A 121,896-nucleotide genomic window follows, 5' to 3' on the forward strand; every position below is an offset into this window, starting at 1 on the left:
AGACAGCTTTCCCTGATGGAGCCCTGTGAAAATTCAGAGCTCTCCAAATGGGATGTTTTAATGCTCCCACCTTCTGTTTTAATGCTCCCAACTTTCATCTTTACACTCAGAGAACATCTCCCCCCCAGGAAACAACTCCAGCAGTGTCTGACGGGCTGGGGGCAGGACCAGACCAGGGGATTTATTCTGCACTGCTCACCCCAGAGACCAGACTGGTCCCAGAGACCAGACAAAACTCAGAACACCCTACAAGATCATAAATCATGCCATCAGCCACCAAATGGGAGAGAAAGGCTGTGGGACCTTCAGGTAACTCCCCAGTTGAGGGAACTTCTAATCCTCACAGCAGCTCAGGGATTCCAGGGCACAGGAGCAAATATCTTTGTGCATGAGCCTTGGGGATCCCAGGATACCCCTAAGGACCTGACCCCATCAAATACTTCCATGGGTAATCCATGAGACCTTGAGGAGCAGCTGGGGATGCCCAAAGACAGGGGACAGTGGTGGTTGGATCTGGACACCTGATGGAGCTGCACAGCCACGTTACCTCCGACATTAAAACACTAAAAACCCCAAACTGGAGAAGGTGGAGGGAGGCACCAGCCATTCATGGCACCAACGATCAGCCTTGAGCTGCAGGACCCCCCCTCCCAGAGGCCCTGGGCTCCCACACTGGTGTTACTCCTCACTCCTAAAACAAGAGCTTGGAACGTTCAGGACCTGCTGCAATTCGCCTCAGCACCTCCCCACCCTGGTGAATTCAGCTCATCATCCCCTTTGAGGTGAGGTCTAGCTGTCCAAAAAGGAGATGGGTGCTCGGGCATGTGTTTCTACTGCTGCAGATGCCCCAAATGCTGCCAGCTGTGGTGATGGCTGATGGTGAGACCTCTGCATCTGAAGTGGAGGAGATGCAGCCAGCAAATGCTCCTGGACCACAGATGTTTGAGTTACAGGGCAGGCTGGACAGGCCGTGGGGTGTTTTTCAGGCAGAACATCCAGCCAGAGTACATTTTCCAACCTAAATGCTGAGTAAACCGAGTGCTTGGGGTAAAAATGGTGTGGGAGACACGACTGATCCATGCCTGTCCTCCCAGGGGAACCCCTCTGGCTGAGTGTGGTCATTTCCCCCAGTGGTGGAGCCCACTGGGTGATGTCTGGAGCAGGATGGGTGAATCCCTCCTCTTTATCTCCATTGAGCGTGGAGGGCTCCTGGAAGAGATTTCCCAGAGAAGCTGTGGCTGCCCCTGGATCCCTGGAAGTGTCCAAGGCCAGGCTGGACAGGGCTTGGAGCACCCTGGGATGGTGGGAGGTGTCCCTGCCCGTGGCAGGGGGTGGCACTGGATGATCTTTAATCACCCAAACCATTCTGTGATCCTATGACAGCACAAAAATCAACTTTTCCTGTCCAATCCACCTGCCCTGGGTACCAAAAGGCATCACCAAGGCTGCCCAAACAGGGCATCACCCCACTGCTGCTGCTGCAGCTTCCTCCAGAGGTGTCAGCAGTGCTGATGTTAAACATCTCCTCACTACCAGGTTACCCTGCACGTCACTGAGTCATGAAGTGCAGCTGCTTCCAAATGAAGGAGGGAAAAAAAAATGAGGCAGAGAGAGCTGAGGCAATTTTGCCAACATCCCTGGGGAGTCAGCGTCAGGAGCACGGAGCTGATCTGCTCCCTTTGCTCTCCAGCCCTCAGCCCCACAGCTGAGCTGCTCTCAAAGGTGCTCCAGCTGAGTGGATCCTTCTGCCACCTAAATCAGGCTCTGGGAGGAGAAACCATGGCAAAATAAAAGCTCTGGCTGCAAATATTCTGATTTCTCTGCCTCTCCGGGCAGCCACGTAGAGTTTTTCTTGCTTTTCTCCTTTTTTCCACCTTCCTGTTTCTTCCAGGATGGTAAAACATGAGCAGCAAGATTAGATCTGTCGTCTTCTCCACAACCCAAGCCCTTCTAGAGGTGACCCCAGGACCACAAATCCCAGGAATCATTGCTATTTTTGGTAAGCAACATAGCAAATCCCTGGAGTGGTGGAGGGTGGTGTAATTTCTCAGCTCCTGTGAGTAACTGCAATTCTCACCTCAAGGTGAGAGACTCAGAGGTGAGAAATCCTCAACCTGACAGCAACCAGCAGGGCTCCAGGGCAGCAGAAAACAGAGCAGTGACGGCCCCCGGTGTCCTTCAGCCCCTTCCATGTGGGTGTCCACCCCAAAACACCCCAAAATTACTTTTCCATCACCACCAGGAGGGGTTTCATGGTTGGACATCGCTGCCACCTGCTCAGAGGTCTCCACCACCCCATTATGTCAAACATCATCATGAAGAATCTTCTCAATGAAGACAGCTTGCCCACACTTGGGAGAAAAGATTATTTTGGGGGACCCTGAAGTAAGAGCAAAGGCAGCCTGTGGTATTTTTGCCTCGGGGCAGATGCAGAAGGAAAAGCAGGGCTTGGGAAGCGCTTTGCGACTCCGGGTGATATTTTTATAACCTCAGAAATCGCCTTGCACAAACACTCCTTTTTTTATTTATTTTTTTTTTTTTTTCCAAAAGGGCAGCAAGAACAGGGTGTAGTTCAGCTGCAGATTTGTCATCAGAGGCTCCCAGCGGGGTGGAAAACTCTCCAGCTCCAAAGCAGCCACCCAGGAAAAGCCAAGGGGCTGTCTGGAACCTTGGGAGCACCCAGAAAATGAGCCGAGCTGCCCTGAGGGGTCCCTTCCTGGTTTTGCCTTCTCCCACAGGGGTTTTTCTTAGGGTGGAGAAAGCAAGGGGCAGGTCTGCTCCCTCAGCTGAAGAAGAAACTGAGGCCTCTTTCCTCTTTCCATGAATGTTGTGAGTCACCGGGCAAAGGGTTCCAGCTGCATCACAGCAGCAGCCTCAGGAATGAATCAGATGGACGGGGCCTGGAGCTCAGCGTCCACTCGGGTCTCCACAGGGTGATAACAATGAAATCAGATATCACTGGGGAGGTATCAGAAGTGGTGATAGTGAAATAACCTCCTCTGACTTGCTCTGCACCCCCACCAGCTGGATTTTCACCCTGGCGGGGTGGGGGGATTGAGCATCTTCTCCCCTGAGTGAGCTAAAATGAGGAGTTGCTCTGGGTTAAAAATAAAGCACAAAAAAAAAAAAAAAAAAGAAAAAGAAAAAGAGAGAAGGGTTATTTTTAACTCAGAGCAGCCCTGATCTGGTTCACCGCCCGGGCATGGAGAAGGGCTGTGAAACAAGGGCTGCTCAGCTCAGCTTTGGGGATGGGGAGAAATTCGCTAACGAGGCTTTGCTGTTGATTTGAAAGCAGCTTCCTCCTATCACGGACACACAGAGCCTCTCAACCCAGCTCCTGCCCCAGGGCCCACCCAAGACGTCCAGCAAGGACAGAGGCAGATATTTCCCCAGAAGCCCTGAGCCAGTGCAAATTCTCCTTATTCTCCTTAAACCCCACTTCGTATTTTAGGTTCAACTCGGTGTCTTAAACCAGGTCCTGGAGGGTGCTGTGTCCCAAACAGGTCACAAAGCCAGGCTGCACTGAAGGGACAGGGACATCTGTGATCCCAGTGGTAGCTGTCCGTGCCTGGACATCGGGGTGGGCAGCAATCTGTCCCCTGGAACAGCTTTCCTCTTCCTGAAATCCCTTGTTTCAGCCAAGTCAGCTTCCACAGTGCAGGAAAACAGGATCAATTCGATTTCTCAGCGTGTCTTTGCCATCACTTTCTTAGAACATCGCTGCTGCTGCTGCCCAGTGACTCTCTGGGGAGATTTAATGCAATTTAGGCGCTTTCTTAAGCAAAATAATAATACTCGTTTATAGCTGCTCTGCACGGGGGTGGTGCCTCCCTGGGAGAAGCACAGGGATGGTCTTGCCTCCTGCCCAGGCTCCCTCCTGGCACTTCTCAGCCCTGTTGCTGCCATCTCTCTTGCGTGTGACCCAATTTTTTTAGGAAAAGGAGCTTTTGGGCTCACGCCCATCTGCCTGCCTGCCTTCTCTGTGTAATGTTTTCAGCTGCTGGGTGCTTTCAGCCCCATCGGACAGGGGATGGAGCTCCTCGAGGTATTCATTTCCTAGGAGCATCAGGGGGAAATCTGGAAATAAGAAGTTTTGGTGGCTTCCTGCTGTGTTTCAAAACTTCTCTTCCTGTCTTTAACAGAGGAAGTATTTAGTATTTAGCCTGGGACAGCACATGACCTCGATTAATCTCAACCCAAAACAGAAAGGAGATAAGCCTAAATTTATTGTGCACAGTTGTTTCTACACCGATCTCTTGGGCTTTGGATGTGAATTATTTTCTTTCCATGTGGAGTTAAGATACTGCTGTGCTGACCTGTTCCCTCTAAGGTAATCTAAGGTAAAATGAATGAATTTTAGTGTAAATAATGAAAATTAATTGCCTAGGTAAAAAAAAATTAAAAGGAATTTTCCCCTCTATGGAGAAACTGAGGCACAGAGAGGCTGGAGCAGCACCCAGGGTGGGTCTTCTCCTTTTAGCCATTTCTAGCACCAGAAATAATAAAAATTTTACCAAACCATCTCTGTTTTGTCTCAGAAGTGAACAGAAACGGCAGCAGAGCAGCAAAGGGGGCCCTCCCTGCAGTCCTGCTTCACTCTGGATAAAAAAGCCTTAAGGATTTTCTTTGGATCTGTCATGGCCAGCTGCTGCTGAAGGCGGGGAGCACACCCGGGGCTGTTGGACGTGCAGGAACCCCCTGGCAGGGTGCACAGACAGCTTTCCATTTTTTATACATATATAATTCAGGAGCACATCCCTGAGCACGCACAGGGCAATGCTGCACGGCGTGGACACTGCAGGGCATGGATAAGGCCTGGCATGGATGCTGCCCAGCGTGGATGCTGCACGGTGGGAATGCTGCAGGGCGTGGATGCTGCCCACCACGGGATGCTCCATGGCATGGGATGCTGCAGGGAGTGCATGATGCATGGCATGGATGCTGCTCACCATGGATGCTGCCTGGCATGGATGCTGCCTGGCATGGATGCTGCTCACCATGGATGCTGCTCACCATGGATGCTGCCTGGCATGGATGCTGCTCACCATGGATGCTGCTCACCATGGATGCTGCCTGGCATGGATATTACTCAACATGGATCCTGCATGACATGGACGTTGCATGGCACAGATGCTCCTCACCACAGATGTTGCCTGGCACAGATGCTGTGTGGCATGGATGCTGCCCACCATGGATGTTGCCCACCATGGATTCAACACAACATGCATGATGCATGGCACGGATGCTGCCCAGCATGGATGCTACACGGTGTGTGTGCTGCACGGCAGAAATGCTACACGGCATGGATGTTGCCCACCATGGATGCTGGATGGTGTGGATGCTGCATGGCACGGATGCTGCCCACCATGGATGCTGGATGGTGTGGATGCTGCATGGCACGGATGCTGCCCACCATGGATGCTGGATGGTGTGGATGCTGCATGGCACGGATGCTGCCCACCATGGATGCTGGATGGTGTGGATGCTGCATGGCACGGATGCTGCCCACCATGGATGCTGGATGGTGTGGATGCTGCATGGCACGGATGCTGCCCACCATGGATGCTGGATGGTGTGGATGCTGCATGGCACGGATGCTGCCCACCATGGATGCTGCGTGGAGCAAATGATGGATGGAGAGGGTGATGCATGGCATAGGTGCTGCCCAAGATGCCTGCTGCACGGTGTGGGTACTACCCAACACGGAGCCTGCATGGCATGGCTGCTACCCAGCACGGATGCTGGATGGTGTGGATGCTGCATGGCACAGATGCTGCTCACTGTGGATGATGTATGGCATGAAAGCTGCCCAAAATGCTTCCTGCATGACACAGCTGCTGCTCCCTATGGATGCTGCCCACCACGGATGCTACATGCCATGGAGGCTACACAGCACGGACGCTGCCTGGCACAGATGCTGCACGGAGTGGATGACACACGACACGGACGCTGCCTGGCACAGATGCCACTCGCATCCCCAAGCAGCCTGACACACGGAACACCCCGGCACAGCCCATGTCACCCCCAAAAGCAGCGCCTGTCCCACGCCCCTTGAGGTGCACACACGCATTCCCTCGAGGAGCACACACATCCCAACGTGGCCTGGCACACGCAAACCCTCCAGCGAGCACGTGCCAAGCTCACATCCCACATCCCGGCAGGGTCGGGCAGGGAACAGGACTGCACGGCATGTGCCAGAGCCCAGAGCGGATCCCTGGCTGCTTTGGGAAGGGGGAATGGTGCAGGGAAAAGGGGAACGGGGCAGGGACAAGGGGAACAGGGCAGGGACAAGGGGAACGGGGCAGGGAAGGGAGAACAGGGCAGGGAAGAGGGAATGGTGCAGGGAAGGGGAAGGAATGGTGCAGAGAAGGTGAAGGAATGCTGCAGGGAAAGGGGAATGGGGCAGGGAAAAGGGGAACAGGGCAGGAGAGGGGGAACGAAGCAGGGAAGGGGAAGGAATGGTGCAGAGGTGAAGGAATGCTGCAGGGGAAGGGGAACGGGGCAGGGAAAAGGGGAACAGGGCAGGGAAAAGGGGAATGGGGCAGGGAAGAGGGAATGGTGCAGGGAAGGGGAAGGAATGCTGCAGGGAAAGGAGAATGGGGCAGGGAAGAGGGAATGGTGCAGGGAAGGGGAAGGAATGCTGCAGGGAAAGGGGAATGGGACAGGGAAAAGGGGAATGGGGCAGGGAAAAGGGGAATGGGGCAGGGAAAAGGGGAATGGGGCAGGGAAGGTGAAGGAATGCTGCAGGGAAAGGGGAACGGGGCAGGGAAAAGGGGAACAGGGCAGGAGAGGGGGAACGGGGCAGGGAAGGGGGAATGGTGCAGGGAAAGGGGGGGAACGGTGCAGGGAAGAGGGGGAACGGGGCAGGGAAAAGGGGAACAGGGCAGGAGAGGGGGAACGGGGCAGGGAAGGGAAGGGGGAATGGTGCAGGGAAAGGGGGGAACGGTGCAGGGAAGAGGGGGAACGGAGCAGGGAAGTGAGAACAGCGCAGGAAAAGGAGAACGGCGCAGGGGACGGGGAGGGCAGGGGACGGGCGAGGTGCCGAGAAGGGGGAGCGGTGCAGGGAAAAGGGGAAGGCACGGTCCCCACCAGCCCCATTCCCGCTATCCCGGGGGGATCCCGGGGGGGATCCCGGCCCCGCGCGCGCGCGCGCAGTCACGCGCTGCCCGGGTGGGCGTGGCCAGCCCGCGGGCCACGCCCCTCGCCGCCCTCCCGCCGCGGCCACGCCCCCTCACCAGGCCACGCCCCCTCCTCCGCAGAGCTCCGCTCCGCCGCGGCCACGCCCCCTCACCAGGCCACGCCCCCTCCTCCGCAGAGCTCCGCTCCCGCCGCGGCCACGCCCACTGCGCCTGCACGCCGCGCCCCCGCCGGCCGGGCCCCGCCGCAGCCCGCCCTGGCCACGCCCCCTCCGCAGGCCACGCCCCCGCCGCCCTCCTCGCCTCCCCGTGGTGCCCCGCGCGGGGCGGGCACTGACGTGGCCGCATCGCGCCGCCATCTTGTGCTCCAGGGCGGATCGCGGCCGGGGCGAGCGGGCTCCGAGTGGGACCCTCCGAGCGCAGCCAGACCCACGGCCCGCGGCTCCCGACGACGCCGGTGGGTTTGCCGACACCTTCTTCTTCCCTCCTTTCGAGTCTTTTTTGCGCCCCCCCCCCCCCCCCGCCCGTCGCGCCGCGCCCCCGCCTGCACCCCGCGGCCTTGGCGCTGAGGGGAGGCGGCGGCGGGCGCTGGGGGAGCGGGGCCGGGCGGCTCTTTCCTTCTCTTTCCTTCTCATTCCTTTTAGTTCCTTCTCACTCCGTCTCATCTCTACTCATTCCTTTCTCCCCACAGCACCGGAGGCCTCCAGGAGCGGCGCTGCCCCATCCGTCCCCCCCCTCCACGTCTTTGGGGCGGCGGGGGGGGGGGGGGTCGGGCCTTTCGCTTCCCTGCTTGTGGGTGGGATGGGGTGGGAAGGCGTGGGATAGGCAGGGGTGGGAAAGGGGAATCGCTCCAGCTCGCCAGCAGCTGCACAAGGCCCCGCTCCGCTCCCTCTAGCGATGGGATTAGACGGGATGGGCTTGTCCTCCCTTCCCCAAACTCGCTCATTCCGGCCTCTGCCCCGCCCGTGGACGGCTCCGAGGAAGGAGAGGCATTTCCTCCTTCTCCTCTCCCCCCGAAAACCCTCCTCTGGTGGGGGAAACGAGGCTCGGATGAAGCTCGTGGGGCAGAGGTTGTTTCTCCATAAGCCCATGGCTGCTGAGTTGGGGTTTTTTTTTGCTGGGCTGAGGAGTTGAGCTTTATCCTGGAGCAAACAACTCTTGTTTGCCATCCATCGGCTTGATTTTGATGGTGTGGGAGATCAGCTTTCCTTGGCGGAGCAGCTCCCAGTGGGAGGATATTATATTCTGTCTGAAAATACTCCGTCCTGTCTCCGTGAGAGGTGAACGTGATACTTCGGGGCTGATAAACCTCTGTGTGATGAAGTGATAGCCCGGCTCTGCCCCAGCAGAGCGAGACCAAAACTCTGCCGGGCCATAAAACTGCCCAAATGTTGTCGTGTTTGACATTGACCTTGTGGCTTTGCCGCTCTGCTCCTGCCAAAGCAAATTCCACAGGTTGATAAGAGCCGTGACCAGAGGTCTGGTGTTGAAATTGTTGCTTTGTCAATAACTAAAATTCCAGGTATTTATTTAATACTTTGAGCTTTGTCTTGTGAGGCTCACAGAACCCCTTTGCAGGGTATTCCATTAACCTTATTTTCCAGGCGGAGAAACCGAGGCAAAGTGGATTTTTCCAAGGTCGTTCAGTAATATCTGTATTGCTATTTTTGCTGCTGATTTGGAGCACTTCTGGGGGGAAAAAAAGGAAGTGTGGCCGAAGTGGGGGATTGCTATTTTACTTTTATTCAGGGAGTTTATAATGGAAGAAAATAAGAGTGCAGCCTTATGGCTAAAGGGGTTCTCTGAAAGGAAAGTTTGTGGGGTTGGTTTGATGCCACTGATTTTCTCTGCTGCAAACATGTCTGCAGTGCTGGAGAGCCCTGTTGGGCTGCTTTCCCTGTTGGAATAATTGCATTGAGTGAAAGGGTGAGGAAACTCACCTCGGTTGAACCTCTTCAACTCAAACTCCACAGCTTTGCCAAGTTTGTTGGTGTTTCCCGTGGTGGAACATCAGGAATTAAAATGGCTCAAGCAGAGCCGTCCTCCCCTCAGAACAGCTTTGTGTTTGTGATGTAAATCCTGTTAAAAGCCAAACACCTCAGATGGTCCGAAGACCTCCGATTGGTTTCTCTTAACATTTCCTAGGTTGTGAAATAGTTGGAATGTGGAAGGGCCTGGCAGGAGCTGTGCTCGTGCACCGAGTTCCCTGTGAGTGTTAGTCATGCTGACCAAGTGGGGGGGAGGACCAGTCACAGCTTTTCGAGGCAAACCGAGCCTGTGTGGGAGTAGGGGCTGGATTCTGCTCCTGCGAGCTCACCAAACTGCTGTGCTCCAGCTGCTGTGAGCAGGAGCATTTATACAGATAATTATCGGCTAAGCCATTGATGACATGAATTGATGGAAGGAGGAGAAGCTCACAACCCAGGATTGCAGCTGGATTTGCAGTGGTGAAATTTAAAGAACCACCTTTACGCATCCCAGAGGCTTTTATTTCTAAAATGACCTTTGCTTTTTAAAGATCGGCTTTCAAGCAAGAATTTTTATGGATTTCAACAGCTTTCCCAAGCATCCAGCTTGCTTTACAGTGGATAAATTTGGTGAATGTGGGCTAACTTTATCTGAAAAGGAATAGTTGTGATTCTTTTTTTAGAAATCTCTTGGAAGTTCTGCTCCTGGAATGCTACAGAGCTTGTGTTAGAGCTGGCGCCGTCCTCAGCCATTCCCTTTCTTTAACTGATGAGTAAAGAAGTTCAGAATCAGCTTCCTACTACAGCAGCTGTTTTTTCTGTGTAATTCAGCATTTTTTTCTTTCTGCTTGCAAGTATCCGATTATATTCCTTATTTTTAACACACACAAACGTCGGAGGGGCTGTGATGGAGCTTCTGCTGATGTTTCAGTTCTAATAAAACCCTCGTGTCTAGCACATCTCCTGTTCACCCAGTGCTCTGGTACCTCACAACTCAGAGTCTCTGCCTCGACATTTCCCCCAAACCAAAAGCCAATTTCATTGCTGGATGAAGCTCTTGTGTGAGTTCTTGCCATTTTTACTAGGCGTGTAAATATTGACTTAATGCCCAGTTCCAGGGAGTGAATAACAGGATATTTGGCTTAAAATTGAAGATTTTGAACTCGGGAACAATTCAGCCTCAAAAACAAAAAAACCACCCCAACTCTGCACTGCTTATCTGAAGATAAATTCTTTGTACCCACACCAGTGTGGTACCCAGTTCTCACACCAGTGTACCCAGTGCTGAACTGGTGAGCACGGAGTCACAGCCCATTCTCGGGGTTCACAACTGCATTGTTGGCACCACAATATTTCCTGAGCAGCTACAGGCAGGGAGGGCATGGATGCAGCTCCCTCTGTGCTTTTCACCTGTCAGCCTATCCTTTAAATCAGATATTTTTCAGACCAGATCCATGCTTCTCCTGTGGGTTGGTTTGTGTGGGGTATGGTAGTGTTGGAGGCTTTGTTGTGAATCAGCAGAAGTTTGCTGTCCCTGCTTGAAGATGAGAATAAGGGAATAATTCTGATTTGGGATTTGAGTATCGAGTCAAGCAACTCGCTCTCTTTGGTACGGACTCTTTTTATTCTGGCCATTAATTTAGGAGTGAGCTGTTCTCATGTCTCAGAAATAGACATGACTCGAAAGGAAATTTTCCCTCTTTTGTCCTTGTTTTGATCCTGTAAGTGGAACTGTTTTCTGCTGCTCCAAGCCCAGTGCTCTCAAGAGAATGTTCCAGCATGTGGGAAATGTCCTGTCTGGGTAAGGTGTGTAGCAAGGTGTTCAACCTCCTTGGGTTAAACAGAGGTGCTGGAGAAGGACATTTCCTTTCATCTGGCTTCCCACCTGTGCTTGGCTTGTCCTCCCTCTGCCTTGGATGTGCACAGTGCTTTTGGACCCTTCTCAGCTGAGCCCTGCAAGCCTTTGGTGGCTGAATCCAGCTGTTCTTATTTAGATGCAAGCAGAGTTATGTATCTTTAACTTCGAATTCCACGCTGCTCCCTTTTCCCTCAAATAACCAGATTATGATCCTTCAGGACACCTTTTCCATCCCAAGCTTGGCAGAAGCACCCCCAGTGTGAGCTGGGGGGAAATGGTTGCAGTGGTCAGTGTTGATCTCCACAGTTAACACTCTCCTGGTTCTAATGGTTAAAATTATAAAGGAGTTAGGACTTAATATTAATGAAGAGCTCTGGGAAGATGATGTTGCCATGGCCTTTATTACAGTGCTGTTTGTGCAGGATAATGAATCACCTGGTGAACAAAGGGCCCGGCCTGCTTGTTGGCTGCTCTTACTTCTCATGTAATCCATGCCTACTGATACTGATGCAGTCTAAAGTAGCTCAAATCAAAATCATCTGAGCTAAATTTCAGTGTTAATAAAGGATTTGAGTTGATAAATTGTCATCTCTCTGGTTATCCGATGTGGAAGGCCAGTAAACAGTTTCTAAAAATAGTTGAATGTAACTGTACTGAAATAATGTATTGGGGCACCCTGGCTATATATAAAGAGGTGTTTCCAAAATTTGCTGTAACAGAACACTTTAATCTGTAAAGAAATTATTTCAAGTTCAAGAGAACACATCAGTACTGTTCCCTGCTGAGTGGGGGTGTGAAACACTGGGGCTGTAGATTAATCCTGAATTTTAGCAGTGTTCTATTCTTGTTGGATCTCTTCTCACATTCTCCTTTAAATCACACTTTATATTGTCGGGTTAGATTTGCACTTTAAATTATTTGCCAGTTGTTCTTGCATGTTACACCAGTAACAGCTGTTGAAGTTGGATGGGTTTTTCTAAAAAAATGCTTTCTCACCTCTTATTTGCACATTGGTTTGGTGATCTCTTGTGTGACTATTTTGCTTCCCTTGATAATTTAGTTTAAAATATTCTGGAATGCTATAAATGAGAAAGAATGGTCCAGGGTAACTAGTGATAACTGGCTGAATTTCCAATCAGTTTTCTGGGAAACAACAAATTGATCCATTTTTGTTCCCCTGTGACTGATAGAACTAGTATGTTTATACCAGGCCAGGAATTACAGATTTGGGGGTTTTCTAATTGTTTTAGACATGGAGTTAATGCTTAGGTCAATGTCAAGTAGATTTTCCTTTAAATGGAGATGGAATTTTGGTCATGAATCCATTGCCTTTGTAAACAAGCCAGTTTTACTTGCCAAGGTGCCCAAGCAAATGGAATGAGGTGCAGGAAGCAGCTGTTTTGGTAAACCTGCAGCTGTTGGGGTTTAATATTTTGTCTGATTGTAACTGTGTAGCTCAGTGTGCCATTGGTAGTGGTGCCGTGTTTATCTCCCCTTGAAACGGGCATTTAAAATAGGATGGGAACATCCCAGGGAGGTGGAACAGCTCCCAGAGGCAGCAAATGCCCTCTGTAGCTCTCTAGCTCAGCCTGCTGTGCAGGGGAGGGACAGAGGCTTGAACTTTCCTTGAGTTATCTTATCGTAGAACCATAAAATCCTAGAATGGTTTGTGTTGGAAGGGACCTTAAAGCTCATCTGGTTCCAACCCTCTGCCATATTCATGGCTGCTGGGATTTTCAGATTGCCAAAATGACGGGCCCAGCAAGTTTGGATAATTATTTTTTCACTGTGGGAGCTTTATGTGGTAAGTGCTGGTCCACAGGACTGAAATAAATGTATTTCTATGCTGCAGTATAGTTTGAGTAAATAATGCATGTGGCATCCTCTGCCTTGGCCTCTCATTTTGTCTCTGGTATGTTTAAAGAGATGGTGTAAACCTAAATGAAACAGTTTAATCTCTATGTGGTCAAAAAGAACTTTTCCAGAGGTGTGAAATTTGAGGTTTTGTGGGAATTTCAGGGTGTATTATGCTCTCTTTGATGGCCTGCACACCCTTCTGGTCATACGTCTGTGGGGCTTGTTCAGCAGCAGCTCCCCCGAGGAGTTCGGAGGTCGGGCAGCAGATTGGACTTCCCATGATGAGCAGCCTGAACGAAATGACATTCAAATGCATTAATGTCCGTTTAAATATAAAATGCTGCAGATGGTTAAGTGTTTACTGATATTTGGCCCTGAGATATTCCTCAGAGCTCTTATTCTAACCACCTACAATTAATAAAAGCAGATTCTGCTTCTTCCTCTTGGGCCGTATCACTTTAACAACCACCGGGCTGCTGCTATTGCAGACACTCATTCATTTTTAACTCCTCGGTCTGAGCCTCTCTGCAAAAGGCTGCCTGTTCTCCTAACTGCTTATCTAAATGTATCACTTACTAGAAAACAGGGGGCTGAAAATACTTTTGTTTCAAGAAATGAAACTGCAGCTTGCCTATTGAACGTCAGTGCTGCCGTTTACCAATGGCACATTGTATCTTACCCGGACCTGCCTGACGGGTCCTTAGTGCTGCTCAGGTGGAGTGCAGTGTGCTAAAGGGCTTTAGGGCTTCCATGGGCAGGGACAAACAGTCGGACAGACACTTCAGTGCTGGGGTGATCTGCCTTTGGTCAGGGGTGCTGAGCTGCTGTTTCCAGGAGCTGAAGTTGTGCTGAGGGAAAATAGACACCGAGCGCTGCAAAAATAGTCCGTGCCGTTTATTCAAATCGTTCCCTTTCATACTCAAGTCTTCCCACTTAGCCTGATGGATCCCTCTTTTGAAGATGTGCTCAAGCACTACAAGCAGTTCACAAGCCGTAGTCTTTTATGTTTCCAGGAATTTTATACAACTTGTGTTCCTAAAACGATCGGTGTAGCAATTACTGACAACATTTGGGTGGAGGGAAGGAGGAAGTTAAACTTCAGTAAGGAATACAGGTGAGATACTGGTGAGTCAGGATATACATTGCAAGGGGTGGCAGTGCCTGGGAGTAGCAGGGGTTTTTTGCTTAACTTAATATACGAGGAAAGTTAAGACTTTTCCAACTGTGCACGTTCTCTTGGTGCAATGAAGGGGCTGAAACGGGAATTGAAGCTGGGTCCTGGAGTGCAGAGGAAGCAGTCGCATGATCCCTCAGCTGAGCTGTATTAACAGAGGCAGCCAAGGCTGGGAGGCAGCTCGGGCCCATCGAGGCAGTTTCTGTGGCAGTGCAGGGAGAGGAGTGTGGAATACAAACCATGGACTGTGAGTTCATTTCTTTGGGAAGAGATGAACATGAGTGACTTCTGGTCAGGGGATGGTCCCACCCGTGGAGAAGATGGGGACCCTACCCCAGCCTCATCCAACAGAACTCTGATGGGAACCAAAACATTTTGTGGGAGTTCTGCAGATGGATTTCTCCTGTTTTTTTTTTTTTTTCTTTTAGACAGCAAGGATTCAACTGCTTTTTAGTCAACTTGTAAACACTCTTTTCCTGCAGGAGTGGGCTGTAAACTATACTGTGCTGCCTATAAAAATAAATGTGACTTTTTGTAATGCCACCTACCCTGAAGTACCAAATAAGTTACAGAATCGGTTGGGATAGGAGGGGATGTGGAAGAGAACAAGAGGGAAATGGAAACCAAGTGCTTAAATGGATCTCAACTTCTTATTCTTCACAAAAAGTAAAAATAGGGAGGCTTGGTGGTATAAAAGCAGCCTTGGTGGTGAAGGGCAGGCTTGACCTGGAAATAGCTGCCAGGAAAACAAGGATCTAACGGGATTCACTGCTGTTACTGCCAAGTACAAGCAACTTGTTCAGCAGCCTGCGACTTCTGTGGTGTGTGGAAAGATGTCGTGGATGTAAATGACAGGATTTTGCTCTTTTGGCTAATTACTGTGATCCGTCCAAGCATCTGATAACCTATTTTGCTTTTAAACTTGTGCAGACCAAAGAAAGGCATTCTTTGTGCAGGCTTCTAAGGTTCTCTTGCTGCAAAAGTTCTTGCAGCCACTTTATGTGAGCTCTGGTAAAAGGTCACAGTTCAGCTCTGACTGCTGCTTTCCAGATGAAGCAGGAGATAGAGGTGGCATGAACAGCCAGACAAAGGAAAGCTTTACAGCCTCCCTGCCCTCCAGCCCGGTGAGAACTGTGCTGTGGGCTGGGATGGGGGATTCCTGCTGTGGAGAAATGGGGACTGCAGCACAACTGTTTTCTCTGCTTCCTAATTAACCTTCCTGTTTATACAGCCTTCGTATATTCCAGTGAGAGCGGAATATGCATGGTCATGCTGCAGGAATACCAAAGGAAATGGTGAAATAATAGAGCTTTTAAACCTCCCCTTTGGTTTTAATCCACAGGCTCACCAGTCTGGTTTGTAGAGTTCAGTTTTAGCGCTTCAGCCATATAAAATGAATGAATCTTTGACTCGAGTTGCTTCAGCAAGTTGGTGTGGGGATTGACATCCTTCAGGAACTCTGGAGTGGACTCTGAACTTCTCTGTGGAGCTGCCTGTCTTAGACACGTGACTTGGTTAATGTTACAGAGTTTAACTTTTGGGTTAAAAACTGTATCCAGCAAAGCTTCCTGAGGAGGACAGAACTGCTCACACCTTTCCCCCTGCAGAGTGGGGAAACCATTGGCTTCAGCCATCCCTAGGACTGCAGTTAAACAGAGTGGGACAAGACTTTTATGTTGTGGTGTGCTTTTCAATCCAAATCTTACTTCAATGCTCTGAAATAGATATTCTGTAAAGTCTGTTTCTAGGGAGAGTTCTGCTTCAAGTAGAGCTTCATCCTGAAATCCAGAATATTTCCAGAGATGATTCAAACTTCGTGTTATGCTTTTAATTTGATTTGGTTTACAGGAAACTCATGCTTTGAATGTATTGGCTGTTTGTGCATCTCGTATTTGAAACTTGAATTTTCAGTTGGGCTCTGTCTCTTCTTTTTGAACTGACACCTGAGAGCTTCTCTACCCAGCAGCAGTGAGGGTGTGAATCGTCCCTATCACCCTGTAATGTGTCTGTGAAGCTTCCAGGCTGCTTTTTCATGCCTTGTATGAACACAGCAATAGTTCTCATGGTGATTTCAATCCTGCTGTAAACTGTGCAGGAGTAAGTTTGGAAAGGGGGGGGAATTTGTGCTGGGAGGGGTCAGGTCCCAAGGGCACAGGGAAGTGTCTGAGGCTGGAGTGCAGAGGCAGCTTCTGCAGTTCCTAAACAGGAAGCTCCTGGTGACGTTAATCACTTTAATCACCCGGGCAGGAGTGTTGGCTGTGAAGGAAGTGCTCATCTCTGAACTTGCTCCTTTAATGTGGCTGTTAATTCTCCATAGTTAAGTTTGATTAAATGTGGATTTGCTTCCTGCAGAAGGTCTCCCTCCACTGTTAATGAAAGTAACTGCTCTGTGTTTATGTGCTGTTCACAGACCATTTCCTCGGGGAGGGAGAGGAAGGAAACCGTTCTGACTAGGAGAAAATCCAAGCTGTATTCCAAATTTCCTTCCCAAACGAAGGACCAGCTATTGCTGCGCTAAGCAAAAACTTGTTATCTGCAGGTCAATTGGGAAAAGTTTGTTTAATGGTGACACTTTGCTGCAGATAAATTATCCCATAACAATGGGGAGCAAAGTACCTGCAATGGTCAGCTGCATGAATTTTGCAAGCAAAAATTTGAGAACAACAATGCTAAAATCTCTGAAAGAATATTTGAAGCATTTCAAGCACTTAAAGCTGGGTCATGCCATGAGCACTGAGTTTTGACACATCTGTTCATCTTTGTGTTGCTTCAGTGGGGGGAAAATGTTCAGTGTTAGCCAGGCTGTCTATAAATGATTCATATTATCTTACTTTGGTTTTCTTGTGGTTTTTATGTCGTGGTCAGAACAAAACTGTCAGTAGCTCATGAGTTGTATTCTGATCTTTTTCCTCCAGACTTCACTGGCCAGTGAGAACATATTTCAGCCATGGGAAATATTTTTGCTAACCTCTTCAAAGGCCTTTTTGGCAAAAAAGAAATGCGTATTCTAATGGTTGGCCTGGATGCTGCAGGAAAGACAACTATTTTGTACAAACTTAAACTGGGTGAAATAGTAACTACTATTCCTACTATAGGTAAGATTTTTACACTTCTGTAACTGATGGCTTTGAGATTTGGGTCTCAGCAGTATCTTATCACAGCTGATTTAAGTGACTTGTCTGTCAGAACAAACACTTGCTGAAGCCGTGGTGTGAAGGTGGCACAGCCAAATGTGCTGCCATGGGAGGAGATTGTGACTCTTTTCTCACTCCACTCCCTCTCATCAGTCACTCGTGGAATGAGCCTTTGTGGGCCACAGAAGGGCAGTTTGTCTCCCAGGCTGTTGGGGCATCATGTAAATCAGACTGAGAAGCAGAGGATTCACCTTTCCCCCCGCCCCCCCTTTTTTTTTATTTGAGGGTATTGAGAAACCTGACTTGCAGTTCTTAAAACCCAGGGGAGGTTGGGGGTTTTTTTGTTTGTTTTGGGGGGGTTTGGATTTTTTAGGCAACTTTAGTTTTTTTAGCTGCTCAAGTAGCAATTAGATGTGTTCATTGGTGTGATTGCAGTGGGGGTGGAGGTGGGAGCAGAACAACCCACGTTTGTCTGCTTTGAGAGCTTCAGCACAGGATTCTGCTGGTTTAAAGTAACTCAAATTTTAAGTTAACTTTTTTTTAATGATGGCAATCTGAGTGTGACTTGCTAAATACAACAGGCCAGTTATGTTCAAGTGAGATTTGTGCCACAATCTCTGTTTTAGGTTTCAATGTGGAAACAGTAGAATACAAGAACATCAGCTTCACAGTGTGGGACGTGGGCGGTCAGGACAAGATCAGACCACTCTGGCGCCACTATTTCCAGAACACACAAGGTGAGTCCACACACCTAATTCCCAGCTTTCCACAATCTTAAGAGACTTTTTGGACTGTCTTCACTAAGTTAATTCTGCAAGTTTCTTGGAGGGGAGTGGAAATATTTATTGTTATAAAAGGGTGTGTTTGTGTGCTGCTCTGGCTCTTCGCTTAAGCCGCTGCAGGTTCAAAGAGGGATGGGAAGAATTCCAGAAACCAGTCTTCCTTGTCCTTCTGACTCAGAATGAGTTCAGGAGTTTGTTTTTCTTCTGTCAGCATCACAGCTCTGCCCTCACTTCAAAGCAGAGTCTTTACTGTGAGCTCTACAGCCCCATGAACTGAGAGCTTGTCACTTCTGTCAGTGCTGGGCCTTTTTAACGTGCCTGTCCTTGAGTCCTGTCACAGCATTTCAGGAGTTGCTGCTCCCTGGAAAATGCCAAGTGGTTATGTAGAGGGAGTACCCAAGTTGCAAAAACAAATGCAAGCTAACACCAGTTTTCACCAACTTTCAGCAAGAACCGACTTTTTCTCAGACATGAGACTTCAAGTTTATGTTTATTCTTGTTTGCTTATTTCTAGGTCTGATTTTTGTGGTTGACAGCAATGACAGAGAACGTGTGAACGAGGCCAGAGAAGAGCTTATGAGAATGTTGGCAGAAGATGAGCTCAGAGATGCTGTTTTATTAGTGTTTGCTAACAAACAGGTATGCCCAAGAAAGGTGTCTGTCTGTCAGAACCCTTGAAAACTTCCAACGTCCTTGTGAGTGCCAGATCTTGACCTTGATTTTCGTATTTTCAGTGTCATGATAAATAAACTCAGAGTAAATGGCCATTCTGGTATGTTGAAGGCAGGAAACCACGAATTCAGTTCTTATGTGAAAGGAGCATCCTTCTAAACAGTCTTGGCTAAGAGATTTTCAGTTTTAGGGAAAAGTGCTACCAGTTTGATTTTTAAGGTTGATATGCCTCAGTTACAGCACCTGCCTAAGCTTCCTCCAGAGGGGAAGGCTGGGATGCCAGAACCTCCCTGAATTCCTCATTTAGGGTGTTTGAGGGCACTGCTGGTGTTGGTGGGAACACTGGGCTGATTTTTAATGTGCTTCTGTTGACCTGTGAGCTGGGCTCTTCCAGGCCTCAGAGTTAGCTGAGTTCTGCCTTTTATTGCTTGTGAAGGTCTTCGCAGCTTAAACCCAAATGCCAAGGGCCTGAAATGTGACTAGGAAATGTAAAGAGGGAATAACATCCTGCTCCACTGAGTGCACAGGCCCAGCTGGGAAGGGTGAAGATGCCCTAAGTCATGTCCAGGAGCAGGAAAGGTGGGCTCTAAAGAAGCTGTGCTCAGCAGAGTAGTCCTGGGTGATAAAAGTTGATCTTTAGTCATTACTGCAATCACAGAAAAGATAGTCCTGAGTGGAAAGTGAATGAAACAGCCTTGGAATTGTGAGCTTGGATCAGCACTGGGGGAATGACTGGATCCAGGCATCAGCTGTGTCGCTTCCCTATGAAATATTCCATAATGCTGCTTTAGATTGGGTTGTTACACCTTTGAGGCTTTTGTCAGTGTCGGGGAAATAGCCTGAATACCAAAATAATCACTGAGGTTATCTGAAAGAGAAGTTCTGAGAGCTCTTAACTTTCTTGTAATGCCTTTAAAGCTGTGGTGAAAAGAGTGGGGAATGACTGTTGTTGCTTCCCTCAGGACCTGCCGAACGCCATGAATGCAGCAGAAATCACAGACAAACTTGGACTGCATTCTCTTCGTCACAGGAACTGGTACATCCAGGCAACCTGTGCCACTAGTGGAGACGGTCTCTATGAAGGACTGGACTGGTTGTCCAATCAGCTCCGAAACCAGAAATGAAACCATAAACCTTCCTCTTCCCTCTTTTTCCACCCCTCCCTCTTATTTCCTCCTATTCGCCCTTCGCTTTACTCTAATGTGGCAAACTGTGCTACTTTGTGGTATTGAGTGCCGGAAGCTGTTTTCATTTCTTTTTGTCACAGTATATATTGCATCATGCTGTAAATGTGGCAAATACAAGCCTGAAAACAGTTAGGTTTCTTATTTAATGTAAATAGTTTTTGTTTCCAATGAGGCAGTTTCTGGTACTCCTATGCAATATTACTCAGCTTTTTTATTGTAAAGAATCAAGTCACTGTTTAGTACCTGGAAGGGATTTAAGTGGGTTAATCGTGTAAGGGTTGCCAGTGGTCCTTGTGCAGTAGAGCTGAATTCGATCTTGGTTGGGTTGTGAGATCTGTGAGATCCATTTTGGTGGTTGGTTTTTAACCTGAATTCTGTATTTTTTTAAATAGACAAGGAAAAGTAAAAACACTTAAACACACAGACGTTTGACATCGCTTCTGCTGCTCCAGCTCTAACGTGGTGACTCTTGATTCTTTCGAAAGGGTGAAGCAATGACTGACACCCAATTAGCTTCATCTGCTTAACGAACAGTTCATAAGTAGTAGATCTCTGGCTCTTTCTGTAGCTCGTAGTCTGGGCTCATCTTCATTCACAACCGTTCAAAGATTTGCTGGGCCTGGTTTAGATGAGCTTTGCAGACTCATGCTAAACATCTGACTTTTGGTTCAGGTGAGATTTCTCGTTTCCATTGAACTTGAATCATTTCCAGAAGTCGACATTTTTAGCCTGTCGTATTTGTCAAAAAGTGTTTTGTACTTTTCTTGTGCATAAACCACTCCAGAAGGCAAAACCTTTCCACAGGAAGCACAGCCTGTCCTAGCCCTAAGCTCTATAGGCAGAAAGTACTGTACTTAACGTAAGAATTGCCATGAAAAACACCAAACATCTATGTATAGTGTCTAAGGAAAAAACAAAAAGCATGAGAGTTTGGAGAGTCATTCCACTCTACAAGTATTCAATCCCATTTTGGAACAATCCCATATCTGTATATGTGTGAAAACCCTTGGCATCCCTCATACTGCAAGGTTCAGATTTGCCATCAGAAAAATTTAAAAAAGACCTCTTTACTTTTCTTTTGTATTTTGATAAACACTGAAGAAGCTGGAGCTGTTAAACTTTAACTCGAGGAACTATCAGAACTGGTTTATTTAGTGTTGTGGAAACCTTTATTGCTTTCAATACACAACTAGTAATCAACTGTTTTGTATACTTGTTTTCAGTTTTCATTTCGACAAACAAGCACTGTAATTAAAGCTATTAGAATAAAATCTCTTAACTATTTCATGTTTTTTATGCCTTGCTGTTCATTCGATCATCTTGGCAGAATCATAATTAAATACTTGTTGAATAAAAAGTTTCATGAAACTTGCACTGGTATCGTGTTGCTTTGTATCAGCTTTGTGCAAGGGATCCAAAGCCAAGCAGCAACATCACAATTTGCGTGAAAATTTGAGGATATCTCCTGTATTTTACAAGAAATGCATCATTCCTGGTTGGAACCCTGCAGGTGAAGTGGTGGGTGATGCTCATTGGGTTCTAATGGAGTCACTGGGGCAACAAAGCTTGAGCTTCTTGAGTAGCCCCATTGCTTCCCCCAACAGATTGTTCCTCCTGCTGATCCCATCTAATTGTGGGATCTGTGAATTAGCAGTTTTGTGGGGAAAAAATAGGAATTCTGCCTTCCTAAGGGCTTTGTTTTGCATTTTTCCTTTCTGCAGTCCCCTCTGGATCCAGGACAGAGCTCCTCCTCTGGGTGATCCTCCTGCCTTCCCCATCAGCTGCAGCTTCTCCTCCCCAGTGGTCATGCTCGGGCTGCCCGCCAGCTCCTGGCTGTCTTCCTGGCTGGAGCTGCAGCAGCTTCCCCCTTACACAGGCTGGAAAGCTGCAGGATGAAAGGTCTGTCCTGCAGGTTAGAGAGCAAATGCCGTGTGGGGAAACCTGGGAGGCCGGGTGGGTAACAGGGCCCGTGGCTGGGGCTGTAGTAGAGGGTAACTAGCGCTGGGCAAACTGCGCTCACAAAGCGCCTGCAAGTCAGAAATTCTCCTTGGAATTTCGAGCTCTGAATCAGGATATTTGCATCCCTAATAGGGCAGGACAGCTCTTTATTCCTGTTCTGGGACAGGATTGAGCTGGAAGGGCCAGCTGGGTTAGGATGCTGCTCCTCTGCATACAGAATTTGCTGTGGAAAACATAGGGAATGTTGTGATGTTATCAGAGCTGTGGGAGCCGTGCTCTGCCCTCTGCTCTGGGCAGCACAGGCTTTGCTCTGTTCAGGCTCAGCCAGGCCTCCAGGAATTTTGGCCACCCAGCAGCTAAGCAAGAGGCAGCTCAAGCCCAGGATCCTGCCCAGTGCCCCAGGAAATGGTGCAGCAGCTGGACAGAGAGGTTTTGGGGTGAGCAGCCCTGGGACAGGGATGGGGCTGGGCTCCTTTACCCACCTCACCCTCAGTTTTGGCTTCCCATGTTTCTCAAACTGATTTCCTCAGATCTTGGTTTTGAGTGTGAAACAGGAAAGGGGGGGGAGCAGGAGAGGCCAAGGTGTGACATGGGCAGGAGAAAGCTCGGGAGAGCTGAACTGAGCTGGGCCAGCAGTGTCATGGCCCCTCTGCCATGGTGCTGGGCACCCTCTCCCTTTGCTGTGGGTGCACATCATCCTGGCAGAGCCCAGCCCAGCCACAGCATCCATCCTGCCCACTGGGGAGGTGAAGATGGGAAGTGGGGGCCCACGGAGGGAGCAGGACACTGGGAGTTGTGGTATTTTTCCTCTGCTTGCTGTGGTGTTTCCACTCTCCCATGGTTCCCTTTTCAGCCTGTGGTTCCCAGTGCCCAATTCCCATTAGGCACAGCCCTGCTCTGGGATGCTCCCAGCAGGCTCCAAAATCCTCTGGAGGTGACCCCAAGCTCAGCCTGGTGAGCACCAGCAGGGTCAGAGCCCCTGGCCAGGGAGTGCACAGGCTCGGGGCCACCCCAGCTGTGCCACGGGGATCCCTGGGATGGATCTGAATCTGCAGCTGCTCAGACCACGAGGAGCAGCCCTCGTGCCAAGAGTTTGTCAACCCCAAAAATCGTGTTGGGCTGGGGATCACCGAAAGCTGTGATGGCCCCGCAGCACCTCCCACTGCCCAGGCCCAGCACGCTGGGACAGAAGGGCTTTGTCAGCTCCTGAGCATGGCCCCACTGGGCTTTTGTCCACCACGATACACAAACCCTCCCTGTCTTCAACTGCATCATTAATTACACAAATGAGGCCTTGGTGCTTGGCACGGCCACGCCACAGCCAGCGATGCTCCAGACACCCCCTTTCCATTTGGATCAATATTTCTATTTATTGATGTAAAATTCCCCTCCTTCAGGCTGCCAAGAACATAAATAATTGTGTTCTGAGGGTTTAATTACTGGATGGGAATGGAGTTTGCTGCTCCCTGGGGTGGGTGGATGTGGCCAGGGCCAAAGCCTATGGAAGACACCTGGTCCCATCCACTTTTTCCCTGTAAGCTGAGGAATTATTTAAGTGTCCAAGGCCATGTTGGACAGCGTTTGGAGCAACCTGGTCCAGGGGAAGGTGTCCCCACCCATGGCAGGGGGATTAGAGCTTGATGATCTTAAAGGTCCCATCCATGCAGCTGATGAACTTAAGGAATTTTTAAAGAAAGAAACTCTCAGCCACTGTGCTGGCAAGCACTCAAGGGCAGGGAAAGAAGACAAAAAAACCATGATAAAAACAAAAATAATAATCTCTTCCAAAGTCTCTATACATAAACACGAGGTATCCACAGCATTTTCAGCACCACAGCCAGAACCACCCCAGCACCAACCCCCAGCCCACAGCATCCTCCGTGCTCAGTCCTGGATGGATGGATGGATGGATGGATGGATGGATGGATGGATGGATGGATCTAGGGTGTGAGGAGCAGGGTGCCCGGAGCCCTGCTGCCCCCCACACCTGCTGCTGCTGCCCCAGGGCGGGCAGGGAAGGCGCCGCTGGCACCACAACCTGAATGCCCTTTGCCAGATTCTGCCCCGGTGCCCGCGGAGCTGCGGCGTTTTTAACTTCATCGCCTTAAAAAATACAAACCTACGGCAGATCTCCCTGAAACAAGCCCGGGCTCCCCCTCAGTCCTCCGAGTCGGTGTCACGGCGCTGCCGGGCCCCGCGGGCCGGGGGGGACCGGGAGCCGCTCCTCTTCCTGCCCCTGCGCCGCGGGGACGGCTGGCGGCCGCGGCCGTCGCGGCTGCGGCTGCGGCGGCGGGCGGGGCTGCGGCCGCGATCCCCGCTGCTCGCCGAGGAGCCCGTGCCGTGCCGCCGCCGGCTGCCGTGCCGCGAGGGCTCCGAGTGCTGCCGCGTGTTCCTGCGGCGGTGCCTGCGGGGACAGGGGGAGGACGTGCCAGCAGGGATCTTGGGGATGCCAGCAAGGGGATGCTGGGGGTGAAAAAGGGGTTTTGGAAAGCCAGGAGATGCCCAGTGGGATATGCTGATGCCAGCCGTGGTCATGTGGCTCTCCTGAATGCTTCGTCCCGTTTTGCGCTGATGGTGCCCCATCCCAACCCAGTTACCTCTTATCCCGATCCGGGGAAGAATCGGAGGATGATGGGGCAGCATCCTTCTTGGAATGCTTGTCCTTGTCCTTCTTCTTCTCCTTCTTATGTTTCTTCTTTCTCTTGTTCTTTTTCTCCTTCTTTTTCTCCTTTTTGGATTTTTTGCTGCTCTCAGGTCTGTGGGGAAGAGATCAAGCAATGAGAATCCCTGCACTGTGCATCCCTCTGGCTCCAAAAACTCATCCCCATCCCTTTTTCCAGGCACATCCCACCACATCCCTCCTTTGCCAAGGAGGAGCCCACAGAGGCTTCTGGGGATGATTCAGACAGCTGCAGAACAAGCCCAGTGCCAAACAGAGCCATGGAAAAATTTTGTAAAGTATTTCACACGAGACCCAGGGCATTTCTGGTGGTTTCCCACCAGAGTGGGAAAAATCCTCACCGTTTCTCCTCCACCTTCTCCTCCTTTTCCTGCTTCTTCTTGGAGCTAGATGTCTCTGGGCTGCTGGAGACTTTCTGGTGCTAGGGTTGGAGAGGGGGAAAAATACGGACTGAATCCATGAGCCCGTAGCTTGTAATTACAAGACAAAGGGTTTATCTCCCTTTAAAAATTAAACTTGGAAAAAAAAAAATTTAAATTACATTTGGGGAAAAACTAGAATACCCTTAAGAGCTGCTTCCAAATTAAAGCCCCACAAATGAACTCCGTGCCAACAGGACACAGGAAACTCCTGCAGGTCTCTGTGCTACAATACCCAGATTGGTTTTTAAATAAGATATTCCAAGTGTGGGGCACTTTTTCCATCTATTTTTGAACCTTCCAAGGACAATGTGACTGGCACCGTACCGTGAAGACGGAGAGCCCCATCTTGGCCGCCTCCTTGTCCTCCTTGGAGAGCATCACCCGGCCAGCGCTGCCACTGCGGAGAGACCACACAAAAAAGCATAAAAACACTTAAAATCAAACAATCTAATAATAACTGTCCTGGAACTGGTGCAGGATCCCCATTTCTTCTTACCTGGAGCTGCCCAAACCCACCACCCGATCCACGTCCTTCTCGTCCCGCTCAGCGCCGTCCCTCTTGCACACCTCAGCCAGGTCCTGTGGGGAGGGAGGGGGGACAGCGTCCTGTGTGTGTCCCCAAAATGAGAGCCGAGGGGAGGGGACACCCCCAGGTGTCACCGGGGGGACAAGTGGTGCCCCCCATTACCTCCTTGCTGAGGCCCGTGGGCTGCCTCTTCAAGTTCTTGTAGCCCCTATAAAAACAAGAGGTGACGTGCGTGGGGAGGCTTTGCAGCCCCGTTTTTTGGGGTGTTGGTGGGGGTGTGGACTCACAGTGCTGCCATCATGGCCTCCTGCTCAGCCAGGCGGACGGCAGCCAGCTCTTCCTCCCGGGATAACGGGGGGGCCGTGTCCTGCTTGCCCTTGGCATACCAGGTCAGGTCCTTGCCCTTCTGCCACCGGCCCACCGGCGCCATCAGGGAGTTCCCTGTGGGGAGCAATGACTCCCCCTCAACATCATCGCACCCCAAAACCTCCACCTGCACCCCAAAACCGTGTCAGGTGGGACAGGGAGGGTGGGACAGGGGGTTTGAGCAGGATCAGCCCTTACCCAGGTAGTTCTCACGCTGTTTGTCCGTCTTCACATCCTCCCAGCTGAACTGGTCCTGGCCCCCCCGGACCCCGCCCCGGGAGGAGCCGAACATAGTGCTGCACCCTGCAGCAGATTCGGGGGGAATCTGGTGCCCTGCAAAGGGATCAGACTTGGGTTTACCCACTTCAGATCCCCCATGCGGCTCCTGAAGGCGCAGGGAAGCAAATTTGGCCCCCCAGGTGTCAGTGGAGTTACCAAAGGCCTTTTGGGGGGTGTTACAGGCTGCAAGGGGGGTTTATAACCTGGAGGTGGGAGAGGGTGCACGGCTTGGGGAGGGTCCCAGCCTGGGGGGAGGTTGCTGGGTGAGGAGCGGGGCTTAGGGAGGCCTCGAGGGGGTTCACGGCCTTGGGGGGTTCAGAGTCTCAGGGAGGTTCAGAGCTTCAAGCAGGGTTTAGGGCCAGCAGTGGGGAAGTCACAGGTTGGGGGTTTCAGGGTCTGGGAAGGGGTTGCAGGGTGAGGGGGATTCACGGCGTTTGGGGGAGCAGTTCAGGACTCCAAGTGGGAAGGTTCAGGGTCTGGGAGGAGGTTACAGGGTCGATGGAGGAGTTTATGGCCCGCGTGGGGGTTCTGGGTTTCAAGGCGAGGGTCCATGGCCTGGGGGGATTTCAGGGTCCAGGAAGGGTTCCACAGCCCGGATGGGATGAGAGCCTGAAGAGGGAGTCACGGCCCGGGGACGGGCTGGGCGGGAGGCTGTAGTGCCCGAGAAGAGGCGGCACAGCCCGGGGTAGGGCACTGCCAGGGGGAGAGTTTCAGGGTCTGGGAAGGGGCTCGGGGCCGGGGGAAGTTGCAGGACCTGGAGGCTGCAGGGCCTGAAGGGGGAGTTTGCCCGGCCTCGGAGGCGTGTGAAAGCAGCACGCAGAGTTCCCTACACCCCCGGCACCTCCGGGTTGGGGAGTTCGAGAACCAGGCGGGCCCGACGCGCGGGGTGGCACCCAGAACCCCCAATTCCCAAAATCCCCCAAATCCCCAAATCCCAAACCCGCCCCGCTCCCCTCACGCACCTCCGGCCGCCGAGCGCGCGCCCGCCCCGCCGCTACCACCGCGGGCACCGCCGGAGGGGGGGGGCGAGACGGGCGGTACCACCGCGCCGCTCCGCGCGGGGGGAGCCCCACAGAACCGCACTGCCGACGCACGGCTTTACTTGTGTATATTTATTTATATAGCTACACATTTCTGGTTTCAGGGCTTCACTTCTTCCAGAACTTCTTGTAGGTGTCCAAGTCGATGCCCTCGAAGGTTTCCTCCTCCTTGGCCTTGGGCTTGCTGGGGAAGTGCCGGCGCAGGCGAGCCTTGCGCTCGGCTTCGGGAAGCGTGCTGCTGTCCAGGGGCAGCTGAGGACACGGTGGACACGGGATGAGACCCCGGGGACACAGCGTGACACCCCTAGCACACGGCATGAGCTCCCTGGACGCAGCATGAGACCCTTGGGACACAGTGTGAAATCCCTGGGAAATGGTGTGAGATACCCCAGGGACAGGCATGAGCTCCCAGTACATGGCGTGAAGCCATGGGACAAGGCATGAGATCCCTGGGACATGGTGTGAAACCCCTGGGACACAGGGTGAGATCCCAGGGATATGGTGTGAGACCCCTGGGACACAGGGTGAGATCCTTGGGACACGGTGTGAAACCCCTGGGACACAGGGTGAGATCCCAGGGACATGGTGTGAGACCCCTGGGGCATGGTGTGAGACCCCTGGGACACAGGGTGAGATCCCAGGGACACGGTGTGAGACCCCTGGGACACAGGGTGAGACCCCAGGGACACGGTGTGAGCTCCCTGGGACACGGGGTGAGACCCCTGGGACACAGGGTGAGATCCCAGGGACATGGTGTGAGATCCCAGGGACACAGGGTGAGATCCCAGGACACATCATCACGCCCTGGGACATGATGTCAGGGCATGAGACCCCAGGGGACACAGCGTGAGCCCCCCGGGATGTGGCACGAGACCGTCAGGACACGGCATGAGGCCGGTGGGGCTCTCCTTGCCCCCAGCCTCTCGGCAGCCACATCCCCCATACCATGAGGATCCTCTTGGGCTCCCTGTAGCGCAGGCGGACGGTGGAGCCGTCGGTGCTGACCAGCAGCACAGGGTAGAGGCGGCCGTAGAGCTGCCGGTGCAGGTGCGAGATGGCGGCGCGGTTGGAGTTGCTGCGGACGCAGGCGGCGAGCGGCGGCCGGAACGCGGCCTGGAGGCGCAGGGCACTGCGGGAGAAGGGTGGGAGAGGGGCAGGTGTAACCGTGAGGGTGACAGAACACCCAGCCCCAGTGGGAGACGGGCAGGTGTCACCGTGAGGGTGACAGAACACCCAGCCCCAGTGGGACAGGGGCAGGTGTCACCGTGAGGGTGACAGAACACCCAGCCCCAGTGGGACAGGGGCAGGTGTCACCGTGAGGGTGACAGAACACCCAGCCCCAGTGGGACAGGGGCAGGTGTCACTGTGAGGGTGACAGAACGCCCAGCCCCAGGTGGGAGACGGGCAGGTGTCACCGTGAGGGTGACAGAACACCCAGCCCCAGTGGGACAGGGGCAGGTGTCACCGTGAGGGTGACAGAACACCCAGCCCCAGTGGGACAGGGGCAGGTGTCACTGTGAGGGTGACAGAACACCCAGCCCCAGGTGGGAGACGGGCAGGTGTCACCGTGAGGGTGACAGAACACCCAGCCCCAGTGGGAGACGGGCAGGTGTCACCGTGAGGGTGACAGAACGCCCAGCCCCAGTGGGACAGGGGCAGGTGTCACCGTGAGGGTGACACGAACGCCCAGCCCCAGTGGGAGACCCAGCTCGCCGCAGTGCGGACCTCACAGGACACCCTGTGCTCACCTCAGCGCCCGGCTCGCCGCCATCTCAGCCCAGGTGGGAGAGACGGGTCCAGCAGACGGGGGAGATGGCGCAGCCTGGGGACAGCCTGGGGACAAGGAAAGGTCCTGGGGTGGCTGTGAGGCAGCACCCCCGTGTCCCCATCGCGGTGAGGCTTCCCCTGCCCTCTGCAGCGCGAGGCAGCCCCATGGCAGCTCCTGCCATAGTCTGGCTCCATGATGGCTCCCCCTGCCCCCGCCATGGTTCAGCCCCACCACGTCTTCCCCCACCCCGCAATGGTTCAGCCCCATGTCTTCTCCCGCCCCCGCCATGGTCCAACCCCCCTACGGTTCCCCCATTCCCGCAATGGTTCAGCCCAACCACGTCTCTCCCCGCCCCGACATGGTTCAGTCCCATCACGGCTCCCCCCACACCCACCATGGTTCAGCCCCCACCTCTCTGCCTATCCAACCATGGTTCAGCCCCACTATGGCTCCCGCCACCCCATCGTGGTTCGGTCCAACACCGCCCCCCCGCCACGGTCCAGCCCATGTTGCCCCTCCGTTCTCCCCCCGCGCTGTTCTCCCACAACTCCCCCTCCCCATCACGGCCCTGCTGGTGCTACACCCCCCCCCCCACCATCATGGCTCAGCCCCAGGCCCCCCCAGCCGCGCTCACCCCCCCCGCCCGGCTCGGCGCGTGGTCCGTCCCGCCGCCCCGCGCTCACGTGACGGCGCGCTCTCCCCGTGGCCCCGCCCCCTCGGTGACGTCAGGGCGCGCGGCGGCGGCGGGCGCGCGCGGGGGCTGCCGGGACCGCCCCCCCCACCCCTCATGATCCTCGGGCGGATGCGCGGGGCGGGGATCGCCCGGGCGGGTGAGCGGGGATGGGGCTGCGGGGTCACACCCGCACGGGGACCGCAGGCTGAGGGGCACGGCCGGCCACGGCGTGCCGAGACCTCATAAGGGCCATGGATAGAGGGGGTCCAGCCAGCCCGAGGAGCTCTGTCACTCACAGGCGTCCTCGGCTGAGGGACCTCGGGGCGTTCAGCCCCTCACGGGGGGCCTGGAATGAGGGGGTCCTGGCCAGCTCCAGGGTCCGCAGCCCCTCACAAGGGCTTTTGGCCAAGGGGGCCCAGCCTGCCCTGGGGTGCCGAGCTCCTCCTGGGGTTCCTCTGCTGAGGGGTCCCGGGGTGCTCAGCCCCTCTTGGGGGCCCTGGGTTGCTCAGCCCCTCACAAACCCCCCTTGAGGGGGTCCAGCAGGCGCCAGGATGCTCAGCCGCTCACAGAGGCCCTGGACTGAGGGCCCTGAGCTGGGGGGTCCCAGCTGGCCCCAGGCTGCTGAGTGCCTCCTGTGGGCCCCTCGGCTGAGGGGTGCCGGGGCACTGCGGTGCCCACCCGGGGGTGCTGATGCCCCACAGGACCCCCTGGATGGGGGGGCCGACACCCAGCCCCGGGGAAGCTGAGCTCCCCCTGATCCGCTGCGTGCCCTGTGTTATCCATGTGGGATGGCTGAGGGCGGAGGGACAGGTGGCAGCCCCACAGGGCAGTCCCCGGGCTGGCTGTGTGCTCTTCCTGACATCCACGCTGGGTGCCCATCACGGAGCTGCTCCAGGGTGGCTCCAAGACTTTCCTGTCCCTGGTTAGATAAGCCAGACAGGGATGTGCTTGTGGAACCAGGTGGGGTTTGTGGGCACCGTGGGATATGGTGAGGTAAGAGGGAATTTGGGATAAGCATCCCTCAGGTATTGTAAAACAGAGCCCTCTGTGGTGAAACGTGTGGGGAAGTGGATGGTAAAACCACACCTGTGTGAGCTTCACCTCTGTAGAGGTTTTCCCAGGTGGGTAAACTGGTTTCATCCTACTGGTGCGTTAAACTGGTCTGGTTTGCAGCAGGACGTGGTCTTGGAATAACTGGCTTGGACCTCCCTGATTTCTGCAGTGACCTTGAGCAAGTGGTTCATGTCCCTTCTGTGGCATCATGGCTCCCTGCAAGCCAGGAGTGCAGCCAGTGGAAGGGCTAATTAGTGCTTTTTAGGTAATTATTTCCAGGCAAAAGGTGTCTGAGTTCCAGCTCCGTACTGCTGTGGGATGCTCTGCTCCACACAGAATCACAGGATGGGTGAGGTTGGAAGGTTGGAACCTCCCTGCTCGTGTTCCAGTGCTGCAGATAATTCCCTGTCTGTCACAGCAGGAGCTCTGCCCCTTTTTGGAACCTGTCCCAAATCTTAGAAAGGTGGGGGTGGCACCTTTTAAACAAACCTGCTAAAAATAGGGGGTAGGATTATAATCCTAATCTGGGAGACCTTTCTCAAGGCTCCAGGGAAACTGTGCTTTAATCTTCTTTTCTTCTTCATAAGGGGGCTTTGCCTTCCCAGTAAAGCCTCTCTGCTAATCAGTTTTAATTTGTTTAACTCTTGTGATGTCTGTCCTTTGCTCCCCTGGTTATGTTGCCACCTACGAGGTAAAATCCCGGGTGAATTTAGCCCCACAAGCAGACCAGGAAACGTTCCTTGCCTTGGGGACAACCTTCTGCATCCTCCTTCAGTGACCACCTCATCTTTTTGCAGCCCAGAGGGGTTGATGTGGCTGTTTGTCCTCAGTTCCAGGTGTGGTAGATAATTGGTGTTGTTAATTAGTTGGGCTGTTCTCTTGCTGATTGACTTTGCAGTGGTTTTGGTGGGTTAGGCTGGATCCCAACCCATTTTTTAGGAAACTGTGCTGGATATTTGCAGATTGGCTGCTCTGAAAATGCCCAAATCTGACAAAACGGGAAAAATTGAGCTTCTGCCTAAAATAACTACATCGTTGTGATGTTTCTGCTGCAGCCAGCTTGGAAGTGTGATGCACTGATGCATTCCTGGGCTGGGAGCCAAGCAGGAGAGAGAAAAAGCCCCATATCCATTAGATCTGGGCTTTTGGGGGCTCTTTTGTTGCTTTACCTGTGGGTTTTGAGGGCTGTGGCTTGGTGGGGGGAGGAGCTGTTTGGCAGGGATGGGGGAGCAGGGAATGAGGGCACGGACATCGTGGGATTGCCCTGGGAAGCTGTGGATGTTCCATCCCTGGCAGTGTCCAAGGCTGGGTTGGACAGGGCTGGGAGCAGCCTGGGACAGTGGGAGGTGTCCCTGCCCATGGCAGGGGCGGAACAAGATGAGATTTAAGGTCACTTCCAACCAAACTGGGATTCTGTGAAATTCCCAGTTTGCTGTCTTTCCTCCTGTGAGGGCCCAGCCCCATCACCTGGGAGTGGAAACGGCTTTTGTTCCCTGCCAGTTTTCCTCTGCAGATCTCCAGCAAGAGAAGGCATTCACGAGGGAGGCAGGAGGAAGCACCTGCAAGTCTTCAGGTTTATTTTTAGTGCAGCTTTGAAGGAAGTGAGAGGTGATCACAACCCAGGTGTCTTTTCTCTCAGTTACGAGTATTTTGGGGAAAGAAAAGGGAGTAAAGTGACGAAGAGGGTCTCACTGTGGAAGTGGTGGGACATGGTTTGGATCTGCGAGCAGAAGGAGTTTTCCCCTCACCTTTGTGGTCGTGGACCTGAGGTGAAGCAGTGGTGAAGCTGTGTGGGTTTGGTCCAAAGGAGGAGGAATGTTCCTGCAGAAGGAAAGTGCCTGGAACTGTTCCAGGCTGGATGGGGCTTGGAGCAGCCTGGTCTAGTGGAAATTGTCCTTGCCCATGGCCAGGGTTTGGAATGAGAAGGTCTGGAAGGTCCCTTCCAACACCAACCATTCCAGGATTCTACGCAGATGAAATCCTTGTGCCTTCAGTGACTGCAGGGACAGGGACAATTTTGCTGTTTTCCATAATCCCAGACCAGCAAGGGCTGTCACCCCTCAGCCTTTTGGGGGTGTCGGATGCATCTTTGCCAGCCAGGAGAGCAGGGAGCGGAGGAGGAACCAGGAAGGGAGATTAAAGCCCAGCAGGATTGTTCTCATTGGCCATCTTAAAACTGAGACTCATTAATTAAGGCTTTAGGAGCTCACAAATAGCCCAGCTCCGTCCCCAGGAGTCTGTGCTGCTGCCAGGAGCTGGACTGCTTTCCTTGGCTGGAAGGGAGGACAAGGAGAAGGTAAGGATGTGATGGAGCCTGCTCCCAGCCCACTCCTGCCTCCCTTCCCAGTTTGTCTGGGGTGGAATGAAATGATTGGAAGTGATTTGGGCAGCTTTAAATTCCTGGTCTTCTGCTGGTGTTTGCTAAAGGGCAGATAAAATTTTGAGGGAGGAGAGGGAAAAGCTCTTTTTCCTCTGGCCAGGATCTAGGACTGGGGTTTGTGCATCTGGAGCAGTTCTTGTTGGCACAGCTGGATCATGGACAGGTTTTTCCAGGAACACCTGGACAAATCCATGCTGGGATCCCAGTGTCACGTGTGAGGCTTTCGGGGTGCTTGTGGAAGCTGCTGTGTGATGAAGGAACAGTGCTGGGGAGCAGATGTGTGGTGAAGCCACAGGGATGTCTGAAGGGTGATGAATTTGTGTGGAGTGTTTTCCAAGGAATGCTTAGGGCTCACCTGATTGAATTATGCAGGAGAGAAGAGCTGTGAGGGACAGGAGAGAGGGAAATGCTTTGGGTAACTCCTCAGGGAGTGCTCTGCTTCCTTGCTGCAAGCACTGCGTAGCATCTCCCTGGTGCTTTCTTCTGGTGTGGAATATTTAGGCAAAACCTGTGTTTTTTGGAAATTATGGAAGCTTAAGGACTAAAGGAATGGTAGGAAGGTCCCCAAAGGACTTCCTAGAGTTTGTTCAGCCTTCAGTTTTTGGGATGATGTAGCCTAATCTGGCAATGTGGTGATGGGACTGGCTCTCCAAAATCTCATCTGTTGGATCTCTGGGCCTGCAGCACCTGGAGGGCGCTAAGCAAAAGAAAAGAAGGAATAAAGGAATTTCCTTATGGATAATTATTGACCGTGGGTGTTGTTACCACCCACGCTGCCGCTGGTGGCACCTCCTTAGCCTTTGTGTATTAATATCCCGTCCCTTCGCGCAGCCTGGGATGAACTCCGGTCCAGACGAGCATCCTCAGGGAGCAGAGGGAAAACTTGTGTAATTCTGCGGCTGTGGCGCTGCCTGAGGGAGGGGTTTAGGGCGGAGGAGGTGTCCCGCTCACGCAGGCGGGGTCAGGGAGCGAGCCCGGCTGGATTAGCCCGCGGCTGCTCTGGTGAGACAGCATTTGGCTTAAGGCTGTTTGAAAAAGTGATGTGTAAAGTCAGGGTGACATTGCTATGAGCTAATTTAAAATGGAAAGGCATTATCTGCCTCTTGGCTGGTGGCTTGCCAGGCCACACCCAGCCCAGCAGGTTAAAAAAATGCTTTTCCAGGGATTTTACTGCTTGCTGCAAGTAGTTGTTTTTAAATAGGGAGAACTCATTTGATTTGTCCCACTCCCACCATCACTTCTGGTTTGGAAGCTGCTGATGGATGAGGGTCCCCAGTGGTACCCCTGTACCCTTATTCAGCATTTTCTTCTTTTTCCCCTGTGGATAATTAACCTTTCTTCCTCCCCAGAGATGCAGAACATGAAAACACGTTTTTTTCCCCCCTCTCTTTCTGGCTGAATAAACAACTGCAGCAAGTTCTGCGTGGCCCCAGGCTGCCTTTTTTTCACCTGTACCAGGAACTGAACCTTTCCCTCTTGCCACGAGACACCTCCAGATGGAGTTGGTGCTCCAGGAAATATGGGAATAGACTCCAGAGCACGTTCATGGCAGTGATTACACCTGAGTTCAGATGCTGTTGCAAGAGTTTGGGGGTTGGTGATGGAGAACTCCAAAGTCTTATCCTGCAAACTCTCCTTGAAGCTCCTTTTTCCCTGTGAGAGGGGAGGGGCTGGGACTGTACCTCTGTCCCATGATTCCAAATGCCACCAGGCACAAACAGGGTTTTGTTCCTGTTAGAGTTTTCCTTAAGATTTTGGTTCCAGTGAGACCCACCCGTGGTGATGGAAAACAGCTGGCTTGAATTATCCCAGTTTGGTGGCAGCTGGAACCCAGTTTCCTCCTCCTTTGGGTTACATCCTATGAGTTTAACCTCAATCTCTTAAGAACTCTTCCTGCACTCCCAGTACTCTTTATCAGCTGTAGGCTTGTGATTTTGCATCATTTCAGATTTTCCTACAGAAATTTGTACCCAAGGGTGAAGGATTGGTGCTGGTTTGAGGGGCTGAGCGCTCCTGGCAATCCACAGCTGTGTTTCCATGTGTGTTTCTAACCAGACACGTTTTTCTGCCTCTCCCCAGTCATGCAGGGACCAAGGCCAGTGGTTCTGAGTGGCCCATCTGGTGCAGGGAAAAGCACTTTGTTAAAGAAATTGCTCAAAGATTATGAGAACATCTTCGGCTTCAGCGTCTCCCGTGAGTATCCAGGGATGGGCTATGGAGGAGTTCAGGAGTGCCAGCTCAGAGCCTGTCTCTGGAGCTCTATTTATACCCCAAGGAATGGTGTTTCATGGCTTGCCTGTGTCCCAGCCTGTCTGTGGGCTCTCGGGGCTGTTTAAATAATTCAGGACACTTTTCACTCCTGGTATTGAGTGGCAAGTCTAAGATTGGTCTGGAGTAGCATCTTTCCAGGCCTGGTGACTCCCCACGTCTCTAAACACAACTCAGAGAGGAAACAAGTTTCTTCTGAGTGATTCTTGACTGTGGAAGTAACAAAATCCCCCCACATTTCTGCTTCAAAAGCCATTTGATTTTTACGGGGAGCTTTGCAAGGTGTTTTTTAAGTCCGTTACCAAAATGTGTTTTAATGTCCCAACACTTTGTGTACTGAAAGTAAAATCTGTGCTTTGAGATCTGGATTCACTCCACCATGAAAGAGCAAATACTGGATGCTTAAAAATTTATTGGTATGGGAAGAGAAAAAAACTTAGAATAGTCTTTTTTGTGTGTGTGTGGCATCCTATGCTCTTGATTCAACTGAATCTCTCATCTCACTTCAAACTAAACTTTTTTTTCCCCTAAATTGCCTCTTGGTAGAGCTTTTTTTTCCTAGAGGTCCATGTGCCACTTAAACCTTGGCATTTCTCTGATCCTGCATCACCCTTGGGTGATGTATGGAATTTACAAGGCTGTTTTTTCTATTTTTTTTTATCCCTGCAGACACCACAAGGCAGCCAAGACCTGGAGAAGTGAATGGCAAAGGTGAGCTTGTTGCAGTTGATTCTGTCTCATTGAGCTCTCCAAATACTTCAGGTTTTCAAAGCAGGGCTCTCATTTTAGGTACCCTGCTCTGAACCTGGGTGTTGGGTGATTTGGTTTTCCAAAGTTCCAGGTAGTTCTGGGGAGATAGCCTCCAATGGCCTCTGCTTTGGGAAGTACAGCTGCTTAATGAGATGGTCTTAGCTGTATTAATAGCTTGTGCCCAGCTGTTTTCTCATTTATTTGCATATTTAAGGAACTATCAAATGAGGTTTGTTATTAATTTCCAGTGGCAGTTTTCCCTATGAAATAAAGAGAGGAATTCAACAGAAGATGAAGAAATATTCCTTTTTAGTTAGTTTGGTTTTGATGTTCCCTTTTATCTCCCTCTCTCTCATCCCATTCTGGTCTTTAATTATAAATCCTTTCAAATTAAAGGCCTTGCCAGCCCTGCTGTAATGTATCCCACACCTGTAGGAAACGGGGGAGAGGTTCCCACTTGCACCAGGAATGGGAAAGGATATAAAAAAGGGGGGAGAGGAGCATTTTTGGCCACAGAGAAAGCTCCAGAATGTTTTGAGCAGGTGTCTGGACAACTGGTGTGGAACTAGGAAGTGAATCTCTGCAGTCTGTCTGCATTGTCTGAAGCAGATTTTAAGTGTCTCCTCCCCCCAAAACCCATGGGGGTCATTTTGACCATGAACTTTGCCTTCAAAACATTAATTTCTGTCTATTTTTCCTATTTTCCCTTCTCCAGATTATCACTTTGTGAGCAGAGAGGAAATGCAGAAAGAAATTGATGCTGGTGAATTCATCGAGCACGCAGAGTTCTCTGGGAATATGTATGGAACAAGGTAGGTCAGGTGTCCCTGCCTGTGCCAGAGGGGCTGCAATTAGATGGTCTTGAAGATCCTTTCCAATCCAAAATATTCTGGGATTCTACAAATCTGGGATCAGAAGCCATACCTGTGTTGTCTGTTACGTGCCACTGTGGTAAAGTGTTGGATTATGAGCAGATAAATCTCATGGCACCCCTCACTGGGGTTAAAGAGTTGAGTGGGTTCTAAAATAGCTCTGCCCTCAGCGTTGGAGCTGATGATCAGTAAAATGGGACCTGGAATGTTAATTGGGAGTCAGGTATCTTATATAATTATTGGGAGAAAATTGTGGTGCTTTAGTAAAGGACCTGCTGAGGAGGGAGGTTAAATGTTTCTTGATGTATTTAATTACTGGCATTAAAGAAATTTGTCTGCTTTTCAAGAAGGCTTGATGTCTCTTGAAGAGCTGAGTGTGTGTTTTTAAGGAATCTTTGGAGATGGCAAAGTTTCCTTCTGAGTTAAGAAATTCTTTACTGTGAGGGTGGTGAGGCACAGGGTGCCCAGAGAAGCTGTGGCTGCCCCTGGATCCCTGGAAGTGTCCAAGGCTATGCTGGATGGAGCTTGGAGCAACCTGGGATAGTGGAAGGAACTCCTGCCTTGGCAGAGCTCCACCTTCTAGAGGAAAGTTCCCTGCCCATGGCAGGGGGTTGGAATGAGATGATCCTTGGGGCATCTTCCTATCCAAAACATTCCATGATGCCATTATAGTTTCCTTGTGGGAGTTGCCAGCATAAAGCCCCAGACTGAATGTGCTACAGGCCCTGGTCTTGACAGGTTTGGCAAGAAAAGTGCCTGGAAGTCCTGAAAAAAGTCCTGAAAGCTGAAAGTTCTTCTCCCACATACCCAGCTCCAAGGAGAAATGGAGTTCAGGGTCCTTAATCCCTGGCTGCATCCTGTGTAGTCCAGGCTTCCTTCCACCTCCTGTGCCCTGCCTAATCCAGCAGACGGCTGCTCCCTGATGCCTGGGGCATGGGTGAGTTGATTTTGGTGCCTTTTTCTTGGGCTGGATGCTAAGGAGACAGCTCTCCTCTGCCAATTTCCCTGAAATATGCAGGAGTTTGGTACTTTACCAAATTAAATTATGTGCTTGGGTTTGTTTGGGTCCCCTCTGTGTAGCCACACTGGCTGTGGTGGTGGCCATGCAGTGTGGGAGGCTGAAATAAACCCCAAAACTCCTCAGCAATATAGATCAGTTTGCAAACAAAATAAATTCAGAATGTCTCCAAGCCTGTTTCCTCTGCAAGCCCCTGAGGATATTCCTGATCAGATGTGGGATAAAATGGAGAGTCCCTCCTGCTTAGAAGAATAATTGAAGTTCTCACCAATCCTTTCTGTTCTCTAAATCTCATCAGTGAGTAATAATAAGTGATTAAAAAGCTTGAGCTAATTCCCCGTGTTGGGGAAGAGTTTGTCTTTAACAGCATATAGAAGCCACCACTTGAAAAATTAAGTGGAGAATTAAGTGTGTCTTGTGACCCAGATGGAGCATCCATGTCCATGCAGCATCCTTCAGGAGAGCATGTGGAGTCAGTGGATTCTGGAGAAGGGGAGTTCTCAGTGGTTTTGCTCTTTGGTGAAGGTTGTTTCTATGTTTGTCACAGAATCCCAGGCTGGTTTGGGTTGGAAGGGACCTAAAGATCATCGAGTTCCAACCCCCTGCCATGGGCAGGGAACTTTCCTCTAGAAGGTGGAATAGGAGTTCACAGACATCCCACCCGTCCTGTGGGATAGTCACACATGATCCATTTCCACACCTTCCAGCATGGCTTTGCCAGCCTTTCTAGCTGGAGACAGCAGCTCCCTGCTCCTCCCCAGAGCAGGGACACTTGGAGAAACTCCTTATCAAGAGCAGAGCAGGCTCTGTCCTCTCCTGCCACAGCACAGGGGAGCCCTGTGAGGTTCACCCGCTGCAGGAGGGGGACACCCCAAACCCCCCCAGCTGCTCTGACCCCTGCCCTGTGTGCTGTGTCCCCAGTAAAGGAGCTGTGCAGGCCGTGCAGGCCCAGAACCAGATCTGTGTCCTCGACATCGACATCCAGGGCGTGAAGAACATCAAGAAGACCGACCTGAACCCCATCTACATCTCGGTGCAGCCGCCGTCCATTGAGATCCTGGTGAGCGCCCGCCTTGCTTTGCCGTTAGCAGTTAGAGGTAATCACAGCATCTGCCTCTGCAGCCACGGGGCTCCCCCTTCCCTCAGCCACCTCTGTGTTCTCAGCGCCCTGCACTAGCTGGGGAGGACATTCCCAAGTGTTTCTCTGCCCATCCAGCTCCCCAGCCTCAGGGATAAATCTTCCTGTGTTGTGTTTTTTGAGTCCTTCCTGGATGTTTTCCACACCTTGGTTATGGACGCCATCGCGGCGTGGCCAGTTTTTAAATGCATTAATTGTGCTCCGTGCTAGGGAGAGGAGGATTTTGTGCTGAGATCTGCCTCCACAGTTAAAATTAAACCCAGGGAGGCTGGTTCTGTGCAGCACCATAAATTCTACGCCCCTCTGGTCTTACCCTATGTAAGTGATTGCACTGGGACTCTTGCAGAAGTGGAATCACTGTCATGGTTCAGAGAGGGATGAGGACACATGAGGACAACTCCTGACTCTCCCCTCTTGCTCTCAGTACATCAGGCAGTGTCTGTTTCTCGTTGAGTTTGTGGAGGAGGAAGCCAGCAGCACCAGATGCCAGAGCCCAGCAGAGAGATCTCATTTCCAGCAGTACCTGGAAAAATAAATAAATGAGAGGGAGGTAAAAGAAACCTGGGACCCGGAACTCTGGGTAGGAGATCTCAAGCCCAGTTTGGCCACTGGTTTGCACTGGGCTGTAAGTGAGGCCCCTCACCCTTTCCAGGGTGTTCTCACGTGCCCGTGGTCACAGACAGCACTGGCCTGAGGGGTGGGGGGTGGTTTCTGCCTGCAGCTTTCAGAACACTCATTTCTTTAATGCCTTTGTCCTTGGGTTTAGGAGAAAAGACTACGGGACCGAAAGACTGAGACAGAAGAGAGTTTACTGAAACGTTTGACTGCAGCCCGCGTGGACCTGGAGCTCAGTAAGTCCTTGGAGTGTGCAGGGAGAGGGGATGCCTGGGTGATTTGGGAGCTGGTTTTTGTGGGAACATCTGATTTGTGCTCTCCAGCAGTGCTGGCAGGGCTTGGCATGAGCTGAGTTGGATCAAAGCACTGCTGCATTTCCCACTGTGGTTCCTTGGGGGTGGTTGGCAGAGCAGCTCATTAGCAGCAGCTGAAATAATAATACTAAAAAATAGTATTAAAATGCCATAGGACTTTGGGCTGTGCACAGGAGGTGCCACAGGGAAGAAACATTCTCCTCCAACTCTGACCTCATCTCCTTTCCCAGGTAAAGAGCCTGGGCTGTTCGACCTGATCATCATTAACGATGATTTAGAAAAGGCCTATTCTGAATTGAAGGAGGTGCTGCTGGAGGTGAGTCCTTGGGGATTTTTCCACCTCATTCCTGGGCCAGGCAGGTGAGGGTCTGTTCTCAGGCAGCCACAGAATTGTCACCTCATCTCACACTTGGTCTGCTTTGAGCTGCTGAGGGACAGATTGAGTACAGGTGATGATGGATCAGTGGCCTAAGAGTGGGAAATGAATCCAACACAATACTGAGCTGGGGTAAAATAAACATTCATCCCTGGGTGGCAGAGAAGGGGATTCCTGTTTCTGGAGTTTCCAAGTCAATCCTTGCCTTGTCCCTAAAGGTGAGCTCAGGGCTTGGTCCTGTGATGTGGTGGAGCTGGTCTGAGTTGTTGGTCACTTGTGCTTTCCTGAGCTGTGAAACCAAGAGCTGTTCCCAAAGAGTGGCAGATTCTCAGTCTCTCTCCTGATCTCCTTGCAGGAAATCAAGAAGACCCAAGAATCCAGGAAGTCCTGAGCTGACCCTGCTTGGGTGTTTTAATTTTGCACATCATTCCCGAAGCACGTTGCACCGTTTTATTCCAAAAGACATTCCCTTTAGGCTGCTCCTGCTCCCAACTTACCCTAGGATGTTTATATTAAAAGGAAAGAAAAGGAAAGCTGGTCATGCTTGTGTTTCTGTTCACTGCATGCTCAGCACGTGCTCTCCAGGTTTGTACCTCCAGATTCTTTGGGAGCTGCCAAAGGGGGGAAAAAGCTTCCCCTTTGGAAAGCTGCAGAGGAGCTGTTTGGGCACCTGCAGCTCCAGCACGTGGCTTGGGCTCCCACTGCTGGATTTGTGGAGGGACACGTTGTGCCCAGTTGATGCCACTCTATTTTATTGTCTATCCACTGCCTTTTCTTCTGGGGGAAAAAAATCCTGTGAACTTCCCTGGTATTCCAGCAGCAATCGTGGAATTAATGTGTTGTTCCACTTGAGTTCGAGTGGTAGATTTTTTGATGCTTTTAGACCTACAAGTTGGGGGAGAAAAGATTTCCCTCCTAAGCCTTGCAGCCTTTTGGGCTGATGTGCTTGAAGGCAGCAATAAATCCCTTTTCCTAAGGGGAATCCATTGCATCCAGTAACTGTTGCTTGTACAGGTCTCTGTTCTGAGACCTAGAGAGCTTTGCACTTCACTTCCCAAGTTTTCTTTATCCTTAATGTTGATGGTTTTGTGAAACTTCCAAGCCCTTAGTCCCTCCAGCAGGACATATCCTGAGGATCCTTGGAGGGGTTGGTTTCTCACACTAAAAACCATGGAGCCAGGCTGGGACAGCTGGGGGTGTTCACCTGGAGAAGAGAAGGCCCGGGGAGACCTTAGAGCCTAAAGAGGCTCCAGGAGAGCTGGAGAGGGACTGGGGACAAGGGATGGAGGGACAGGACACAGGGAATGGCTTCCCAGTGCCAGAGGGCAGGGATGGATGGGAGATTGGGGGGGAATTCCTGGCTGGGAGGGTGGGCAGGCCCTGGCACAGGGTGCCCAGCAAAGCTGTGGCTGCTCCTGGAAGTGTCCAAGGCCAGGCTGGACATTGGGGCTGGGAGCAGCCTGGGATAGTGGGAGGTGTCCCTGCCCATGGTGGGGGGTGGCACTGGATGGGCTTTGAGGTCCCTTCCAACCCAAACCGTTCTGGGATTCCATTCTATGGAATGACCAGTCCATCAGAGCTCCCATCCTACAGCTGGTGACTTCCAGCTGTTTTCCCCCCTCCCCAAACCACAGAGCCCATGAGCAGCTGGGCCCTGCAGTGCCAGGCTGGAACATTTTCTCTCCCAAACCACATCTTACCAGAGCAGGTTTGTACCTAAACACTCCATTTTTGGGGTCCATCCTCTTCCTATCCCATCCCTCCGGTCTATCCAGCTGCTCTGCAGTGCCTCTTGATCCAGGTCATCTCCAAACTTCCATCCTCCACCTTATGGAGAGAACAAGCAGAAGCCCCCCTTGGGCCTCTCTTCTGGTACCTTGCATTCACAGCCATGATTTGATGATTATTTTGCTCGTTTACCTCTCTTGGACTGGTTTGATACATCTTTCCTAGACTTGCTAGAAAATATCCCTTCCTGTTGCTGTGGGTTTCCCATTGCTTGGTTCTGGAATTGGTTAAACAAGCAGGAAAATCCTGTGTGGATTCGTGGTGTGAACCACTGTGTCCAGGCTCTTCCTGCGCCATCAAGTGATGGGCTCTGATTATTTTTCCTTCTGAATCGAGGGATTTTGTTGCACTTTGAGGGACACGTTTGCAGTGGGAAAAGGTCCCCTCTAGATGGCAGGAACGGCAGCGGGAAGGCGCCGGAGTCGCGGAGCAGCCGAGCAGGAGGCGCAGGACACGGCGCCCGCCTCAGTCCGGGGCTCTGCGGCCACCGCGTGGCACCTGCGGGGCTGTCACCCGATGGAAGTGCCCAGCTGCTCCCTGCGGATCCCTCCTGCCAGCACCCCCAGCCCCGCCTCGGCACATCCCTGCGGGAGAGGTGAGTGCACCCGGGAGCGGGAGTGATGCTCCAGCCGCGCGGCAGCGCTTGGAAAACGGGAAAAACAAATCATTTGGATCGTTTGTGTGCCCCTTCCCCGGTGAAGGGGAGTGAGAGGGGAGTCCGAAATGTCCCTCCCTGATGGGGTGCCCTGCTGCAGCTGCTGTGTGTGATGGAGCAGATGGAGAACGCCTGGAATGCCGGCGCTAACGCGAGGTGACGGGATGGCCGTCGGGATGGCGATGGGAAGCGGAGGGAGCAGGAGTGGGTGGTGGAGCCAGGCTGGTCCCCAAGCGGGTGACACAGCTGTGGAGCATCTCCAGGGGGTCATTTTGGGTGCTGTCAGCAGTGCCCCTCTCCAGGTTTGGTGTTTTGGAGGAACCGTTCTGTGCATCCCATCCCAAAGCTGGTTGGGTGAGGGCACTTGTTGAAGTGAGTTAAATTCCTGCACCCTCAAAACTGGGATGTCTGTTTTGTTAATTGCCTTTGCAGCCATAAACACACTTCTGGATCCGTGGGTTTGGTACTGGCTCGTTGGCATACTGCATTCCCACATCCCTGTGGCAGGCAAGGACCCTGCTGAGCATGGCAGGTGTCAAATGCTGGGCTCTCCACAACTGCAAGCATCTGCTCCCAGTGCTCAGTGCGGGGCTGGGATCGAGGGATCAGACTGGCAGAGTGAGGGTGCAGGAGCCTTTTGGCCCAGGGGTTGTCTGTGATTAAAGATGCTCCTCCTGGAGGACCCCTTTTCCTACCTGGGAGATCTTCCAGGCAGGAAGGTGCTGTTCCCATCTCAGGGTACACTCAGTGAAGGAACCCAGGCCTGCTCCTGGGTTGCTTCCAGAAATGTCAGAAATAGGGGTTTTATATAACTATATATTCACTGTTCCATCAGACTGAGATAAATTTGACTAGACTTCAGCTTTTTTCAGCTGAGATGCTTTGGGAAATGTGGCAGTACCTACATCCGTGCTGGGGGAGGAAGACGAGTGCAGGGGATGGTAAAAGCTGGGATAAAACCTGCCCTGGGAGCTCTCCTGTCTGAGGCTGAGGATATTTTGGAGCTGATGCCAAAAAAATAACAAGCCCCTGTAGCACTTTTGCTTTAAAGCTGTTGCTTTGCAGTCATCGCATTGTTTTTTGCTGAATCCAGGCTGACACGGTGCTTTTGGGGCAGGAGCTGATTATTTTCCCCCTATTTTTCATTTTTCCTGCCTACCCAAGCTCTCTGGCACTAGAAATACCCCTTCAAGCAGTGAACATGGGGTTTGGACACAGAGGTCACCTCTGCTCTGACCCAACGGCACCAAGACCCTGCCTGAGAAGGACGTTGTGCAGGGATGCAGGAGAGCAGGCAGTCCCCAAAGCCCAAATCATCCAAGAAAAAAGCTGGAGCCACACTCCAGGACAACTTGAAGCAGCCAAAATTAGCCCAAAGCCCATTTGCCCCCATCCTGATGAGCCCACGGTCCAGAGACTCGTCCTTGCCGTGGTTTTCCTTGGCCTCTCAGTGCCGTTGGAGGCAGCTCTGATTTTCAGGCTTCCTTCCATGCCACTGCAGAAAGGCACCGCGGGGCAGAGCTGGCCTGGGAAATAATTGGGCAGCCGGCGTAGAAAATGAGCAACGAGGGGAAAAAGGAGTAGGAATAACCCTGATTTTCCTGCTTGTCCATCAGCGTCCGGCTCGCTCTGCGCGGGTTTCCCTCGGCAGCGCTGGGATTGAGCATCCCAGGTATGGAAGTGTGATGGGATGAGCTCGTGCTGGGGCACGGGGAGGATGTGTCATGGGTGTCCTGAGTGCTGTCAGATGTTATCCTGGGAGGAAAAACTCCTGGGATCTTCTGGAGAGGGTGTTCAGTTCTCAGTGGGGGGAGGCCACTAATTCCCACCTTTTTTGGCAAGGACAGCTTTCCTGCTCTATCCAGTATGATGGAAACATCTTCTAGGAAATCCTCCAGCAGCCTGCATGACTTCAGACAGGAAAGTAGGGAATTGGGGGGTCTCATCCTCATCCCTCCACAGTGGAGCCACCTGCCCATGTTCCCCAATCCACCAGGGTGCAAACACCAGCTGCTCCAAAGTGGACAAAGAGCACTGGAACCTGTGGGAGCAGAGGGACATGGGCTTGGGATGGATTTCCCCAGCCGTGTGGATCATGGGCTTTATTTCAGGGGGTTGCAGCTGGGATGGGTGATGTGATCCATTCCTGGGTGTCCTGATGTCCCTTGTGCTCTCCCACAGGACAGGGGAGTGACCACCACGCTCCAGCTGCTGCCGCCTCGTGCTGAGACTCCGACCAGCACCACCAACACTGACCACAGGTAGGTCCCATTATCCCACACCAGCCAATAACCCTCCCTGGGATGACTGATCCAAGTGGGACTCAAATGGATCCCTGCCAGCATCTGTTGCTCCTCCAGGGCTTTTCTCTGGCTGTGCTGCTGCTGCAAAGGAAGTTGTGTGGGAGGATGGAATTTTCTGTCGAGCACCCCATGGCTCTGGATGCTCCAGGGTGCTCGTAGCAGTTCTGCCATCCCCCTCAGCTCCACGAGGCTGAGAGTGGCCCTGGCAGCTGGATCAGGGGCCGGGCTGTGCCTGCCTTGCTGGGCACTGTATTTGGGTCAGCCACATCGACTGGAAGTGCAACTGTGTCATCCCTGGAGAGCGCGGGACGCCGATCCATAACCGCGGCTCCGGCCGGGATGGCACGCACGGCCCGGCATCCTCAGCCTGCTCCCCGCTCATCCAGCCCAGCCCCGCTCCCAGCCTCCAAAACTCGGGAATCCAGCACAGCCTCAACTTCTTCCAACAGCAGCAGCTGTGACTCCGCTTGTCCCGGACATGACTCCAGCCCTGTGAATAACCAGAAGCCATCTGCAATTCCCATTGTGCCGTGGCAACTGGTACGGCCACCGGAACAACCGGATGCTTGTGGAATCGGGGGTGCATCCCCCTCCTGACGCCTGATTCCTCTCTGTCCAGCCACAAAAAGGAGGGAGAAGCGGATGTTTTCCTGGATTTTACTCTCCCCATCTCCGGAGATGCAAGGAGGGGATAAAAAGAAGGGAGGCAGAAAAGGCAAAATTCCAGCATCCAGGTGGAGCTGGGCAAATACAGATAAATATTCCTCAATTTCTACATAGGAGGGATTATTTTATTGAAGCCATGTGGGAATAAGACCCCTGGGAACCAGATCCAATGGGCACAGGGAAGGACAGGAAAGCTGTGCCCCCTCAGTGCCCAAGTTGTCAACCCAGCAATAATTTGCAGATATTCTCTGAAGGATCAGGGCTTGCTGCTGCTGTTTGTATCAAGTCTTGATGGAAAACAAAGTGCCTGTGTGGTGGGCATTGAACTTTAGGGATGGCCTGGCTCCCTAACACGGAGTCAGCATGGAGATGATGGGGAAAAAAACCCCAAAAAGCCAAGAGAAATGCTCCAGTCACCACCAATGTGCTATCTGGATATACCAGGTACAGGATGAGAAAAAAGAGGAGATTTATTATTTTTCCTAGTTGGAAGTGCAGGATACGTGAGCTGCATCCCTTGCTTTGAACATGGTTGAAATCCTGTGATGCCTCCTGGATACAGGGGTGTGGGCTGGAGGGAGAAAACAGCACCCCAGTTTGGGTGCAGAGGGGAAACTGGTGCCACAGCCCACAGCAGAGGGATAATCCCTCCCTGGAGTGATGTCCATGGGGTGAGTGCCTGTCAGACTGTTCTCCTGAGCAGGGAGGATGATCTCAGGTGCTCCATGGATCTGGGATCCGATGGCTCGTTCCCGCAGCAGCCTGACCCGCGGAGCCCAGTGCCCAGGGTCATCCCGGCCTCAGACCTGGGAACGTCCCTCTGCTCCCTCCTCCAAGTGCTGCCTGCACTCCCTGCCCCTGCCAGCGTCTCCAGGAGCAGCCTGGCTCCATCAGCCAGCATTTACACATTTAATTTGCATTTTTTTAATATATATATATATAGGGGTTTTTTTAATACACCATGTTTTATTCACCCCATCTATCTTCCCAAGCACAGATGCTGCTGCTCCTTGGGCTTATCCCACTGCAGCTTCATCGCACAGCGTTGCTGTGGTGGCACCTCTGGGCTCTTTACTGGTTTTATTGCTGAAATCCAACCTGATTCCCCTTGTCCTATAGGGAGGAAATGTCACTGGTGTTCTTGCAGCAGCTCCTGGTGTTTCCAAAGGCAGGCAGGATCTCCCCTTGTGCATTCCCACCACTGTGGCTGCCACAGATGTGCTGCCTCTCTGGGCCTCTGAGAATATTTTGGCTCTGTTTTCTCACCACTTTCCCATTTAAGAGTTGTATTTATCAATGAAGTCTCCCTGCTGAGCCTCCCCTTGTGCATCCCATCCTCCAGCCCTGAGCATGCTCCCTCCATTGCTCAGAGCAGCTGTGGCTGCCCCTGCATCCCTGGCAGTGTCCAGGGCCAGGTTGGATGGGGCTCGGAGCAGCCTGGGATAGTGGGAGGTGTCCCTGCCCATGGCAGGGGTGGCACGGAGTGGTTGGGTCTTTCCAACCCAAACCATTCCGGGATTCCAAGATTTCTCCAGCTCCTCGGTGTTCTCTTCCCATGGCTGCAGCATCCAGATGCAAACTCCTGCAAAGATCCCAACAAAACCCCACTGGGAGCATCCCTCTGCTCTACCAGAGAGCTGTGAACTCCCGTTCTCAACCCAATCCTCCCACCCCTTTGTACCCCTGACTGATTTCATCCAACATCCTATTCCCTTCCTCCCTTGGAGGAACCTTACCCCACTGCTGCTGTCAAGGCAAAACTGAGCTCCCAAACCAAGCCTCTGCTCCTCTCCAGTGCTGGGACGAAGCCTTTTAGGAGCTCTCTGAGGAGCAGAAGCTTCTCCCTGTGCCCCCACCCGCAGGAGCCGCGGCTCCGGAGGGCACAATGGTGCCATTGAGCGGGGACACTGCCACGCTGCCGTATTGTGCCTGGCAGAGAGATGCCCGGGAATAATCGCCTCCTCCTTGCCTTTGTTGCAGGGCTGTGCTGGTGCTGCTGCACGGCTTCTCCCCAGCCAGGGCTCCGGTGATGCGCTGAAGATCCGCAGCTCCACGGGCACCGTTTTTTCCTGGCTGTGAAAGGTACGGCTCGATGGTCACCTCCTAACCAGGATGGGGCTCTGGGGGGGATGGCACTGATGGGGATTGTGGATTTGGGAGCAAAAGGATGTTCCTCACCCCAGGAGGCCGTGTCACTGTTTCATTGATCCTTGTAATATATTGTGTGCTTATTATATTTTATCTGTTGTAAGTATATTTTTTATGTATCCCATCTATAAAGGCAGCATTGAGAGCCATCAAAATTATAATTTCTTCCTAAGCCTGCAAAATGTTTTGCATGAAATGTTTGCATAAGAGGCAGAAATCCAACTCCACTTGGGGTCTGGACAATCCCTTAAAATTTGGATCCAGGATTTTGCTCGCAACTATCTTAAATGAGGCTGAATGAGAGTTTGCTCTGGGACTGATACAGAGCAGGGCTGAGATTTTTTAGGAACATATTTAAGGTTGCTTTCAAGCTGTGTGATTCCAAAAAGAATTTCCCTACCCATTTTCTGGCGAGGGTGTTTTCCTTGCCCAAAATCTCCTTGAAATCCTTGGATTTGGGCTGAACTTTGGGCTTGTGACTGTGTCAAGGGTGGCAGCAGCTGCAGGAACAAGTGCTGTGGCAATGCTTCTCCCTGCTGCTCCTCCTCCATCCCTGGAGCATCCTAGGAGCTGATTTCCTCTGGAAAACTCCTTCTGGGAACACATACCCCCTGCACGGTCAGCCAGGCTGGTTCCCAGCTTGTTCCTCCCCTAAAGCAGCTGGAGAGCAGAAACACACTTGAGAAATTAAATGAGAGGGTGAAAACTTGGCTGCCCCATCCCAGCTGTGCTGAGGAGCAAGGACATCCTTTGAAATTCCCTTAAAACCAGGAAAAAGAAGTTCTTTTGAGGAGTTTCACATGGTGGGAGCTGCTTAAGACATGCTGGGAGTCATGTAGGTGTAAAAGATGAAGAGCTGTCAGATTTTAAAGGTTTAGGGCCTTCTTCGTGCCAAATTTGTTCAGTTTGGGGGTTTTCTTTAAGTGCAGCGAGTAAAACCTCACTGATTTGGACTCCTGGAAGCCAAACCTCTCTTCAACAACACGGGGCCTTTAAGGAAAACATCAATTTTTGTGAGGTCAGCCATAAAATCATGCGAGTTGGCAATGGGAAGGAACAGATGACAACGAGCCAAAGGTTGTGGCCTCTGGATGGGGTAATTATTTAATCCCTGCTTGTGGGTTTGAGTGAGGGGCAACATCCCCTTCTCTGCAGCCAGAGATGTGCACAGGGGAAAAATCCCTCTGGCAGAGAGCAGGAAGGGCTGGGGGAGGAGGAAAATGTCCCCTCTGTCCCCTTCCAGCTGTTCTCCAGAGAGCAGGGAGATACTTCCAGCTGTTCCCCCAAATGGGGTTGGGAAGAGAGAACAGGGATGAAGAGGGGCTGGGATAGGAGCCTCTGGTCAACATAAAACACTAAAATTACAAAATTTCAGCAACAGGCGCTGCTTTGGACAGAAAAATTGGGGGGGAAATGAAGTTCTTTGGTGGTGCTGCAGTGTTTCACTGTAGCTGTGAGGACAGGGAGAGTTTGCAGCCGACTTTCCACCAAGTTTGAAAAGGAAAAGAAATCCTAAACAAGAAGGAAGCACATTTTATCCTGCTGCAGCACCTCGGCTTCCCGCCTCCCTCTCCTGCTCCAAGGAGCTCTTTTTGCTATTTTTAGCCCTAAACCCTTCGACTCTTTGAGTGATCTGATTTTGATTTTTTTTTTTTTTTTCCATAAGCGCCGCTCTTGGCTCTGGAGTTATCCACCACAATCTCTTTTTTTATGGCGTTTTTTTATGCGTGCTTGGAAGGGAAATCCAAAAATAAAGGGGAACGAAAGGAGTCCTTGGTGTCCCGGGGAACGCTGGGTGTGCAGGGTCAGGTTCGGAGGAGCTTTCCCTCTCCACGTCAGAGCGAGGGGCGGGAGGGAGAACGCGGCACCGGGCAGGGATCCACGGATCCACGGACAGGATGGGACAACTTTGGGAAGGACTGAGCCCAGCACTTCTCTGTATGTTGCTTTTAGGTTTGTTTTGTTTTGTTCTCCCTCCACTTCGTGTTGATGTTTTGCTGATGGTTTTTAGCTTGGCTTGTTCCCAGCATTTCTCAGATCCCCTCCCTGTGCTGTAACCCCCCCCTCTGCTCTCACCCGGCTCTTCCCTGCTCTTCATTTTCTGCTCTTTCCCGGTTATTTGGGTGGGAAATGCGTTTGCTGAGCCTGAATGTTCGTGTGTTGCCTTTCCTGCCGGGGTAAGAGGCACAACATCCCTATTTGGCATCAGTTTGTGCACACTTTGCTGGCATAAATCATCCCCTGGCATGCAGGGCAGTGCAAATCCATCTCCGGGCAGTTTGGGATTAAACCACTTTAGCTTTTTCCTCATGGAAAAAGGAAGAAATTCATCCCTGTGTGAGTGGGGAGGCCCTGGCACAGGTTGCCCAGAGAAGCTGGAGTTGCTCCTGGATCCCTGGAAGTGTCCCAGGCCAGGTTGGAACACCCTGGGATAGTGGGAGGTGTCCCTGCCCATGGCAGGGGGGTGGAATGAGGTGATCTTTAAGGTCTCTTCCAACCCAATCCATTCTGGGATTCTGTGAAACCCCTCTGTGCTCTGGGACCTCCTGGCCAGTCTCTATCCCAAACCTCCTCCTATCCCAGACCACCAGAGTTGGGGAGAGGAAAACAAGGCTCTGGTTTTCCTGCTGATCCTGTGTTACATTCCCGAAGTTTCTGCAAATTTTGGGGTCTGCATCCTCCTGGCTTTGGGATCATCTGCTTAGATCCCCATGCTCCTGCATCATGAGCTGGGCTTTGAGGCCAGGCACAGCTGGAGAGCAGCACCCACAGAGGCCCATCCCAGCAGGAGCTGGGGATTTGCAGCTAGGGTCTCTAATCCATAAATTTGTCTTCTCTGTAAGGTGCTTTTGGCTTGTTTTAAAAATAAGATCCAAGGCTGTGAGCACACTTTTCCTCCTCACATCCCAAACACCTTGCAAAGGAGGGTGTGTTCCCCCCTGGGCAGCTGGGGAAACTGAGGCACGGGGAGCCTGGCAGCATCACCACCAGTGGGAGCTGAACCTGCTCCTTGGTGGCCTTATCTTCTTGGCCAGCCTTCCTTGAGAGAAAATGCTCCCAAACACCCAGGATGCTCCTCTGGGGTGGAATTTCCAGCGTGGATCCCCCATCCCCACCTCAAGGTCCTGAGATGAATCTCATGTGGAGATGCTGTTGCATTTCCACAGCTTTTAATTGTCCCATCCTTATAAATCCTAAAGATCTTCCCTGTGGCTGGACAGGGAGGTTTTGGGGTGAGCAGCCCTGGGACAGGGATGGGGCTGGGCTCCTTTACCCACCTCACCCTCAGTTTTGGCTTCCCATGTTTCTCAAACTGATTTCCTCAGACCTTGGCTTTGAGTGTGAAACAGGAAAGGGGGGGGAGCAGGAGAGGCCAAGGTGTGACATGGGCAGGAGAAAGCTCGGGAGAGCTGAACTGAGCTGGGCCAGCAGTGTCATGGCCCCTCTGCCATGGTGCTGAGTTATGTCTCTTCTGCCTTCAGATCTCTGCAGGTTTAGTTGCAACAAGTGTTTGTCCAAAGATTTCCTGGAGAGAGGGGCTGGAAGGAGCTCCTGAGCCCTCCCTGTTCCTGAGGTGGCCTGGAAAAGCATGCCTCTCTCCATGTCCTTCCCATCCCAAAATGCCCTTCCCACCTATCCCAAGCACAGGAGCTTGGCTTAGGGAATTTATTTAAGCTCTGCTTGATGGCAGAGAGCTGTGTCCTCTCCTGGGGGGAGGTGAGCGAACATTCCCACGCTCCCAAAGGGAAACAGAGTCCCTTAAACCCTAGGAGGCCACAGGCACCTTCTCCTTTCACCCCAATTACCTTGGAATGCCACAGGAGGGCAACCTGTCCTGTGTCCAAAGCTTCCTTAGACATTCAGAGGGAGGAAATCCCAACGTAACTCAGCTCCAGACGGGTGGGAACGGAAAAAGGGCCATGAGGCAGATGGGGAATCTGCACCTTGTGCTCCTCCTGCAAGCTGAGAGAGCCATTTCCGAGACAATCCTTGGGTCTTGTCCAAGACCGAAATCCCAGGAGGGTTTTTTTTGGTGTGTGTCATCAGCAAACCCCTCCTTCCCCAGCAATCTGATATGGTGTGCACCATATTCCTGAATGATCCCAGTGCTGGGGAGGACTCTCTTCTCCTGTAATTTATGGCCTGTTTGGAGCTCTTCCACCCAATGTTCATCCCAGCATCCCGAGGGGCAGTTTCAAGGCTGCACAGTTCCCTTTGACCTGGTCTGGCCCTTGGAGATCGTGCTGACCAGCCATGAAATTCCACGTGGTTTCTGCTCCTCGCTGCCAGGAGAAGGGAAAATAAAGGAGTTTCTGTGGGGTTTCTGCACGTCACTGTTGCAGCCTGGGGCTGTAGCAGTAGAAGACAGTGAAAATGGATAGAAAAGGAGCAGCCCCATCCTATAAATTAATTAAGGCACATGAGGATAAGCTTTGCTGGAGCAATTTGTTCGTCTCCCTGCCTCTCCCATTTTTTGGTGCTGTGCCTTGTCCCACTGTTTCTCTGGCTGCATCCCCAGAAGGTGAGGATCCCATGTCCCACCCTCAGGTGCCCTGAGCTGTCCCCAAGGAATGAGGTGACTTTATAAGGACAAGCCAAGCCCTGGAGCAGGTCAGAATTGCTCCTCTGAGAGCTGCACACTCTCTTCTGCAGTCTGACTTTTTTTGCTCCTTTTCCATCCTCATGGGGAGGATCCCAACTGTTCCTGGCCACCAGTGGGTGTGGAGGTGTGGGAATGCTGAGCACGGTGGGGATCTGAGGGTGAGCTGTGCAATCACAGGACAGCAGAGGCTGAAGGTCCCTCGGGAGGTGCAGATCCCACCAGCTCCCCGTGCCAGTGTTTGTCAGGGACACTTTTATTTCCTACCCAGTAGAAATTGTTCTGGCTGCATCTTGTCCTTTCCTGGCGTATTTCTGGCATGTCTGTGAGGACCTCGACAGAGCAGCACTGTTCCCCCCAACTGGGTCTGGCCCCAAACTCGCTCCCATCACCCTGATCATTAATGACACTCAGCAGCCTCATCCCTGGGCGATGCCACCCCCAGCCGGGACCTGTCAGCGCCAGGGGGGTGACAGGGTGGCACCAGCGGCTCCACAGGAGCCGGGACGGGGTGAGGTCACAAGACCCTGTTTTCTGAGGGGTTTCCTCAGAGATCAGGTCCATTCCGGCAGAGCAAGGATTGAGGCACCTCGGCACCTCCCGAGGCTGCGTTTCTGCTTCGCTTTGTTATTTCTGACCCTTTTTAACACCCTCCTACACTGGCTCGGCCCGGAGCTGTGCAAGGGTCTGCTTGCTGTGAAGCAAACACAGGGCGGGCGCCAGCGAGGCAACGAGTCCCTGAAGGCACCACCAGTGCGGTGTAAATGGGCAAAATCACGGGAAAACAGCCCAGAAATGGGGCTCGTCCCCTGCTGTGGCGGGGCATCGCTTCCAGCCCAGTCCTGAGCATCTTCGGGTGCTTCCATCCCTTCTCTGCGTCACTCTCTGGATGAAGGCAGAGTTAATCCGCCCCACGACCCCAAATACTGTTCCCCACCGGTTCCAGCCCCAGAGAACACCCGCCGCGCATCCGGAAGCCTCTGCTTCGGAAACCTGAAGCCGGTTCAAACACGAACCCGAGCCAAATTCCTCCGGGCACGTTTTTTAACATCTTTTTTTTTTTTTTTTTTTTTTTCTCTGCCGGGGACAATGGATTCGCTCAGGGCTCTGCCCAGCCCTTTCCTCTGCGCTGCCAGACAGAAACAGTTAACCAGGTTCGCTAAGAAATGAATGTCCTCGTTTCCTTTCCAGGGCAGGCGGCTCCCCCAGGCTCCCCCAGGCTCCCCCAGCCCGTGTCTCCGCTCAGAGCCCCGGGGAGGAGCCGCTCTCCAGCGGCACGATGCGAGAGCAGGCGCTGTCTGCCCGGCTCGGGCAGTGTTTGGTGACCCGGTGGCCTGTGCGAGCACTGCCAGGTGCCCCGGGGGATTTCCGCAGCTCCAGAGCAGCCCTTTGCTCGCTCTCCTCTTGCGATCGGTGCGGGGCGAGCACCTCGTGGCTCCGGGGCGATGGGAGCCAGCGCCGGCTCTGCAGAGTTTCAAGTCAAAACAGATCAAGCTAATAATGAAAAGCGGTGCTGGAGGAGAGGAGGGGAGGAGAGAGAGAGAGAAAAAAAAAAAGATGATACCACGGGCGTTGCAAAGCCATCCCTGCTGTAGACACAACGTCGTTTGATAACGTGGCTTCTCCTGGGGGTTGTGGTTGGATCCCCCAGGAAAGGGGAGACCACCAGGGCCAGGACGCTGTGCTGACCCCAGTCCCAGAGCCCACGGGCTGTGTCAGGGACACGCCGGGCTGGTTTGGGTAGGTGTTTAGGGTCATCCCAGATGCCGCAACCCATTAGTGCTGCCGGGGCTCCGGGGAGGGCTGATGGCTCCTGGGATGCTCCAGCTCCTGGAGCAGCGATGCGGCGCTCGGGAGGAGCCGCTCGCCGCTCCTGCAGCCTCTTCTCCGAGGGCATCCAGAGGAAGGCTGCCTCTCACGGCGCTTTGTTGCATGCTTGGCTTGGCTTGGTGGGAGGTGGTCGCTCTCGGGCTTGCAGAATCCCCGGACAAAGCATTTTCCATGCTGCGGGGCCGCAGAGAGAAGGGTGAGATCAGCCGTAGCTTCAGCGCCTGCTTGAATGGAGCCAGAGGTTTGCAGAGGATGGAGGCGGCGTGGCCTGGTGGAGCATGAGACATCCCTGCCCGGGGCATGGAGACCTGCCCGGCATCCCGGTGTGAGTGCAGAGGTGAGGAGCTGCAGCCGGGGAGCAAAGCTGCGCCGGGGAGCCGGGAGATGGACCGCGTGCCGCCGGGATTTGGGGAGAAGGGAGAACTTCTGCGTCCTCTCCTTCAGCCCCAGCCTGGGAGATGAGCTGGTGCTGGTCTTTCTGCAGGTGGGACCCACAACAAAATGAGCAGAGCTGGGGCTGCTCCCTGCTCGGCTCTCGGGGCTGCCGTAGGGTTTGGCCAAGGCTGTTTCTGCCTGGAGATCAGGGAAAACTGGTGGCAAATGCAGGGTTTGATCTCCTGTGTCCATCCTCAAGGTCAGTGTGAGCTGTGGGGGCTTCTGAGGCTGCCGTGTGGGATAACCTCCCTCCTGGTTGTTACAGCAGAGAGGAATACCCTGGAAAACAGAAGGAGAGGAATGTGGCCAGCTCAGAGGAGCAGCTTCCTGCAAGAAATTCTGTGTCTAGGGGCAAACACATTGCGAGGTGCTGGCCAGGACACGAGTGGGCGTGGAGCTCCTTTATTTATTCATCCCTGAGCGGAGCTCTCCCGGAGATCCCGAGGTGGGAGGCTGAGGAGGAAGCTCTGCTCTGGGCAGCTGCTTTCTCGCAAGCTTTCGCCCTGCCTGCCTCCCTGCCTCCCGGATCCCGTGGCTGCAGAGCCTCCTGGCAGCCCGCGGCACTCTTTTAGCCGTTCTGGAGAATTTGAATAGTTCTAGCGAGGGCGAGCTCTGATTTACAGGGAGTGTTTTTATGGTGTTTATGTTGGCAGGCTGGAGTTTATGTACGGTTTGAAATGTTCGCTGAAGCCTTTTATCGCCGGAGCTGAAGAACAACAGAGCGCTGGTGAACGTTTTGTGCTAATTGGAGAGGGGTTGATTTAGGGCTGGGACTGCAAAATGCTTGGCTCCTGCTTGGCTCCGAGGGGCTGCTGCTGCCTGCAGTCCCCATGGGGAAGGAGAGATGATTTCATCCATCAGCGGGGTGGGATCCATCCAGGTTGAGCCATTTTTCCAGTGAAGGTCACGTCTGGCGCTGAGAGGGACAGATCGTGGTGCCTCAGGCTCCTGTCCCTGCTCACAGCCAAGAACAAGATGATCAGCAGATGCAAGAGGCTTCAGCTTGGGAAAATGAGCACTTGCTTAAATGTGTTTTTTTTTTATAACCCAAACCACACTCAGATGTGGGGCAATTCCTTGTGCTGGCGTTGGAAACGCAGCTCACCTCCATCCCATCACTCCTCTCCCTGTGTCTTTGTAGGATCTCAGTGTCCCAGCTCAGGGTTTAGTGAAAACAGTGACTTGGTGAGATCCCATCATCATCATCTGTGGGATTTGGAGTGACTGAACCTCACGAACACCTCACAAAAAACGCCCTCCTGCTCTTCATTTTCCATTGGGTTATCCCTCTCCCATTAGTCCTGCAGAATTAGTCTGAGAGTAGGAAACTTTTCCAGGTGCCAGCAAGGGGTCATCTTGGAGCACAGAGAAGGAATTTATCCATCTTACAGTCAGCTCCTGATCCCTCCAGCTGTGTCTGCCTTCCCTTCTCCAGCATCACAGGTGCTAAGGGGGTGATCCGGGGGTGTGAGCAGCACCTCGGTGTGGGATGGGAACTCTTAAGGGCAGTTTAAAATGCACAATAGCAGGAAAGAGTTGCAAGGGGATAACACATCTTGGGCAGGGTGTGCTTTGGGTGTCCTGGTTCCTGAGAGCAGGTGGTGAAATCTGTGAGGAGTGGAGAGAAGAGCTGGAAACTGAGATGAGTCCCAGACCAGTCCTTGGATGTCAGGCAGGTCACAGAATCCCAGAATGGTTTGGGTTGGAAGGGACCTTAAGGATCACCTCATTCCAACCCCTCTGCCATGGGCAGGGACACCTCCCACTATCCCAGATTGCTCCAAGCCCCATCCAACCTGGTCTTGGACACTTCCAGGGATCCAGGGGCAGCCACAGCTTCTCTGGGCACCCTGTGCCAGGGCCTCACCTCCCTCACAGGGAAGGTGTTGAGCTCAGCTCCAAGGAGGGTTGACCACCCAAGTTTAGACAATGAAATCCCACCCAAGTACCTTAAAACGAATCTTGGAGGAGGCCACAGAGATTTTAACCTTTTGAGGAGACTGTGGCACACGGTCCTGCCTCCACATCATTCACAGTTGCTCCATACCCCTGCAACCTTTTTCCCAGAAACAGCTACTGGGACTCCCCTGCCAGGGAAAAGGGCACTTTATTCCAGGCCAGCTGTTTAGGGAAGGTCCTGGCTGGCATTAGGCACCTCAGTAGATGTGTCCTGCTGGACATATCCTTGCAAGAAGGGAGGGAGAGAAAGGCACAGCATTACAAGCACATCTACGTGCCTTTAGTCTAGTCACACATACAAGAAAATTTAAGGAATTTGGTTCAAAGGGGTTTAGTGAAGCAGAGAACCTTCTATTTTAAGAGATTTCTGATAGCTCTCAGCATGCACTGACCCACACAAATTCTAAAAGAGAAAAAAAAACCCACAAAACCAACAAATCCCCCACTTCTGCTACTGGCAGTAAAATTTTGGCTGACTCGTGTGAGCCTCTATTAACCCTGCGAACGTGCTGGTCAGGGACAAACCTTACAGTAGGAGAGTCCATCCTGCTGTTATTCCTTGTAATGGGAAGCTTCCAAAAAACCAGCCAAAACAAATATTTGGAGGAAAGGCAGGGGCTGCCTGGAGGGAACAACGGAGGCAGGAATGCTCCTGCCATGGGCAGGAGGTGACATCATCCGGATTCCTTTGCTGAGGAATGCAGGATTTGGTCTTCCCTGCCAGTAATTGCTTTTCAAAAACAGACCTACCCAGGGAAGCGGATTTCACCCAGCCCCTTCCACTGCACAGCAGAGAGGCTGAATATTCCCAAATCCCCTTCTTTTCCCTGGCCTAAGGGGACATTGTATGGACAGGCAGGGTAAAATCGGTCATTCCCCAAATTGCAGGTGGAAGCACCCACAATTCCAAAAGTGGTAGCTGGACAGAAAGCTGGGCATGGAGAGCTGGTGGGGGAGCAACAACTTCTTGGGGCTGGCCAGGATGGGGCAGGTGATGGGCTGAGTGTGTGTGTGGACTTCTGTGCTGGGCAGACTTTGCCAAGAGCTTCAGGAGGAGCCCATGGTGACCTCCATGGTGACCTCCATGGTGACCTCCATGGTGACCCCATCTCTTGGTCCTACGAAGCCCAGTGACCACATTAGGTGTTTTTGGATGCAGAACTTCAGTGGTGACTGGAGAGAGTTGGACTTGAGGGTCCTTGTAGAGCCCTTCCAATGTGGATGTTCTCTGGTTCTAGGGCTGGAATAGGTGTTGATGTGCAGAGCATTCTGACCAACCAGCTGATACCTGGCTTGATCCAGGGCAGGGACTGTCCCCCTGTGCTGGCACTGCTGGGACACCTTGAATTCTGTGTGCATGTCTGAGTTCCTCTCGACAAGAAGGACATTGAGGGGCTGGAGCATGTCCAGGGAAGGGAACGGAGCTGGGAAGGGGCTGGAGAATTCCTGAGGGAGCTGGGAAAGGGGCTCAGGCTGGAGCAAAGGAGGCTCAGGGGGGACCTTGTGGCTCTGCACAAGTCCCTGACAGGAGGGGGCAGCCGGGGGGGGTCGGGCTCTGCTCCCAGGGAACAGGGACAGGAGGAGAGGGAACGGCCTCAGGCTGGGCTAGGGGAGGCGTAGATTGGATATTAGGGAAAATTTCTTCCCTGAAAGGGTGGTCAGGCGTGGGAAGTGGTTGCCCAGGGCAGTGGTATCCAGTGGTATGCAACACATCCCTGGAAGTGTTCAGAAACACGCTGATGTGGCCCTTGGGGACAGGGTTTGAGGTGAACATGGCAGTGCTGGGTCAATGGCTGGACTTGATGATCTTAGAGCTCATTTCCAACCTTGGTGACCCTCATTGATAACTGGTAGGGCTAATTCCTCAGCAAGGCCACAGTTCCCCCTCCACGCAGCTTTTGGCTTCTCCACTGGGTTGAACATCCCACATCCCACCTCCAGTCCCCTGAGCTGGCAGCCCTCTGCCCCTGGCTCTGCTCTGGCTCCAAGCTCCGCAAACACCTCTGGAAATGGACGTCACCGGCACTTCCAGCAGCAGCAGAGGGGTCAGTTCCTGTGGGATGGAGGCTGCTGCCCTCATTTCAATAGGTGGAACTAGGTGTAGTTCAGCTGCCCCTGTTTTGAGTCCAACAGGGTGATTTAGTGCCTGGAAAGGCCTGAAATATTTTGCTCTCAGTGCCTGACAGACGATGGCCGGCAGGAAACGAACGCGCCACGCTCCAAGGCAGGGCAGGTTTTGCTGGTTCTCTAATTTTCTGCCAGGTTTTGGAAATTCTTGGTAATTAAATGGAGGGCAGAAAAGAAGGGCTTTGGCCAAAGGAGAAATCCCACTTGGTCAGCGGGATTTTTGGAAGGGGTGGAGTGAGGAGCTCTGAATGGGCAGCAGCAGGACAAGGGCTGCCCAGGCTGGGATCTGCTCTCCTGAGGGTGCTGAGATGCGGTGTCAGGTGTGCCAGGAGAAGGCCTGCTCAGTCTTGGGGTCAGCAGCACAAGTAAAAACAGTGGGGATGGACACAAAGCAGGGTCTGGGGTCATGGCAGGGTGATGCCATGGCATTTTGTCATGGCAGAAGAGGCACATCCACACAGGAGGCAACGATGGAACTGGCTGGGATCAGGTCCCTCATGGGACAGGGTGACAGTGCCAGGAGAGGCGTGGAAGAGAGACCCTCTGTGGGATGTCCTGGGCTTGGTTTGGATGTTGACCCCACCAGGCAAGTCCCTTCCCTTGTCCTATCTCAGCCACCCTCCATCCCAGGGCTGCCTGGTGCTGATGATCCTGGTTTGCAGGACTCTCACTGCTCAAGAGAAGACAAAAACAGTATTTCCCTTGTCTTTGGGAGAGGGGGAAATCACAGAATCCTAGAATGGCTTGGGTTGGAAGGGACCTTGAAGATCATCTGGTTCCCAAAAGGAGGATGCAGACACCAGTCCCATTACCTCGCACACGCTGAGCAAGCACTCCACCGTTGGAGCTAATTCCCTGTGTGACACAGGGGTGGAATAGGGAATAAAGGGCATGAAACAGGGATCTCCTGCTCATTTCTGCCTGGAGTCAGCACAGAGTTGGCTGAGCAGCACTGACATGAGCTCCAGAGGATGAAGGTGGAGGCTTCAAGGCTTTGAGGTCAGTAGGGAGCAAAAAAGCAGCCAGGAAAAGAGATGAGAATGGATGCAGATCTGCTTTTAGATGACACAAGGAAGCTCAGAGGCTCCGTATTTATCACAGCTTAGCGAGTCAAGTGCCACCAGTCAGGTGTGGGACTGCTCCTCTGGCTCCAGCCCTCCAGCAGAACATGATTTGGGGTTTGGTTTATGTCCCTTAAGTTGTTTCTTCTTCAAGTTTCTCAGAAACACGGATGGTGGTGTGGTTTCTTAATTATTTCGTTCTGGAGGCTGAAGGGAGGATGGCTTGGAGAGGAAGGGAGGGAAAGAAGCAGAGATGGAAAGAGTGAGTTTTCATGAAGACCCTCCCACCACTTCATCTTCTTTCCTCAGCCTCTGGTAATGGCCAGAGTCACTGATTGCAGCTTTTCACTCCTGAAAATTCTCAGGGGGTTTCCTGGAATACCGAAATGTGGTGGGCTGGGTGCCCAGCCAGTGACCACCCCAGTGATGAGGATGGACCTCAGCTGAGCAGCAACAAACTGAGACATGTCCCAAAAGCTGCCTGGAGGTCAGAGACCCTGGAGTGGCATTTTTAGGATCTATTTATCACTAACTGAAGGAGAACCAGTTTGTTTTTTTTTTTTTTTCCTTAAATACCCTCTTTCCACAGCATTTTCCATGCTGTTTGCCTCTTTAAACTTAGCAGAGGAGGCTGACCCAGCCCTGGGCTGGCAGAGGGGGTGGAAGAAATGTGAGCACCAGCCTGGGAGCCTGGGAAGGGGCTCGCTGCACGTCATGGGGGGATTTCAGCCTTATTGTGAATTAAACCATGACTGCAACATCCTCTGTGTCCCATCCCCAGCCTCGCAGTGGAGCTTCAGGCATTCCTGCCTGGGAACCAGCCAAATTCACCAGGGGTACCTGCCCTGCCAGCAAGAGCCCCCCACATCCCAGGGGTGGTGGAGGGTTTGGTGTGAGCAGGGCAGTGCTCACCTGAGCTCCTGATTTCTCTACCAAAACCTGCACCCATGGGCCTGGTGCTCCCTTGGGAAGATCTCTGCATTCAGGAGCAACCTGAAAACAAAGACAGAAACCCCATCTTGCTGCCCCCTTGTCTCAGGCTGTGGATCAGCCCCGAGCACGGGAGCACTGTTGGCTCAGGCTACAGTGTCAGGTATGGAAGGGCTGTCCACCTCCTCCATCTTCCTGCCTTCCCCTTCCGCCTCAACGTGCTCATTCATGAAAAATTCCCAGCTGGATGGACGTGGGGAGAGGAATCGATGTTGGCGCGTTTTTTCCCCCACGTCAGCCAAGGGAGGTCGTAGGCTCAGAGGGATTTAATCTTTGTTTTCACAGCTGGATCCCATATTATCCTTTCTTCTCTCCAGCTTTTTACTGCTGCCCGTTCCCCGGAGCAACCTGTTGGGAAGCAGAGCGTGTGCTCATGTGGAGCACAACCTGCTGTGGCTGCCCGAGGAGCAGCGAGCGCGGCTGTCCTCCCCCGGGACCCGTGAGCTCTCCAGGGGTGCCCAGGACAGGATGAGGAGCAACGGCCATAAACAAAACCACAATGAGTTCCACCTCAACATGAGGAAGAACTTCTTTGCGTGGGTGGTGGCAGAGCTCTGGAACAGCTGCCCAGGGAGGGCCTGGAGTCTCCATCTCTGGAGACATCCCAAACCCACCTGGATGAGTTCCTGAGTCACCTGCTCCAGGTGACCCTGCCTTGGCAGGGGGGTTGGTCTAGGTGAGCTCCAGAGGTCCCTTCCAAGCCCAGCAATTCTGTGATTCCATGACCTGCACAGCCCCGTGTGTTCATTAAGGATTTGGGCTGTAAGGGATTCTGTGCTCCTGCAGTGGGGCCATGCAATGGATCCTGGTTGGGGAGGGAGGAAGGTGCCATCCCATAATGGTCCCCTGAGGACACCTGGCTGCAGCCCAGATCTCCTGGCTCCTTTTATCCTGGCACAGGGTGGGGTGAAGGCAACTGGGTAGCAGAGACCAACTTGGTCCATCCTTTGGTAGGACAGGGCAGGGAGCAAGGTTGGGAGCGTCTGCCTTGGGCTGGAGCGTGATGGGATCATGGGATCCCCTTGGGATCGTGGTCCCAACCTGGGCACACCATGGCTTTGGGGGATGCTCTAGGGTTTGGTGGAAGCGCGGTATGGATTGGTGGTGTGGTGTAGGGTTTGCTGGTGTTGGCGTAGGTTTGGGGGTGTTGGGTAGTTTTTCATGGTGCTGGTGTAGGTTTGGGGGTGCTGGTGTGGGTTTGGTGGTTCTGGTGTAGGGTTTGGGGATGCTGGTGTAGGTTTGGAGGTGTAGGGTACGTTTGGTGGTGCTGTTGTAGGGTTTGGTGGTGCTGTAGTAGGGTTTGGGGATGCTGGTGCAGGTTTGGTGGTGCTGGTGTAGGTTTGGTGGTGCTGGTGTGGGGTTTGGTGGTGCTGGTGTGGGGTTTGGTGGTGCTGGTGTAGGGTTTGGTGATGCTGGTGTGGGGTTTGGTGGTACTGGTGTAGGTTTGGTGGTGCTGTTGTAGGGTTTGGGGATGCTGGTGCAGGTTTGGTGGTACTGGTGTAGGTTTGGTGGTGCTGGTGTGGGGTTTGGGGGTGCTGGTGCAGGTTTGGTGGTGCTGGTGTGGGGTTTGGTGGTGCTGGTGTGGGGTTTGGGGGTGCTGGTGCAGGTTTGGTGGTGCTGGTGTGGGGTTTGGTGGTGCTGGTGCGGGTTTGGTGGTGTAGGGTAGGTTTGGTGGTGCTGGTGTGGGGCTTGGTGGTGCTGATAAAGGTTTAGTGGTGCCAGTGTAGGTTTGGTGGTGTGGTTTATGTTTTTGTGGTGCTGGTGTAGGTTTGGTGCTGCTGGTGTAGGTTTGGGCATGCTAGTGTAGGGCTGCCAGTGCAGGGTTTGGTGCTGTGGTGTAGGGTTTGGCCAGCCTGGCAGACAGGCTGGGGGGGGCTCATGCCCACTGTGGTGGAGGGGGTGGAGAAGGTGCTGCTGGAGCCCCGCTGGATGCCCAAAGGACTCCAGCACTGCAGATCTCAGAGTCAGCCTTTGCTTCGAGCAGAAGCGTGGCTCAGGGCCAGCTGGCCCTGGCTCCATTCCCACCTGGATGCCAGCCTGGGGGCACCTTCTCCACTATCCCACTCCTGAGGGGACAGAGGGACACTGATCCAGTCCGGCGAGCTCTGGGGATGGACAGACACGTGGTGTGTCCCTTCTTGGCACGGGGGACCCGGCGCTGTCCAGATGTGAGGCAGGAGCCGCTGACCTCTGCGGCGTCAGCGGGTGGGGGCTCCTATGTAAACACATCCAGGAAGGTTCCCGTCCCTTTTCCACCCCGTGCTCGCCCTCGGATCAGACCCTCCTCGCATCAGGACCTTCAGCCCTCGCCGATGCTCCATCCCGGGGCTCCGGGAAGGTACCGTGCTGCTCGCCCAGCCCTGGGCTCTCCTCTGGCTGTTTCTCTCTCATCCTCCTCTCCTCTGCATGTAAACCTGGCCGTGTAATTAAATCTGTGCATAATTATCTACGGGGTGATTTAAATATTTGCTGGTGATATCGCTGTAATGAAATATCTCAGTGAGCAGAGGAGGAACCTGCCCTGGTCATGCTGGGAACCCGGCCAGAAGGGTAGGAAAGCACTTATGGAAATAATGTTTCCTTTTTTTCCTTATTTTCTATTTTGTCTGTTATCTAAGAACAGTTGGCAAGAGCACGTCCCAGCCATTTGCTGCCTTATTTTTCACGCTCAAGTCTCTGTCTTCCCTTTTAACTCTGTTTAGGTCTAATTAGTAACGGGGAAATGGGCCACAAAGTCACATCTAAGTGTCTGGGACTTCTGCTTTGGCACTTTCCTTCTTGTCTTCATAGAATCCCAGAATGGTTTGGGTTGGAAGGGACCTTAAAGATCATCTCATTCCACGCCCCTGCCATGGGCAGGGACACCTTCCACTAGATCAGGTTGCTCTAAACCCCCTCCAGCTTGGTGTGGAACAGCTCCAGGGATGGGGAGGGCACAACCTCTCTGGGCAACTTCTTGTTGTCTTCAATACCCTTTTAAAGTTGATGTTTGATTTCTTTACCATAAAGAAAATCTGGTGTCCAGGTGTCCAGGACTGAGCTCAGGTGGACATTTTGGTGATTTAGGGTGGCAAGTCTGCAGCAGATTTATTTGGGGAGGGCACAGGGATGGGTTTATATGGTGCAGAGAAGGGTTTGACAGCTGTTCCCAGCCCTTGTTCCTATTTGCACAAAACTTGGATCATGGAGCAGTCTCACTGTTACAGCTCTGTCTGACCTGGCAAGTCAGAGGCTTCTCCAAAGCCAAAAGATTGGGAAATTGATAAAACAGATATCCCAGCAATGAGTGGTGGAATCTGTAGAAAGGTTTGGTATTTCAGATATTATGGTTCTGATGAAATTTTGTCTTATCTCACAAGTTCTGCTGCCTGAGCTTCACCTCAGCTCCTGCAAGCAGAACCCTTGTGCTGTGTGATGGGTTTGGGAGACCAGAGGAGGGTCACCAGGGTGACCAGAGGGATGGAGCACCTCCCCTATGGGGAAAGGCTGAGACAATTGGGATTGTTCAGCCTGGAGAAGAGAAGGCTTCAGGGTGACCTTGGAGCCCTTTCTTGTGACTAAAGGAGCTCCAAGAGAGCTGGAGGGACAGGACAAGAATTTGAATTGATAGAGAGTAGCTTTAGATGAGATATTAGGGATAAACTCTTCCCTGGGAGGGTGGGGAGGCCCTGGCACAGGGTGCCCAGAGCAGCTGTGGCTGCCCCTGGATCCCTGGCAGTGCCCAAGGCCAGGCTGGACATTGGAGCTTGGAGCAGCCTGGGGTAGTGGAAGGTGTCCCTGTGCATGGCAGGGGATTGGAATGAGCTGGGCTTTAAGGTCACTTCCAACCCAGTCCATTCTGGGGTTCTGTGATTGCATTCCTGGCAGAGCAGAGTGTGACTCAGCACCCTGAGAAGAGGCCACACCAAAGCAGGACCTTGAGGCTGCTCCCAAGCACAGCAGCTCTTCCTAAGGACTCACACGGGGTCTTCAGCCACCTTAGAGTTGTTAAGGTTGTTTAAAGAGCAACACATGAGCCCTGCCCCAAGGATGGTGCAGGACAGGGCAGGCCCCAGTGGTCCCAGTGGCCAGGGCAGCATGAGGGAGCATCCTGAGAACCAGGCAGAGCATGGACCTGATGAAGGTACCTGGGCTGGGTCCCGTGGGTCCTGTTCTGCAGCAATTTATGGGGCACTTGCTTACTGCAAGCTCCTGGCCTTGTTAGGGTGGAGAGATTTCTTTAATATCAACTTTGGTTGGCAAATTACAGATATTTTTGGGGTTGTAAAAAATTAGAATCATAGAATTGCCTGAGATCATCTCCAGTCAACCCAACACCATCATAACCACCCCTAAGCCGTGTCCCCAGGTGCCACATCCACACAGTTTTTGAACGCTTCCAGTGATGGTGACTCCACTGCTGCCCTGGGCAGTCTGTTCCAGTGTTTTACAACTCTTTCCATGAAGAATTTTTCCCTAATATCCAATCTAAACCTTCCCTTGAGGCCATTTATTCTTGTCCTGTCGCTTGTAACCTGAGAGAAGATAAAAACATGAAATACCTTTTCTCATGGCTGTCCTGGCTGGGTGTGAACAGGCCATCCCATCTGTTGCAGTGGCTGTCCCTGTGTCTGACATGGATGAGGTGTGGGATGACAGAAATTACACCATCATTTTTTCCACTGGAACTGCTGAGAAAAAAAAAAAAAATAGAGTCAAACTCTCAGGGTCAGCAGCCTGACTGTGACATTGCAAAGCATTTTCCACACACAAAACCCCCTCCAAACCTATGAGTACTGCAAGAGGAGATGGGTGAGGAAAGCTGGAGGATGCATGTCCTGCTTTCAAAGAACCATGGAATCATGAATGGTTTGGGTTGGAAGGGACCTTAAAGCCCATCCAGTGCCACCCCTGCCATGGCAGGGACACCTCCCACCATCCCAGGCTGCTCCAAGCGCCATCCAACCTGGCCTTGGGCACTGCCAGGGATCCAGGGGCAGCCACAGCTTCTCTGGACACCCTGTGCCAGCCAGGAATTCCTTCCCAATCTCCCATCCATCCCTGCCCTCTGGCACTGGGAAGCCATTCCCTGTGTCCTGTCCCTCCAGGCCTTGTCCCCAGTCCCTCTCCAGCTCTCCTGGAGCCCCTTTAGGCCCTGCAAGGGGCTCTGAGCTCTCCCTGGAGCTTCTCCTCTCCAGCTGAACATTCCCAGCTCTCCCAGCCTGGCTCCAGAGCAGAGGGGCTCCAGCCCTGGGAGCAGCTCTGGGGCTTCCTCTGGACTTGCTCCAACAGCTCCGTGCCTTTCTTGTGCTTTGCCTGTGTGGATCCCAAGGACAGAACTGCTCCACCTCCACTGTGGGGGTTGCTGTCTTTACCCTCAAGATGTGTCTGTGGTGTTGCTGCTCCCTTCCCCCTCCCTCTTCCCACACTGACACCGGGAATGTGGTTTTCGTGCAACCGAAAAATCAGGGAAAAAGTTCCTTTCATCCACTTGGCACCAGGCAGGGACCTCACCCAGCAGCCCTTGAATGGAGCTCAGAAGCCATGGCTGAGCTTCCAACCTCTCCTGACCCCTTTTCCTGGGGTTCTTCCAAGCTCCCTCCCAACGCTCCATCTCTGCCGATCCACAGGTGTTAGGGGAAAAAGCCACCAAACCCACACCTTTCTGGAGCAGCCAAAAATGTGTCTGTTTGCCTTTTTTTTCCAGCATTCCCTAACCTTTCCCATACACCCTGGCCCTTTTCCTCTGCCCCCACCTGCATTAAGGCACCGCTGTGGGGTGAACTGTGGATGGAGGAATGTCCACATGGACAACAGTGGGAGGAGGAGATGAGCTGTGAACTTTTGCACGGCCCATTTCGCCAGGGGATGGATTTCCTCTGGTTTTAATTGAATTGTTTCAAGGGTTTTTTTCACTCTTTTGTACAAATTCAGGAAGGTCTAGAGCAAGTCAAGCCTGGCTTGGCTTCACAGGGCTGGAACACCGACTGGAAAGTTTATTGCTTCCTGTTATGAGAGCTCAGGGAGTCAGGATGGGATTTCAGGAGAAACATGGGCAGCTCTAACTCCAGGGATGACCCCGACGGGTGGGGTTGGAGATGGCCTCTCCTTCCCATTGCTGCTCCAGCTACTTCAGGAAAGGGAAGCAAATAGAGGAGGGAATAATGGCTCGATTTGGCCTCTGGCTGTCGAGGCAGATGTTTTCTTTGGAGCAGGAATAGATGCCGAGGAAAATGCTATAAAGGGCTTTGCTGAGCCACGTCCCAGGGCTCCACCTGAGTCCTTTCTTGCCACCTCTCTCCTGTGTCATCTCACCACCTTGGACACTTCAGCAGAAAGGTTCCCCTCAGAAAAATTAATGTGGTTTTTTTCCTCAACACTGAAATTTATCTCAAGAATGTGTCCATTGCAGTGAAATTTTCAGCTGGGAAGGGCTGGAATAAATTGCTTCTGCTCTCCAGCCCCAGTTTAAACATTTCCTCTGGGCTTTTCTACTTTGGAATTTAAATCTTATTGTTATTTAACCATATCAGATTAGTTTTTCCGTAATTTTCAAAGTGAAGTGATTGTACCTTTCTGCAGTCATCAGCCAGCGTATCTGAAGGAAACTTTTCCCTGATTTTCAGCAGAAATGTTATTTATCCTGCTAGCAGCACTGGCTTTTTGCTCCAGGCACAAACCAATGCAAACTTCACAGAAATTCCATTTTCTGACCTATCTTCTGTGCTAACTGAGGCATAACTGTGGTCCAAATGTCATGGCAGCTCAGAGCCAGAATTTACATTTTCCAAGTGCATGAAGGAAAACATCCCTCACCTCGTTTTCAAACAGTCTTACATTATTCAGCCAAAATCCCCACGGGCTTTGCAAAAACGTGTAAGACCAGATTTTCTCTGTTTCATCCTTGTGAAGAGCCAGAGACCAAGCACATAATTCTTTCCCAGATCAAAACCTTTTTGGGTTCATCCAACAAGCAGAGCCAGATGCAGGATAAAAATCAACCTGATGATGAATAAGTAGAAATCTTGTCTTTCTGTCCTTCAGATGACACGTTTGCATTGGGATTGTCATCACCACTGCCCTGAAAAGTCCACACAGAGCTTTGTGATGAAGCAGATTTTTGCAAATGACCCTGGCACAGCTTTTCCTGCTGCTTGTAACTTGGTTTTTTTACGAGAGTTAAGGTTCTGGCTGAGCTCTTAGGATGCGAGCCCTGATTAGCCCCAAATCTTGGAGAGCGCCCAAAGCTCTGCGTGAAGGAGGGAAGAAGTTTGCACAACTGGGATGGTTTTGGTGTTAAGTCAGGGAGTGTGGTGGGACTGAAAGGGAGCCTGGAGGCCCTGGGCTGGCGTGGCTGTCGAGCAGCACCGGGGCCATTCCCACCTGCTCCTTCCTGTCTCTGCTTCCCAGATCCTGAACGGCTCCCTGCGACATCCCCGCTTGTCCCCGACCCCGTCACCCATGAAATTGTTGGTTTGGTTCCTGTTTCATGAGGAAATGGGCTGTTTCTGTCCCCAGGCATGGCCCCTCCACCCATTAACCCAAGTTCTATCCCAGTGTGTTGCTTCCATCCTTGCTGGGAGGTGCTGGCCCGTCCCAAAGCACACAAGAGATGTGGCCCAGCCACGTCACCGAGGCAATGACACAACTTGGGTCCTTGGGGATGCAGCTTGGGGCCTGGGGTTGCTGGAGGCTCTGGAGACTCCAGGCATGAAGAAGGGGCTCCCATGGGAGCTGGTGGCCTCTTTCCCACCAGGAAATGCAAATGGAGGTGTCCCAGTGGAGCACACGCTTGGACCTCTGGTCCAAGGAACCTGGTCCAGTGGAAGGTGTCCCCAGCCACAGCAGGAGGTGGAACTGGAGGATCTTTGGGTTGGTTCCCTCCAACCCCAACCATTCTGGGGTTCTCCACAGTGCTCCCTTTACCTGGTCCTATCAGCCAGGCATGTGCTGGTAGAAATGTCAGATTCGCAGTGCTGGCTTGAACCAAACTGGTTGAAAATGAGCCCGAATCCTCTTCCGAACCCATGGATCCCCCCACACCTGTGTGCTTGTGGGACAGCAGCTCTGAAAGCAGAGGAGGGGGTGGAGGAAAGGAGGACACATTGAGGAAGGGGGCTGTCCCTCCCTGAAGCCCCTCTCAGAGGGGATAAAACCTCGGCGTGCCTCCCTTGTGACTCTGTCACTCACTGACCAAGCTGGAAACCCCCAGATCCCTTTTTCTCCATAACTGCCACCAAACTACTGGCTAATAAGAAGAATAACACAGTTCTGTGGATTTTTAGTCTATGTAAATGGGGAAAGAATATTTTCCAAATCCCAATATTCCTTTTTAGCAGTGCCTTTGCCACACTTTCCATCACAAATCCCTTTCAGAGTGGACGGCACCCACAGCCACCAAAGGTCAGGATGAGTCCTGCATCCAAAAGTCAGGGAAAAAAGTTTAGTGAAGTTAATCCAACAGGAAAAAGATAAGAACTAAAACTGCTGCTTCACGTTTTGCTCTCACTTGTGGTGTTCAGACATTTTTGCTTCTCAGATGAGAAATTCCATCATCTCAAAAGCCCGAATCCAACAATAATCAATAAGGTAAAAAGTTGGCATTTTAAATTTATTTTAATTTTGTGACATTCATCTCAACACAGTGGCCTTGTTTTAAAAACAGGCTTATCATTCACACAAAGATGCATATCTTCACTGCATTTAGTTTAAAAACGGACCAAATTAACATCCAAGAGAGAAAAATTAGAGAAGAAAAGGAACTGTCAGCACAATCCAGCACAGAGCTTTGTAGGTTTGTGCTCGGAGTGGGTAATTATGGTCACTCCTCGCCCCTGACGTCGCAGGGAGATGTTACACCAGCTCTCATTGCCATTGGCGACAGCACTTACTTCTTTCAATAGGACATTTAAATAAATGTGTATAGATCACTGCTCTGAAACACAGCCGGTGCCTGGGGAAGAGGTGGCTTGGAGAGGTGACTCCCAGCAGCAGCCAGAATTATACAAAGCTCCATCACATCCCTTCCCCTCTGTCTCCTCTCTTTTATTCCCATTTCTCATTGCCAGGCACTGAACTGAGGACACGGATGCTGCAGGGGTGGGGTTTTCCCTGTACACTCATTTATGGCTCTGCCTCCTGCCTTCTGCCTCCTTCCCTGGGTGATGATTTGGTGATGGGAAGCCCTCAGTCCCTGCCAGTGTGATGGCTGGAGCTGCTGGGCACGAGGCTGGAGCAGGAGCAGATGTTGCCTGGCCTGCCTGAAGCGCAGATGCCCCAAAAATCTTCACCCAGCCGCGAGTGCCGTGTGTATAAACAACCCTCATGGCTAGAAAGCAAAGAGCCTGGAAAATCTGCCTGACCCACGGGACTGGGACCACGCTGAGCTGCCTTTTATCTCTGAGCAGTCCTGCAGAGCCTGGGAGTCGTTCTCAGCTGGTTATTTTTAAATAACCAATGACACCTCCCCGCAGCTCCATCCTGCACCGGCAGCGGCGGGTGGGACTTTCACCACAGGTCCTGGGTGGGAATGAGCTCCTGGTGGCCGTCCCTCAGCTCTGGTGGATGTTACAGGGTGTGGCTCTCAGAAGGAGCAGGTGTGACATGTGCTGGAGGGTCCCTGCTTGTGGGGAATGCACCCAGAGAACATTCAGTGGCCCCTCTGGAGTGACCACGAGGTGACCCACGGCTGTCTCCAGAGCTGAAGGACCTTGAGAGGAAGGAGGTCACTGCCCCAGTGTGCTGGAGGCCAAAGCCAACCCCAGGAACATGCAGGGATAATGTGGCCTCAGCCTGCTGCAAGTTCTCACCCTCTCAGTGGGAGATTTCCAGGGAGGCTGGAGTGGGTTTGGAGATCTCCAGCCCTGCTGCTCTCCTCTGGAACCTCCCTGTGACCTTTGAGAGAGCAGCTTGTCAGTGTGCCGTGTACTGAAGCTGAAACATGAAGCCAGGGTTGTGATAATTTAACTTTTTTAGAGGTTTATTCCCCCAAAATGCCTCCCCAAATCTGGTTTTCCTGGTGTGGCATATTCCCACAAAGGTGTGTGTTCACCCCTACACCTCACTGAGCTGATAGGGCTTTTCCTGCCTATCTCAGGTGACTAATCCCAAACAGGGAATTAACTGATCAGTAATGTTAAGTGAGTAATTAGTTTATAACAGAGTTTTATAAGAGAAAGCCTTGAGGAATGTTGCTGCAATAAAGGGCGGTGCAGATGCTGCTCCTTGCAAGAGCATCCACACAAGCTCCAGTGAGGAAGAACTGCCCTTCCACATCCATTTGGGCTCTTTGGGAAACCAGAGGTGTGACAGCAGGGTGAATATGTGTGAATATGATATGAATGATATGAATATGTGTGACTATGATATGAAATATCCCTTTGTCAGCACCAGGGATGAAGGTTGCAGATAAACCATATGGTTTCCAACACCCCCTTAATCCCAGTGCCAATCTTCCCGTGCTTTCTCCCTCAGAGATCTGATCCTTTCCATGACCTGGCTGCTGCTGTTGCCTCCTTCTCCTCCTCGCTGACCCTTGGGTGGACTTCCTGCCTGGGCTCTCCATTTCCACCTCAGCAGACACCCAGAGCCCTGATTCTGCTGGATCTGCCAAAGCTCCCCGTGGATGGAGCAGCTGATCCTTGCACCATCAGGGTGGAGGTTTTCTTCATGAATACCACTTGCCTTAGGCTTGGTGTGCACCCCCATCCTCCCAATTCCTTCTTGCAGCTGCAAAGAAGCCAGAAAGGCTCTGTTGGTGCTCAAAACTCCTTCCCCATCCTTCACCTGCTCCCTGCTCCCTCCACCAGCTTGCAGAGAGAGGAACCACCTCTTTCAGGGACAGCTTTTCCTGCAGCAAAGCAGGAGCTTCAGGGCAGTTTTTCCCACTAGTAAGCTTTCCCTCCTTTTGTATTATTTCCCCCCCCCACAACAGCCAAGGAGCTTTTGCCAAAATGTGTTTTCCACATGTTCCCTATTAGTAATGCTCTCAGTCTTACAAATCTGTTACCAGTGCCACAAGCTGATGCTATTAATTCACTCCCAACCGACACAAGCAAAATTCCAGGCAGCGTTCCTAAAACCAGAGCCGGCGGCTTGTTTGGATTTAAAACCAATGCCCCTCTCTCGCCTGGTGTGTGTGTAGAGCACCTTCCCAGCTTCTCCCGAAGCTTGGCGAGGGCAGGAAGGTCGGGACCGGCCCCGGGGGTCGGGCAGGGGCTGCCCCGCAAAGGCGGGGTCTGACAGCGCCTTAAATACTTCCCTGGAGCTCCGCTTGCCAACCACTGGAGCACGGCTGGACCGAGCCGGCGGGGTTTATCTAGGGCAAGGCGGAGGGATTGGAGGCACAGGAATGTCGGTGGAGGAGGGAAAGCCACCGCGAGAAGCACCATGTCTCTGTAAGTAGATTTTTTTCCCCCGTTGTTTTCCCTGCTGCTCAGGCAGCGGTGAGAGAACCATGCAGAACGGAAGGGCATCCACCTAGCACAGATTTATATATATATATTTTTTTTTTTTTTTTTCATTCTTTGGCATATTTTAGACTCAGGTTTTAAAGTTTTCCCAGTTCCTACAGCTGTGCCTGCGATTGTGTGGAGGGGTCAGCGGGTTTTGGGAAGTCACCGTGGTGAGAACGTGGAGCCAACAGCTCATTCCTGTACTGGCTACACACAGTTCTGACTACTTTAGGGGTTGCTGGTGGTTTGAGCAGTCCAATCCCTCCTCTGTAGCTGTTTTGAGGTGAAACTTGCACGCTCTGTGTGTTTCATATGCTGTGTGTCAGAAAATCTGGAGGTGGCATGTGATGATGGATGAGTGAATGAATGGATTTCAAAGCCGGAGGGACGGGGAGTCCTTTCTTTGGGGAGATAACTGAGATGCATGAACCACCTCATCTCACCCATCTACCTGCTGCAGATCTACACAGATGGGGGTTTTTTCCCCCCCAGGCTGCATAACTTTCACACTGCACAGAGGAATTGGGTCTGAAGTGAAGCAGATGGACGGCTGCAAAATCCATGTTCTGTGCTTGGATGGTCGGGATTGTGAGGAGAGGAGACACAGCCTTTTCCTAGTGCCAGTCTATTCATCAGCACCGTGAACAAATCTTTCTTTGGAAGCTTGTTTGATTTATAATTGATTCCAAAACACTGTGGTGCACTAAACCCCCACCCCAGCAATTAAAAGCATTGAAATCTCACAGTTTAGTCTTTGTAGCCAGTGAGTCCTAAAACCCACTGGAAGTTCAACCAAACAGATTTGTAGGGAGGGGTTTTTACCTCATTTCCTTCGGCTCCCACTCTCAAATACGATGCCAGGAGGGCAGGTGGACACACAGGGGTGCAGCATCAAGGTGTGACCCCTCACAGTGGGGTCCCAGGGGCGCAGGAACAGCTCGGGGCTGTTTCCTGCAGATGTTCCTGCCGATCCAGATGTGCACAGAGGGCTGAGCTGCAGGGGCAGTGGCAGGACCCACAGCTCAGGGTGGTGGAAGGCAGCCAGGGATGGTCTTCTCAAAGCAACGACCCGTCACTTCTGTTAATTTGCAATTTCCTTCCTTTTCCTTGACTCGGGAGGTTTGGGAGCATTTTATTGGGTGCTCCTTCCTAAAATGTGTCTCCCAGAGGAGCCAGTGGATGCTTTGATATCAACCCTGATAAATGTCAGTTCAAAACTTGAATATTTACCCCAAAAGCTGTCACAGCCTCGGTCAGACCCTCCCTGCCCCAGCAAACAGCTCCTGGGAGATGAGCTGGCGCTTTGGGAGTTGCATCCCTGAGTAACACTGGCTAAATGGTGAATTATCCTTGGTGTAGGCTTCAGAAACCCTTTAGGGGAGCCCTGAATTTGGAATGAACTGCTCTACGGGACATTAAGTGTGTTTTTAAGGACAATTTGGGGCTTACAGCTAATTTGTGGTGCAGACAGGAGCTGCTGGGGCACTGGACACCTGCATGGGGCCAGCCAAGGTGGGGCTGGACCCAACCCTGCCTCATCCAGACCCGGATGCTCCACAGACAGATGCACCATGGCCCACACCCAGCAGGGTCTTCCCTTCCCAGCCCCCTGTCAGCTGGAGCTTGGCTGAGTGCCTGGATTGATCCCACAAATCATTTAACGCCCCATATCTGAATGTGAACACAACAGAGGAAGGGTTAAAGACCCCTTAGGGTGTACCCACAGTAAGGACGCAGAAAAAGGCACTCAAAAAGGGAACTTCCCCATCTCACCCCTGAATAAACCCAGTTTCCTCAATAAATAAAGAATATCTCTGTGGGCATCACTTCCCATGTCCTGCACTGGCTGAACTGTCCCACCTGCGCAGTTGTACCGACCAAGGCATCACTTTTGGGGCAGGAGAGGGGGATTCTGGTCCCAGCAGCTTTGGGGGTTGTTGCTCTTCACCTGGTATGTCGAGGGCAGGGAGGAGAACTTCCCCACCTCTCCTTCTGCTTTATGACCCAGCTGTTTCTCCCCTCCCTGCCTCGGTTTCCCCAGCCCCAGGACAGGAATAGCACCATCTGCAGAGCGCTCCCACAGGCTCGGCCTGCCGTGTGAAGACTTGGGGGCTTGTGTTCGCAGGGGATTTGTTTGATCTGGAAATAGCAGGGTTGGAAAATTCCATCTGCCTGCTCTCGAGAGCCCTCGACAGGGGCAGCGCGAAGGCGAGCGCTGAGCAAACCAGTGCGGAGCAAACTGGCTCTGCTTGGCTCCTGTCCTGGGAAGCAGTGGGAGCAAAATCGCATTCCAGAACAGCTGGATGTGGAGAACAGAGTGGGGCATGTTTCCCTTCCTGCTCCCATGTGGCTGCTCCCACCACGGAAACCCTACAGCACAATTTTGTGTCTCCAGTGGTGCAAAGCCAAGTTCAGGCCAGGCTTGTGTCTCATGGCATCATCAAGCCAGGTTGGATGAGGCTTGGAGCAGCCTGGTCTAGTGGAAAGTGTCCCTGCCCATGGAACCAGATGATCTTTAAGGTCCCTTCCAACCCCCCAAAATTACAGGATTCTGGGATTTTATGATCATTTTCCCCCCTGGATCTTCACCCCCACTCAGCCATGTTCACCCAGCATGGAGAGTTAGGGTTGATGTCCATACTGCTTCCACATAAGAAAACAGCTCCTTTCTCTTCTCTTTTTTCTTCCTCCTCTGTTCTTTAGGTCCAGGTGCTTTTCCTATCGCTCTCATCTCTCAGTATCCGTGCCAATCAAGCACTGAAATTGCCTCCTGTCTTTAGTGCTGCCTGAGGTCACCCAAGGAACTCAGGCTGAGGCCCCACTCCAAGTTAAGCTAAACACAAAATGCTTATTCCAAGCTCTTCCTCCCCAGCTGTCCAGGTCTCCTAATAAATGCATGGTTTTCTCTTGAAAGCTTCTCAAGGTTTATTTTTGAAACAGTCTGTATTTGATTAAAGTTTTGTTTTGTTTTGCTTTGTTTCAAGAGGAACTTAAAAGGGTCGTCAGCCTGTAAACATAAATATTCCCATTCTTTTGCTGATTCTTTGCATTTTTCTGGGCTTGCTAATGAATGATGTTTCAGTAGGACAAGTCTCTGTGATGTGGGAGCATCCTCCACTGCTCCAGCCCTGACCACCCTTTCAGGGAAGAAATTTTCCCTAATACCCAATCTAAACCTCCCCTGACCCAGCCTGAGGCCGTTCCCTCTCTCCTGTCCCTGTTCCCTGGGAGCAGAGCCCGACCCCCCCCCGGCTGCCCCCTCCTGTCAGGGACTTGTGCAGAGCCACAAGGTCCCCCCTGAGCCTCCTTTGCTCCAGGCTGAGCCCCTTTCCCAGCTCCCTCAGCCGCTCCTGGGGCTCCAGCCCCTTCCCAGCTCCGTTCCCTTCCCTGGACACGCTCCAGCCCCTCAATGTCCTTCTTGTCGTGAGGAACCCAAAACTGATCCCAGAATTGGAGGTGTGGCCTCACCAGTGCCCAGCACAGGGGACGGTCACTTCTCTGGTCCTCCTGCTGGCACAAGATGTGACCTCACAGCTCTGGTGTTTTATTTCCCCCTCTCCCTGCAGGTTATAACTGAGTAGCCCTTATGACCAACATGAGCTGGAGCTTCCTCACCCGCCTGCTAGAAGAGATTCACAATCACTCCACCTTCGTGGGGAAGGTCTGGCTCACCGTGCTCATCGTCTTCCGCATCGTCCTGACGGCGGTGGGGGGCGAGTCCATCTACTCCGATGAGCAGAGCAAGTTCACCTGCAACACGAAGCAGCCGGGCTGCGACAACGTCTGCTACGATGCCTTCGCGCCGCTGTCGCACGTCAGGTTCTGGGTCTTCCAGATCATCATGATCTCCACGCCCTCGGTCATGTACCTGGGCTACGCCATCCACAGGATCGCCCGCTCGGCCGAGGAGGAGAAGAAGTTCAAGGGGTTCAAGAAGAAGAAGCAGTTTGCCCTGAACTGGCAGGCCGTGCGCAACATGGAGGACGCCATGGAGGCCGACGAGGAGGAGCCCATGATCTCCGACGACGCGGCCGAGCACGAGAAAGCCAAGCCCAAGCCCAAGTGCAAGGAGCAGCAGAAGCACGACGGGAGGAGGCGCATCCAGCAGGAGGGACTGATGAAAATCTACGTCTTCCAGCTCCTCACCAGGGCTTCGTTCGAGGTTTGCTTTTTGATAGGGCAGTATTTGCTCTACGGTTTCGAGGTGGAAGCTTATTACGTCTGCAACAGGGTCCCTTGTCCCCACACCGTGGACTGCTTTGTGTCCCGGCCCACGGAGAAGACCATCTTCCTCCTGGTGATGTATGTGGTGAGCTGCCTGTGCCTGCTGCTGAACATGTGTGAGATGTTCCACCTGGGATTCGGGACCATCCGCGACGCCATCCGCAACCGGAAAATCAACAGCTTCCGGCAGCCTCCCTACAACTACGCCTACCCCAAGAACATCTCCTGCCCTCCCGAGTACAACCTGGTCGTCAAATCCGAGAAGTCCACCAAGATCCCCAACAGCCTGATGGCCCACGAGCAGAACTTGGCCAACGTGGCTCAGGAGCAGCAGTGCACCAGCCCGGACGAGAACCTGCCGGCGGATCTGTCCACCCTGCACAAGCACCTGCGGGTGGCCCAGGAGCAGCTGGACATCGCCTTCCAGAGCTACAGCAGCACCCAGGCCAACACGCAGCCCTCTCGGACCAGCAGCCCCGCCTCGGGGGGCACCGTGGTGGAGCAGAACAGGGCCAACACCGCCCAGGAGAAACAAGGTGCTAAACCCAAGGCCTCCTTGGAGAAAGGCAGCTCCAGCAGTAAAGATGGGAAGACGTCTGTGTGGATATAACTCTGTCAGGAAGGCGAGAGGGCAGCGTGAGCGGGGTTTTTATTTTGGTTTGTTTCTGGTTTTCGGTGTTATCTCGAGTTCGTTTCGCAGGGCACGGTTTTTGTGTGGAAGTCAAGAGAGTAAAAGGAGCTTCGGACCAATTTAGTGCTGTCTTCCAGTGTGTTAACAAAAGACATTTCTTCCCTGTTTCCAACGTGTTCTCCAGCTGGGAACCTCCAGTGAGTGACAGGAACCTCCAGTGAGTAACAGCAAACCCCCCACACCTCCCAGCCCTTGGGTCACCACCAGCAGAGACTGGACAATGTGCTGTGGTGGGAAGAGGAGCTGCTGGTGGCTCAGGAGGAAAGTCAGGCTGACAGGGATCAGCCACCCTCCTGCATGGCAAGGCTCGAGTGCTGCAGGCAAGGCAGTGTTTAATTACTAAATACCCTTAATCAAATTAATTTCTGATCCTTTGATAAGAAAACCACTGACATATTGCACGGACCGTCATGGCAGGCTCACAGCTGATGGCCTGCCTGGGCTGGCAGATGCCAATGAAGGCCTCGCTGGATGCTGTGAGCCAGGAGCTGGCACCCACACCAGGTCTGGGGCAGGAGCAGCGTGACTGCCTCACACAGGGAGACCTAAAACCAGCACAGGGCTGAAGGTTTCATCTTTTCTTCCTCTGTGTCGAAGCAAAAAGCAAATCTGCTCCAAACCCACAGGAGCGAGCAGTGACATTGCGTCCTACTGGTGCCTGTGTAGCACTTGCTACAGATGTGATGGGAATTGTTGCAGTTACAGAGTTTTTAACAAACTGCTGCTTCACATCATCAGAAAGTGCCTTTATGCAACCAGGAAAACAAAAGTGTAAAGGGTTTAGGCTCCTTTACTTGCTGAATTTTAGACGATCTGCGTCGGCAAATTTGTTTTTCTGATTAATTGAGGAAAAGCACTGTTGGCAAATCTGTTTTTCTGATTAATCAAGCCCTTATAAATAGTGGCAGGTGGCAGATCTAGGCATAGCGTGTCTCTGGTGTGTGTGTGTGTGTGTCCATGTATAGATACAGGCACGCACGAACACGTGCGTGTGCACATAGCCATAGCGAGATGGGTGTAAATGTAATATCAGCCCTCTGCTCCTTCCACAGCCTTCCACCTCCCCTGGGAAAACCCAGCTGCTCCAGGACTGGGGCTGATCTCATCCTGGAGCAGTCCCGGGGCTTTTAGCCTCCAGCCCCACCTGGGGAACTGGGAGGATTCCCACATTTGCTTGGGGGCAGGGGTGCAGAAGGTCTGGTTTCAGTGGGGACAGGACCAGGACAGCAGCAGGAAGTTTTTCCCGAGTTTATGAGGAGTTGTTTTCAGCTGGGCTTGGCTTTAGGGTGGTTTTCATGCACTTACAGTACTTGGGGTGCATGTTAAGATCAAGCTGCTGAGCTCCAAGGCTCCTACTGTGCTTTGTCAGGGTGGTTTCATCATCACCACAGGGAACCCAAACAGGCAGAGCCTTTAAGATCAAACCTGTTGCAGAAGAAGTTAATTCTCCCTTAACACAGCGCTGTCCCTGTGGCAAGCTGTTCCCTCAGGCTGTGCCAGTATGTCTTATCCATTGGATATTCACGACTTCTCACTGGACATCACCCTCATGTCCTTGAGATCAGTCCCCAAAAGCCCTGAGGATGCCTGTTCCCCGAGTGCCCAGCCCTTTGGCCATTCTTGGGAACAGCAGAGAATTTGGATATGCCCTTCATCTCCTGGGAACCTCGGCTGAGCTGTGCCATGCAGTAGAGAACAGTCCTGGAAGCAAAAAAAGTAGAATTAAAAGGAAAGCAGAGAAACATCCTACGAGGTACCCAGCAGCTAATATCCAGCTCTGTGGCTTTGTGTAACAGTCTGGGGAGCACTTCCAGGCTTGTTCCTGGTCCTTCTGAAGGCATTCATTGGTAAAATGCCTGGAATGCTGTTTGCTCTTGCTGCTGGAGATCTTCCCCTGACAAATGGATAACTAGATCCAGGAGGAGGATCAGCACAGCAGCAGTCAGTAGGAACATCCATCCATCCCCTTCTGCTGGGAATTTTGCTGGAAAGGCTCAAAAAGGTCACACCGTGGTGGTGGGGAGGCAAACATACCCAGCCACGCTGTTTGTCCTCGTCCCGTGTGTGGGAATGTGCTCTCTGCTGGCTGGGGGTGTGCTGGGCAGAGCAGGAGAGGCTGGGTGCTCACAGGGCTGCTGTCACCTGGCAAAAATGCCTGCAGGGCCACGGCCCAGGCTGCTGGGGAGGAGAGAGAGGAGATCCTGGGTGGAAATTTGTTCCCTGGTCACTGCAGCTGTCCAGGGCATGAGGTTGTCCTCTGCATCAGTGGGACTTCTCTTTTATTCCCAGCCCTGTGTCCCAGGGGAAATCGTGTGCATTTAAAGTCGTGATCCCAAGGGAAGGATGGAAACTCTGAGGATAACCATGGTTGGATGCTGCTTGGGTTCTTCTGATTCCTTTTCCATGAGCAACAATACCACAGCCCCGGATAAACTTGTGCTTCCCACACGACGCTGGAAGGCACTGTCCCATGCAGGAGCTGGGATTCAGGATTTCTGCTGCCCGTACCACCAACACCTCCCTCAGCACCAGACATGGCCTGAGCACTTCCTGGTGACTCAGATCTGCCCCTCAGCTCCTGCTGACCTGCAGAACCCCCCAGGAGTCACCACACCAGGGATAGGAATGTGACTTCCTTGCTCTTGCTCCAGGAAACAATCTTGGCAAACGCCTCGCTGTGGGGAAAGGTGGGGGGCAGGGCAGATTTTGAGCCCAAACCCCCAAACTTGGTCACAGAGACCTGATCAACTCCTTAAACCCAGTCTATGCAGCAGGGCTGCATCTGCTGGCCCAGCAATAGAGGTGGGCAGTGCCCATGGGAGGAGATTCTGGGTTCAGAGCAGGAGGATGGGAAAAGACCATGGATCTTCTTGCCAACTTGCCACCATCAAATGACTCCCTAAAGGGCGACATGAACCCCCTCTCTGAAACCCCATGGAGACATGGAGAAGTCTCATGCCTTTAATCTCTGCATATTTTGGGTGTTTGGAGACTGCTTTCACCCTCAAATCTGCTTTAAGCTGAACACCTCCAGTCTCATCAACCTTTCTCCAAGGGCTGCTTTTCTGGTGTGGTTTTCCCTGGTGTCTTTGAACCAACACCAGCCACTCCACATCTTCCCAGCAGCGTGGCAGTGCCAGTCCTTGTGCCACCTTCCCTTCCTTCTCCTCTTCATGCACTCTGGTCCTCCCCAAAACCCCATCTCCTGCAGGCCTGGGGATTGCTCCCCTCTCCAGATGTGTGGCTGTACAGTGGGGACCTTCCTGGCATCCTTCAAACCCCCTTTTTATGGTCACACAGTGAACCAAGGGGGCTCTGAGTGACCCGTGGGTCCTGCAGAGGGTTTGGAGCCTTTTCCCAGCTGGTGTCACCCTCACATCTCATATGCACATGCTGTTTTCCACAGGGAGAGTCAATAACTGCAATATTGACGAGTACCAGACCCAGGGCAGACTCTTGGGGGATCAATAATCCCCTCGTCGGGCAGGGACACAGGGTAACCACTCCCAGCCCCGCTCATCCCTCAGGCCTGGAGTATTTCCCTGCATAACATCCCTTCCCAATGGGAGCTGATCCTGATTTCCCACGTTTTCCAAGCGTTTTGACAGGGACTCAAGCACAAGGGTGTATTCCCAGCAGGAATGCTCTGGTGTCATGGGTGCCTGGCAGGGATGCAAAGTTGCCTGTGAGGTACCAGCCAGCCTGGAGGACACTGCAGATCCTCTGAGGCTGGGGAGGAGGGATCCCAGTTCTCCCAGATCCCATCTGGGCCACACACTGCAGCCAGCATGGGTCAGACAGACCTAGGAACAGAAAAGATTATTATTATTCTTTATATATATACTGATTTGCTCACTTTCCCCCTCCCTTCTCTACTCTGTGACCTCTAAACCCTTTAGGATGTTGGGTTTTCCCACTGAGTCACTGCCACAAAGGTGACCAAATGCAATGATGACTCTGCAGGAATGACTCCTTTCGGGGCAGGAGCAACAGTCCCTTCTTTTATCCTGTCAGCTGGGGCAGGAAAAGGATGGAGCAGCAAAATGTTCATAGCCACAAGCAAAATCCCCACCACAACCGTTCCTAACTCAACCAGCAGCTCAAGGAAATTCATTTGGAGGGCGGAGCATCAGCCATGGAAGAAATGCCAATGACATAATTAATGCTTTGCTTTTTTTTGTGTGTGTTTTCTCCAGGTAGCAGTTTTGTCCACACACAAGACAGATTTAGCTTTGTGGCTGAACTAATCGTAAATTCTCTCACTAAACTTGGTCAGATAAAGTGCCCACACTTATATTTCTCTTCTTACCATTCAGGGCCAGGAATGTCCCACAAAATCCAGATTACCTTCTTGCTTGCATTGCATTCCACTGGGAAATACTTGAACTTAACTCAAGGCCATAACCAGTCTGTGCTGTTACAAAGCATCTGGGATTGTTTTCTTCTTATTTTTTTTGGTTGTTAATTTTTTTTTTAATGTACTAACTGTATTTGTACTAGAGATTTTTGGAGTATGAGGTTGAATCTGTAAGTATTTTTCAGTGTAAATGTTACATCTGGGCTGTAGTTAGAATATGAAACACTGGTCAAAAGGGAAAGGGACATCAGTCCAACTCAACTGTGGCTATTCCACATCCATTACTAATAACATGGAATAAAACTTACATTTTGTTACAGTATGTAAAGCGTGTGGTGCTTGCTTGAGAAAGGCTCTGAGTGATGAGAAGAAATCCTTCTCCACCTACGATTTGCCTGTTTTAGCCACGTAGGAGCTCTGTTTTCCCTGATATGGCTACAAATCATCACAAAATAGTTTTGCCTTAAGAAGCGTTTGACCTTCGCGTTGTTTGGGATGTGTTGTCTCCCTGATGAATCACTGCCTGCAGATCCCTGGGGCACAGAGCTCAAACTGCTGAGGGAAGCCTGGGCTTTCAAAAGCAAGAAAACTTTGGGGAATCTAGGAGAAACTGATGATTCAGGCTGAGCAAACGATGGGAAAGCACTTTGTGAGAGAGCCTGGCTTTCCAACCACCTCGGTCTTCGCTCCTCCCGTTAAATCACAGGCACCTTCACTCACAGCCCCTCTCCAAATGTCCTCAGGAAAAAAATCCTGGACAAAAACATGCATTTTTTTCTGTTTCTCTGGAAGTTGAGCTAAGTTGACTACTTCTTTGGCATGAGCAGGCCATGGTCCCACCAAGGGACTGGGAAGAGCCGAGACCAGGTTGGACGGGGCTTGGAGCAGCCTGGTGTGGTGGGAGGTGTCCCTGCCCTGGGGGTTGATAGAGACTCATGGAAGGAGGAATGGCAAAAGTAGCCTTCATCCAGTAGTATTTTGGGAACAGGCAGAGTAATTGCAACCTCCCCCATTTCTCTGGAAAGCCAGGCTAAAACTGCCAGTGACTCCCCAGTTCTCTCTGGGATCACAGCACCCATCGTTTCCACCAGCTGCTCCATGCTGCAGGCAGAATTCCAGTCACAGCATCCCACTGGCTCCTAATCCCTCCTCCCAGGGAAACACAATAACAGCTTTACCTTCCCCTCAGTCCCACCAGCAGGAATCCCAGAGTCCTTTATGTTGGAAAAGCCCTCTAAGTTCATCGAGTCCAGCCATTAACCCAGCACCACAACCACCAAACCCTGTCCCCAGGTGCCACATCCACATGGTTTTTATACACTTCCAGGGATGGTGATCCCACCACTACCCTGGGCAGCCTGTTCCAATGCCTGGCCACTCCTTCAGTGAAGAAATTTTCCCTAATATCCAATCTAAACCTCATCCAGTGCAGCTTCAGGCCATTTCCTCTGTCACTTGTTCCCTGAGAGAAAAGACTGACGCCCACCCTCCTTTCAGAACAGCCCCTTGGATGCACAAACTCACTCCCTGCAAACTCAGCTGCCACTTTGCTCTATTCCTGCATCCTGCCTGTTGTCCTTGCAATTTCCCCCTATCATCACTGATTTTGCACTGCCCAGGTGTGGTGGTGTTAGCACTTTAGGAAACTGCTACACCAGGCCAGCCACAATCTGTGTTTTCCCCTCCAAGACTGTGGGATATTGTCCCAGCTATGGTTTACCACAGCCCCGTGTCCCAGCTGCCTGTGGCTGACCTCCCAGGGCACAGCTCAGGGGATATTTAATGCACAGGGTTTGGGATGAATAATTGCAGCTCACGTGGGTTTGTGCTTAACACCCCGAGAAAAAGCTGGAGAAAATGAGTTTATTATGCCAGCGTTAACCTGCAGGGCTGGCTACAGAGGTTAGCCCTGGTGAGGATGAGCTATGGACAAATAAATGCCAAGGATGAGCCCTCACGAGTGGGAGCCTCGGGCTGTGCAGGGTTTCAGGCAGTGGGAGAGGAGAGAGCAGAAAGCTGATGGAGCAGGAGGCTGCTGGCAGCTTGTGCAACCACCCAGGGGCTGCTGAGGGACAGGGAGGGAATCTCTGTCCTTTGTCACCTCCTTCTGAGCTGTGGGAAGGGATCCTGAGCCACCCTGACACATCTCACTGGATGAGAGGTGTTCCGAGGAGGGAGTTTTCCCTTTGGGATAGGGCTTAGCCAAGGATGTTGTGTCTTGTGACCTCATGCTCTCCGTCCAAAAAACAGCTCTAGAAATTATAAAGCTGGTGGGGGAAGATCCATCAGGAGCAGTATCAGAATCCCAGAATGGTTTGGGTTGGAAGAGACCTTAAAGATCACCTCGTTCCAAGCCCCTGCCACAGTCAGGGACAGCTTCCACTAGAATTCCACACCTTCCTCTAGAAAATAATGTCATGGAAACTTTGGTTGTCTCTCCAACCAGGGCTTGACCACCCCAATTTTAGTGAAGACAGACACACACTCACTGAGGGCCGGCACAAACTTTCCCAGGGCTGCTGGTGTTGCAGCTCTCAGTCACACTATGGGTTGTCTCAAACCATCCCCTGAGCTGATTTAAGGCACTAAACTGGCAGAGCTGTAGTTCCTGACACTGAAATGTTTCAATATGACTTTACTGGTTCATAACTCTGTGATAAAAGAGAAGCAAACCCAGAGGAAAGGGAATAAAAGCGGTAGGAAGTGGAAAAGCAAACAAAAGCTCAAAATGCTGCCTGAATCTTTTCCATTTTCACTTTTATTTCTCTTGCTGCCCTTTCAAATATCTCCATGGAGTTTGATACAATACCTCTGGTGGTTGGGAATGCAGGGAGGTGGCAAAGTGCTGCCTATGGGATGGCCACTGATGATCCCCACAGCTCAGCTTGGTGGTGAAGGAGGGATGTGGAACAGGAGAAAAACACCCAAAGTTCTATCCAGATGCGGGTCCACGGTGCCTGTTGGACTCTGGAGCTCCACCTCAGCTGTGCTTCCAGATTTGTGACTGGAATTCTAGTGGAAGCTGTCCCTGACTGTGGCAGGGGCTTGGAACGAGGTGATCTTTAAGGTCTCTTCCAACCCAAACCATTCTGGGATTCTGATACTGCTCCTGATGGATCTTCCCCCACCAGCTTTATAATTTCTAGATTTGTGAATCCCCCTTCTCCTTCAAAAAGCAAACCCAGCTCCTGCTCCTGGCACATTCCCACTTCCAGGGAGAGAAAGAACCACCCTGGGCATCAGCTCTCTGCTCCTTCAGCTGCCTCAGAGCCAGGCAGGTTCCCTCAGCCCCGTTTTTGACGCACCACTCGTGCCAGCGGGCGGGCAGACCACATCCCCGTGCCAAGGTCACCTCTGTCCACATCTTTATTTCTCCACCTGGAATTCGGGCCAGCCCGGAATTCCAGGGTGAGCACTCCCCATCTCTCAGCACTGCCGCCGGGACAAGGGGACGTGTGATAAGGTTATCACTGCCGGGGCACAAGGGGAGAGCCCAGCCCTGCCCAGCGCCAGCTGCACGAACACACAGCGCCCTTCCAACTCCTGGAAAAGGAGTCCCTTCACCCAGGGTTTTAGGATCGGTGGGTTTGCGCTGGTGCTGCCTGTCCTGGGGATTTTAGCAGGGTCATTCGGGGCCAGGGGACCGCCCCTCCCCGGAGAGCCGCTCGTGTGCCGCTGCTGGCAGCGGGGAGGGGCAGCACGGCTCCAGCCGGATTGCAGCCGCCGGAGAACGGGAATCGCCAGGGACAGCGGTGACTCGCGGCTGTTCCTTGGACTGGGGGATGAATTCCAGCGGAACGAGCCGCGGGCAAACGCGGGGCTATGCGGGCCCCTTCAGACTTCACTTCCCAGAGCGCCAGGGAGCGTTCCAGAGGGAAGCCAGCAGCGCTCCAGCTCCATGATTTTGACGGGGGGGGGTTTAACACAGGGATTCCCCATCCCTGGAAACAACCAGGGTCAGGCTGGGCTGAGGCTCTGAGCAACGTGATGGATTGAACGTGTCCCTGCTCCTTGCAGGGAAATGATCTTCCACGGTCCCTTCCGACCCAAGCCATTCCATGATTCCGTGATTTTATTCAGGTGCAATGCTTAGCAGAAATTCCCACTTCCAAACATCGCGATTTACTCCAATACGGAGCCACTGGCAGTTTGCCCAAGGGTGTTAAAAGAGGATGGGGGGCAGCTGGTGAGTCCTGCAGAAATAAGAGTGGAAAAGAGAAACCTCTGGAGTCAGTTTTCCACCCTGACCTAGAGGAGGAGAATAGCTCTGTACTCTCTCTGCTTGCAGCTTCCAGGGAATTTTAGGCTCGGCAGGGGCAGGAATGGAGGTGTTTAGGGAATGACTGGCCGTGGCTCTTAGTGCCATGGTCTAGTTGACATGTTCGGTCACAGATTGTACTCGATGACCTCAGGGGTCCTTTCCAGCCTGATTAATTCTCTCATTAAGTGGGAAGCAGCCAGGACAGGGAGAGCTGGGCTGGACAGCCCCCGACGGCGCCCACAACCAACCCGCGGGACGTGGGAACGCTTTGGGCTGTTTCCCTCGCTTGCTCCATTTCCGGAGAACCCGGGGAACGCGGGGAAGGCCGGGGGGTTCCCAAATTCCTTCCTCAGGATCACAGCGAGATCCCGGACCCCTCAGGCCGGGGGGGGCGTGGCCGGAGCCAGAGGGGGCGTGGCCGGAGCCAGAGGGGGCGTGGCCAGCAGGAAGGGGGCGGTCCCCACGGCGCCCCGTCCCCGCCAGCAGGTGTCGCCCTCCCGGCGGACACACACAAGATGGCGGCGGCGGCGGCGGGCGGCGGCGGCGGGACCCTCTGACGGCGCCGCCATGTTGGTGAGGGCAATAACGGCGCCCGGGCTGCGCCGGTGGTGCCAGGGCCCGCGGGGCGCGGCCGTCGCCTGTTTTCCGCTGGGCCGGGCGCTACTGGGTGTGCGGGGCGCCGAGGCCGCCGTGTTCCTGCAGGGGCTGCTCACCAATGACGTCACGCAGTTGGTGGCGGCGGGCGACGCCCCCCCCGCGCTCTACGCGCACGCGCTGAACGTGCAGGGCCGCTGCCTCTATGACGTCATCCTGTACAGGTGAGACCAAGCGGCGAGGCGGAGGGGGGGGGAGCTGGGAGAGACCATTGCGGGGTGGCGGGGGGTGGCTGCTGTCACCGCCACGTGACATTTCCGGCTTGTATTTCTGCATTAATGTGCAAAAAAGCCCTTCCTCCGTGTGTGTTTGTCATCGCCTGCTGCCGCCTCTGTGCGTTACCCCAGCAGAAAAGTGCGATGGCCGTAATATCCCCATCGGGGAGATCGACTCCCCAGCTGGCGTCTGGGGACCTGTGTCCAGCTCTGGGGTCACCGGCACAGGAGGGACCTGGAGCTGCTGGAGATGGTCCAGAGGCGGCCACGGGGCTGTTCCAAGGGCTGGAGCCCCTCTGCTCTGGAGCCAGGCTGGGAGAGCTGGGAATGTTCCCCTGGAGAAGGGAAGGACACAGGGAGAGCTGAGAGCCCCTTGCAGGGCCTAAAGGGGCTCCAGGAGAGCTGCAGAGGGACTGGGGACAAGGCATGGAGGGACAGGACACAGGGAATGGCTTCCCAGTGCCAGAGGGCAGCGATGGATGGGAGACTGGGAAGGAATTCCTGGCTGGCACAGGGTGCCCAGAGAAGCTGTGGCTGCCCCTGGATCCCTGGCAGTGTCCAAGGCCAGGTTGGACATTGGAGCAGCCTGGGATAGTGGGAGGTGTCCCTGCCCGTGGCAGGGGTGGCACTGGATGGGCTTTAAGGTCTCATCTATCACAATCCATTCTGGGATTGTGTGACAGTAGAAGGCACAGCTGAACGAAACTTCTCCCCCAGCTGAAATTCCCCTCACTCAAGGATAGAGAATTCCACATGGCCAGACCTGATTCTGCCCCGGGAGAGGTGAGGGCAGTGTTTGCTAGGAAAGAGTACAGCAGGCAGCTGAAAGAGTTCAGGTGTTTCACTGTGGGGAGGTGGGTTCTGCTCCGTGTGTGCCTGAAAATTCCCCAGGTTTGTGGATTTGCACCAGGATCCAGATAAAAATCCAACTTTGGCTCCTGCTGCTGTGGGTATTTGTTTTCCTGACATTGGGGGGCGTTACTTTTTTTAGGCTCCATGGGAGCACAGCAGAGGAGCCTCACATCCTGCTGGAGTGCGACAGCAGTGTGCTGGATTCCATCCAGAAACACCTGAAACTCTACAAGATCCGCAGGAAAGTCACCATCAGCCCCTGCCCTGACCTCTCCCTGTGGGCTGTCATCCCTGGGGAACAGCCTGGGGATGCCAGTTCCCTCCCAAAATCTGCAGACCAGGCTCTGCTCTTAACTCCTGACCCCAGGGCAGAAGTCATGGGCTGGAGACTGATTGCAAAGAAAGGAGCAAACCTGTCGGAGATTATCCCTGGGAGTCAAGTTGGAGACGTTCAGGATTACCACAGGCACAGGTATAAACAAGGTAAAGCCACATTCTGTTTTGCACTATGGATTTTTGGGAGTCCATATGCTGATATAAAGCAGGAGTAAGTTATAAAACCTCCATTCTTATGTTGTAATGCATTTAATTTGTTAATTAATACATGTATTAATTGCTACTTTTGAGTATTAAAGTGATCTGGTGGTTAGCATTCTGTCTGGTGGTGGCAATGTTTGGGTATAACTTTCTGTTGTTCAGATTATGGGCATTGGTCAGGAATGCTGAAAGAAAGCCAGGATTATTCATTTTCTTAGAGAGAAGCTGCTGTGGTTTGAGTAATTTTGGTTAATTTGGGATGACACACAGCCCGGGTGTTTAGCTTGTTGCTGAGGAAGGAAAAGGAAACACCCAGACATGGTTTCCTAAAAATGTCATGGCTGGACTTGCTAACTCCAAGGCCAAGGAGGTTGGAGAGGGATCTCGGTCCTGGGAGCCCCAGTGCCCTTGATTTTAGTGTGTCCGTGCTGATAAAGGATTAAATTAATTGGCAGAGTGAAAGGTGATGGTGCTGTGCTGAAACTGGGACCCGTTTGGGTTGGAAAAAATCAAATCGATAATGAGTCAAACAATTCAGAGCACAAGTCAACCGAGGAGCATTTACCTGTTGGCTTTGTTCTCGCCCTAGGAATTCCCGAAGGTGTGAAAGATCTCCCCCCTGGAGTCGCCCTCCCGCTGGAATCCAACCTGGCCTTCATGAACGGCATCAGCTTCACCAAAGGCTGCTACATCGGGCAGGAGCTGACAGCCAGGACCCACCACATGGGCGTGATCCGCAAGCGCCTGCTGCCCGTCCGCTTCCCAGCGCCCCTTCCCAGCCCCGGCGTTCCCGAGGGCGCAGAGATCCTCACCGAGTCGGGAAAGCCGGCCGGGAAGTTCCGTGCCGGAGGAGGAGAGCTCGGGATAGCCCTGCTGAGGCTGGCTCATGTGAACGAGCCGCTCTGCATAAACCTGGGAGGGGACAGAGTGAAGCTCAGCGCGACCACACCCGAGTGGTGGCCGAAAGCTGCTGCCAAATAGATGAGGAAGCACCGCTTGCCTTAGGGAGAGTCTGGTTTGTGTGAGGAATTTGGGAATGCTGCTGTTTGGGGTGGTTGATGGGGGGGCTCTTCCAGGATTCCTCAAATCGGGACTAAACAGCAGGACCCCAAAGCTGTGGCAGTCACTGGGTTGGATCATCCACTGAGTGCTGTGGAGAGACAAATCCAGGGAATTGCACCTTTTCCTGAGGGTAATCCCCACTTTTTTAGGGGTGCTGTGAGTTGTCGGGTTGGTCCCTGTGTATTTAGGGGGTGCCCTGTGTTGATGGGTTGGACTCTGGATGGATTTCCAGGCTGACACTCACTCCCTCAGACTGTGCTCCGGGTGTGTTCCAGCTGAAGCAATGGGAGCAGGAGTTTCCCTGTTCCATGCACTGAATTTTTCAGTTCAGAATAACCATTCTGTGGTATTATAATTTTTTTTTTCTGAGTGGAGATCATGCTGCTTTTATTAAGATGTATTCTCAGGCTGAAGTTTTTTTGCTGCAAATTGCTCCTTGCATTGAGCTTCTTAAACTTGCTGACGGGGCTGGCATTTCTTCCCACCCTGGAATTGTGTTCAGGAAGAGGAACACTTTGTGCTTCACGTGCCAGACCTTGATTTTTAACTCATCCCAGCTGGGAAAGGTCTCAAACCTCCTGGTCCTGTCTCCTGGTTCCGTGCCAGTGGAGGGAGCACAGCGGTTCCTCTGACTCCCATCACTCAAACAGCTTTTTGGGAGAGGAAAGGGATATTTTCCAGCACTAACTTGTGCTGGTGTGTGCCCTGGGGTGTGTTCATGGCAGAATAATCTCTTCCTAGATCTGTGTGCCCTCCAGTTGCCAGCAGCAGTTGAGGGGTGGATTTTTTTGGCATCCCCATCTTTGCTCTGGCATCTTGTAGAGAAATAGAAATCCTCACTTTCCTTTGGCAGGGGTTCCCTCACTCCCTCCCCAAAGCCAGGGAAGGGACAGGGTGTCCCCACCTCCCTGGAGAGGGGGTCAGTGCCACATGTGCTGGCTTAGCCTGGGCTTCCTGAGGGAGGATTTTCACCACGTTCTGGCTCTTCACCTCCACGCTCTCTGTACTCCTGGCACCGTGTCCCTGCTGCCACCTGCAGCTGGGCTTTTCTCCATCCACCACCCCTTTTCAGAGCAGCCCAATCAATGCCTTGGTATTTCTTTCCTTCTTTTTCTTTCTGGCTGCCAACACTCCTCTGCTTCCCCATTTTTTTTTCCCCCCCTTCTGCAACATACTCCTCTCTGCTTCCAAAGCCAACCAGCTCCGTGCCTCCTGACCCTGTCAACCTGCAGTGATTTATAGGAGCCCTTTTTATTTTTGTATTGCAATAAATCCATTACACAAAGGCACGATGAGAGAGGTGCCCAGGTGAGATCCCATTTTGACCACAAAAAAAAAAAAAAGAAACAAACAAACAAAAAGCTCTTGCATGAATATTTGTAACAAAACCCGTCCAAAATCACATTCTGCCTCCGTTTCAGTGTTACTGTGAAAGGAATTTGTCTGTAAAAAAATGCTTATATTGATTAAAACTCTATGTTTGCTGTAAAATGATTCTGTGGAATACCTCATTAACTACTGTCTCTGATTTAAATGTGATTTATCTGTAAGAGATGATGCCTTTTATTTGCCTAGTGTGAAGACACACAACGGAATAAATGCGTTTTCAGGTTGCTTGCTGACAAGAACCATGCCTGAGACTGTTGGTCAGGTGTGGGATTGTTAACAAAGTCTTTCTGCCAGGAAAATAAATGAAACTGGATCCTGCAGAGGCCACAAAGGTGAGGCTGTGCTGCCCAGCTTGGCCTGAAGCAGCTTTTCCTCTCTGCCACCCATTGTGCAAAGCCTCCTCAGAATGGCTTTATTGTCCTGGGGTGAGCAGAGCCTGAACAAACACTGAATAAACTCCTCTGTTTGGGGAAGCCCTGAATCTTCTCTGCCTTAGACACACATTCCTTTTGTCTTCTTCACAGTGTTTGAGAGGCTTTTGCTGCCAGCAGCTGCAGGTGACGCAGGGTTTGGCACAGGAGAAGGTGGTGCTGAAATGAAGAGGTGTTCGATGGCTTCTGGAAAAATAAAACAGAGGTAGAAATGGGAGGGAGAAGCCCCAGTCCGTGTTAATCCTTAAATTTTTTATTCTCCCTCACAGCCTTCTCCATAATTAATGCTTTCACTTGGGTGAATTTGGGGCTGGGGGCGCAAGGGTTGATTTTGCAGGGATTTTGCCTTGCTGAGAGCCATGGAATTATGAAGGCTGGAAAAGACCTCTTGGATCATCAACTCCAGTCATTAACAGCACTGCCAAATCCACCTCTAATCCATGTCCCCAAGTGCCACATCCAGACATTTTTTGGACACTCCTCCATTTCCCTGGGCAGCCTGTTCAGGGCTTGACCTTTCCAGTGAGGAATTTTTTCCTGAGCACCAACACGGTGTCTAAGAGGGGCTTTCAGGTGACCTGCTCAGATTCCAGCCTCAGTCCAAGCAGCTGGAAAATCTGGGGCCCTTCCTGATCCCCTTTTTCTGCCTCAGTGATGTTTTCTGATGGAAAAGAGTGGAGTGAACACTTGGAACAACCTGAAATCCCTATGGGATAAGACAGGAGTCACTGGCAGGGATTGCAAAGGGGAATTGAAATGGTTGCTTTCAGAAAAAAAGAAGTTTTCATCCTTTTTTCTGCCTTTAATTTTATTTTTTTAGTTTATTTTCTAGGAGCAGTGCTTGTCTTCATTGTTACACTTTTTACCTCTCCTGTCATAGCAAAACGCCAAGAAAAAAGTTGTCTTGGTGTGATGAGGAGTCCAGAAAAATGACTGCTAATACTTCAGTCTACTCTATTTTATATAAACATAAATATATATATATATATAAACATATATAATATAAATATATATATAAAAATATATGTATAAAATAGGACATTTTATATATGTATATATTCTACTGAGCTATTAAAGTCACTGCAATTCCCTGTTAAAAACATAATTCCTCACAGAGATTCACACTGCTGTGGCCAGGTTTTGTGTGAGCATCTTCACTCTGCATTGCTTTAAAAAGCCCTTTCCAATATTTGGAGCTTAATATCAATATTTTGATATTAATAATATTAATATTTGGGTTTTCCTGCTGTTGAGACAGTGCTGAACCCTCTCAGGCCTTCAGGGAGTGTCCAAATACTGCCCAGACGAGAGTCACAAATAGGATTTATTCCTCATGGGCTGCCTTGGTGATGCTTTTCCAGGAAACTCAATTTCTCCAGGGTTTTCAGGGCTGGAAAATTTGGCAGCTTTCATCCCCTTTTCCCAATCATTCCTGCTGAAACCACTCTCTGCACGGGCACTGTGGCATTTTGAATGTTACTTTGAGAGGAGGGTGGAGCTCCTGCTACTTCTAATTATTTAATATTTTTGGGGGCACAGTTTCTGCTGGATAGAAACAAAAACAAATGCTACATTTTGGCTTTAATTTTTTTTTTTTTTACCAACCCTTTCCCTGTGTGGTATTTTGCTTTTTCAGACTGTGAAACCTTCAAGGAAAAGTCTTGGGTTTTGTTTTTTTTTTTGCTGTAACCCGCTGTTCTCGAGCCAGCGGAAATAATTTATGCCTAAACTGTTTTTGTGGATTTGTGTCTGGATTTCCTCTCTTTCCCTCTGTCTCATCCAGGCCAAACGAGTGTGGAATTCTGCTGCCTCCTCCTACCACTAAAATCAGAGTTTGCACTTCGGTGCTCTGCTGCCAGAACTCTGGAAATGTTTGGGCTTTCTCTGGTTTCCTTCATCCCTGCTTGAGATTTTTGATCTTTCTGGGTTTTCGGGGGGGAAAAAACCAGTGGAAATGGGTATAAAATCTTCCTGTTTCAGGTTGATATATTATTTTATTCTCCAGTTGTGCTGACACCAGGCAGCTGGGAGGAGCTGGAGGGTGACAGCTGCTGCCTGGGAAAGTCATTGGAGGTTTTGGGACAGAAAGCAGAGGGGGAACAGCAGCACAGCAAACAAAGGCTGAGGTTTTTAGGGAGAGCTGACCTCATTCCCTACTTCTTGCTGTGTCAGAAAAGCTTCAGGGAATAAATGTCACATTTGGGGAAGGTTGTGTGCTGTGTGCCACTCACATTCTGTTCTATCAGTGCAGTTTTATTCATGTTTTGGAGTTGAACTCGGATGACTTAAATAAATGTGTGTTGAAGGGCAGATCTGTGATTTTTTTGGGGTTTTTGTGGGGTTTTTTTTTTTAATTTACTTGGAATTTAGCACTTTCTCTTTTGTCCAGTCTCAAGATTAATAATGCTGGACTGATGATGGACTCCACCTCCCAGCAACCCAATTATATTGCATTTTAACTGGGTTTTGGGTAATTTTCCTCAGAAAGGATCCATTTCCCTTTTCCATTGCCTCTGGAGACATTTATTTGCTGAAATTACATCTGCTCATTCTTTTTTGTAGGGCTAAAAATAGGGTGATGTGGGGGGATGATCAAGATTTATAGTCTAAGGCAAAGAATTGGGGAAAACCCATGACTTTATTAAGGAAAAAAAATGTTTAACAGTTGAGAAAATGCAACTGAGATACTTGAAAAAGGGGAGAACACAAGTCAGCTTAGCATGGAAGAAAGCCCTTAATTAGAATAAAGTTCATTTTTAATTCTTTTTACAGGGCTTGATTTCACCTTCGTGGTTACCCAGCTGGGATGATCCCACCTTGAGTGGGGAGACAGGAACAGAAATGCCACCAGCAGCACCAAAAAACTTTAATTCCAGTGAATTATTGGAGATGCCAAACCCCCAGAGATACAAGAGGTGTAGAATCCTTTTACTGCTAAATATGATGTTATTGTATATTTATAGGACTGTTAAAGCAATTGAAATTTCCTCACTTGTTTGTGCTTCCTGATTACAGCTTAAATGGGTTTGGAAGCATCAAAATATATCGTTTATTATTCTGTAAGTATAGTATACATACACTAATATATACACGAATGTATTTATTCTTTTATATGTATACACCTATATAAATATAGTATGTATACACGAATATATACTAATACAAATACATATATACTTTTATATATAAGTATCTAAATATAGTATATAGAAATGAATATATTCACATATATATGTACTTAATTTTATATATTTTATCTATATACTTTTATACTTATATACTTTTATACTGATATTCTTTTATATATATTTTTACACATATATACTTTAAATATATATATACACAAGTTTGAAATATATACTTTTACAGTTATATACTTTTATACTAATATTTCTTTATATATATACTTTTACACATATATAGACTTTAAATATATATCTACACATATATATACACATTTGAAATATGTACTTTTACACTTACATACTTTTATACTGAAATTCCTTTATATATTTTTACACATATATACTTTAAACATATATATACACATATACACATATATATACACACATTTGAAATATATCCTTTTACACTTATATACTTTTATACTGAAATTCCTTTAGATATATACTTTTACACATATATATACTTTAAATATATATACACATATATACATATATATACACACATCTGAAATATGTCCTTTTACACTTATATAGTTTTATACTGAAATTCCTTTATATATATTTTTACACATATATATTTTAAATATATATATACACATATATACATATATATACACACATCTGAAATATATACTTTTACACTTATGTACCTTTATACTGAAATTCCTTTATATATATATATACATACTTTTACACATATATATACTTTAAATATATATATACACACACTTGAAATATGCACTTTTACACTTATATACTTTTTATACTGAAATTCATATATATATATATATATACACTTCTACATATATACACATACTTCAAATATATATATACATATATATACACATACTTTGGTATATATACTTTTATACTTATATACTTTTATACTGATTCTTTTATACTTTTACATATATATGTACACTTTAAATATATATACACAATTTAATATATATACTTTTATTTTTTTAATACTTATATACTTTTATACATTCACTTTTACACACATGTATATGCTTTAAATATATATATACATATATATACATACATATACTGAAATATATATATACATATATATACACATATATACATATACTTTGGTATATATACTTTTATACTGATATTCTTTTATACTTTTACATATATATGTACACTGTAAATATATATATGCATAATTTAATAGATATACTTTTACATTTTTTTATACTTGTATACTTTTACACATTCACTTTTACACACATGTATATACTTTAAATATATATATACATATATACACATACTTTGGTATATATACTTTTATACTTATATACTTTTATACATTCCCTTTTACACACACGTATATACTTTAAATATATATATACGTATATATACACATACATATACTTAAATATATATATACACATACATACACATATATACACATACTTTGGTATATATACTTTTATACTGATATTCTTTTATACTTTTACATATATATGTACACTTTAAATATATATATAGATAATTTAATAGATATACTTTTATATATTTTTATACTTGTATACTTTTACACATTCACTTTTACACACATGTATATACTTTAAATATATATATATACACATATATATACATACTTCGGTATATATACTTTTATACTGATATTCTTTTATAGATATACTTTTATACTGATATTCTTTTATAGATATACTTTACATATATACGTACACTTTAAATATATATACACATAATTTAATAGAAATACTTTTATATTTTTTTATACTTGTATACTTTTATACATTCACTTTTACACACATGTATATGCATTAAATATATATATACGTATACATACACATACATATACTTATATATATACACATATATACACATATATACACATATATACATATACTTTAGTATATATACTTCTATACTTCTATACTTTTATACTGATATTCTTTTATACTTTTACATATATATGTACACTTTAAATATATATATACACATAATTTAATAGATGTACTTTTATATATTTTTATACTTGTATACTTTTATACATTCACTTTTACACACACATATATGCTTTAAATATATATATACACATATATACATATACTTTGGTATATATACTTTTATACTTATATACTTTTATACTGATATTCTTTTATACTTTTACATATATATGTACACTTTAAATATATATATACGCATAATTTAATAGATATACTTTTATATATTTTTATACTTATATACTTTTATACATTCCCTTTTACACATACTTTAAATATACATATACACACACATACTTATATATATACTTTTTATAGCATATATATATACTTTATATAAACTTATAAACTTTATATATACTTTATATATATACTTTATATATATACTTTATATATATACTTTATATAAACCTAGCACAGTGATCACCTGAGCGTAATTACTTGAAAATTACTTCTGCTAATTGGGGAGGAGAAGCCGCCTTTCCCCAACTCCCCCGCGCTCCCTTCCCCACCTGGGCAGCGCTTCCCGGTTCAACGGCTCCGCTCCGCCGCGCTTTGCAGGCAGCGCCCAGAAAACCCCCTAAACCCGGTTTGGGAAGGGGGATCCCCCACCCTGGGATGGAGGGAGAAGACTCCAATTCCCGGCGTCCTCGCGCATCCTGGCCCTGCGGTGACATCAGGCATTGCACGGCCGGGACGGGCCGGGCAGCGGCGGCTCCCGCAGGGTGAGCCCGGCTTCCCCCGGTGCCCGGCGGGGCCTTGCTGCGGCCGGGGCAGGGCTCCGGCAGCCGCCGAGCAGTGGGGAAGGGCGGGTGCCTCGGGAGACGGGAGGTGACATCTCGGGGACGAGGAGCCGGCGCCCTTTCCCGTCGAGTTCGGAGCCTCTCGGGTTGCGCTTCCCCTGGCGGGGCCGTTCCCTGCCCGCCGCCCCGAATCCGCGGCTTTCCCGAGGCTTTCCCGCTGCTTTCCCGCGGCTTTTTCTCTTTTCTCCGGCGGCTCCAGGGAGCGGAGGAGACGCTTTTCCATAGCCTGGCAACAGAGTGCGTGTAGTAACCGAGGTGTGGAGCGGGGATCCCCCGCGCAGGGGCCGGGGAGCGGCGCGGTGGCACCCGGGGGACGGGCTGCGGGTCCTGCCGGCCGCTCCGGCCGCTCCTTCCCCGCCGGGGCAGGAAAAGCAGCAGGGAATGGCCGGTGGGAACCAGCAACGCTCAGGTTTGTCTCGGTGGGAGCTGGCTCGGCTGCGGGGTGAGGTTTCTGCGCCGTTCGCTCCTCCCGGAGGGATGCTCAGAGTGAAGGATGCTCGGGGGGTCCGGAGGGATGCTGGTGGTTCGGGCAGCTGGGAAACCACCCAGGGAAGTGATTTCGGCGCTGTAATGTTTGCTGAGGTTGTTGTCGTTTGAAGTAAAGTGTCGCGTGTGTTTCCTAACAGTGCTCAGCCTTTAGAGTGATTTTGTGATTGTGGGCGCCTGACAAAACCCATATTTCTCTGAACACAAATGTTTTTTGGTGTTGAGCACCAGAGTCCCCTAGCAGCAGACTTAAAAAGTCTTTCCCAATGTGAATGGGAAACTTGGGAATGCTTGCTGTCATCTCCTCCCTGAGAAGTGTAGTAACTTTGCAACCAGGTAATTAAAAAATTAAGAACTCCTCTATTTCTCTTAAGAAGCAGTTTAGGTCTTTGAAGGGACGTCGTGACAGTGTTCTGCTCGAATTTGTAATCCTGAGGACACCTTTTAGTACTTGAATCTCACAAAGTGAGGAGCAAGTCAAGTGGGAAAAAGTGGCTTTATATCCGATTTGAGGAGTCTAATGAAATTAAGACACAAACTTCTATATATTATTTCGTGTTTCCTGATCCTGATGCAGCTGATTAAAAAAAGTTCTGTTTATTTGTCCACATGCTACACCAGTTTGTAACTTCAATAAGTGTGGGTTTTCCCCACTCAGCAGTGAATAGCTACATCATTTTTGTGTGTTTAAAAATGGATTTGGAAAGGTGTTTTGATTTAGTGGAGTCTAAACTGTACTGGGTAGGCCATCTGTCAGAATGAATCTGGAGAAATATTTTGTAACTCCAGCTGGAATTTTATATTCCTGAGCAAAAAGGTTTATGTTAATACCAGTAATCCTGTTTTACAGCACAGGGCATTATCTACAAATCAGGCACTTGAGGTGCCTTTGGATTATTTGACTTTAAAGTGAGTGGAAGTCCAGTAAAAACTCGTTACCTGTTTGTTTAATATTCCCTTGTGTTTCCCTGGACTACCAGGAGATAATGGAGTGTGACACGTGGTAGGAATTGTAAGTGAAGGTGAATTACAGTCCCTTATATTTCCATGGAGCCTGCATAAAAAAATAAAATCTGAAACTCCAGAGTAAGGGTTTCAGTCATTTTTGCACACTTAGAAATAGTGGGACTGGAGTGTTCAGGGTACTTGTGGCTTTGGACAACAACTGGGAGTGTGTAGAGCTATAAAAATCTATAATTGAAAACAATATTAGTAACTTTCTGAAATAGTTTAAATGAATTGTAGAGTAGAGCTTTTTTTCTAAACTATCTGCTGGCAAATCATTCCTTGTATTTTTTATTATTTTTTTTTAAATAAAGCAAGAATTTCAGTCAGTGGGGAGCTTGTGAATTAGAAGTTTTCAAATGAGTGTTGCAGAAATGTTCTCTGTGTTTGGGTGGGGGTTTTTGGCTCAGGAAGAAGTACCTGAGAAAGGTACCAGTGCCTTGTTTCAAGGATGGAATTGAGGAGCAGGTTGGAATCTCTCATCCCAAAAAAACTTCCTGCCACGTAGCTTTGTAAAGCGGGTAGGCCTAAATACAAAGTAAGTCCAAAAAGAGATGTGTTAGTGAGAAATGTGGGTTTTCAAACCTGATGCCTGATTCTGGAACTTGTAGTGTAGGAGGAAGTTTTCAGGCCTTCCTCATTATCTCCCTGAAACACCGAGGTAATGTTTGAAATCCCCTTTTTATTTGCCTGTAGTGCAAGAAGCATCAGTTTGTACCAAGCCCTAGAGGCAAAGTGGCAGCCACAGGCAGTGACCCCTGCAAATCCATGGTTCTGATGGAGTCTGGAGCACTCAGACCTGTTTTGAGCACCTGTGTAAATTTTAAGCTTCACTTGGACTCTGACGTGGGCTGTGAAGCCCAAATGCAGCACCTGCAACTCTTTGGGAGTTTCCCATGATTTCAGGTAGTTCCTGTTTAGAGAGATCAGTGGATTGTTGTTTGGGCTTTAGGATATCCATGAGTGCTTTGTGAAATCCCCTTCTAAAGCTGCAAATAGATGGGTTGTGTCACAGAGGTAATGATTAGCCAGATCAATAATGTGTACGGTTAAGAGTGCTTTGACAGAAGAACAGGTGATAAATAAAGCAGTTTAAAGCTCAGGAAAGGCTGTTGTGGTGGGATCCCAGTCCTGGCAGCAAAATCCAGGTTGGACATGAGATCAGGAAAATCCTTAGTGCTGTAGATCAGCCACAGAAGGCTGTGGATAGTCTGACATCATCTCCTTCATTTAGGATGGGAACAGCTGCTTTGTCAGGTTTTGAGAATTCATCATAATGTGACTGCTGCACACTTAATTTATCTTAATCATAAAAGCTGTCCTTCCCCCAGTCAAAGCTTTGTGGCAGTGAAGATGAAGCCTTAGGTTTGTGCAGGGCATTGATTTGCTCACCTGGGACACTGTTCTGCTGTGTCCTGAGGAGTGTCACACGTGAGAGAGGGGACAGCCACAGCTGGATGCTCCCCTCTTAATGGGGAGGTGTCCACAACACAGGGGGTTGTGCTGTAATGGGTCAAAGTGGGTGTGCAGAGAGCACAGGGAAGGATTTTGGAATCAGAACATTCTACCTGAAGTGCTCTTGGCAAACATGGAATTGTTAAGGTTGGAAAAGACCTCTCAGATCCAGCCTGTCAGTCCAACCGTGTCCCCACGTGCCCCATTCAGTCTCCTTTTGAACACTGTGGTGATTCCCCCACTTCCCTGTCATCCTGCTCCAGTGCCTGACCACCCTTTCTGGGAAGAAATTTCCCCCTAATACCCAATCTCCACCTCCCCTGGCCCAGCCTGAGGCCATTCCCTCTCCTCCTGTCCCTGTTCCCTGGCAGCAGAGCCTGATCCCCCCTGGCTGCCCCCTCCTGTCAGGGACTTGTGCAGAGCCACAAGGTCCCCCCTGAGCCTCCTTTGCTCCAGGCTGAGCATTCCCAGCTCCCTCAGGAATTCTCCAGCCCCTTCCCAGCTCCATTCCCTTCCCTGGAAGGATGGACTTCCCTGTCTTGCCTCGGGATAGGGATGGTGGTACTGGAGGAGCCCTGGGAGTGTGTGTGGGGACACAATGGAAGGAGCAATGAGGGGGAGCTAGAAATGAGTTTTATGTGTAAACACAACTCTGACAGACCTGGTAACTGCTTTTTTGGGTTTTTTTAATTGCTTTTAAACAGGAGAAGTTGGTCCTTAGGAGTCTAATTCCTGCCTCCACGCAATGCTGCACACTCCAGAGGAGAGAACCTGGGTACTGATAACAAGGACACGGCCCAAGTGCCACCCCTGGGCATTGCCAGCCACAAGTGAGTCCAAAAACTGCATTTTTGTGGGGAAACAGAAATAAAAACTTGTGTGAGGTGTTTGTTTTATAGTGAATAGCCACATTACATGAAAACCTCAGCACCTGGAGGGAATGTTGCATCCCAGATGGAGCAACTTTCCAGGTTTGTGTCAGGGCAGGAGAGTGATCCTCTGGTCACAGAAGGCAGCAGATCCTCCACACTCTTCTTGTCTTTGTGAGACTCACCACAAAGTCCTGAAGAACAGCTGCTGGAAGTTACCATAGACCCAAAAAAAAACCCCCAAAAAATCTTTGTTGGTATGAAATGAACATTTAGATGCTTGTGTTAAAACAAAATAAACAAATGGCCCGTGAGCCTGTGAATGTTCCTAATTGTAATCGGGCAGCAGAACCCATATATTGAACAAGCACTTCATAAATGCATTTATTGCCCCAAACAGCCCACCTTAAAAGGTGCTTTTTTAAAAGTGTTTTTGACCCAGCTAAGAGGGATCTGGCAGACTTGATTTTTTTTCTTCAAGAAAAAATGTTTCTTGATTCTTTGGCTGCTGAAAAGGAACGTTTCCCTTTGGGGTGGTGACGAATCTTTTGGATGATGCGAGTTCAGGATTTAGGAGGAAGTCTTCAGTAATCTGCTGTTTTTATGGTTTTAGCCCTGATATTAAGAGATCTGAGTAACTGCCCTGTTTTCTCCCCTGAATTTGGTTTTTTACATATCCTTGTTGCCTGTTTACTTCTGCTGGTTCATTTCCTGGGTAATCCAAAAAAGCAATTTAGAGTTTTCTGTTTTTTTTTTTTTAACTTTTTTTTTTTTTACCCCCTGGTTTCAGAGAACCCCTAGCAGTGCACCCTGAATGAGTCAGACAGTCCCAGCGTGCTATAGATTAATATATCCATAGGTGGGAGTTATTAAAAGTCTTAAAAAACCCCCCAAAACAGTGTTTTTTTCTGTTTGCTTTATCCTGCCAAGAAACAAAACCCAAGGAATAAACAGGAAGTATTTATCCTGCCAAGAAATCAGAGCAGAATCCCCTCAGTGTGGATGTGATAATGCTGCAGTGCTGCTGTTTACTGTTGTTATCAGGGCTGTTCTTGCAGTGCTCTGGAGCAGTGAGATCCTGCAGCTTTAGGATAAATGGCTGTAAAAAGGCTTTTGGCTAATTTCATTCCTTTTTGTTTGGAAAATCAAGAACTTTCGGATGGGACTGGATGTCAGTGAAAGCAGTTTCTTCTGATTATACAATGAAGCAATATTTAGATGTGATTACATTATTTTTCAGCTTACAAAATGCCTTTTCAGAGAACTGTAAGTGTGATATGAGCCATAAACTCTCCTCACCTCTAAAGAGGAAGAAATCCTTCCCAAAGGGTGGTGAGACCCTGGCACAGATTCCCAGAGAAGCTGTGACTGCCCCATCCCTGGAGTGTTCAAGGCCAGGTTGGACAGGGCTTGTAGCAGTCTGGGATAGTGGAAGTTTCAGGTCTCTTCCCACCCCAAATCATTCTGTTTCAGTCCCCCAGACGTACATAACACTGGCATAATTTAGGATGCTCCATGAAAATTCCTGAAACTCCTTCCAGGCTGCCTGAGGGGCCTCCAGCGTGCTGCCAGCAGCTCGTGGCATCTCGGGATAACAGGAACTGCTTCCAGTGCTTTGCTGGACAGCACTAGGAACAAAACACTTCCAGTAATGAGGAGTAAGATGGGAGTGTCCTGCTGTATTCCCAGTGCTGGGGAATCTTTGCAGAGAGGATTTTCACAAGGGGCAGATCTCTGTTTTCAGCCGCCCATCTCAGGCAGCGCTGGGGAGGCAGAAACCTCTGTGTGGAAAATGTCTCGGACACATCCTTTACTGATCTTGCAAGATCACAGAATCCCAGAATGTTTTGGCGTGGAAAGGACCTTAAAAATCATCTGTTCCACCCCCTGCCATGGGCAGGGACACCTTCCACTACCCCAGGGAGCTCCAACCTGGCCTTGGACACTCCCAAGGATGGGGCAGCCACAGCTTCTCTGCGCACCCTGTGCCAGGGCCTCCTCACCCTCACAGGGAACAAATTTCTCTTCATGTCTAAATCTCTCCTTTTTTCATGCCACAACAGTATCCATGTCTAATAGCTTTGATACTCTTTAATTTAATATTGATTTATACTTGAAATATTAACATTTTATTGATGAAGTTGTGCTCATGTATTTCTCCTCGAAAGACACTTTGGAAGAGAATCTAAGTACAAAGAACTGCTTGAGGCTTTTGGAAATAGTGAATGATTTTGGTAAATACTTTTGCTTGCCTGCTCCTCAGCTGTTTGAATGAAAAGAATCCATCCCAATAACCCATCTGGGTTCTAGATGTAGATTTTTATTGGTTTTTTGGAAGGTAATTTATTAGCACCAGTGGCTTTCCCAGGATTTGAAGGGGAATAAAGTGCAAGCCCTACTGAAGACTGTAAGAGTTATAATTTGGTTTCTTTTTCTTTTTTTTTTTTTTTTATTTAGAGGCAGCATTTAATTCATTGGTTTTTTTTAACTTTGAGATGATTCTATCCCATTTTTCCCCCCCTTTTTTTTTCCTGCAACTTGTTAGCTCCTGTGTGAACCCCAGAGGAGAATTTGTGTTTGACTGGGTGGAAGGGCAGGCTCCAGTGTTTTGGAAGCACTGAGCCTTATCTAGGGTACATGAAGTCCCTCTTCTCCTGGGCTTTAGACACATTGTCCTGCACAACTCACATTAGCAGTGATTAATGACTCTGAAAATAAAACATAAATCCATTTGTTAGAGATCCTATTTTTAATCTATGCACAAGTATTTTATAACCTCACCAAGGAGCAGGAATTTCTCTCTGTGTTGCTTCCTGGTAGCCCAAACAGCACCAGGGGCTGGGCGTTGGTGTGGGGATTCTGCTAAATTCCTGTGGAATTCTGGCCTTGCTGGATCCTAAAGGATACCTGTGTTTGTTCAGGAGTCATTTGGAGCAGAAAGTCTCCTCCCTTCCCCTGCAGGGTCAGAATGGACCTGTTTGAATTGTTCTTGTGCCTGATTTAATGACTTGAATACTGAGAGAGTGCTCATATGGAATTTTCCAGAATATTTGTGTAGCCTCCACAGGGTTTTAGTACCTCTAATTCTCTTATTTAATAGAGATTTCTTTGGATGTGTAAAATCAGTTTATAGCAAGTGATAAACTCTCAGTGTAACCTTTTTTTTGATTTAAAAACATTCACTGCAGGGTTGTCCTGTCCTGCTCTTGGTAGGAGCACACCTGGCAGAGAATATTTCTGCCCAGCCTTTTCAGACAATGCCTAGGAAGGGAGATCTGAGTCCATGACAGCTTTCACTAGGCCAAGGATTTATAGCAAGGAAGAGAAATTAAATTCCAACCCTTCTAGTTTGGAAGGGACCTCAAGTATCATCTGCTCCAGTCTTTTTTGGTATAAATAATCTCTGAATAAATAATTTATTTGTAGTATTCTTTTCTGGAGCAGTACTTGGGTTACTTTTCTTACCCACGTTTTGCTCCGTGGAGTTTCCCTGCTTCCCACGGGCTCTCCATTGGAATGTTCTGTGTTTTTTGGGGGATATAACAGGCATGATGGCTCTCCCCTTTGTTTTCCAGAGGGGATGTGTTTGCCTGGGACAGGTGCATTCCCAGTCTCATAGAGCAGGAGATTCTGAGCTGTGAACGTGCCACGCCAACACCTACAATGTGAAACCTGTGGAGAATCCCTGTTACTGTGCAGTAAGTCAGTTCTGTTAGTTGTCTGTTTATTTTTAGAAGACAGATTTGTCAGACTTGGCCTAATTTAAGGCAAAGGAGGGAACATGATTGAGACTTTATCCTTTTGTCGTGGCTGTGTTGCACATTCCTGAAAAAAATTCCTTTAGTTCAGGAAGTAAAAGCAAAGCTTGGCTTTTTGCTGCCTGTACTGCTCACTTTGTGAACATCTAATACTAAAAAACATTCCCTTCTCTTCCCACCCCAGGTGAACAGCAGGGAGCAAACCATGGACACTCAGTTGTTCTCCCCGTTTTTGGGAGCAGTCCCCAGTCCCCCCACGCCTCTGGAATCCTCCCGGCTGTGCAGCAACTGGCCAGGATGTGCTGAGGATCCTGGATCCCAAACTGCCTTTCAGGAGTGCCCAAAGAAAAGGTATCAGCATTCCCACTGTGGCCTTAGGGGTTCTGGAGCACTGGAATTCTTGTGGGGAAGAACAAATGGGGGATTCTTGATATTTTTTGGGGGGGAGAGAGTTTCTGGTATCACTGGAAACTCTCAGTAGATTTTCTTTGCTCTGTAGTGGTTACTACTGAGGTGGTGAAAAAAAGGTGGGGGGGGGTTTCTTTTTTCCATCTCAAAGCCAGGTGATGGTGACAGAATGTTGTCATTTTTTGGGAGGAATTGGTTGGTAGAGGCTGGCACAGCAGCTTTTGATGAGAAAATGCTCTTTTAATGAGCGTTTCTAATGCCTCACTGCATTTTTTTCATCATTTGCTTAATAAGGAGCAAAATTTGAGGTGGGGAGAAAGTCCTCTGGTTCCCAAGGTGGTACATGGATTGCAAAAAAATCTTTATTTTTTTTTGCTAGTTTTCAGTGGGAAGTGTCAGAGTGATGCTTTTTTCCTGAATAAAGCATCACACAGCTTTGGTGTCAGCTGTACGAGTTAATTTTAAGCAAGGAGTGGCAATTTGCTAATTAAAATGCACGATATTTTCTTAAAAGCAGCCTTTAGATTGTTGCAAGATAGCTTTAAAAAGGAAAAAGCTACAGAGTTAGAGTTAATCCATGTCTGCACCCATTCTGAACCTGCAGATGAATTTCAATACTCCTTGATGAAGTCTCCTTAAAAAAGAAAAAATAAATAGAAAAAGAAAAGACTTTGCTATTTGACAAAGATACAGAAAAGATCTGGTTATCAAATATCAGTTCTGCATTCACAAAACATTTTCAAGAGCCTTTGCACTTCTGTGTATCCCAAATAAAATCACACAGACCAGATCCCTTAAAGAGCAAACTGAGCAGTCACGGAGTAAATCAGAGAGGGAGTGAGAAGTAAAAATGTGGCGAGGTCTTAAAAGCCAGCAGGGTGTGATTTTCACTGATTTTCAGTGGCAAGAGATGAAAAAAGGTGATTTTCTAACAGCTTGTCCCACATTTTCTGGTCTCTGTTAATCAGCAAAGTCAGTGAGCAATTGTGGGGCACCAGGGGAAACTCAGAGATCTTCAGGGACACTGGAAGGAATCAGAACAGGGTGGTGAGGGAAGTTTATTGGAGCAAAACAGTGAGCAGAGAGGGAAGGAGACCTTTAATAGCATTGTTTAAATTAACTTGGGAGTAAGAGTCAGGAGTCATTACAAACAACTCTATAAAAATCTCATTTTGCACCTGAAGTAAAAGTTGGGTTTGTCTAAAAATTGTTTAAAGCCTTGGGTGTTTGCCAGAAATATTTGCTAAAATTTTGACCAAATTCTTTCCAAAAGGGGATTACAAAGTGGTTCAACTAAAATATAACTTAAGTATGTATAACTTATATATTTTTTTGAGATTAACATAAGAGGTTTTGAATTATTTGAAGTAGATAAATTAGAATGCTCCAGACCTGGAGAATATTAATCCTGTTTATGCTCTAAATGAGAAGGTCAAGGTTTGAAGGAATGTCTGTGGAATAGTTTTGTTTCTTGGAAGGAGAGGGGAATCTTTTGCTGCTTGGAAAGTCTCTGGTGAAACAAAAAGTCAGGAAAATTGTTCTCCTTCACTTGGGCTGTCGAATTCACAAATGCAAGAACATTTCTGCACAGGGATGCTGAGGACACATTAAATTCAGAACAACTGGAAAATGTTGCTAAACAAATTAAAGGTTTGATCTTCTTTTTGCCGGTTTTGTTTAGGAGAAAAATAGTTCTTTAAACTTTTATTTTGGGTTGGTTGTTTTTTTCAGGGCACCAATAAATCTTTCTTACTCTGGCAGTGGCCCTGATATGTTTGGTTTGGTGTCAAGCATTTTGGAGGAGCCAAACAAGCCAGAACCAGCTACAGATTGGTAAGTTTGTTCTGAGAGTTCTTATCCACTTGTGTGTTGGTTTTTATGCCCATTGTCACACTGATGTGATATACATTTTTAATTATTTTGGAGTTGAGTAATGAAGGCCTTTTAAATCCCCTTAAAATGTGGAAGTGTCTTCATTTCATTTGTCAGTAAAAAAAGAAAAAAACCCAACAAAACAATGAACTGTTAAAAATGCAAATTTTCTAAAGCTTTCCATCAGCTTTGGAGCATTTGAGGAGGAAAAAAAGATGATAATTAGTTTTAACCAGTAGGGAGTTGACTGAATACAGTGGAATCTGAAATATTTAATAAATCCAAATAAACTCTGCGTTTCTGAACATACAGCAGATAAAAATAAAACAGTGTTGGTGATGAGATTTCACAGAGCATTTGCTCACCTGCAGTAGGAATATTCCTCCTATTTTTGAGGAGAGCTGTGTATGATGGGTTAATAATGTAATTCTGGGGAATAACCATGATATGTGAATTATTTTGAAGTAAGAAACCTTTTAAAATAATGACAGGAGGTTTGTTTCACTCTGTTACAGGAATTCTCTATCAAGATTGTTTCCCCCTGTGTGGACACCTGATCTGGGCAGCAATGGGGAGTTCCCAGGGCTTCCAGCTCAGCATTCTGTCCCAAACAAGGATTTTCCCAACCTGCTGGGCACCAGCTGCCTTCAGGAGCCCCTGCAGGAGCCTCCTGATGTGGAGATGCTGCGCAGAGGTTTGGGAGACCTTCAGCTCATCGAGTCTTGGCTCTCTCCCCGTGCTCCCCCTGACAATGCCCTGAGGAACACTTACCCTGAAAACTCCTCTTTGCAAAACACCACCACCACGGATCCCCAGGAGGGGTTTTCCTTCCCAAATGGGAGCTGTAACCAGCATTTGTGCACTTATGACCACGGGAGGTTAAATGGAGACTACGAAAAATGTGGGTCCAATTTTAGCCCTTTTTCCCCTCGGAACAGGATGAAGGAAAGCCCCAGCGTTCAGAAGGAGATTTGGAAAAGCGAAAGAGCAAGAGGAAAAGCTCTGAAAAATTATCCTCAAGGACAGACTAAGTATTCCCCTGATCTTTCCAATCAGCCTGTTGATAACTCTTGGGATAAGGTATCCCAGGACAGCCACCTGTTTTCTAAAAGATACGAAAACTTCACAGCTGCTCCCAAACTGCAGTCACCTGTCCATCCATCACTTCATTTTCTCAATCAGCCCCTGAAAGAAAATCACTTTTCTGGAGGAACAGGCAGAAAACCCCAGGAAACCCATGTGCCTAATGGCCATCATGGTTTTACTTTGGGGGATGTTTTTAATAACAATAATAACGAGTGCACGGTGAATCTGGGCCCTAAGGAAAGCTCTCATCAAGTAGCTGAATATGATTTATCTGTGAAAAACGTGCAGAATGGGAGTTATTCCTCATACCAGGGGGGTGTGTGGCTGGATGGGAAAAGTCTGGCAGCTGCATCTGATGCTCCATATGGAATACAAATGGCAACGAGCCCCCAGTCCTCATCGGGGGTTTCCACCATGTCTGGGGGCTCTCCCACCCACCAGCCTCTAGCGCAGCCCTCCTACTACTCCCAGCTCCTACCTGCCCTCCCTCCCAGGAAAGGTGGGAGGTTACAAACATCAAATGGAGTTTCCAATCATTTGGGGGCTCCTCGTTTTGTCTCGGAGAGTCAGAAGCAGGTGAGACCTGTTGGAAGATCCCAGGAGGGCGCTGGGATCAGTAAGGACGGGCGCCGTAAATTCCCCGTTCGTTGTTCACCCGACTGGTTTGTGCAGCAGAAAGCTGCAGGTGAAGACCCTGAGAAATACCAGAGGTTCCCAAGAAAGCAGAGCCAGGAAAATGGCAATAAAGACGACAGAAGAGGCAGAAGGAATTGGATCCCTCATTTGGGATCTACAGCCCCAAACCGCCAGCCCTTCAGCGCGTTCCCGAAAAAGCACGAGCAGAACGGTGCCAGCTTGTCAGATTTCATCAATCCTTCTCTGCTTCCTCCTTTCCCATTAATGTCTGATTTTAAGCAAAATCCCAGCTTTCCTCTGTTTAATCATCAACTGTTTTCATCAGGAAATAATTTTAATTTCCCTCCGCCGCCATTTCCATTCTCGGACCTTGTTGATCTTTTTCATTACGACGACTTCAACCCCTTGAGTCCCTTCATCAGTGATCTCTTCCCTGGGGAAGTCCCTGCCCCCTACTTTGCCTTTCCAACCCCATTTAACAAGTTCAGACCTCCCAGGAGCCGCAGTGGCCCCGCTAACGAGCTTCACATCCGACTAGAGGAGTGCTATGAGCAGTGGAGAGCTCTGGAGAAAGAGAGGAAGAAGGTAAAGCACAACTGGTGATGACTCCTGATAAAGACTTGACTGGTTTTAGATCGTGTGAAGAAAGAGAGGAGGTTTTAGGGTGTTTCTTCACTTGGTTGGGGTTTTTTTGGGTTGTTTTTTTTGGTTGGTTTGGGGGTTTTGGGGTTTTTTTTGTTAGTTTCATTTGGGTTTTTACTGTCAGTAGTAGTTGCAGCTTTCTCTTACCCTTTTTTTTTTCTTGTTGTAGTAAATCTCTGGCTTTAGTAAAAAAGAAAATGAAGTAACTAATCCTGGGCACCCTCTATGTGGCTGTAGAGAAAAACTACAATATTTTTCTTGTTCCCAAAGGAAATTTCAGTTCATGCTCTTCTCGTTACGGTCACTTTTCTGCCTCAGACTGGTTCCCAGAACTGTTGGCAGGGAGGGATCACACTGATAATGAGGGTATTGCACTTGGGAGTGAAAGCTCTGTGCTCTGAAGGAGCAGGAATGCTTTCCCAAGAGGAGTCAAATCCCTGAATTCCATGCCAGGGCTCAGAAACTAAATTGTCCATAATCCCTGGTTCTAATTATGCACTGGGTGCTTGGCTGCTTCCATGTGTGAGAAGCCTCCTGGGCACTGGGTAAAGGTGTCTGACCAAGCCAGATCTGGAAAACACCTTTTTCTTTCCATCATCAGCTGTGGGGGCTTTGCTGGTGGACTTTTGAAATTGTGATTGGAACTGCCTCTGTTGTTCTCTCATGGATTCCTTTAAACAAGGCTCCTCTCTGCCTGTCTGGCCTTCCAGGAATTCTCTGGAAGTGAGAAAGGGATGGTTCTTGCTCCAGTGTTTGTTTCCTGTTCTCGAGCAGGATTTGGGACAATTCAGTCATTTGCAAAGACCAAGTCATAGTTTTTGTCTCATGCTTTTGATTTCATCGTTAAAGGAGACTTGTTTATCCTTGTACCACCTCCTTATTAATCAGAGGGGCTTAACTGACCCCCTTAATCTGGTCCATTCTCAGTGATCCAGTTTTATCCCAGCGAGCTGCTCTGGGTTTCTCAGGGTGTTTTGTGGTTACAGAGTATGAACTGTTCTCAGTGCTCCAAGCCAGCTGCCATAGCCTGGCTCCTGCAGCCAAAGCACACGTTCCTCAAGAGGGGATGACTGCGAGAAGAGAGAAGCTCCCCCTGGGATTTGGTTTAATTCTCTCTACCTTGCCTAATTGCTCAGCCCTTTCAGCTCCCAGAAACCTGTTCATTGCAGCTGCTTTGGGGTCACAGCTTACCTGTCTCCTTTCATAAACCTCACTTTTCCAGGGATCTCACATTTAAAGCATTTCCACAAGTTAGGCATTGTCCACAATATTAAATGTGTGTCTAGTTTAGTTAATTGCCTATTAGTTGTAATTCTTAGTTACCTGGTGTCATTATATGAATCCATGATCCTTTCCCCATCCATTTTTTTTTTTTTCTGGATGCCTTTCAGGCTCCTCAGATGATGAGTGCAGGTGGAGTCAGCTCTTGTACTCCATGTTAGGCCAGGGCAGGGACCAAATATTGTGGAAGTGTCAGTAAAGCAAAAAGAGAAGGGCTTCAGCACATATTCTCTGTACAGATGTAAACAGGGTGGGTGTGGAGTTAGCTTTGAAGTGCAGTGCAGCACCTGACCCCTCTCCTACATCCGTTGTACCCTGGAGAAGGAATGAGAAAAGGAATATACTGCAGGCTGTGTCTTTTTTATTCCAGGTGTGAGAATTTCCTATCCAAAAATAGGTTTGGTGATGTTTAGTCACTGTCTGTGTTAGACACTGACTAAATCACTCTTTCTCAGTGGAAGTTTGGCTGTTGTGTTAAACATTTTCTCTGTTGAAGAAAAATATTTTCTCTGTTAAAAAGCTGCTATCAGTTTATGTTAAATGTGGTTTCATCGTGATGCACTTCAGATGCAATTTATGCTGCTGTGATCACCTGGTTCTTTTAATAACCATAATATGTGATGGTTGAATGAAGCAGTGAGAGGGTCAGGGTTTAAGTTCATGGAATCACAGAATCATTAAGTTGGAAAAGACCTTTAAGCTCATCAGATCCCACCATCAATCAGCACCACCTCAATTACCCATTTCTTGGGTGCTACACCAGAATTTGGCCGGGTGTGTGTCTAAGATTAATTCGAATAAAGTTGTACAGCTTTTGTTCTAAAAGCTGCCACTGAGCAGTGTTGTCTGAATTAGGGAAGGATTCCTGCAAGGAAGCTGGAAAGGGACTTTTGATGAGGGAATATAGAGATAAGTCAAGGGGAATGACTTTAAACCAAAAGAGGGCAGGGTTAGATTAGATTTAGAAAGAAGTTTTTGCTGTGAGGGAGGTGAGGCCCTGGCACAGGGTGCCCAGAGAAGCTGGATCCCTGGAAGTGTCCAAGGCGAGGCTGGACGGGGCTTGGAGAAATCTGGGATAGTGGAAGGTGTCCCAGCCCATGGCAGGGGGTGGAATGAGATGATCACTAAAGTCCCTTTGCAGCCCATCTGGTGATATTTGGGAATGTCTTTCTGTAAATGCCATCAGGAGTTAACACAGGCCGCTCACTCCTAATCCACTTGAAAATTCTGAACAGCTCCAAAACCGGATTGATAATTCTGTGCTGATTTCAAACAATCACACTGGGAAATGATTTCCCTTGCAGACTGAGGCTGACCTTGCCAGACACTTCCCAGGGCAGCCCATCCCCAGCTCCAGCAGCAGCCCCGTGTCCCAGCTCCCTGCGAACCCATCCCGCGTGGATCGCCTGATTGTCGACCAGTGCCGGGAACGAGCCAGGGTAGGCCTTGTGGAGCCCCAATTCCCACAGCTCCTGCAGGATTTGTTTGTTTATTAATCCAAGCTTTGGGCTTTCTGGTGTTTTCTGCCAGGTGCTCACGCTAATAGGAAAAATGGAGAGGCTTGGTGGTGCCCCTGTGCACGGGAACATCTCCAGGGCCTTGGAGCTCCACCTGGAAGCCATCCAGGTGACCCAGGCACGTCGGAAGGATGAGATTGTGAAGGCTGCTAACCCCCAGAGCCACGGGGTGCCACGCTATAACAACGAGAAAGGTGATGCTGCCCATTCGTGGAGTTGCCAAAGCTTTTTCGAGGATTTAATTGTGAATACGTTCCACTTAAAAATGAAATTTGCAATACGCAGCAATTCTTGTCACTTCAGCAAAAGAAAGTTTGCAAATAGACAATTTTGCTTTTTAAGACTTCAAATCACTTTGATTTCTATTGCTTTTTTTTTTTTTTTTTGGTTTTCCTGTTACTAGTTTAAAACTTTGAAGTTTTTTCCTCTTGACTAGAAGAGAACTGTGAAAATTCTTCACTGATGTTACCTAACCATAAATGGTGGTTCTAAAAGTAAAAGCAAGTAGAATTTTAAGCAAGTAGAATTATTTAGTGCTATGGCTATACTTTCTCTGCTCCTTATAAAATAACAAAAAAAAAAATTGCCAGTGTTCTGTAAATCAGTGGTCTGTCTACTTAAATCACAAACCCACCAGGAATGACATTCCATGTTTCCCAAATTCCATTTAAGTAAAGCCAGAATAACCTGTAGCAGCAGTAAATGTGGCAATTCATGGTTTGGGGTTAAAGGTATTATTTTTTTCCTCAGAAAATACCTTTGTCTCAGGACAAAAGAGGAATTCACTCCTTGTTGCTGAAGTGGACAGTGAGGTTCCTCTCGCTGTGGAATAGTTCTTCCTTGTGAGAGAAAGAGAGTAAAAATGTTTTGCTTCTGCAATTCAGGTGTCTAAAAATATAAAGTAAATATAAAACGTCATGCCCTTAGAATAATAGTCCTATATGCAAACTGACTTTTAAAATGACTCCTAAAATTTTCACATGGTGTTAACTCCAAGTGTGAGTCAGGAATAGTAGAAGGAAGGTTCTTGGCCAGGCAGGAGAGGTAGGCCACAGTGGTTAAATGGATGAATATGAACAGATTTATTGCCAATACAGTATCTAAATATTGCCAGTACTACAAATAACAGCTCTGTCATCTGTTACAATGAGTTATGGCCTCCTCAGGTCCTGGTGCCTCCTGTTGAGTGATAGGTTTTGGTGAGACCCCCACCCTTCCTAAATTCCCAGAGAAGTGTAGGAGCAGCTTGGTCCACTTAGTTCCAGATTTAGTCAACAATCTCTGTCTGAAAGGTTGCAGTATCAGCAGTTTTGGCTGGAAATGTGCAGGTTTGCAGTCACTGGCCTTGCAGGATTCACAGTTGCAAACAAATCCCCTGTAAAGCTGCTTTAGGATTTTATCTCTGACTGGATCTTTGTGCTTTTACTCACCCATCCAAAAATCAGTGTTCCCCTCTTCTCCCTGCAAAGTCCCAAAACTGCCTGCAACCTCAGGAGAGCAGTTTGCCCAGTGTCCACCAGCGTTTTAGCCCCTTTTTGCAGCACTTTTGGCCCCTTTTTGCACAGACAATTCACGTGAGATGTCGCAGCTGTCATTACTGGTGCAGCTCAGATACCCCTTAAGTCCTGTTTGCTCAAGGCCGCGAGTTGAGCGAATTTATGCAATTTCAAAAACCAAAATGTGTAAGAACATTCCCAGGCTTGTCCACTGATGTGTTTTTCCTGTTGCAGATGTGCTGGCCCTGGCAGCTGCCCTGCGAGCCCTGGCTGGTGCCACGCGCAGGGCTCGCACCGCGCTCTGGTGCGCGCTGCAGGCGACTCTGCCAAAAACCCCCCCAGCTGGACCCGAAAAACAACAGCTTCTTCTTCAAGGGGCACTGCAGGAGCTTTGTCCTCGCAGCACGAGCAGCCAGGAGAAAAGCAGCGTGGAGCACGAAGGCAGAGGAAGTGAAAAAGCTGAGGAAGCGACGAGGGTTTTGGAATGACCGCAGATAACGAAAGGAAAGCCGAGGATGGGGAGGGAAGGGCTCGGGTCCTGCCCAGCACCGTGGGAGGTGGATTTTCATAGGATGTCAGGAGGCAGAAAGGGTTAATTAATGTGCCTGGTCAGTGGTGTGCAGTTCTGGTAGTGGGATTCTGGTGTGGAGAGGCACAGCTTGTCGTGGTGTTAAGGCCGTTTGAATAATGCTGGTGTCTGCTGCTGAGAGTTTTAATGTTCAGAGGAGCTAAACAGTAGCTGAGCCTTTCCTCATGTGCTTGTCCAAAGCTCTGTATCAGCCCTGAGTCGGGCCAGGACCTGAGAAACCAGAGTGTGGTAGAGCTTAATTCTCCTTTTTTTTTGTTAATGAGACAATTTAGTGCATTTAAAGGTACTCAGTAATCGTTCAGGGTTTGTTTTATTTTTATTTTTTGCACCACGTGTCGTTCTTTCCAGAGCCAGAGTGATCACCGAGTATTTGCTCCCCATCACTGTGTCAGGAGCAGTGCATGCTGCTGTGGTGGTGGTTTTTTGGGGTGGGTTATCACTCAGTTTGACAGGGAATAATCAGTGTTCCTTGCTGGTTGTGGGAGAGGCTGCAGCAGTCGTGCTGCCAGTTCAGTTTCCAGCAAAACCAGTGTGAACTGAGCTTTTCCACAGCACAGTCCACTTGGGTTTTTCCACTAAAAAAGTGGATTTTGTAGCTTTGCAGTGTGAACTGCATGGAAGTAACACGTTAGCAGGTGGTAGAAGACTCACTCAGGATTAGAAATTAGATTTACTGATTCCTCAGTGGGTTTAAAACCAGTAACAATGTAACATAGTATGCACTTAATTTAAAAAAAACCTATTGTTTGTTGTTAATATAAGTTCATGGTACTATAATTTTTTTCAGACACATTCCATATTTATTTTAATGTCTTCATTGAATGTTTATTTAAAAATCTATTTTAGTAATAGGAAGTTAAATATTTTGCCAAATCTTCCGAATAATCAGATTTAATGATTTACTCAGGAACTCTGTATATTATTATATAAATATACACATGCTATATAGGGATTTTTTGGGAAAGGGATGTTTGCAAAATATTTACACAAAGCTACGTACTAGATTACCAAAGCTGTTTAACTGATTATTTTTTGACGTGGAAGGTTTAATATATTTAATTGCTGTTAATTAGTCTCCATTGTGTGGCTTAGACAATCGGAGTGTGGCTGTTCAGGGTGAGAATTAGCAAAGAATAACTAATTCAAGGTGTGTTCTTAGGGCATTTAGGTATATTTCAATGCTTTAACAACTGTCTTACTGTTACACAGTCTCTTAATATGTACTAATAATTAAGGTTCTTGAGTATCAGGATATTAATGAACAGCTTTGGAGAGCAGTTCTTGGGTTAAAAGTGAATGAAGTTGGGGATATAAGCAAAATTTGAAGGACAAAAAAGATGATTTTTGTGTCTCACAGTGTTCAGTGTCAGATTTGAAATTTTTGTGGGTAGTTATAGAACTGTTCCCATATATATCTGCACTTGCAAAATTGTTCCAAATGCAGTTGTGTAGTTCTGGGTCCGTGGATGTTGCTAGAGCAGATGTTGTCTCAATAGTGCCATCCTTAACTCTACTGAGGTGTGGAAATCTGTAGCTAAAATTTGCCCAGGCCTCATTGTAACCCACTGAGTAAAGTTTAAAAGCAAAAGTAGATAGAAATCAGATTCTTAGTATAGCAAGATTTTGTTTTCTTCCCTAAAGAAAGTGAAGTCCAATTAAAAGATTATTTTCAGCCTTAGCCTAAAAATCAGGTTACCAGAGTTACTTTAGTGTGAGTGTTTTCTCTGTGTGCACATGCAGTTTATTTGCACAAACCAATTCAAGAAGGTTCAATCTGCATTTGTGAAACTGATTGTACTCCACACCTGTAAAGTGGAGTTTGCAGTATTTCAGTTCATGGCTGATTTGGGGGTTTAATTACCCAAATTAAAATTAATTTACCATTGCTGTGCTGGCAGAAAATCCAAATTTGACGTCTGGGTCTGTTGTTTTTTCTTTTTTTCTGTTTACAGAACCCTTGTGGGTCCTGCTGGGTTGTTTTGTAGTGGTGAATGTTTAGGGTGTAATTGGTTGTTATTGTACTGCTCATGTGTTGATATTGTGAAGGAACATGATCTTAATTAGTTCATAGTTAATGTGCCTTTAACAATCTCATTTTTCCAGAGTGGTAAAAAGCTGTGTGGTCACTTCTGGTTCCAATTTCAGTTTAAAAATGCATTTTAAAGGGTTACATTTTAAAAATGCATTTTAAAGTGGCTGCAATTAACTGCAATCAGCATAGGCTGTTAATTGTGTTAATTGCACACACAAGATCATCCAGTTTGGGGCTCTTTAAGGAGCACTGTGGCTCTGGAATGTGCCCCTGGATCATGTGCCCGGGTCAGATGCTCCTTGTCATGCCCTACAAATGCTCGAGTTTCGCTTTGCCTCGCTCTGTTTTCTTCACCAAAACTCCAGGTCTTCGATCAGAAATGCTTTAAGTGCCCTTTTCTTTAGATGAGTTGGTTATGGACAGCATCAGGCCTAGGATGACTTTTGTCTTCAGTTCTCATCTCAGAGTGCTCCGCTTCTGTTGTTTTATTACAAATCCTGTTGCATTTTCGGGAATAAAACCCACTTTATTTTGTAAAATAATGCCTGGAGTTGTAGCAGCTCTGTCAGTCAGAACATTATTTTTGGTGCCTCGTGTTCAGTTTGGCCACAAGGTACAAATTCTGCAAGTCTTGCACTGACTTTTTGGTGTGAATAAGTACAAGCATAATGCTTTTGGCTTTAGGGACTAATTGTATTGATGTTTTACTGACTTCAGGGGAAGCTGAATTGAGGTTTTGGGTCACACTTAAGCCAAAGAGGTGGCTTTGGTTTGGAGTCAAGGTTGATTTTTGAAGGGAAAAAAGAAAATCCCCCTTTCCCTCCCCATTTTGAGAAGCAATCAGGTAAAATTTAGTTTAGTCCCTTTTCTGCTTCCACTCCCCCCCCCACCCCAGCTTTCTTTAGATTTAATTGTTCAGGGTTTTGCCCTGTTTTGATTTATACTTTTAAAATTTTTGGGGAGAGATGAAGAAGGTGGCAGAGTTGTGGCCAGGCCTGGTGGCAGGGATGCTGGATTGCTCCAGTTTAAATAAATGGGATTCTCAGGTGTCCCTTTGTAAGTCAGGATTATTATCAGGGTGCTTTTTGATAGTTGGTAGTGAATCTTTAATGCTTTAAAATCCCAAACGGATAGTCCAGTACAACATAGACTTAAGAATTATAATTATTTCTGTATTCTGTATGAATAACTGGAGTTTTAGGGTGATTGAACTTTACTAATTCCCAGAAGGGAGGCTGGCAGCAGGGGAAGAACTTTGCTTTATTTTTTTTTCTGGTTCTAGGTTTTGTATCTCTGCTCTTCTGTATCCACGAGGTCCCTTTGGCAGTTAAGTTGCTCTGATGGTATTTACATAATCTAAAACTCATCAATTGGTATTAATTTGTTATTTTCATTAGAGCAGCATGCAGGGAGGTTATTTAACTTGGTGATGCTTGTCTTGCTGTGGCCTTTTCAGGAGTGGGTGAGATGTAGTTCCCAAACTGCTGCTCTTGGATTTTATTCTTTCCAAACTGAGTATTTTTCTTTGCTGCTGGTATTTACCTCCACTACCAATGTTTTTGTCTGTACCTGGGTGTGTGAAATTTGGAAATGCTGCTCTAGTCCACAGTCAGTCTCTTATGGTTATTCCTGGCACCTTTTCCCTTGGAAGGAAATGAAGGGTTCAGGGTGGGGGTTACGTGAGTGAGAGGCTTTGTCGAGGTATTTCCCTTTGCAGAGAAGTGTGGGGATACCCCAGGTTTTTATGGGAAGCTCCCTGGCTTTCCTGTGCACTTTTCCAGAAGTGGCCACGAGCACAGCTTCCTCTGGTTGTGTTTGATCTGCAACCCTTTGTTTGGGGATGTAAAGGAGGGAAGAGGGAGCTTCAAGAAGGAAGGAGCTGCAGGGAGCCCTAATTCCAGTGGCGAGGATCACTCTTCTTTTGGCTTCCATGGTCAGGAGGGCTTGAGGAGGGACCAGGAGTCTTTGCTTGAGTCAAGATTCTTTTCCCCATGTGCTGCTGGTGGATGCTGAGAGGGTGCAGCTGCTGAGATTTGGGGCAGAGTTGGCTTTTCCTGCCCTGTTCTGGTGGCCAACCTTCCTCCCAGGTGGGTTTTAATCAGCTGTGTCCCAGCTTGAGGGACCAGGAGAGGGCTTGGGGACAGCTGGCCCAAGCCAGAGGGATGTGGTTCTCCCTCTGGGATCAGGATCAGGATCACCTCATCTCCTGGCTGCTGGCTGGGAAGGGGCTGAGGGGGGATTTAAACTCAGCTTGTCTAGACTTAAGAAATGATGAAGAGCAAGGAGGACTGAACACAAAATGGGTTTGGTTGTGGTTCAGATGTGTTCTTCCTTCAGTGGCAGAATCCAGCTTGGCTCTGTGGGATAGTCACTGAACCACCATTGAACCATGGCTCTGATTCTGCAGGAAGTTGGATTTTTGTTTTGTTTAAATACTGTAAAAAATATGCAACAAACAGACCTTAAGCCTATATGTATTTTTTTTTTTTAAATTCTGTTTTTACCTGCTCTGGAAGCTGGGTATTGGAATTTTTGGGGTTTTTTGGCCCATTCTCTGTTTGGGAGCTGCAGTTTTGACAAATGCTGCATGGTGGCACAACCCAAAGCAGTGGGGTTTGGGGATTTTTTTCTTTATATCTTTATTTGTGTGGCAGACTCTGTGACCTTAGCTGCAAAACTAAATGTTAAATTCCTTATGAGCAGAGTCTACTGCAGATTTATTTATTTTTCCTGTTGGAGATGTAGAAGTGGAAGAACTTTGGGTGATTATTTAGTGTCTGAGCACGAGCAGCAAACACATCAGTCAATAGGAGGGCAGTTGACTTTGGGATATATATTTTAATTATTATTTTTGAATAATTAGGCTGCTGAAGAGCTGAGCGTGGTCCTGCTTTGTTGAAGCCACAGCTCTTAAAGAGATTTCTGTCTTGATCTGGCTTTGCTGCTTTACCTTGAGTTCAGGAGCTCTTCAAACACAAGCTCAGTGGCTCACCTTGAACATTTGTTACAAGGAACTCCAGAGGGATGAGTTCCCAGCCTCTTCTATCAGGATTCTTGGAATTAGCCAGGATAATTTTGCTTTCTCTCAAAGCTGAGGAATGTACCTGCTGCAGGAGCTGGGGCTGAGCTGATGGATTCCTGGGAATTTTGCACCTTGTTTTTCTCCTGTTCTGCTTCGAAGGAAATAGAGCCTTAAACCATGCTGAGACCTTGATTTATTCCAGTTTATCCATGTCAGTCACCAGCACTTTTTTTTTTTTTTCCTTTTTCTTGGTTTGTAGCACTTGAGATGTCTGATTTTTATCAATTATTTTTTTGGTGGATAACTGCTTTGTAATTTTCTAAAATAAAATAATAACTTTGCTGATCAAATTTATCAGTTACATAGAATGGAAGGTCTTTATTTTTCTTCATTAGCAATACTGCAATCAAAGGTGCAGAATAATGTGTTTAATGTACGTGTTTGTGCTGTTAGAGATTTGAAAATATATTGGGTTAGGAGCAACTTTTAAACAAATGGAGGAACTGGAGCTAAAAATCCTCTTTGCTTGTTGCCAAATGAGCTTTAAAAAAGAAAATATTTGCATGTAACGTATTAAAAAAAAAAGCTGGTTAGAGAGGGAATAAATCAGAGTAAAAATCATTGCCAGACAAAGATTGCTTTATGTTTTTTACTGAGTAAAACACAACTTGTTTATGCACACTAGTGACTTAATGAGCATAGTTTTTTCACAGAATTAGTCTATTTCCAATATATAGATGGGAAAAATAAGTTTCCTTTTATTTTTTATGACAGATACACAAAGATGAAGAGTGTCTATATTTTAATATTACTGTCTGGTGTCTGAAGTGTAGCATTGACATGTGTGTTGGTCAAGGTCATTTCCTTAAAATATCCCATTTTACACTGCTAGGGAAATATTACTGAGGGCCCAGCAGAAATATGTGAAATTGTAACTTCGCTTACAAAAAGTAAATTGTTGATTATGCAAGATTTTAATCACTAATCAATTTAGGCTTATTTAAGTATTTCTGTAAAACAGCTGTGGGTGTTTGAACGCTGCAGAAATCTTACTTCTACCTCTTGTGTAACATCCTTAAAATTCCCCTTCACAGATGTACTCTGATGCCACAGGGTGTTTGGTGCACCTTAACTTGGGAATTTAATCTGCTTTTCCTTTTATTTTTTTTTATGTGGAACACCAGGATGCCTTGTTATGTCCACCTGTGTTGATCTGATCAGGTTTGTTACATGTGTGAGAGTCTCAGAAACAGGAGAATTCTGTAACAAATTATGGCCAGTGTGATTTTTCTGGTATTATTATTTTTTTTATGTATGTGCTTTGATTCCTTTTATTTAAAGAATCACCTGTGTTGTATGGATGTCCCTAATAAATAGTGACAGCTTGTTTAGATCAACTCACACTATTTCTCAGCTGCTGAATTTGTTTGGTAATTCTGCCTTGAAAAGACCTGTTACGTGTTCATGACAAATTAAAATCCTTTGTGTTTTTTGTGACTGCTTTTGTTGCTTTAATTCTGTGGAAGAAGGGGAAGTTTGGGCAGTTGTTGAACTTGGGGCTGAGGGGTCTCTTGGATCACACAGAAAATTCAGATTTACATCAACCAGTTGAGAATAAAGGACAGACTTTAGTGAGGACTTAATGGGATGTTACTGGGGGAATTGTGATGAATTTGGCACTTTTCTCAAAATAAATTAACAAGTGTCCCACATCTGGTGGTGTTGGCAGAGATCAGAAGCACAAGTCAAGAATTGCACAGGTGAGAACAGCATTTGGCTGCCTTGTCCTGTGGAGCTGAGGGTGACGTTCCAAACCGTGACACAGGAAAGTTCATTGCTTTCCAGTTTAAAATTTAAAAGCATTTTTTCTCGTGACAGGCAGAAAAAAGAATTGATAGGATTGTTTTCATTAGTGGAGAACTTACAAAAACCTCTGTGGTGCTTTGGATAGTTGAAAGAGGTAATTTTGAGGCGTTCCCATCTTCAGCTGACCCGTGCACATCAAATATCCCAAATCATCCCTTCTGAGCAGGGTTCTGGTGTTGTTGCTCTTTGGACACGTGCTTCATAAATGAGTTTTGGAGACACTGCTAAGATGCCTCCTCTTTTTCCCTCCTTTTCCAGAGAGAAGGGGATTTCCAGAGCAGATCATGAGAGAAACATCCCTTCCCTGATGGGCATCTCTGCATTTATTTGTCTGCAGCTCGGTTGCTTTGATACTTGTTCCAAAACACCTGCAATGGAATGGTTGCAGCTATTTTAGTGGGGCTGTGCTGGCAGCTTTGCCAGTGGAGATACTTTGGAAAGCATTTGTAGGGAAATGTGTTCTTCCCAAATCGGCCTGCTAACATTCAGAATTTTATGTTGATTTTTAAGTAACATTAATCAAAAGCAGTTTAAATCCCCATCTGTGTGGTAGGCTGACCTTGGTGGAGCCATGGCACTCAGTTGTGCTGCTCTGATTTGCATAATAGTGCCATATAAAAATATAAAAACTGTGTTTCCACAGTACCAACTCCCTCTGCTCACCTCTTTGGCTTGGAGCTGATGAATCAGGTTGCTTAGATACATATTTAACTTGAGAGTGTTGGGTTGCAGAAGATGCACAGCCTCAGTAAGCAGGGAATTCAGATGAATGGGGGAAAAAAAGTAGTTTCTGCTGGTGCTTGTGGTAGAGAATTCCCAGACCCTTGTGCCTTGAGTAGGTCAGGGCTGATGGAGCTGTGGGGGCATTCTGACTTGCGGAAAGAATTTTTGATGACACAAAGCTTTAACTTTGCTGAGAAACTGTTGATTTGAGAGATGCAGATGGATTTCAGGGCTATGAGAAGTCGGTTATGT

General features: G+C 49.6%; 7 protein-coding genes across 19 annotated transcripts; 5 read left to right on the plus strand and 2 right to left on the minus strand.

The window, feature by feature from the left end:
• The first annotated feature begins 7,459 nt into the window (after window positions 1-7,459).
• ARF1 (ARF GTPase 1) lies at window positions 7,460-21,141 on the plus strand. Its single transcript, XM_069006219.1, has 5 exons — window positions 7,460-7,593; window positions 16,908-17,087; window positions 17,753-17,863; window positions 18,423-18,547; window positions 19,543-21,141. The coding sequence occupies exons 2-5, from the start codon at window positions 16,940-16,942 to the stop codon at window positions 19,702-19,704; spliced, it is 546 nt and encodes a 181-aa protein (XP_068862320.1). The 5' UTR covers window positions 7,460-7,593; window positions 16,908-16,939; the 3' UTR covers window positions 19,705-21,141.
• Window positions 21,142-23,488: 2,347 nt separating this feature from the next.
• Window positions 23,489-26,983, minus strand: C2H1orf35 (chromosome 2 C1orf35 homolog). 2 transcript variants are annotated; one of them, XM_069005712.1, is made up of 9 exons: window positions 26,962-26,983; window positions 25,919-26,053; window positions 25,642-25,795; window positions 25,517-25,562; window positions 25,325-25,407; window positions 25,153-25,225; window positions 24,748-24,827; window positions 24,324-24,482; window positions 23,489-24,130 (listed from the first exon to the last, which is right to left on the minus strand). In XM_069005712.1, the coding sequence occupies exons 2-9, from the start codon at window positions 26,010-26,012 to the stop codon at window positions 23,884-23,886; spliced, it is 936 nt and encodes a 311-aa protein (XP_068861813.1). In that variant the 5' UTR covers window positions 26,013-26,053; window positions 26,962-26,983; the 3' UTR covers window positions 23,489-23,883. The 2 variants fall into 2 exon arrangements, with proteins under 2 accessions (XP_068861813.1, XP_068861814.1); XM_069005713.1 differs by lacking the exon at window positions 26,962-26,983 and adding an exon at window positions 26,754-26,877.
• A 113-nt stretch (window positions 26,984-27,096) lies between these two features.
• MRPL55 (mitochondrial ribosomal protein L55) lies at window positions 27,097-29,596 on the minus strand. 2 transcript variants are annotated; one of them, XM_069006222.1, is made up of 4 exons: window positions 29,491-29,596; window positions 28,788-28,872; window positions 27,985-28,168; window positions 27,097-27,291 (listed from the first exon to the last, which is right to left on the minus strand). In XM_069006222.1, the coding sequence occupies exons 1-4, from the start codon at window positions 29,594-29,596 to the stop codon at window positions 27,148-27,150; spliced, it is 519 nt and encodes a 172-aa protein (XP_068862323.1). In that variant the 3' UTR covers window positions 27,097-27,147. The 2 variants fall into 2 exon arrangements, with proteins under 2 accessions (XP_068862323.1, XP_068862324.1); XM_069006223.1 differs by having other exon boundaries at window positions 29,442-29,508.
• Window positions 29,561-40,819, plus strand: GUK1 (guanylate kinase 1). Of its 2 annotated transcripts, XM_069006220.1 has the most exons (8): window positions 29,561-29,637; window positions 34,993-35,106; window positions 35,851-35,892; window positions 36,647-36,743; window positions 38,743-38,881; window positions 39,726-39,810; window positions 40,119-40,204; window positions 40,620-40,819. In XM_069006220.1, the coding sequence occupies exons 1-8, from the start codon at window positions 29,595-29,597 to the stop codon at window positions 40,653-40,655; spliced, it is 642 nt and encodes a 213-aa protein (XP_068862321.1). In that variant the 5' UTR covers window positions 29,561-29,594; the 3' UTR covers window positions 40,656-40,819. The 2 variants fall into 2 exon arrangements, with proteins under 2 accessions (XP_068862321.1, XP_068862322.1); XM_069006221.1 differs by lacking the exons at window positions 40,119-40,204; window positions 40,620-40,819 and adding an exon at window positions 39,384-39,509 and having other exon boundaries at window positions 39,726-39,811.
• A 3,476-nt stretch (window positions 40,820-44,295) lies between these two features.
• Window positions 44,296-81,839, plus strand: GJC2 (gap junction protein gamma 2). 4 transcript variants are annotated; one of them, XM_069006225.1, is made up of 4 exons: window positions 44,296-44,379; window positions 44,889-44,968; window positions 47,657-47,758; window positions 75,825-81,839. In XM_069006225.1, exon 4 carries the CDS (start codon window positions 75,845-75,847, stop codon window positions 77,090-77,092), a length of 1,248 nt encoding a protein of 415 aa, XP_068862326.1. In that variant the 5' UTR covers window positions 44,296-44,379; window positions 44,889-44,968; window positions 47,657-47,758; window positions 75,825-75,844; the 3' UTR covers window positions 77,093-81,839. The 4 variants fall into 4 exon arrangements, with proteins under 4 accessions (XP_068862326.1, XP_068862325.1, XP_068862328.1 ...); XM_069006224.1 differs by lacking the exons at window positions 44,296-44,379; window positions 44,889-44,968; window positions 47,657-47,758 and adding an exon at window positions 49,680-49,762; XM_069006227.1 differs by lacking the exons at window positions 44,296-44,379; window positions 44,889-44,968; window positions 47,657-47,758 and adding an exon at window positions 63,124-63,164.
• A 4,448-nt stretch (window positions 81,840-86,287) lies between these two features.
• Window positions 86,288-90,605, plus strand: IBA57 (iron-sulfur cluster assembly factor IBA57). 2 transcript variants are annotated; one of them, XM_069006229.1, is made up of 3 exons: window positions 86,288-86,609; window positions 87,652-87,995; window positions 88,639-90,605. In XM_069006229.1, exons 1-3 carry the CDS (start codon window positions 86,359-86,361, stop codon window positions 89,028-89,030), a joined length of 987 nt encoding a protein of 328 aa, XP_068862330.1. In that variant the 5' UTR covers window positions 86,288-86,358; the 3' UTR covers window positions 89,031-90,605. The 2 variants fall into 2 exon arrangements, with proteins under 2 accessions (XP_068862330.1, XP_068862329.1); XM_069006228.1 differs by having other exon boundaries at window positions 87,652-87,984.
• Window positions 90,606-96,528: 5,923 nt separating this feature from the next.
• On the plus strand, window positions 96,529-120,552 carry LOC138106149 (meiosis-specific coiled-coil domain-containing protein MEIOC-like). 6 transcript variants are annotated; one of them, XM_069006230.1, is made up of 9 exons: window positions 96,529-97,310; window positions 100,552-100,677; window positions 104,292-104,414; window positions 104,659-104,825; window positions 106,614-106,715; window positions 107,270-109,061; window positions 111,704-111,838; window positions 111,930-112,110; window positions 113,647-120,552. In XM_069006230.1, the coding sequence occupies exons 4-9, from the start codon at window positions 104,680-104,682 to the stop codon at window positions 113,898-113,900; spliced, it is 2,610 nt and encodes an 869-aa protein (XP_068862331.1). In that variant the 5' UTR covers window positions 96,529-97,310; window positions 100,552-100,677; window positions 104,292-104,414; window positions 104,659-104,679; the 3' UTR covers window positions 113,901-120,552. The 6 variants fall into 6 exon arrangements, with proteins under 6 accessions (XP_068862331.1, XP_068862332.1, XP_068862333.1 ...); XM_069006231.1 differs by having other exon boundaries at window positions 96,529-97,156; XM_069006232.1 differs by having other exon boundaries at window positions 96,529-97,138.
• Window positions 120,553-121,896: the final 1,344 nt, after the last annotated feature.

The sequence above is a fragment of the Aphelocoma coerulescens genome, chromosome 2 (genome assembly GCF_041296385.1).
Source record: "Aphelocoma coerulescens isolate FSJ_1873_10779 chromosome 2, UR_Acoe_1.0, whole genome shotgun sequence".
NCBI lineage: Eukaryota > Metazoa > Chordata > Aves > Passeriformes > Corvidae > Aphelocoma > Aphelocoma coerulescens.

Bases quoted from the DNA above. Each gene is read 5' to 3' on its own strand.
- IBA57 (XM_069006228.1), top strand. From the start codon at position 86,359: ATGTTGGTGAGGGCAATAACGGCGCCCGGGCTGCGCCGGTGGTGCCAG. The intron at 86,610-87,651 runs GTGAGACCAAGC...TACTTTTTTTAG, and splicing joins TATGACGTCATCCTGTACAG to GCTCCATGGGAGCACAGCAG. The intron at 87,985-88,638 runs GTATAAACAAGG...TTCTCGCCCTAG, and splicing joins CAGGATTACCACAGGCACAG to GAATTCCCGAAGGTGTGAAA.
- ARF1 (XM_069006219.1), top strand. From the start codon at position 16,940: ATGGGAAATATTTTTGCTAACCTCTTCAAAGGCCTTTTTGGCAAAAAA. The intron at 17,088-17,752 runs GTAAGATTTTTA...TCTCTGTTTTAG, and splicing joins AACTACTATTCCTACTATAG to GTTTCAATGTGGAAACAGTA. The intron at 18,548-19,542 runs GTATGCCCAAGA...TGCTTCCCTCAG, and splicing joins TAGTGTTTGCTAACAAACAG to GACCTGCCGAACGCCATGAA.
- GJC2 (XM_069006225.1), top strand. From the start codon at position 75,845: ATGACCAACATGAGCTGGAGCTTCCTCACCCGCCTGCTAGAAGAGATT.
- C2H1orf35 (XM_069005712.1), bottom strand. From the start codon at position 26,012: ATGTTCGGCTCCTCCCGGGGCGGGGTCCGGGGGGGCCAGGACCAGTTC. The intron at 25,563-25,641 runs GTGAGTCCACAC...TTGTTTTTATAG, and splicing joins GAGGCCATGATGGCAGCACT to GGGCTACAAGAACTTGAAGA. The intron at 25,408-25,516 runs GTAATGGGGGGC...CCCTCCCCACAG, and splicing joins CCACGGGCCTCAGCAAGGAG to GACCTGGCTGAGGTGTGCAA.
- GUK1 (XM_069006220.1), top strand. From the start codon at position 29,595: ATGATCCTCGGGCGGATGCGCGGGGCGGGGATCGCCCGGGCGG. The intron at 39,811-40,118 runs GTAAGTCCTTGG...CTCCTTTCCCAG, and splicing joins CCGCGTGGACCTGGAGCTCA to GTAAAGAGCCTGGGCTGTTC. The intron at 40,205-40,619 runs GTGAGTCCTTGG...ATCTCCTTGCAG, and splicing joins TGAAGGAGGTGCTGCTGGAG to GAAATCAAGAAGACCCAAGA.
- LOC138106149 (XM_069006230.1), top strand. From the start codon at position 104,680: ATGGACACTCAGTTGTTCTCCCCGTTTTTGGGAGCAGTCCCCAGTCCC. The intron at 111,839-111,929 runs GTAGGCCTTGTG...GTTTTCTGCCAG, and splicing joins AGTGCCGGGAACGAGCCAGG to GTGCTCACGCTAATAGGAAA. The intron at 112,111-113,646 runs GTGATGCTGCCC...TTCCTGTTGCAG, and splicing joins ACGCTATAACAACGAGAAAG to ATGTGCTGGCCCTGGCAGCT.
- MRPL55 (XM_069006222.1), bottom strand. From the start codon at position 29,596: ATGAGGGGTGGGGGGGGCGGTCCCGGCAGCCCCCGCGCGCGCCCGCCG. The intron at 28,873-29,490 runs GTGAGCGCGGGG...CCTTGTCCCCAG, and splicing joins CGGGGAGAGCGCGCCGTCAC to GCTGTCCCCAGGCTGCGCCA. The intron at 27,292-27,984 runs GTATGGGGGATG...CCGTGTCCTCAG, and splicing joins AGCCCAAGAGGATCCTCATG to CTGCCCCTGGACAGCAGCAC.